This window comes from Papio anubis, chromosome X, assembly GCF_008728515.1.
Source record: "Papio anubis isolate 15944 chromosome X, Panubis1.0, whole genome shotgun sequence".
NCBI classification, from domain to species: domain Eukaryota; kingdom Metazoa; phylum Chordata; class Mammalia; order Primates; family Cercopithecidae; genus Papio; species Papio anubis.
Genome location: NC_044996.1, coordinates 81,387,528 through 81,531,706, shown reverse-complemented (window position 1 = coordinate 81,531,706; position 144,179 = coordinate 81,387,528). Strand labels below are relative to the sequence as shown.

At 43.5% G+C, this 144,179-nt stretch overlaps 3 protein-coding genes across 4 annotated transcripts; all 3 read left to right on the top strand.

The window, feature by feature from the left end:
• The first annotated feature begins 40,301 nt into the window (after positions 1-40,301).
• Positions 40,302-72,660, top strand: IGBP1 (immunoglobulin binding protein 1). Of its 2 annotated transcripts, XR_002519533.2 has the most exons (7): positions 40,302-40,983; positions 41,370-41,663; positions 53,271-53,466; positions 55,407-55,486; positions 56,866-56,978; positions 68,701-68,819; positions 72,169-72,660. XR_002519533.2 is itself a non-coding variant. In XM_031660543.1 (6 exons), the coding sequence occupies exons 1-6, from the start codon at positions 40,796-40,798 to the stop codon at positions 72,315-72,317; spliced, it is 1,020 nt and encodes a 339-aa protein (XP_031516403.1). In that variant the 5' UTR covers positions 40,302-40,795; the 3' UTR covers positions 72,318-72,660. The 2 variants fall into 2 exon arrangements, 1 of the variants encoding a protein (XP_031516403.1); XM_031660543.1 differs by lacking the exon at positions 68,701-68,819.
• A 10,082-nt stretch (positions 72,661-82,742) lies between these two features.
• On the top strand, positions 82,743-112,729 carry DGAT2L6 (diacylglycerol O-acyltransferase 2 like 6). Its single transcript, XM_003917833.4, has 7 exons — positions 82,743-83,941; positions 105,480-105,590; positions 106,021-106,091; positions 106,500-106,704; positions 108,139-108,313; positions 110,565-110,776; positions 111,214-112,729. The coding sequence occupies exons 1-7, from the start codon at positions 83,857-83,859 to the stop codon at positions 111,366-111,368; spliced, it is 1,014 nt and encodes a 337-aa protein (XP_003917882.2). The 5' UTR covers positions 82,743-83,856; the 3' UTR covers positions 111,369-112,729.
• Positions 112,730-134,693: 21,964 nt separating this feature from the next.
• On the top strand, positions 134,694-141,901 carry AWAT1 (acyl-CoA wax alcohol acyltransferase 1). Its single transcript, XM_021933015.2, has 6 exons — positions 134,694-135,316; positions 136,269-136,376; positions 136,619-136,689; positions 137,590-137,794; positions 138,748-138,919; positions 140,413-141,901. Exons 1-6 carry the CDS (start codon positions 135,241-135,243, stop codon positions 140,966-140,968), a joined length of 1,188 nt encoding a protein of 395 aa, XP_021788707.1. The 5' UTR covers positions 134,694-135,240; the 3' UTR covers positions 140,969-141,901.
• The last annotated feature ends 2,278 nt before the right edge of the window (positions 141,902-144,179 follow it).

The window sequence follows — 144,179 nt, the reverse complement described above, 5'->3', positions numbered from 1 at the left end:
TAGAAAAATTAGCACAGCATGATGGCGTGCGTCTATGGTCTCAGCTACTCAGGAGGATGAGTTGAGGCCGCATGGGGTGACTCACACCTGTAATCCCAGCATTTCGGGAGGATGAGCCAGGCAGATAACTTGAAGTCGGAGTTCAAGACCAGCCTAGCCAACACGGTGAAACCCCTTCTTTACTAAAAATACAAAAGGTGTGGTGGCAGACGCCTGTAATCCCAGCTACTCAGAAGGCTGAGCCATGAGAATCCCTTGAACCCGGGAGGTAGAAGTTACAGTGAGCTAAGATCATGCCACTGCTCTCCAGCCTGGGTGACAGAGCGAGACTCCATCTCAAAAAAAAAAAAAAAAGGAGGCTGAGGTGGGAGGATCACTTGAATCCAGAAGGTCAAGGCTGCAGTGAGCCGTGATCACACCACTGCACTCCAGCCTGGGTGACAGAGTGAGACCCTGTCTCAAAAAAAAAAAAAAAAAAATTAGAGGAGCAAAGGCCACTACCAGCTGGCCCTTCACAGGTGTGGTGAGAATGGTGATGGTGGCCCCAGTTGGGCACAAAGGTAGGCCCTGGGATGGAGAACTGACAGGGCCTAATAGTGTCTGCTCCCAGATAGACAGACTGCTACTTGGTAGGAATGCCACGGTTGTTGCAGAGAAGCTGTGTTAAACTGGGAAAAGCTTGCTTTGAGAATCAATCCAATTAGACTGGAATTCTAGCTCCCCCACTTCCTAGCACTGAGACCTTGGAGCAAGTTACTTCACTGCTCTGTGCCTCTGTTTCCCCCTCTGCAAAAACAAAGCAAGACCTACCTCTTCAGTGTATTGCGAGGATTTAATGAGGCATTTGTGAAAGCACTTGACACAGAGCATGTGCTCTAAAAGTGTTTCTTTCCTTCCTTTGGCCTGGCAGCATATGTTTACTAAGGAAAGCTGAGACATAGAGAGGCCAGCCCTATCCCTTGGACTGATGCCAAATTGGAGGCCTCTACATGCCATGCTCAAGAAACAAATATAAGACCAGAAGAAGATTAGATAAAGCTGCTGTCTGCCTGCTTGCCAATGTGACAGCTCTTTTGGGTTCTGACAAAGGAGAGCAAGCCAGTCTTCACAGAGTACCAGCTCTGGGAGTTTCAGGTCCCAGAAAAAGGTCCTACGTCCTGGATGGCAAAGACAAGGTCCCTAACTGCCCCAGTCTGGCATATGTAGTCCGAGGCTGGCAGATGTATATAGGAGAGGCCTAGACGGGGAAATCAAGATGGCTCCAACTCTGACTGCCACGAAAAATGTGGTTTCTGGAGTCCCGGATCAAGAAGCTTCCCTCTTTTTGAGAGCCAGAGAAGAGTTCCAGAATGAACAGGAAGTGCAAAGAGAGAGCCAGCTGAGAGGCAACCCTAAAAGAACTATCCATCAGAGGCTCAGATCGCAACTGCTCTTCTATGCATTGGCTTAAAAATGAAATTCCATTCTGGACAAATTTCCTTATTGCATGCAAGCTGCTCTAATTTCAAGAATGTCAAACACGCAGCCAAATGCAATTACATTTTAAGCACAGCACTCACTTGAAATATAGCACAAATTTCTAAACCAATTTTAATCAAATTACAGAGAGGGTAGACATGCTCAGCAATCTGAAATTCCACCTGATCCAGAGAGCCTTTCCTGATTAGTTAGAAGAGTGGCCAGTTCACTGGCTCTCCCCTGCCTGTTGTGTTCACTCTCTGCTCTCAGGTATGTCTTTATCCTTTTCTTGTACACTGTGTAGATGTGTTTGGTGATTATGCATTTCTGCCCTGGTTACCTGTTTGCTCAGTTAATCACATGTCCTTTATGCCTGAGCAGCCTTTTGGCTATTTCCTTCTGGTACCTCTCTGTGGGCATGGGCCTGGCCTTGGAATCCTTCCATGCAGGGCTCACCCCACCCCCACTCCTGCCCAGGTGCTTAATAAGGGTTCTTTGAGAATGAAAGCTCAAGAAGTTTTAGGCCAAAGTAGGTGGCTGCTGGGACATTATGTGTCCCATAAACATTAAGTTTAAGCCCTCCCCCAGAATTTAGGCAATAACTCATTTATTATCTGGACAATGGGTCTAAGTGCCTTCGTGTCACAGCAGCACCAGAGGTGCCTGCATATATATTCCTGCCACAGGTGGCTGGAGGAAGAGCTGCCTGGGTGCTCCCTGTAATGCTCAGCCCACTGACCAAGACCTGAGGGAATCACGTCCAGGGGGCAGCTGACAGAAAGGAGATCAGAAGTTAGCTAGTGACAAGGTCTGAGACTGTCTGGCTTTGGGAGTTCTTCCATTGGGAAATCGACATTGTTGATTTCTGGATTGCCCCAAAAGGCTTCAGGACCATCATTCAGGCACGAAAGGGCTCTGGGCTCCATGGACAGCCTGTATCTCACACCCACTTCTTGGTTGTCTCTCACTCTCTCTCTTTTTCCCTCCCTCTCTCTCCCTCTCCCTCCCTCTCCCTCTCTTTCTTCTCCTCTCCCTCTCTCTGACTCTTTCCATCTTTGAAGGCGTGTGTTTGTCTCAGTCTTTTTCTCCTCCATCTCCAACTCTCTGTTCTCTCTGTCTCTGAGTGTCTCTTTCTCTTTCTCTTCCACTCCCACTCTTCTGTCTCTGTCTCTGTGCCTCCACTCTCACTCTTGCTCTCTCCCCCTTCTCTCTCCTCTCTCTGACTCTCACTGTCTCATCACTAGACATTCCATATGCCCATATACAGAAACACCCATTTTTCCCTTTAACAAGCCCACAAATTAAAAAAGGTAATTTCACTTAGAAACTCAGAGAAAGGAAGTAGCCCAGAGCACAGATGTCAGCCTCAGTCAGGATGCTAAACCAATCCCCCTTAACTCTTCTTCTGTTGTGTGATCAGGTCTCAGGGCTCCAGCCCCCACAGGAACTGCCATCCTGCCAGAACTTGACTCACTGGAACCCAAGAGTGACTCACTGGGATGGACAGTCATGAGTTGGATGACAACTTGCTGGGATCTCTAGCATCAGATTAAGGAGTTGAGGGATGAGGGTGGACTAGAAGGAGCAGATAAATGACTTTTAAAGTCTGTCGTTAATGCAAGATTCTGAGATTTTTACAGTTGTGACATACTTGAATCTGAAATGACCGGATAGTACTGCGTTCTGGGCTTTATACATTAAGAGGAACAACCTAGAATATGTCCAGGAGAGTGTTAGTAGGATGGAGCAGGGACTGGAGACCGTGTCACTGTCTCAAAACCAACATGAACTAAGTGCCTACTGCGTGCCAGACACTGGCCTCAGCACTGGGCATCCAGATTAATGAGGTATAGCCTCTTGACTTCAAGAACTCACTTGAGTGATCAAATCTAGAAATAGGAGCTTAATAATAACAACATTCATTGAGTGCTTGCAATACATCACACACTGTTCAAAGCTTTTTGCTTGTATTATCTGATTTAATCCCTATTTCACAGGTGAGGAAACTAGGACACAGAGAGGTTACATGTGGTGACAGTTTGGTACTATGAAGATTGATTGAGAGAGCTAGGGCTGTCTAGCCTGAAGAAGATTCAAGGGAATGTGGGCCTCTTGTCTTCAGACTTCTGTCAGAGTCCGAGAGAACAGGTGTATTTGTACATGGCCACTGAGGGCAGTGCTGGAACCCAAGAGTGGAAGTATATTTGGACTTAATAAAACGAAAAAATCTGCCTTAGGAGTCAGAGTTGTCTGTGGGTAAAACAGGTTGCCTGGAGAGGAAGGGAGAAGTCTAAGCAGAGGCTGGATGACCACTCAAGAAGGGAGGAGGTGAAGAAGATGTTCCTAAAGGTTTCTTGTAGTTCTGAGTGGCTGAACATCTCTATTTTCTGGCTGCACACTGGCTTGAGGACCCAAATATGTCCCCTTTAAAGTCCTATGGCTATCCATACTTCAGCTGTCAGAGATAAATATGCCCATCTCTATGTAGGAAGCCCCTGTGGCCTGCTTTTATGCTCATCCTCCTGCCAGAGTCCCTAATTATCTTCTCTTGTCCCATGCCCAAGGGGTTTGGGGCCATGCTTTGAAAAGAATCCAACAACAGTCCTCTCCCTCAAGTTTCCTGCTCGGGTCTAAGGCTGATCTTATTGCAGTGGAACTGCAGGCCAAGAGCTAAACAATGGTTCTTCCTCAATAGGGTGGTCAGGCCACAGCAGATGACCAGCAGGCCAGTCACCATCAGCAAAGTCCAGGTAGCCCAAGGCCCCCATGCCTCATACATGGTGGACTGTGGTCACCCATTACTGCCAAGATATATGCTCTGGCCTTCCTCCAATCTAGCACACTCGCATTGACCCTTAGCAAAGCATCCAGCAGTGGAGAAGATTGCTAGAGATAGCTAAGTTAGTGAGGTGGCCAGGTGTGGCTTCCAGGGTCCCTCCTTCCAGGGCTTGCAGCCTATTGTAGTGGAGGCCCAGACTAGCCAGGGGGAACCAGCCAAGGCCCTTAGGAAGGCTTCTCAGCTTATCAGGGCTGTCCAAACTATGGAGCTTCTGCAGGCAGAGAGGCCATGCCTGGGAGCTCTTCATCCCATTGGCCTACAGAGAGTCTTTCTGCAAGAACTGCAAGCCTCAAAATGTCCCTGGGGTTAAAAGCCATCCTCATGTTGCCAGAGAGATCCAGACAGTGAGAGTGGCAGGGGCAGACTCCTAAACATAGGACCCTGGCTGATTCTTTCGAAGGCTCAGATTCTTCACTAGGAAGGCTGTCAGTGGTGCTTCTGAGGGAGGGGCTCTTTCCCCATGCTCCATGCCCCCAAAACAGGTACAATATGTTATCCCCCAAGTCTACAGCTTTCAGCCTGGGCATAATCTCAAAAAACCAGACAGGCGCACACTGAATCAGAGTCCCTGGAAATCCAGAGATGTCATGGGCAGAAGGACAGTGGAGAAGTAGGGAATGGCCTTGGAACTGGTGATGTCATGGGCAGTGGGCTGTCGCATTTCAGAGACAGTTCTAGGCCATGCTGAGGCGCTGAAGGGCAGGAAGCCTACCAAGGAAGTCTCTTGGGAATGATACCAGTCAGTCAGTTTCTACTTAGGTCAACTGGGATATGCCAAGGTAATGTCACTCAGGTTGGATGTTACATCATGGCTACTCCGAGTCAGATTCTACTAGTCACCTCTTAGTACCAACTGGCAACCCCCGAAACTGGAGATAGGGGATTTGGTTCTAGAGATGTCAGGTAGTTGTCAAAGAGGGGAAACTGTCAGAGATGGTTTGGGGTGGGGAGAAGTGGGAAGGTGCTCAGAAGCCAGTTATGACTCGGGTCTAATACCTAAAACTAGTATGCCCCTTCTCACTCCTCAGCTGCAAATAACTGCAGGGCATTGGGGCTCAAGTGGAGCTGCCACAGGTTGGGGAGGCTAAAGGCGGAGATGCAGTGAAGATAATTGCTGACTGAGCTGAGCTCCTACAGCAGGGGCAAGCCAGCCAAGGCCCCTGACTCAATCTCCAGAATGTACTTGCTGCTCAGGTTGATCCAACAGCAAAGGGGAGCCCAAGAAGGTGTCCCAGGCCAGGTGAGTCATGTAATTATCTGAGAGATTTAGGCTCTCCAAGGAGCTGCGTTTGGCCACCTATGGCACCACTGAGGCAGTTGGCTGAGAGATATGGAACCCAAAAGCGACACAAGAACTGAAGTGCTCTGTCGTTAGCCAGAGGACAGGAGGTTGGTCAGGAGGTTGGATGCCAGGATGAGGGAGCAGAGCCAGTGAAGCTGGTGGAGGGCCTCTGAGACCAAAACCTTCAGCTGGTTGCCCCAAAAGTCCGAGTGGTGAAGCCTTGCTCTGGCCTCAATTGCACCATCCCCCCTAGAACTTTTAGAAGGTTGTGAGAGAGGCCAAGTTGTTCCACACTACATGGGAGCCCTGCCAGAAACATTTGGAAGCAGAAGCCCTGGCAGAAAACACTCGGCCTGGCCATCAGGGTTGAGGAGAAAGAAGAGTATCTTGGGAGCTAGTGAAAGAATAGGGTGGAACTGGGGAGGAAGAGATGAACCCCATACCCTCAAAACAAAAGATCTGGAGCGCCTCTCATGGCACTGCCAAATACATTACCTCACTCCAAGAAATAGGGGTGGTTGTTCCTGTCTTACTAGATGATGAGAGAAGCTCAAAAGAGTGAAGTGACCTGCCCAGCGTACAGGATTTTAACCCAAGTCTGGCTGACTCAAAGCCCATGCTCTTTCAATTTATCTTACCTCCTTAAGTGTATCTTTTTCTACTTCAAAAAGCCCTTGTTCCCTATGGCAACAGGAAATTTGTTTCCATCCATGAATGAATCAGGCGGTCTTACGGTACAATGCAATCATGTTGATCCTTGAATGTCAGAGCTGGAAGAGACCTTAGAGAGCATTTCTCTCTAACAACCCTCTCATTTTATAACTAGCACAACAAAAGGCTCAGAGATGGGAAGAGGCTTGTTGAAGGGGACAGCAAACCTGAGCCTGCCTGCTCAGCCCCTGCCCCGGGAGCTCACCAGATAGGGACCAAGAAAGGAAGGAGAGACAACAATGAATCTATTTCTGGATTCCATAGGGTGGATGCCGCCCACCCATAGTTATTTTTCCTTGGAGATGGAGCACCCACCAAGGACAGGAGGAACCAACTTCTAGCACTTTCCCTTGGAAAAAGAGTCAACCAGGAAGGTTCTCCACTCCCCGATCCCGATCCTCAACCCTGCTCCCTGGAGAATATAACTTACTGGGTGAAAAGGGGTTGGTTTTGAGGTTAAAAAACACATGAGTTGGCTGGGCGTGGTGGCTCACGCCTGTAATCCCAGCACTTTAGGAGGCCAAGGCAGGCGGATCACCTGAGGTCGGGAGTTCAAGACCAGCCTGAACAACATGGAGAAACCCCGTCTCTACTAAAAAAAATACAAAATTAGCTGGGTGTGGTGGCACATGCCTGTAATCCCAGCTATTCGGGGGGCTGAGGCAGGAGAATCCCCACCAGGATTGGAGGTGGAGATTGCGGTGAGTCGAGATCGCGCTATTGCACTCTAGCCTGGGCAACAAGAGTGAAACTCCATCTCAAAAAACAAACAAACAAACAAACAAAAACACATGAATTCAATTCCCAAGCTCACCACTAACTAGTCTAATAATCTTGGGCAAATTCTGTGACTTCCCTGAGCCTCTTTCCTCATCTGTAAAATAGTGATACCTCTCTCACAGGTTGTTGTGGAGATTCAATGCAATGACATATGTAAAGCACTTAACGCAAAGTATGCATTTATAACTATTCATTTGTCTCTTATCTACCACAGACTCCCGTATTTTCTTTTTTCTTTTCTTTTCTTTTTTTTTTGAGACAGAGTCAGCCAGGCTGGAGTGCAGTGGTGCGACCTCGGCTCACTGCAGCCTCTGCCTCCCAGGTTCAAGCGATTCTCCTGCCTCAGCCTCCTGAATAGCTGGGATTACAGGCACACGCCACCATGGCTGGCTAATTTTTTGTACTTTTAGTAGAGACAAGGTGTCACCATGTTGGCCAGGCTGGTCTCGAATTCCTGACCTCAGGTAATCCACTGGCCTCGGCCTCCCAAAGTGCTGGGATTACAGGCGTGAACCACCGCACCTGGCCTCTGGCTAATTTTTGTATTTTTAGTAGACACAGGGTTTTCACCACGTTGGTCAGGCTGGTCTCAAACACCTGACCTCAAGTGATCCACCCACCTCGGCCTTCCAAAGTGCTGGGATTACAGGCATGAGCCGCCGCGCCAGGCCAACTCCCATATTCTCATCCCAGACTGGGCCAGGAAGGCAAAAGTCCCCAGCATGGGGAAGACAGCAGCCTCAGGGCAGAGGTAGCCTTGCAACAAGGAGGCAGAATGATTTCTTCTGCTGCTTGCAGAAACGGCAAGACCAGGAGTAGGCTGAGATCTGGTTGGGCCATGCTGTTGGGGTCCTTCAATTTCCCCCAAAACCATGAACCTAGGCTGGGCCTCGGAAACTTTTAAGTAGGCCCATGCCAGGGCAGGAAGTATTGATACAGGATAGGAAAAGTAGGGACCAATGTTCTCCCTGGGGGAAAGATGAAAAAGAGAAGTTGGGGAGGGAGTGAAGGCTTTTGAAAGTGAAAAATAAATTGGTAGAGGAAACCTGCTGGGCTTTTCTGAAAGGAGTCACCTCTTGGGGTACCAGGAAATGAACAAACTAGGACGCTTTCTCTAGCTGGCCTATAAGTTTCCCTCAGTCCTTGGGGACCATTTTAGGGAAACTCCTCCATTAAAAGGGAAATCCAAGCTCTGAGTAAAAGACCAGCCTCTCACCCCCTGTATTGTAGGGCTCTGTCTCAGAGATAACAGGAAAGTCAGAGGGTGGGGACCATGGTGAAATTGGGATAGGGCCCTGCCTCTTGGCAAGTATTGTTCTGGGTGCCCCTCCCTCCACTCATTCAATTACTTAGTGCCAGGCCCTGTGGGGAATAGAAGAGTGTCAAGTCTCACCCATATTAAAAACAAAACAACAACAACAACAAAAACTGTACCGGCTGGGCATGGTGGCTCACGCCTGTAATCCCAACACTTTGGGAGGCCAAGGCAGGTGGATTACCTGAGGTCAGGAGTTCAAGACCAGCCTGACCAACATGATGAAACCTTGTCTCTACTAAAAATACAAAAATTAGCCGGGTGTGGTGGCACGCGCCTGTAGTCCCAACAACTCGGGAGGGTGAGGCAGGAGAATCGCTTGAACCCAAGAGGTGGAGGTTGCAGTGAGCTGAAATTGTGCCACTGCACTCCAGCCTGGGCAACAGAGTGAGACTCCGTCTCAAAAAAAAAAAAAAACAAAAACAAACTGTATCATGACGCTACTTCCTTCTCTGTTCCTGGCTCTTCTTTCTTTTTCAGGCAAGCTCTTGGCAGGTTCTTCCTCTGAAAAGAAATCCATGAACTTCATCCCTTTATCTCTATCCCAAATACAACTTCTCTAGTCTAAGCGCAGCTCACCTCTCACCTGCCTCCAGTTTCTGTCTTCCTTCAAGGTAGCTGGACCTCCAGGTCATCAGTTGTATGCATCCACTTACTTGCTTAGAACTCTTCGATGGCTCTCCACTGCCCCCACCAGATCAAGTCCAGTCTCCTTAACCTGGCACATTAGGTCCTTTGTGATCTGGTCCCTGCTTATCTGTCTGTATTTCTTGTCACTTCTCCCACAAGAAACATACAATTCATACTTACTTACAGTTCCTGGAATGACTGTGAGTAGCTACCATTTCACACCTCTCTTTATTTGCACATACCGTTATTCCTGGAATGTTCTTTCCAGCTTGACGGGTGTCATTTGACCTGTCTTACAACCTGTGGCTGAACCGTGATCTTTTTCGTGAAGCTTTCCTTCAGCCTTCTAGTCATCTAGTTGGCGCCCTCCTCAAACTCCCTGGCAAGTTCCTACCATGCCTGGTCTTGTTTATTCCCATTTTTGCCCTTCATTTTTCTTCAATTGAGTTTTATTCTATACCAAACACTCTAATTATGTTGTACGCATGTTATCACATTGAATCTTCACACCCACCCTGTGAGCTTGATGCCATTATTATCCCCATTTTACAGCTGACAAAACCGAGGCTTGAATATCTACGTTAGTTGCTCAACATACCCAAGATACAAGGTTAATAAGTAGCATAGTGGAGATCAAACCCAGGTTGACTCAAAAGGCTTAATCATGGTGCTAGAGTCCCTAGCCTTTACCGAGTTGAGGGGTGCAGTAACCCTGGGAGAGGCTTGCTGAAGCTGGGCAGAAGTGGAGGTGAAATCTCCTTAGGGCCATGTGTCCTGATATCCTAGAGGCTACAGTTACTTTGGGGCAGGTCAGTGGCTAGTATGTGGCTTCTTCCATCTGAGACAGAGAGTGGGGTGTGGCAGGAACGAAGGTAGTGCCTTTCTAAGGATAAAAAGATGCAAAGTTGGGCTGGTCGCAGTGGCTCATGCCTGTAATCCCAGCACTTTGGGAGGCCGAAGCGGGTGGATCACTTGAGGTCAGGCGTTCGAGACCGGTCTGGCCAACATGGTGAAACCCCATCTCTACTGAAAATACAAAAATTAACTGGACGTGGTGGGATGCACCTGTAGCCCCAGCTACTCAGAAGGCTGAGGCACAAGAATCGCTTAAACCCAGGAGGCAGAAGTTGCTGTGAGCCGAGATCGTGCCACTGTACTCCAGCCTGGGCGACAGAGTGAGACTCCATCTAAAAAAAAAAAAAGGTTTTAAATACTGAAGCTGCCTACTTTAAGAGCTCTCACAAAATCCTCTAGCCATGCCTAGGCAAAGAAGGTCAAATTGTCCTGGGCAAGACTGACAGGCAGCAGAGAGAAGGCAAAGGGACGCAAGTGAAACAGAAGTTAGGCTCCAACTGCCATCTGGTGGTCAGCCTTAGAGAAGCAAGTGGATGGTTCTAGGGTCGCAAGCTTAGGACACAAGCCAAGGGCCAGAGAGGCTGCTCAGGTGAGCTGGGCCTTGGCTCACGGCATTCATTCATTCATTCACTACTCACGTATTCATACACCCATCTATCTATTCATTTCTTCATTCATTTAAGAAAGGTATGTTATACTAGACAGAGTCAGCACTGGGAATACAGCAATGAACAAAAACAAAAATTCCTTCTCTCATTGAGCTCATACTGCAGTGGTAGGAGACAGAGCAAAAAAATCCATGACATTGTGTGTTAGATGGCGATGAGTGCCATGGAGAGAAAGTGGGGAAAGGGCAGGAGCAGAGGCTTTGCCATTTTAAATAAAGTCTCACTCAGAAGGTGAAATTTGATAAAAGACTTGAAGGAAGGTAGGGAGGTAGCCATGAGGATGTCTGTGCGAAGCAGATTCTGGGTTAAGGAAACAATTTGTGAAAGCCCCAAGAGTAGGATCATGTGTTATGTGACTGAGGATCAGTCAGGAGGCCAGCGTGGCTGCAGCAGAGTGAACAAGGTGGGGAGTAATAGGAGACCGTCGTAAGGAAGCAGGCAGGAGATCCATCATGTGGGGCTCTGGAGACACATTTTATATACTGAGTGAGAGACAGGAAGCCAGGGGAGGGTGACTTGCCCAGGGTCACCCAAGCTGGCAAGTGGTACTAGGCATTCTGTCTCAAAGGCCTGAGCTCTGACCAGTGGGACACAAAAGAGAGCTCAGAAATAGATGTATACAAATCTGCCCAACTGATTTTTTGACAGAAGTACAAAAGCAATTCAATGGAGAAGGATAATCTTTCCAGCCATTGAATTGTCTAGTGTTTTTTTGGGGTTTTTTTTGTTTCTTTGGGGGTTTTTTTTGCCTATGGTTGTCTAATGCTCTAGAGCTGGGCAGAAGTGGAGGTGAAATCTCTTTGGGCCATGTGTCCTGATGTCCTAGAGACATCATACCTTGGGGCAACCCAACAGCCAGTATCTGGCTATCTAATTGCTCTGGAGCATTAGACAACCATAGGGGAAAAAATAAACCCTGAACTAAGCCTCATACCTTATACAAAAATGAACTCAACAAGGATCACAGGCTTAAAAGTAAAATATAAAAATATATAAAACTATAAAACTTTTAGTTTTTAGAAAAAAATAAGAGAAAATCTTTGGGACCTCGGACTAGGCAAAAAGTTTCTAGACTTGTCACCAAAAGCATAGTCTATAACAGAAGAAAATGATAAACTGACTTCATCAAAATAAAAAATTTTTGCTCTGTGAAAGACATGTTTCAGTCACACAAAACCATGAATGTTCATAGTAGCTTTATTCATAATAACCAAAATGTGGAAGTAACCCAGACGTCCTTCATCAAATGACCAATTAGACACACGGGAACATCTCCACCATGGAATACTACTCAAAAATAAAAAGGAACAAATTATTGGTACATTCAACAACTTGGATGAATCTCTAGGGAATGATGCTGAGTGAAAAAAAAAAAAAAAAAAAAAAAGCTGCTCCCAAAAGGTTATATACTGTATGATTACACTTTTATAATATTCTTGAAATAGCAAAATTATAGAGATGGAGAACGGATTTGGGGTTGCCAGGGATTAAGAATGGGGAGAGGGAAGCTGGGTTATAAAAGGACACCATGAAGAATCCTTGTGATGACTAAACAACTCTATATCTTGACTGGGGTTGTGGATACATGAATCTCCACATGTGATAAAAGCGCATAGACCTACACACACACACACACACACACACACACACAAACACACACACACAGATGAGTTCATATAAAATATGAAGTCTGAATAAGCTCTGTGGACTTTATCAATGTCCGTGAACTTGTGGGGTTTTTTGTTTGTTTGTTTTTGGTTTTGTTTTGAAACAGGGTTGCCTGGGCTGAAGTGCAGTGGCGTGATTACAGCTCACTGTAGCCTCAACCTCCCAGACTCAAGTGATCCTCCCGCCCCAGCCTCCCAGTTAGCTGGGACTAAAGGTGTGCACAACCAGTGGGTTAATTTTATTTTTTTGTAGGGACAAGGTTTTGATGGGTTGCCCAGTCTGGTCTCACACTCCTGGGCTCAAGCCATCCGCCCACCTCAGCCTCCCAAAGTGCTGGGATTACAGGCATGAGCCACCACCGCACCAGGCCAGTTGACTGGTTTTGATATTGTACTATAGTTATGCAAGATGCCCGCATTGGCAGAGGTGAGGTAGAGACTGCACAGGATCTCACTGCAACTTTCTGTGAACTATTTCAAAATAGAAATGTAAAACCAAAACTTAAAATCCTACAAGAAACCAGGAGAGATTCTAAACAATAAACTTAAGATGTTAGATCAAAAGTTTGGAGGCCTCCACTGTCAGTTAAACAAACAAAGAAACAAAAAACCTTGATGTATTTACTGTTAATAATATTCATAACTGAAAAACCAGCTCCTCAGTGAGATTAGAACTACTTCTGATCTGACCTTACATAAGGGGATATTCAGGAAGATACTTAGTCCAACACTCTTATTTTAGTGTTGGGGAAAATGAAGCTCAGAGAGAACTTGTCTACAGTCACATAGCAAAAGAGAATGGTGGAAATAAAATCCTGTTGGTTTTCCGTTTCAGTGAGGATTATAAGAAGCTCAGGGGGAATTAAGGGCAAGTACCTTCGCTTCTCTGAGCCTTTCTTCCTTAAATTCTGTAAAATGGCCAGTTACGAGTTTGAGTGTGTAAAGTAACTAGCTTAGTGCCTGGCACATAGAAAGTACTCTATAAACCATAGTTTCTTTACCCCCTTTGTTGAGAGAAGGACTGCTATGCTTTCAAAGCCAGAAGGGACAAAGAAGACAGCAGCTACTGCAGAGAGTCACCCTTCCCTTCTAGCCCTCCCTGAGTTCTAGACCTCCAGTAGAAATTGATCCTAGTGATATCCTGGGGATAGTCACCATGGAAATGACTAGGGAGAGGGGCGTTCAGTTTCTATGGTGACAGCCCAAGAAGCAGGGATGTGACTTGAAAAAAACGTTGGGGATCATGGAGTTCTTTCCATGGAGATGGGAAGGGAGCTTTCTGAGGCTCACATAGGGGGCAGGGGTAGGGGAATTGGAGAAATGAAGCCATTCATCTATATAGCAATAGATGGAAAAGGAGTGGAGTCACTCGAGGAACAGTTGACAGTGAAGCTTTCTATCTCCGATGCTAGAGGGCTGTTACAAGTTCACTTAGACCTATTTAAATTTTTAAAATGTCCCTCCATGTGCCGTATAAATTCATCTTTCATATCACCAGTATGCCTCCACACTTTGGGAAAACTGGACCAGTGTATCTACTATAGTCTGTCTTCAAACAATTAAGGGGAGCAGTTAAGACATTGTTTATCTGAATTCTTTGGAAATAAGTGCTTTACAAATGGGGGGCATGCAGTAGCACCAGCTTACCTTTCATGATCCATGAGGGCAGGGAGTTTGCCTGTCTCATTCACTCCGGCACTTTAGAATGGTGTCTCACACATAGCAGGCATTCAGTAAATGTATACGGAATAAATTAACCATCCTCTTCTTGTTGCCCCCAACTGGAAGTTCCAAGAATATAAAAGTGCTTCAAGTTCCCTGCATATGATATCACCATTTAAGGCTCAGTTTAGGAGCTAGGCACGGTGGCTCATGTCTGCAATCCCAACGCTTTGGGAGGCGGAGGCAAGAGGATCACTTGAGGCCAGGAGTTTGAGACCAGCTTGGGCAACATAGTGAGACCTTGTCTCTTCAAAAAATAAAAAAAAATAGCCAGGCAGGGTGGCACACGCTTGTGGTCCCAGCTACTTGGGAGGCTGAGGTGGGAGAATCGCTTGAGCCCCAGAAGATTGAGCTGCAGTGAGCCAGGATCACATCACTGCATTCCAGCCTGGGTAACAGCTATAAAGCCCCTAGCTAGGCTCTCCTCCTGGATGTTTCTGTCATACCCTCCAGGTATCATGATAACAGCATTTGCTTCATTACATTGAATTCATGCGTTTCTTTGTCTGTCTCCTCACCAAGCTGTTAGAGCCTCAGGAGCAACGACTATGCATATTTATATCTCAGCAGTTAGCACAGTGCCTGGCACTCCAAAGGTCCTCAATAAATATTTAATTGACATAAATGCCTTTCTCTTACTTATCAAGTCTGCACTCTCCTGGCACACTGTACCTCCTCCATAATGTGAGCCAGCCTACTGATTCAATCTTTCTTCCTTTTACTTTCTAGCACATATGTATTACATTTTCATTTCTTTTGTCCTTCACTAGGTCTATAATTCACCCCTCTTCTGTAGTACAGTGTGGTGGTTAAAAGCATGGGCTCTGGAACCAGATCTGGATCCAACAGAGCTGGGTTCAAATCTCACCTGGGCCAGTTACTTTAACCTCTATGAGCCACAATTTCCTCATCTGTAAAACAAGATGCTGTGGTTTGAATGTTCCCTCCAAAGCTCATGTTGAAATGTAATGGCCAATGTAACAGGATTGGAAGATGTGGCATTTAAGAGGTGAACAGATGAATGCCGTTTTCATGGGGGTGGTTAGTCACTGAGGGAGTGGGGCTCCTGAGAAAAGGATGAGTTCAGCCCAATTTCCTCTGTCTTGTGCACATACTCACCGTGTGATGCTTTCCAACATGGGATGAGGCCCTTACCAGATGCCAGCGGCATGCTCTTGGACTTACCTGCTTCCAGAACAATGAACTAAATAAATCTTTTATTTATAAATTACTCATTGGTAGTATTCTGTTATAGCAGCAAAAAAAAAAAAAAAAAAAGGACCAAGAAACTGCAGTATAACAGCACCTATTTCTTATGGCACTTCACTTGTGAGGTTTATTTTATTTTATTTTATTATTTTATTTTATTTTTCTGAGATGGAATCTGGCACTTGTCACCCAGGCTGGAGTGCAATGGCACAATCTTGGCTCACTGCAACCTCCACCTCCCAGGTTGGAGCGATTCTCCTGTCTCAGCCTCTTAAGTAGCTGGGATTACAGGCGCCTGCCACCACGCCCGGATAATTTTTTTGTATTTTTAGTAGAGATGGGGGTTCACCTTGTTGGCCAGGCTGGTTTTGAACTCCTGACCTCAGGTGATCCGCTCACCTTGGCCTCCCAAAGTGCTAGGATTACAGGTGTGAGCCACCTCGCCTGGCCACTTGTAAGGATTAATTGAGAAAATGCAGGTGGAGGCAGTGAAAAATGGCTTCCCTCCACTCTTCTAGGTTCTGTGGGTGGGCTACGAATTCAATGGACATAAGACAGATTAACAATAGAAGAAACATTAATTACATACATATGCACAGGAATCCCACAAACTATGAGACTTCAAGAAGGGTCAGATGATTGAAGCTTATCCTGAGCTATAGGAAGGAATAAGGGCTTGAGGCTTCTAGGGAGTGGTGGCAACACAAGTTAGCGGAGGGTAAGGGAAGGAAATGTGTGGTGCATAAACGTTGTTTTGTTAGGCAGACAAAAACTCTCTCAGCTGATGAAAGTCATCTCCCAGCAGCCCTCAGAAAAATAGGTGATAGTCGGCCTGGGTGTGGTGTCAACCTCCAGTCTCCTCTCCCGTGATCTACGTTAAATCTTCCTGGTTGTTAAGATTCACAGGGAGGGGTTTCATGACAATTAAGTTCATTTTGGAGAAGCCAGCTTTAGGCAGATAAGGGAAGCTCAGAGACAGCCTCTGCCTGTATCCACTGTTCCCCGAGTGCCCTCGGTTCAAATAATGAGTACACCAAAGGAACATATTTTGAGGTAGCATTTCCTGAACTCCTCCATTTCCCCTGTCTGAAATTTGCCTGAAGTTTCACACACTAACTGTTGAGTTAATGGCTGAGAGAAAAATTGAGTTAGTAACTGAGTGGTAAGAGACCTGAGAACAGGCCAATCTACCTAAACAGTTGTGTCTCATTTCAGGAGGTGTGTTGCAGGTGGGTTCCCATCAAAGTTAGACCTCTAGATGATGCAACCAGGTATTTAAGAAGAAACATTTCTATGGAAACAAAAGAAAGACAAAGGTTAATGTTTGGAGCAGTCTATAAAGTAGTTTTTTTTCTTTTCTTTTCTTTTCTTCTCTTTTTTTTTTTTTTTTTGAGACAGTCTCACTCTGTCACCCAGGCTGGAGTGCAGTGGTGAGATCTCAGCTCACTGCAATCTCTGCCTCCTGGGTTCAAGCAATTCTCATGCCTCAGTTTCCCAAGTAGCTGGGATTACAGGCGCCTGCCACCACACCTGGCTAATTTTTTTGTTTTTGTTTTTGTTTTATTTTTAGTAGAGACGGGGTTTCATCATGTTGACCAGGCTGGTTTTGAACTCCCGACCTCAAGTGACCTGCCTGCCTCAGCCTCCCAAAGTGCTAGGATTACAGGCGTGAGCCACTGTACCCAGCCTCTATAAAGTAGTTTCTGAGTCTGGAGGGCAACCAGTTGAGAAGATTTCTAGATATTAAACTTCAAGCATTTTCAGTTGGAGTAGGGGCAGGCAGTGGCAATATGACCCATTTTCCTGGTTTGCAGTTGGCATCAAGTGTTACAGTGAACTTTCTGAATAGTCCATACATCAACAGGCACAATGTTTATCCATGTATAAGTTGTTGTGGTGATTTCTCCGACATTTATATCAAGTCATGCAGCTTCAGCTTTCAGGGCTTCTGGAAAGGGCAGTTTTAATTTCAGAAATTACAAGTCATCAGGGTACGAGAAAAATTGGAAATATTAGTTTGCAGAGTCATAGCCAGACACTGGAGAAACTAGAAGAATTCAAGATTTAGTCTAGTTTACAGGTAAATAATAAATTCTCAAAAAGAATGAACTAAGATCTAATAATGGGTGCACTGTAGTTTTCTTTTGAAACATAATTTTTCTCTCTACAGTCACCCCCATTTCTACCAAAGATAATCACAGTAAGACCAATTTATTTACAAAATAACTTATTTTCATAAGTTTTGGCCTGATTAGTCATATAAGTGCTGCAAGAATGGTGATTGAGTTATCCAAGCGTGGTGGTGCATGCCTGTAGTTCCAGCTACTCAGGAGGCTGGGGTGGGAGAATCATTGAACCCAGGAGGTGGAGGTTGCAGTGAGCCAAGATCGCACCACTGCATTCCAGCCTGGGTGACAGAGTGAGACCCTGTCTCAAAAAAAAAAAGAAAAGAAAAAGAAATAGTAATTGATCTTGTAGTCTATTTTAAGTCTGGAACTTTTAATAAGGAATTACAGATTGGACTTTTGAAAGCCTCTTGAGGCTATAAAGCCAAACTGAAGACTCATCATCAAATTTTGCCTGTAATATTTGTAGATTTGTATGAATTCCTCTCTTCTCAAGGTCCCCAAAATATTTTGAGGTTCCTGGGCTTGCCAGGAAATAACCTACCCGTAAGGCAACAAGATGAAGTGTGTGTTCAAGATACCAGGCCAGTTTTTTCCCCAAGGGCTTTATTGGTTTTATAAAGTCAACCTTAGTTCCCTAAATTATCTAGTCATATCAGAAAATATGACATTTCAATCAAGCCTTGTTAATATGTCTTGGCCGGGCGCGGTGGCTCAAGCCTGTAATCCCAGCACTTTGGGAGGCCGAGGTGGGCGGATCACGAGGTCAGGAGATCGAGACCATCCTGGCTAACACGGTGAAACCCCCTCTCTACTAAAAATACAAAAAACTAGCCGGGTGTGGTGGCGGGCGCCTGTAGTCCCAGCTACTCGGGAGGCTGAGGCAGGAGAATGGCGTGAACCCAGGAGGCGGAGCTTGCAGTGAGCCGAGATCGCGCCACTGCACTCCAGCCTGGGTGACACAGCGAGACTCCGTCTCAAAAAAAAAAAAAAAAAAAAATTCATTAAATTTTAGTCAGTTTGACCACACAAGATTCTCTCTCACTTACTCTCTCTCTTCCCAATTTCACATCCATTAAATTTTTGTCCATCTTTTCTTCATTTGTTCTGAAACAATCTTTAAATAACCTCCCAAATGGACAAAACTATCTTTCTGCAGAAAGTAGAAAAGTTCCTCTTCAAAGCTTATCTTGGTTTAAAAATAAAATAATAGACACTAGGAATAATACCTTCTTACTCTAAAGCCTCCTATCAGCTACCAGTTCTTATACTTTAGCCCAGTTAGTTGCTTTGGCTTTACTCAGGCATGTCTGGACATACCCAGGCAAGTCTTAGCTCATAGCTTACCCACCTTCCTCATTTGGAAATGTTGTTGCTTCCTTAAACCTTTCATAAGCAACTTCCTCTCCTTCTTTGTTCTCCCTTACACTTACCTATTTAGGAAAGATTTAGGCTATTAGCAAATCGGGTATCAGTTTAAGACTGTGAGGCCCAGCTCCAGCCAATGGATGCAGGACACAGCAGTAAGGACAACCCAAATGTACAAGGGATAAATATGTCTGCTTTTCCTTTGTTCAAGTGTGCTCTCACCATTGTTCCATCTGCAAGAGGCACCCTTTCTGCAGAAAGTAAAAATGTCCTTGCTGAGAGAATTAAATTTATGTTCGAGTGTTATTTCTCTGTGGCACTGAGGAACAAGCATTTCTAATGGTTTCCCTCAACAACAAAAAAAACACATTTTCGTACCATAGATCATCTTTCTTTGTACATTTTGTATACAATGTTCTCTTATTTCTTGTAGTTTTGATTACATATTAGGATTTTAAGTCTTAGAAACCTATATGGTTTGACTCTGTGTCCCCACCCAAATCTCATCTGGAATTGTAATCCCCACAGTGTCAGGGGAGGGACCTGTAATCCCCATGTGTCCAGGGAGGGAAGTGATTGGATTATGGGGGCAGTTTCCCCTATGCTGTTCTTGTGACAGTGAGTGAATTCTCACAAGATCTGATTTGTTTTGTTTTGTTTTGAGTCTCGGTCTGTCACCCAGGCTGGAGTGCAGTGGCTCAATCTAGGCTCACTGCAACCTCCACCTCCCAGGCTCAAGTGATTCTCCTGCTTCCGACTCCCAAGGTGCTGGGATTACAGGCACATATCACCATGTCTGGCTAATTTTTGCATTTTTTTAGTGTCGACAGAGTTTCGCCACGTTGGCTGGGCTGGTCTCGAACTCCTGGTCTCAAGTGATCTGCCTGCCTTGGCCTCCCAAAGTGCTGGGATTACAGGCATGAGCCACTGCACCCAGCCTCGAGATCTGATGGTTTTTAGAGTGGCAGTTTTTCTTGCACTCTCACTTCTCCCTTCTGCCACCTTATGAAGAAGGTGCTTCATTGTAAGTTTCCTGAGGACTCCCCAGCCATGTGGAATTGTGAGTCAATTAAACCTCTTTCCTTTATAAATTGCCCAGCCGCAGGGAAGTTCTTTATAGCAGTGTGAAAACAGACTAATATAACCTAGGAAGTAAGCAATTTTGAACTGTCATGTACCAACACTTTATTAATACACATTTCATAATTTTTGCAAATATATTTTCTCATAGAACAATTTTTCATTGTGGAACAGGACATATTTACTAACAGATCCAAAATATATTTTGTACTTCTATAGAATTCAAGAAGCCAAAAGTAAATAAACTTATGTTCAGAAATTAATGTTTTAATATTTTATCTTATTTGGAAATGATCTGGATGTTCAGTGAATAGCCAACATTCAATTTAACTTAGCAAAACTCTGTAGGTAGGAGTTACCAAAGAGATTTGGGAAACTTTTTAAGTAAACATATAATAAAACATAATTATTGTTTAAGTTTATTTATAAATTTTATTTACATCTTATTTAATTTACTCATTCATAACAGTTGTGTTTGGATTACCCATAAAAATTTCATGAGACATTAGACAAAACTAGCCATCATCTCAAGTTATTTCACTATTAACTTTTTCTTTTTTTGTTTTTGAGACAGAGTCTTGCTCTGTAGCCCAGGCTGGAGTGCAATGGTGCAATCTTGGCTCACTGCAACCTCCTGGGTTCAAGCAATTATCCTGCCTCAGCCTCCCTGGTAGCTGGGATTACAGGTGTGTGCCACCACACCCAGCTAATTTTTGTATTTTAGTAGAGACGGGGTTTCACCATATTGGCCAGGCTGATCTCAAACTCTTGACCTCAAGCAATCCACCAGCCTCAGCCTCCCAAAGTGCTGGGATTACAGGCATGAGCCACTGTGCCTGCCACTATTAACTATTTTTACAGCATATGAACATCAGGCAGTCATCACCAAAGCAAATTATATGGGTGTTGTTTTGGTTTTTTTGTTGTTTATTCGTTTGTTTCTTGTTGACAGCTCAGAAGATGCAGCTGTTTTCGTTAAACCAACAGTATCAAGCTAGTCTTATTTATCAAAGATTTACCCAAGTCACATAAACTTGAAAAATATTTGGGTTAGTTCCCATATTTCTAGCAGTTTTAGTTTTCCATGTAGGTAAGCACTTATTTACCTCTAAGTCAATTTGGTTTTTGGTTTTTGTTTGTTTGAGACATGGTTTTGCTCTCTCAGCCAGGCTGGATGTAGTGCAGTGGTGCAATCATAGCTCACTACAGCCTCATCTGCCAAGCTCAAGCAACTCTCCCACCTCAGCCTCCCAAGCAGCTGACACTTGCAGACACACACAACCATGCCCTGCTAATTTTTTTTTTTTTTAAGTAGACATAAGGTCTCACTATGTTGCACAGGCTGGTCTTGAATTCTAGAGCTCAAATGATCCTCACATCTCAGCCTCCCAAAATAGTTGGGATTACAGGCATGAGCCACCATGCCCAGCTGATGTCTACAGCCAATTTGAATAGAACTCCTTTAAGAGATTTTATAACATGGGCCTGGCATGGTGGCTCATGCCTGTAATCTCAGCACTTTGGGAGGCCAAGGCAGGCAGATCACTTGAGCTTAGGAGTTCAAGACCAGCCTGGCCAACATGGCGAAACCTAGTCTCTATTAAAAATACAAAAATTAGCCAGGCCTGCTGGCAGGCCCCTGTAACTCCAGCACCTTGGAACACCAAGGCGGGTGGATCACCTGAGGTCAGGAGTTTAAGACCAGCCTGGCCAACATGGCAAAACCCCATCTCTACTAAAAATACAAAAGTTAGCCGAGCGTGGTGGCGTGTACCTGTAATCCCAGCTACTCAGGAGGCTGGGGCAGGAGAACCGCTTGAACCTGGGAGGCGGAGATTGCAGTGAGCCGAGGTCACACCACTGCACTCCAGCCTGGGTGGTAAAGCAAGACTACGTCTCAAACAAAAAATTAAGAGATTTTATATCATGTAGACATAACATGCAAACATGCTTGTGTATACACATCCATAAGCATACATAGGCATACAAATAAACACAAATAAAGATCTTACAGCATTTTACTTTAAAAGTTTTAGTCTTGAGGCAGTAAAATATAGTAATATAAACTCACTGGTTTATCCTCACTTATATTTTTATGTAAATTGTGTTTCTGACCCCCAAAAATAGAACAAATTAAGGTTACCTACTCACAAGGCTAAAGGTTTTTTGTTGTTGTTGTTTCTTAAAGATGCAGTTTCACTCTGTCACCCGTGCTGGAGGGCAATGGCACAATCTTGGCTCACTGCAACCTCCGCCTCCTTGGTTCAAGTGATTCTTCTGCCTCAGCCTCCCAAGTAGCTGGAATCACAGGCGCCCACCATCACGCCCGGCTAATTTTTGTAGTTTTTAGTAAAGACGGGGTTTCCCATGTTGGTCAGGCTGGTCTCCAACTCCTGACCTCAGATAATCCGCCCACCTCGGCCTCCCAAAGTGCTGGGATTACAGGCGTGAGCCACCGCACCCAGCCAGCTAAAGCTTTTTACTGTTAATAGAAAAGAATTTTTTAAGATTTTTTTTTCAGGCCGGGCGCAGTGGTGCACGTCTGTAATCCCAGAACTTTGGGAAACTGAGGCAGGGGTATCACCTGAGGTCAGGAGTTCAAGACCAGCCTAACATGGTGAAACCCTGTCTCTACTAAATACAAAAAAAATAGCCGGACGTGGTGGCACATGCCTGTAATCCGAGCTACCTGGGAGGCTGAGAAAGGAGAATCGCTTGTATCTGGGAGGTGGAGGTTGCAGTGAACCGATATCATGCCACTGAACTCCAGGCTAGGCAACAAGAGTGAAACTCCGTCTCAAAAAAAAAAAAAAAAAAAGGATTTTTCAGGTTTTTTGTTGTTGTTGTTTGTTTATTGCTGAGAATCATCTTCCTAAAGTTTGCATTTCAAAAGGGATAAGACAGAGTAGAAAGTTACATCTCAAAGGCACAGAGAAAGAATGTAAGTTTTCACCAAGAAGGAGGGGGCATGTTTGCCTATTAGAGGTCTAGTGTAGTTACTTTTTACATTTTTCTTTCTTTTTCTTAAGTGTAGGACCATTCTGTTTCCAACGCTCTAATTTTTTAAAGTATCTGCAGACATCTTGAGATGAATAAGTGAAGTTTGGAGATTGATAATAAGGATAGGTGGGCTTTGAATTGCTTCTAGAGGCACATTCATGTTTTTGTAAGGACTCAATTTGTAAGACAAGGACTGCTGTTTTTAATTCCCCCAAAAATTAGGTTGCAGGCTGAATTATATCAAGGGGTTGACCAATCCATCTGATTACATTATCTATAATTTGCTTTTTTATATCAGGGAGATTTCCAACTAAAATGGAAATTAAAAGATTCCTCTGTTCTAGATTTACATGTGTTCATCTTTGGAATGTTTTAATAATCTGTTTTCTTTCGTTCTGAGTATATAGTTCCATTTTAGCTCAAGAGAGAAGGCCCACACCCCCCCCAAAAAAAACAGTTCCTATTATGCTCTGAATGTATATAAACCAAAGTTCTAAACCAAAGGTATACCTAATAGATCACTCAAACCAAAACTAATAAGCCTCTTTTGGCTTTAACCATGGACATATGAGGCATCTCCAGAGAGGGAGCAAGAAGATGCAGCCCTTCCAAGATACAAAGCCACTCCCAAAGACAGCCAGAAGAAAACCTTAAGACGATGATCCTGAGAGCTGGCAACAGTAGGTACACTAGCCTCAAATGGGGCACAACCCACATTCCTGTCCAGCCATACTTCGGGGTGCTCCCAACCTTTTGATTGGCTGCTTATACATGCAGGCCTGATAACCCATGTGCCTCTAACAGGCAGAAAGTTAAACCAAGTTCTCAAGACACAAAAATGAGACAAACAGGAAAACAATAGCTGTCCACAAGAGGGAAAGGATCACTACCAAATGGGTACTCCAAAACCAAAAGTCATAATTCAAAGCAATTCTTACAAATGTTTCTCTCCTTAGCTAAAGGAATGTAATGAGGAAATGGAGCTGGATTTGGAGGAGGGGAGTTTTAAATTAGGACCATGAGATCCAAAAGATATTCTGAAGGGTCAGAGACAGGGAGTTGGGGAACTATAAGAGGGCAGAGAAGTAGAATTTACAATGAGTTAAAAGGATTTTAACTTTGTTCTAATCTGATTTCTGCTTTTTGATCTTGCTAAGGGTATCTCTAAAGCTAGCTGTTATACCCCTTTATGCCCTTTTTTCAATTTGACCTTCTCATAGGTACCAATAAATAGTTGTTTAGAAGAGCCCTCTGAAAATACATTTTTTTAATATAGTCAATTCAGTTATCCTAAAAGTGACTCAAACCAATAAGTCTTTTCACAGAAAGATGTAGAGTTAACCCAAAAGTTATTCTAACTTTCCAGGTTTAGAATATGTGATCTGAGAGACCAAAATAGATTCTATCAACTAAGATGTACCCTAAGGTTAAGAAAATAAAAGTTACCTGTATTAGTCTGTTCTCGCATTGCTATAAAGAACTACCTGAGACTGGGTAATTTATAAAGAGGTCTAATTGGTTCACGATTCTGCTGGCTGTACAGGAAGCATGATGCTGGCATCAGCTTGGCTTCTGGTGAGGCCTCAGGAAACTTACGATCATGTCAGAAGGCAATGGGATAGCAGGCAGGTCACATGGTGAAAGCAAGAGCAAGAAAGCAAGGGGGAGGTGCCACACACTTTTAAATGATCAGATCTCACTCGCTATCATGAGGAAAATACAAAGGGGAATGATGCTAAACTATTCATGAGAAATCCACCCCCATAATCCAATCACCTCCCTCCAGTCCCCACCTCCAGCAATGGGGATTACATTTCTTTATTTTATTTATTTTTATTATTTTATTTTATTTATTCATTTATTTTTGAGACAGAGTATTGCTCTGTTGCCCAGGCTGGAGTGCAGTGGCACAATCTTGGCTCACAGAAACCTCTGCCTCCCAGGTTCAAGCAATTCTCCTGCCTCAGTCTCCCAAGTGGCTGGGATTACAGGCGCCTGCCACCACACTCGGCTAATTTTTGTATTTTTAGTAGAGACGGGATTTTGCCATGTTGGCCAGGCTGGTCTAGAACTCCTGACATCAGGTGATCCTCCTGCCTCGGCCTCCCAAAGTGCTGGGATTACAGGCATGAGCCACCACCCCAGGCTGGGATTACATTTCAATATGAGATTTGGGTGGGGACACATGTCCAAACTCTATCATCCACAGAATGTGGGATGCCTCCAGTCACAAACCTCCTGGTCTTTAACACTAGGCAAGTGATATTGGGATGGGAATTGCCAAGCACTAACCAAGCAATGAAGGTTAAAACAACAAAAGCCCCTTATGGACTGGGACTGCTTATTGTGACAGACTCTCCTGAAAGTTGACATGGTCAGTCAAAGAGAATGCTGCTTGTCACTTCTTGTCTCAGGTTCCAACCTGTTTGACTGGCTGCCTGATGCAAGCCCATACTTGAGCCCCACTCCACCAGATGGCAGATATCAGAGAGAGTGTTCTCTGGTCAGAAAGCCAAGCTCTCAGGACATAAAACAAGATGAAAGGAGAACCTCATCCAGCTTATTTGTCTCTGGGACCCACACCAAATTTTGTCTAAACTCACACCACTTTGGTGAGAACTCTAAACTCACCAATCTGTGAGGCCAGCTTGAACAACAGGTTTATAAGGGCCTGTCCCCATGTCCTGCCCTATGTTTCTACTCCTCATGACACATGACATGAAAGACAAAATAAATGGAAAACAAAGGCCATATCTGGGAGGAAAGGGATCAGAAAACAAGAATAGTCATACTCCCCTCCCCAAAATACTAGAATCCTTATACAGGAACTAGTTCAGTGGCCAGGTGCAGTGGCACATACCTGTAATCTCAGCACTTTTAGAGGCTGAGGTGGCCAGATCACTTGAGGCCAGGAGTTTGAGACCAGCCTGGCCAACAAGACAAAACCCCATCTCTATTAAAAATACAAAAATTGGCAGGGTGTGCCGGTGCACACCTGTAATCTCAGCTACTGGGGAGACCGAGGCATGAGAATCGCTTGAACCCAGGAGGCAGAGATTGTAGTGAGTCAAGATAATGCCACCGCATTCCAGCCTGAGTGACAGAGTGAGACTCTTGTCAAAAAAAAAAGAAAGAAAGAAAAAAAGAACTAGTTCCCACACATTTCTTCTGCTGAACCAAATTTAGAAAGGGTAAGACAAAGAGACTCAACACTCTTGCTTCAACCAGACTCTGAAGGAAGAGACCTGAAAACCTGATGTGGTCAGAAATCTTACCTGTGGCTAGCATTTTCGTCAGGGGTCCCAGAATCCTATAGTTTCAGCATTTGTGGAGCAAGCTGGTCCCTTCCAGTGAGGCCCTGGGTTGGGTGCCAACTACAGGGGAGTAAAAATAGGCTTTCCTCCACCCTTCTATGTTCCTTGGCTGGGCTATGAATTAAATGGATATAAGACAGATTAACTGGATTTTAAAAACCTATTTCATTACATACATATGTATGGGAATCCCACAAATTATGAGACTTGCAGAAGGGTCAGATTACTGTGTTGTAGGACCAACAGGTTTGTATGCCCACTGTGCAGTAACATACCAATACACTGAAACAGAAGGGTTTGCAGCAGAGAAAGAGTCTAGTGATTGCATGGCACCAAGTGAGGAGATGGCAGGAGACCCTCAAATCAATCCTCTCAAGGAGCTCTGGGCTGGGGTTTCTAAGGGGATCCCGGAGGGTGAGGGGGCTGGAGAATTGGGGCCATTGATTGGTTGGGATAAGGGGGATGAAATAATCAGGATGTGCAAACTGCATTCTTTGGTGAGTCAGCTTCTTGTGGGGTTCTTCACCCCAGCTGATGTCAGTAGTTTTACTGGCATACAGGACCTGAAAAACATATCGCAAATGGAAAACTTAATATTTTATAATGTTCAAGTTGTGCACTTTATTATTATTATGTTCATCAAGCATGAATGAATTAGCACCTTATGGTTATAAATGTTGATTCATAATATTCAATTTAAGTACAGCTACAATTGATTTGGCTGGGTTCAGGCTCCCACCATGCTGGATCATAACATCCCCAAATTTTAAAAATACCAAATGCATGACAATGCTCCCATGAGTGATCATGAGGTGATTAGTCATTGTTCCATTGAGAAGTCTTATTTAAGAGGAATAAGCTGGCAATCTTAGTGTCCATGGCCCTGAAGAACCAGATGCCAGGTTTAATTTCAGTATAAGTCACACCCAAGTGTAATGGGCCTGGAGCAAGGAGGGTGGAACTTCCCAGATGGGTTTCTGATTTCTCGAAGGCTGGTAGTTTAAGAAGGTGAATTGGAGGTGATAAGCATGTTGACAGGGAATGATTTGACTTGGATGTGCTATGTACAATAAATGACTGAATGTCCTATGTAATATTAAGGATTTGCTGTACTGGACAATGGGTGTGTATGCAAATCTGTCCTTGTGATATGTTCAATAAATGTATGATAGGTTATTATGGCATTATTGTTCTTGCTGGATATTCATGGAAGTAGGAATTTAATGTATGACAATACATCAATGTACAATGTATGATTAAGCATATATGATACTGGTATGTTAATTCTTGGGGTGGAGCAGGAATGAGCAACGTATATAGTTGTAATATTAATTTTTGTGGATTCTTCAATACTGACATAGCAGTTAAAATAAAATTATTGTACTCCCAAGTAGAGAAATCAGGGGATAGTTAAGGTACAACTTAAGCTTTGGGTGCTGGTGGTGAAGCAGTAAGCTTCCTCCTTGAAACTGTCCTGGGGAGGAGGGCCCTCCATTTTTGGTTTGCAAGACCAGAGTAATTTAGTTATACTACAAGGACTTCTTCATTTGAGTAACTTATTTTCTATTAGACTAGTGAGTAACATAAAAACCAGGATGAGGGAAAAATATGCAATAGATGCTGCTTAGCCGACGATGATGAAGCCTCGCCTCTGATTCATGTAAGCTTAAGAAGGTCTGCTACTGGCCGGGCGCGGTGGCTCATGCCTGTAATCCCAGCACTTTGGGAGGCCGACGCAGGTGGATCACGAGGTCGGGAGATCGAGACCATCCTGGCTAACACAGTGAAACCACGTCTCTACTAAAAATACAAAAAAATTAGCCGGGTGTGGTGGCGGGCACTTGTAGTACCAGCTACTTGGGAGGCTGAGGCAGGAGAATGGCGTGAACCTGGGAGGCAGAGTTTGCAGTGAGCGGAGATCAGGCCACAGCACTCCAGCCAGACAGAGCGAGACTCCGTCTCAAAAAAAAAAAAAAAAAAAAAGAAGGCCCGCTACTAACATTCAACACAACATTGACTTAATGGTTGAAATATCATGCTTCGCTGCTTGGATATGTGAAGTATTGGAACAATAGTTAGGATAAGAATGGAGAGGACAAAGGGCAGTACCCCTCTTAGTTTGTTAGGGACAGAATGTAGAACTGTGTAGGCAAACAAAAAGTATCACTCTGGTTTAATGTAGGGTGGTGTATTGAGGGGATTTGCTGGAGTCTAGTTGGTCAGGTGAGAATGAATGGGTCAGGTGAGAATAAAGTAGTAATAGAAGAAAGGGGATCAGGCTTAAGATGTCTTTGTATTAGTAGGGGTGAAATAGAATTTTGTTAGAATCTGATGAAACTCCTGACAGGTTGTTAGATCCTGTCTTGTGGAGAAATAAAAGGTGGACAGCTACTAGGGCTACAATAGCAAAGGGTAAGATGAAGTGAAGGCAAAGAATCATGTGAGGGTGGCCTTGTCAACTGAAAAGCCCCATCAAATTCACTGCACAAGATCAGTGCCAGTATACGGAATAACTGATACGAGGTTGTGATTTCTGTTGTACCTCAAAAGTTTGTCTATTCTCATGGCAAGACATAACCTATAAATGCTGTACTATTATAGCAATAATAAAATAATACCAGTGTTTCAGGTTTCTAGGCAAGGATAAGACCCATAATATAAACCTCATCCTACATGTAAGAAGAAGCAGATGAAGAATATTGATGCTCCATTGGCATGTAGATATTGGATAAATCAGCCATAATTTACATCTCAACAGATGTGTGTGATGGAGAAGAATGCAGCTATTATATCTGATGTATAGTGTATGGCTAGGAACAGTCCTGTAATAATTTGTAGGGCCAGGCAGACACCTAGAAGAGAGCCAAAATTTCATCATGCAGAAATGTTTGGTAGTGCTGATAGGTCAATAAATGAGTGATTAATAAGTTTTATTAAGCAGTGGGTTTTTCGGATGTTGGTCACTAGAGTTCTTATAGTTGAAGTACTGTATTAGGGTTCTCTAGAGGGACAGAACTAATGGAATATATATATATATATATTTCATCATATATATTCCCTTTATATATATGTATATATATGAGAGTTTATTAAGTATGAACTCACATGATCACAAGGTCCCACAATAGGCTGTCTGCAGGCTGAGGAGCAAGGAGAGCCAGTCCGAGTTCCAAAACTGATGATCTTGGAGTCTGATGTTCAAGAGCAGGAAGCATCTGGCATGGGAGAAAGATGTAGGCTGGGAGCCTAGGCCAGTCTCTCCTTTCGCATTTTTCTGCCCTCTTGCATTCTAGCTGCACTGGCAGCTGATTAGATGGTGCCCACCCAGATTAAGTGTGGGTCTGCCTTTTCCAGCCCACTGACTCAAATGTTAATCTCCTTTCGTAACACTCTCACAGGCACACCCAGGATAAATACTTTGTATCCAGGATCAATACTTTGTATCCTTCAATCCAATCAAGTTGACACTCACTATTGACCATCACAAGCACAATGATGATTTTTCATGTCATTGGTCATGGCTAAATTCCATGTGAAAATTATGACATAGACTGTGTAAGAGTTAAAGAAAGAGGAGCTGGGCACAGTGGCTCATGCTTATAATCCCAGCACTTTGGGAGGCTAAGACAGGTGGATCATGAGGTCGGGAGATTGAGACCAGCCTGGTCAACATGGAGAAACCCCGTCTCTACTAACAATACAAAAATTAGCCAGGAGTGGTGGTGCATGCCTGTAATCCCAGCTACTCAGGAGGCTAAGGCAGGAAAATCGCTTGAACCCAGGAGGCGGAGGTTGCAGTGAGCCAAGATCACACCATTGCACTCCAGCCTGGGCAACAAGAGTGAAACTCCATCTAAAAAAAGAAAGAGAGAGAGAGAGAAAAAAGAAAGAAAGAAAGAGGAAAGAAACACGAAACGCAGCTGGCAGTTAAAAACAGGTTTACTTTAGATAAAACCTGAGAGGCACTCCTGGCTGATTTCGGTCAGGAGCACTTTCTCTTACAGACTAAGAGTATACATTGGTTTTAGGGTGGGGGGACTTATCACAAGCTTGGAATGTTTCTGTGTGAGGAAGAAGTTTTATGGTGGGGTTGGAATGTCTCTGGGAGGAGGGGAGGTTATCTTGGGGCAGACATCTTTCCGGCCAGAGGGGGCTTATCTCGAAGCTGGCATCTTCCTGGCTGGAGGGGTGTTTATCTCAAGGCTGGCATGTCTGTGGTCAGGGAGGAGTTTGGAATGTTTCTGGTTGGAGATGTTATTTGTGGTTTATGGTCATGCCGACCTTAGCCATTAGGCTGATACCCTTTGGATTTAGGCGGTTTTCTACTAAGGTGAACTTTAGAATGAGGGACTTGTCCAAAATGGCGATGCTCCTGCTCTGTCAGACTGTGTTTTTATTAAGTACAATTTTTGTTGTGGGCTTTGTGGGTTTTTCTTCAAAGCCTTCACCTATTTATGGAGGTTTAGGGTTGATCATTAGTAGACGAGTAGGTTGTGGTACTGTGTTAAATTTTGGTGGTGCTTTTCTGGGGTTAATTTTTTTTTAATTTACTTGAGGTGAATGATAGTGGTTTTCGAATGTGCTACAGCAATGGCTACTGAGGAGTACTCTGAAGCTTGGGGCTCAAGTGTTGTTATGAGGTGCCCTGTTGTTGGGGTTATTGTTAGAATTATTTATGGTTATGTGAATAGTGCATTATGATGAGGTAGAAATTATTACTGATTATTAAAATATGGAAAATTGGGTGGTTTTTAAGGGTGAAGAAGTAGGGCTTTGTGAAGATTCTGTAGGTACTGCTGCATTGTACAGTTATGGTAGTTGATTAATGGTGGTTTCTGGTTTATCTTTGTCAGCATTTTTATTGTGATTGAGATTACTTGGGGAAACAGGGTTATATGATTAAGAATAAGATTAGAAATACTGGGATAAGAAAGGAGAGAAAATAGAGTTTGGTTAGGCCTTTTTGACTGGATACAGTGATTGAGGTTAGTTTTTAGAGCTGGGCTATATTTTTTGGTGTTGCTTTTTCTTTTCTTTTTTTTTTTTGTCTTTTTTTCTTGAGACGGAGTTTCGCTCTTGTTGCCCAGGCTGGAGTGTAATGGCACAATCTTGGCTCACCGCAACCTCCGCCTCCCGGGTTCAAGCGATTCTCCCGCCTCAGCCTCCCGAGTAGCTGGGATTACAGGCATGTGCCACCACACCCAGCTAATTTTGTATTTTTAGTAGAGATGGGGTTTCTCCATGTTGGTCAGGCTGGTCTCGAACTCCCGACCTCAAGTGATCCACCTGCCTTGGCCTCCCAAAGTGCTGGGATTATAGGCATGAGCCACCACGCTCGGTCTGGTGTTGCTTTTTCTATTTGAATTAAGTATCATAGAAGGAATGCTATATTTTGGCTTGCAGTGAGGTTTGAGTATGGTGTTATGTGTTGTATTGTAATTGGGAAGAACCCCAGTATATCGTAGGAGAATTTATATGTGTGTGAGGGGATTTTAAGATTGTTAGTCATAGATTGTTAGGAAATTAGTTCTTTTTTTTTTTTTTTTTTTTTTCAGACAAAGTTTTGCTTTCATTAACAGGCTGGAGTGCAGTGGCATGATCTCGGGTCACTGCAACCTCCACCTCCCAAATTTAAGCCATTCTCATGCCTCAGCCTCCCGAGTAGCTGGGATTACAGGCCTGAGCCACCACGCCTGGCTACTTTTTTGTATTTTTAGTAGAGATGGGGTTTTGCCATGTTGGCCAGGATCGTCTCGAACTTCTGACCTCAGGTGATCCACCTGCCTTCGCCTCCCAAAGTGCTGGGATTACAGGTGTGAGCCACCTCACCTGGCTCACATTAAGTTCTATTGCTACTGAAAACCCTAGAATAATAGTTATGCCAAGGGCTGTAAGTTTTAGGAAGAGGGGCAGAGTTATTTGGGGAATAGGTATAGGAGTAATATTGTTGGAGATGAAAAATCCAGCAAAAATACTACCAATTGCTAGACATTTAATTTAGTTTATTAGAAGAGGGTTACTTTTTGTTTTTTGTTTGTTTGTTTGTTTCTGAGATGCAGTCTCACTCTGTCACCCAAGCTGGAGTGCAGTGGCGCGATCTTGGTTCACTGCAACCCCTGCCTCTTGGGTTCAAGCAATTTTGCTGTCTCAGCCTCCCAAGTAGCTGTGATTACAGGCGAGTACCACCATGCCCGGCTGATTTTTTGTAAATTTAGTAGAGGTGGGGTTTCACCATGTTGGCCAGGCTGGTCTCGAACTCCTGGCCTCAAGTGATCCACCCACCTCAGCCTCCCAGAGTGCCAAGATTACAGGTGTGAGCCACTGCACCTGGCCTGAGTTATTTTTGTTGATGACGACTAAGGTTATAAAGCAAGGCTGTCCTAGCAGTGTGAAGAAAATAATTTGGGTACTGTATACAGCCTTTAGGGAGGTGGTGATGAGTGTAATTAACAGGGCTCAGCCATTAGTATATGATGTGCTTGTGGTTTCAATGATGAGATCGTTGGAGTAGAAGCCTGTAAGGCAACATATACCTGCGAGGCTGCCAATGATAAGTGAGGACGAAGTGAAGATGTCTTGTTCATTATTTAGTTTATGAATAATAGATCCAGAGCATATACACTATGGCTTTGAAGAAAGTGTGAGTATAGATATGAAGAAATGTTAGGTGAAGTTGATTAATGACAGTTGTACCTATTGAGACCTAGTTGACTTGAGGTAGAAAATGCTACAATTTTTTTGATATCATTTTGTGTTAGAGCTCAGATTGCTGTGAATAAAGTGGTGATGGCACCTAAGCATAGTGTAAGTGCCTGAACGATTATATTATTTTGTATTAAGGGGTAAAAGCAAATTATTAGGCAGATACCTGCTACTACTATTGTGCTAGAATGAAGGAGGGCAGAAATGGGAGTTGGGCCTTCCACGGCTGATGGAAGTCATGGATGAAGTCCAAATGGAACTGATTTGCCAGTTGCTGCTACTAGGAGCCCAATTAGTAGGATATTGGGGTTGGGGTTAAGAATAAATATCTGTTGAAATTCTCATGTATTAGAGAATGACAGGAACCATGCTATTGCTAAGGTGAAGCCAATGTCTCCAATGCAATTATGTAGAATTTCTTATACAGCTGCTGTGTTAGCATCTGTTCAGCCATATCATCAGCTGATTAGTAGTAAAGATACAGTACTTGCTCCCTCTCATCCAACAAAAAGTTGGTAGTGACTAGAATTAGTATGGTGATGAGAAATGTGAGTAAATATTTGAAGAATGACTGATATTAGGGCCTGAGTGTATATATAATATTTATTTATTTATTTTGAGATGGAGTCTCACTCTGTCGCCCAGGCTGGAGTGCAGTGGCATGATCTTGACTCACTGCAACCTCCACCTCCTGGGTTCAAGCGATTCTCCTGCCTCAGCCTCCTGAGTAGCTGGGACTACAGGTACACACCACTATGCCTGGCTAATTTTCGTATTTTCAGCATGTTGGCCAGGCTGGTCTCAAACTCCTTACCTCAGGTGGTCTTCCCACCTCAGCCTCCCAAAGTGCTGGGATTATAGACGCGAGCCACTGTGCCAGGCCATCATATTTAAATTCTATAATCGACCATGTGATGAAGAGTGCTACTGGTATAAATACTATTGAAAAATAATCTAGTTTAAAGCTAAGTGAGAGTTTTAGGGTTTGGGTGGTCTTTCAGTGTCAGTTTGAGGTGATGGTTTCCTGAAGTAGGTAAATAAATGTAGTAGTTGGAATGAGACTGGTAATGAAGGGCTCATGTGATGGAGGTTTTTATGTAGGTGAGGTAGGAGTTACTTTTGTAAATATTAGTTGAAGTAATAATAATTGGAAAAGTTAAAGGAGGAGAATATACGCGTATTACTCTTATTTGGAGTTGCGCCAATCTTTTTGGCACCTAAGGCCAATGAATAGCTTCTATCCTTTAAAAGTTGAGCCTTATTGTTAGATATGGGGGCATGAATTAGCAGTTCTTGCATGCTTTCTTGGTAAATAAGAAGTTGGAGGCTTCTATTATTAGACTCACAATCTAATGTTTTGGTTCGACTGTATTTACAATATATGAAGCCCAAAATCATTTTGGGGTTCAGTGACAGGAAGAGGAATGGTAAAAGATGTATGGACGTTAAGGTGTTTTCTCATGTAAAGGAAGGTTTAATGCTATTAATGTAATATTAATGTGTGTGTGTGTATATATATATATATATATATATATATATAGTGAATAGAGGCCTGTAATTGACATGTTAAGTCCTATTAACACATACTGAAGTTACATCAGGAGAATGAAGCTATGGTTACAAAAAATTCTCCAATTTGGTTGATGGTTGTGGGGAAAGCGAGATTAGTAAGACTAGCTAAAAGCTATCACATCCCTATTAGGGGAGTGTTTGGAGACCTCAGTGCTGCTTGGCCCACTGGAGACCTCTGTGGCCGGCAATGCCCCTGCCTGGGCCTCACTCAGCCCTGGGCTCTCCACAGGAGGTACCCTGCTCACTCAGCCCAGTGGGTTGCACTTGGCTTGTGCTCCGGCCCAGATCCCCCACTCACTATGGGATCCATGCTCAGCCCTCAGCTGGGCCAAGTGTGCCACGACCTACTTCCACCTTGGGTGCAGGCATCTGGATGAGGGGACTGTGGTAGTGCCTGAACAGGGATGCCAGTGACCTTGAAGCCCCAAAGAGGGTGTTGCAGCATGCTAACAGCTCTTTAAATTCCACTGTCCACAGCCTGACAAAGGGGGGCATGTGGTGCCCAGCAGCTCCCTCTCCTGCTTGCTCAGCAAGCCGGAGGGGAGTGCTACAGGGTTACAGTTCTGTTCACACACACCATTCAGGTGTCCCAAGTTCTTGTCCCACATCCAAGAAGAATGAGGTTATGCTGTCAGCCAGTGGGTGAGCAAGGCAAACTGAGTGATGAAACAGCTCTCAGTGGAGAAGGGACCCAAGTTGGGCAGCCCTTTTACCCAAAGTCAGGTAGGCTCCCCACAACCTGAAGGCAGGTAGTCCCAAAGTGTGAATGAGTCCGGGGCTTTTGTGGACTCAGAATGGGGAAGCGTGTGCTGATTAGTTTATGAGTGTGCAAAAAAGGCTAAAAAAAGACACCACTCAAAGATGGGCACAACAGTGTAAAAAACCAATTAGGGAAGGGTAGGTATATGTAAAATAGGTGAAGGGTGGGGATCAATCAGAGGAAAGCACGCCAAACAGGAAGAGAGGTTCTCAATCCGGTCTGTGGATTTATTGAGACTTGTAGCTTGGTTTTCAGACTTTAAACTGTCTTTGGTTTGAAGGTCAGGTTTCACAGGGGACCTGCCCCTGTCTGCCTAGGGATTTGTCTGCCTCCTGCTGCTATCATCAGGCTAATAGTATTGTTCAACTATGGATTCGTTCATAATTTGAGTTTGCAAGGCAAAACAGTATAGATGATGTGAGTCCATGGGCAATTTTTAGGACAACTGCACCTATAAAACTTCAGGGTATTTGGATGAGGATGGCTACAATAAAAAGTGCCATGTGGCTGCTTACAGAAGAATAGGCAATGATGCAGGGGCCTTTGAAAACAGTATGCTGAGAATAGATAGGGCTCAAGGACAGTATCTCCAATTGAACTTTTAATGAACTCCCGTAGGCGCCAAGAAGGCGGGCAGATAAAGAAGAGCATAGAAACAAAGAACTGAGTAGAAGGTTACATCTGGGAAAAGAAAGTTTGTTTTGCATTGCATTCTTTCTGCTGACGTGGGGTTTATGGAGTATAAATAAAGTGAGGCGGAGGCTCTGAGCGCGGCCGCCATGTTCTCTGTGTGTCTTTGTCTTTTGTGTGTTCTTTCATTCTCCACCACCCCCGGCACGGACCCCAACACAATGAGATATAGAACAATTAAGGGGAACTATAATCTTGTAACAGGGTCTACATGATTTTGAAGCAGTAGGCAGCAAACTATGAGGAAGGAAACGAGTCAGAGGGCAAGCTGACCTCATGATTCATGCTGAATTTGCTGCGAACTTGGTTTATTTTTTCTCTCTCCCTCCCTTCTTCCCTGATTAATTTTATGAAGTTTATAGGGATTGTTTCAATTGAAGCTTAAACAGCATCCTGAACTACAGAAAGGAATAGGGGCTTGGGGCTTCCTGGGGGCTGGTGGCAACACAAGAGTTATGGGACAGCAAGGGAAGGAAATGTGTGGTGACAGAGGTTGTCTTGTTATGCAGATAAAAAGTCTTTCAGGTAATAAAAGTCGTCTCAAAGCAGCCCTCAGAAGAATAGGTGATTGTCTGGGTGTGCTGTCAGCCTCCGATCTCCTCTCCTGTGATCCAAGTTAATCTTCCCTGGTTGGTAAGATTCCCAGAGAGGGTATTCATGACAATTACGTTCCTTTTGGAGGAGACAGCTTTAGGCAGATAAGGGGAGCTCAGAGACAGCCTCTGCCCGTATCCACTGTTTCCCAAGTGCCCTTGGTTCAAATAATCAGCATACCAAAGTGGCATATTTTGGGGTGGCATCTCCTGAACTCCTTCACATGTAAAGTACTTAGCATAGTCACTTGGCAGGATGTGAGCACTCAGAGAAGGTTGGGTATTATTATGATACAAAGTTATTCATTTAACATTGAGTCTCTCCTACCTAATGGGTGGCAGGTTCTGTGCTGGAGTGAACAAAGATGAGTAAGACACTCTGCCTGGCCTCAAAGAGCGCTCAGTTTAGTGAGAGACAGGTGTGGATAAAGATAACCACAGTACAGTACTATCACAGGGGGATGAATCAAATGCTGTAAGAGCTAAGAAGGAGGCAGCCTCGCCTACGGGGGAAAACCAGGAAGTGCTTCCCAGAGGAAGTGATCTTTGAGCCAAGTTATGAGTAATGAATAGAAATTTGCCAGGCACAAACAAGGAAGATGACATTCCAGGCAGAAGGTACCACCTATGTGAATGCATGAAGGCCTAAGAGAACATGATAGGTTTGGAGAACTAGGAGAGTTGGCTAAAGGTTCAGCTTAGGATCCATGAAGGAAGAAAATGAAAAGGATGTCAGCAGGCAGATCAGAAAGGATCTTGAAGTCATATTATTGAGTTTGACCTTAACAGAATGCCCCTCCGGGCCAAAGTTATTCTCTCCATTCTTCTAACACTTTGAACACACCTTTATCAAAATATTTTTCAAATTACTATTTGATTATTTGTTTACCTGTTTTTTCCATGGAACTATGGACCCCTTAAGAGCTTAAACCTTGGGTGGTGTTCGAATTCTCAATGCCTAGCATTCAGGTAGCACACAGCACATATGGAAAGAGTAAAGGAAGGAATTTCTCCAAAGTCACACAGCTATTCAGTAACAGACTTGGGCTAAAGGGATCCTCCCACCTCAGCCTCCCAAAGTGCTGGGATTGCAGGCGTGAGCCACCGCACCTGGCCAGATTAGTGCTTTTCATATTGTGTTACTTAGAGCCCTGGAGTCCCTCACCTGGAGTGCCACTCACTGAGCAGGTTGAGGAAGACGGGCCAGTGGCTGAGTTGGCAGACTTCTTTGTATCCTCTTCAAATACATCAGTCCTTTTAGAAATTGTAGGTTCTTTAAAACTTGTTTTGGAAAAAGAATTATGCTACTACAAAAAGTTTAAGTACCATTATACTTTCATGATTGCTAAGTGCCCTAAACTAGGATTTTAAAAAATCTCCCATGCACAATAGGAGTTTAATGTGATAAAGTGTTTACACACAAAACACAGTAAACGACTCGTTTTTATTATTCCTTTTTTTCTTTTTCTTTTCTTTTTTTTTTTTTTGAGACAGAGTCTCACTCTGTCGCCCAGGCTGGAGTGCAGTGGTGCAATCTCGGCTCACTGCAGCCTCTGCCTCCCGGGTTCAAGCGATTCTCCTGTCTCAGCCTCCTGAGTAGCTGGGATTACAGGCCAGCGCCACCAAGCCCAGCTAACTTTTGTATGCTTAGTAGAGACGGTGTTTCACCATGTTGGCTAGGCTGGTCTCGAACTCCTGACCTCAGGTGAGTTGCCCACCTCGGCCTCCCAAAGTGCTGGGATTACAGGCATGAGCCACCACGCCCGGCCATTATTCCTTTTATTCCTTTCTTTCTAATCACTTCTTAATCTTGGTATTATTTCAAAATAAGATGAAATGCTATGCTTAAAATGACAATTCTAATATATAACAGGTACTCTAAAAGTAATTGGCATCCCCCATAAAGACTGTCACTTTGGTTGGGCACAGTGAATCACGTCTGTAATCCCAACACTTTGGGACAGTGAAGCGGGTGGATCGCTTGACCTCAGGAGTTTGAGACCAGCCTGGGCAACATGGCGAAACCCCGCCTCTACAAAAAAATACAAAAATTAGCCAGGAGTAGGGGCTTGCACCTGTAATCCCAGCTACTTGGGGGGCTTGAGGGGAGAGGATCACTTGAGTCTAGGAGGCGGAGTTTGCAATGACCCAAGATCGTGCCATTGCACCCCAGCACTCCAGCCTGGGTGGCAGAGTGAGACCCTGTCTCAAAAAAAAAAAAAAAAAAGACTAATTTTGAAAGCCATAAAAAATGGCTTACAAAGCTTAAGACCAAATTAAGATTCTGCATATTTTTTTCCTCTTAAGTAACAGTAAAGACATGTTTCAATCCAAGCAAATGCAGAGAAGCAAATTATCTTTACTCTCACAATTACTACATTTCTAAGTCTCCTCCACAAATACTATCTTTTTCTTCTTTATATTCCCTGCCGAGCCTGACCCTGAAAGGTCAGTTTACTAGAGTTACTAGAGGTGCCAGATAAACCAAATAGGTAATTCGCCAAAGTCTCACTTCCTTCTTAGTTTATAAAGCAGGGGTTGCAAGGGAAGGTTTATTAGAATCACCTGGGAAGCTTTTTCAACCTGCACGTGTGCCACAGTCTCCTCTCCCTCTTAGGAAGCACTGTTCTAGTTTGGGGCTTCAATCTGTCCCACATTAAAGGTCTTCATCTTTCTAAATCCTACCCAACTGAAGGCTAATGGAGTAGAAACAATTGAACTCAGAAGTCACTGACTTTGTCACAAACTGGCTGGGCAAGTCCCTTAACCTTTCTGGTCTCAAGTTTTTCCTCCGATTTTGGGGGTTCCCTTTAAACTTTGACATTCTTCTATGTGACTGCATGTCATGTCTAAGAAGCCTTCTGAACTACTCCTAGCATAGAACCAAGACTTGCCCTTTCTTGGTTTTCCAACAGCCTGTGCAGTACAACGTATCACCTATTTTATACTGTCCTATATTGCCCTCTAGTTGTTTTTTAATGAAGCTTTTCTCTTCTCAACTATATGTAGTTTAAAATACTAGTTTAAAAGTTTATATTCAGGGTTAGACAGTGTGCCTGCTACTTAAATCTCCTAGGACAATTCAGACTGCGTCCTAAGGTAATCAGTATGTATTTATACTGCTTTGTTCAAAACAATGATGTCCCTTCTTTGAAGTCCTGAAATTATATTTTTCATCAGTTCTGTCCAGTAGAAATATAACGGGAGCTACAAATATAGTTTTAAATTATCTGGCAGGCACATTTACAAAGTGAAAATAAACAAGTACAATTAATTCTAATAATATATTTAATCCAATATATCCAAAAGACTATCATTTCAACATGTAGTCCCTGTAAAAAGTATTGACATTTTTCATTCTTTTTTTTTAATGTCTTTGAAATCTGGGTTTTTTTTACACTTGCAACACATCTCGATTCAAAATAGCCACTTTCAAGTGCTTAGTAGCCACAAGCAGCTAGTAACTACCTACTGAACAACGCAGTTCTGCATAACTGGGCTGCTTTCCAAACTGATCACATTTTTTTTTTAATTCAGATAATGACTGACACTGAGTACTCAGGCTAGCCAGAGTGGTGCAAAGATGAGTCAAATTCATTGTGATAAGAGACATTTGTAAGTCACTAGCAATTATACAGTGTGGTAGGTGCCATGATAGAGATGCAGAGAAGAAACCCAGACTTGGCGGCTGAAGGGCACAGGATGGAAGGCGGTGGGGAGACAAGGAAGGTTGCACAGAAATAACATTTGACATAGGAACTAAGTGCACGAAGGGAAGCCGGCTGTGCGGTGACCGAAGTTGCAGGTTACCAATCTTGCTGAGGGGGGCTCCACTGGACCCCGGGTCGTAGGCATGTGTGGTATGAAGGGGGAAGAGGACGGGAGAGGATTGGCCGGGAGGAACCCGGAGCTCCAGCTGGTGGGTGGACGGAAGCCGCGGGGGGGCGCTACTTGCACTTCGCGCTCAAGCGACGGGATCTTCAAACCGTGGGAGTGGTGCGGCGGCTGGAGTCCCTGGACTCCTCAATCGAGGGAGCTACTCGCGAGATAAGAGGCGCGCCTGACCGGCTCCTAAAGCGCACTCGCTCGTCCGCACTCCTGGCCCTCCGAATTCAGCCTCGCCACACCCGGGCTTCAGAGCCCACAGAACTTCTCAGCCCCGTGTCAGCGACGAGGAGCTCATGGTAAAACAGCGCCTAGGGTTTCGCTTCTTTGTTTGTTTTTAACAGACGCCTACGACTTGTAATAGGCTGCCTCATAAAATGAGTCTATGGAAACGGTTGCCAGGGCCGGCGAACGGCGGCTCCCGGAAGTCCTTTGATGCTTTGGTAACAGTGAAGCTACTGGACCAATGAGGTGCCTCTTCCGGTTTTGTCCGCGGTCGCCCAGTTCTTCTTTATCAAGGTTGCCTTTAACCCCGGGAAAGAGATCTTCCGGGTTCCTCTCTCCCCAAGATGGCTGCTGAGGACGAGTTACTGCTGCCGCGGCTCCCCGAGCTGTTCGAAACGGGCAAACAGTTACTGGACGAAGTAGAAGTAGCGACTGAACCTGCCGGTTCCCGGATAGTCCAGGAGAAGGTGTTCAAGGGCCTGGACCTCCTTGAGAAGGCTGCCGAAATGTTATCGCAGCTCGACTTGTTCAGGTATGGGGGAAGATAGTAATAATGGCTGAGAACGAAGGTAATAATGGTTACCAAGGGTGGAGCCATTGCGTCTGAGTGGCGGGGACCTTTAGTAGAGAGAACCTTTCGTTCCTACTTACCACTGCGATCTTGTGTACATTGTTTACATTCCCCACCTCTCTTCCCAGATGGTTGATATCCCACGACTCTGCTCCCTAGTGTCTGCTGATTGCAAGGCACTGGATGTGAGCACTCAGCCACTTTCATTGAGTGAAACTGGGCGCTGTTACCCGTGCCTCCTCCCTCTGCTCCACTCCCAGCCCAGCCTCCCACTCCGTCCCCCAGGAGCCAAGGGCCACAATTTGAATGCCTAGCCAGGCTTCACTGCCTCCTTTTTGCTCTTCCAGCCGAAATGAAGATTTGGAAGAGATTGCTTCCACCGACCTGAAGTACCTGTTGGTGCCAGCGTTTCAAGGAGCCCTCACCATGAAACAAGTCAACCCCAGCAAGCGTCTAGATCATTTGCAGCGGGCTCGAGAACACTTTATGAACTACTTAACTCAGTGCCATTGCTATCATGTGGCAGAGTTTGAGCTGCCCAAAACCAAGAACAACTCAGCTGAAAATCACACTGCCAATTCTTCCATGGCTTATCCTAGCCTCGTTGCTATGGCATCTCAAAGACAGGCTAAAATAGAGAGGTGGGTCAATAGCTATAATATGAGGGCTGCCCAATGGCAGTGCTTTTCGGGGGCATGCTTTCTTGGCGGTTGGTGGGGGGCCAGAACGGTGTGTGTCACTTTCTTGGTTCTTATTGAGCATAGGCCCTGGGGAGAGCAAACTTTCCTGAGTTTTTCAAGAAGCCTCTGCTTTTGTTGAGATGATTATACTTACCTATCAGACCCCTACTACCTTATGGTTGCCAACAGCAGCAATGTAGTTTAGCAGAGTGTCTCCCAACCTTTTCCACATCACATCATAGCAATGTTCACATGGTACAGTGGGGTAGATGTCTCTGGAAGACAAAGCTAGGCCATTTTATGGTCCACTGATTGAGGAGCTCTGTTCAGACTGCTGGAGTAGATGTGTAACATCCTGAACTCATCTTAGTCCTGGCACAGCTTCATCGTGTGATCTTGGAAAAGTTGCTTACTTTCTTAGGTTTTTTTGTTGTTTGTTTTTTAAACAACATTTAATGGGTGGTCATGCTGTCTAGGAACTATGCTAGGCACTGGGGATACAAAGTATATAGGTGTTTGTGTGAGTATGAGTTGTCCGTGCCTTGGAGGAGCATACAATCTGGTGAGGAAAACGGGCATAGAAACAGAATATCAATATAAACTGATGTTATGGAGGGTTGTACAACGTACTATGAGAGCAGACGGGAGGGTCACCTAACCAAAGGGAGCAGGAGAGAGGAGAAAGCTCCCTGGAAGAGGTGACTCCTGTGCTGAGTTCTTTAAGGGTAAATAGGAATATCCAAAGGAAGAGGAGAGGAGGGCATTAGCCAGCAGAGCATGTAATAGCCTTAGTAAAGCCATAGAGGCATTAAAGAAACAGTAGTGGGTGGAGATGTGTAGGACGAAAACAACAGCTATAAGCAATTAGGTGATGGTAGAACACAAAGAGGGTGGTGGTAAGGGGGAAGGAATGATACTGAAGAATGTTGTAGGGTCCACATCAAGGAGAGCCTGGGATGTGAGGAACGTGAAGAGAAACTTGTTGCTGAGAACTTGATAAGGTGTTTGAATCCCAGCTCGACCGCTGTGATTAATCACTGATTTTTGGCAAATTATTTAATCTTTCAGTACCTGAATTTCCCCAGCTGCAAAATTCAGATAATAGGTCCTTCCTTATAAAGTGGTTTTTGAGGATTAAAAAAGACAAATATATATAAAGCAGTTAGCACAATGTTTGACACAGTAAACACTCAAAGTCAACTGTTATTATTTGCGGCTAAGAGTATGGGTCGTAGAGTGAGAGACCTGGGTTTGAGACCCAGCTTTACTTATAATTTGTTGGACTTTGGGGAAGTTATTTAACCTAACTGAGCCTCAGCTTTCCTCATATGTGAAATCTAAATAATAATGGTACAGGTGGTCCCCGATTTGCGATGGCTTGTCTTAGAATTTTTTGACTTTATATTGGTGCAGAAGCAATACACATTCAGGGGAACATCAATAAATTACATGAGTTATTCAACACTTTATTATAAAATAGGCCTTGTGTTAGATGATTTTGCCCAACTGTATGCTAATATAAGTGTTCCGAACATGTTGAAGGTAAACTAGGCTAAGCTATGATGTTCAATAAGCTGTATTAAATGCGTTTTCAACTTCCCATATTTTCAATTTATGATGGATTTATTGGGATGTAGCCCCGTTCTAAGTTGAGACGCATGTGTACCTACCTCAGGGTTAATAAGCACAAATGGGAAAAAGCACATAAAACAGCCCAATATCTGGCACATGGTGAGTATTCTGTAAATGTCAGCTGCTATCAGATAGGACACGCCAAAGAGCTTACTCTGGTTGGTGACTGAGATCCACTGAAGAGTTCTGTTTCTTTTTTCTTTTTTTTTTTTGGTACAGAGTTTTGCTCTTGTCACCCAAGCTGGAGTGCAGTGGTGTGATCTCGGCTCACTGCAATCTCCACTTCCTGGGTTCAAGCAATTCTCCTGCCTCAGCCTCTCGAGTAGCTGGGATTACAGGCACCTGCCACCACGCCCGGCTAATTTTTGTATTTTTAGTAGAGATGGGGTTTTGCCATGTTGGCCAGGCTGGTCCGCCTCGGCCTCCCAAAGTGCTGGGATTACAGGTGTGAGCTGCTGCGCCCTGGCTGTTTCTTTTCAAATAGTAGCATGATCACATTTGTATTTTAACTAGTACACTCTAACAGCAGTTAGGAAACAATGAGGGAAAAGATTAGACCCAGTTAAGTCACAAAGGTGACTGGGGTTTACTATTGCAATGGTAGAGGGATGGGGGAATATATTTAGGAGGGTTGAATCTACAGGAAACCTGGTGATCAATTGGTTGTGGAAGGTGGGATAGAAGGAAGCAGCAAGGAAAGATGTCCATGTTTCTGATTTAGGTGGATGGCTGTGAAATTTATTGCGATGGGGAAAGAGGAAAAAGAGAAGATGGGGGAAGGTGAGAGTATGAATTTAGTATTGAAACATGTTGAGTTTAAGGTGCCTAGGAGATAAGTAGAGGTATCTGTTAGTCTGAAGCTCAGAGGAGAGGCTTGGTCTAGAGAGCTGAAGATGATTCATTTATTCAAAAATATTTATTAATTCCTTCCTGTGTGCCAGGAGCTGTTCTAGGTGTTAGAGAACCAGATAAAGTCAGTGCTGCTATGGAGCTTTTATTCTGGTGCTAGAGAAAAACAATAAGCTAGTAAATAATGAAATTTCAGCTGGTAAGGACTATGAGGAATAATAAAGTTAGGGGATAGTGAGTGACTGAGGATATGGGCTAGACTGATATGAAATGGAATTTAACATCCTGTCCTTTGTAAGTAGTTGGGGGCAGCCTGTCAGCAGGTAATAGGTAGTTTAAACAGTGAGTTTGGTATCCAAATAATTATACAAAAAAAAAAAAAAAAAAACTGCAAGAGAAAGACAAGGGAGTGGTCACATCTGGTTGGAGGGATGAAGAAAAGGTTTCAGAACATAATGGCATTTGACACCAGACGCGGTGGCTCACGCCTGTAATCCCAACACTTTGGGAGGCTGAGGCAGGTGGATCATTTGAGGTCAGGAGTTCAAGACCAGTCTGGTCAACATGGTGAAACCCCCGTCTCTGCAAAAAAAAAAAAATTAGCCGGGAGTGGTGATGCACTCCTGTAATCCCAGGTACTCGGGAGGCTGAGGCAGCAGAATCGCCTGAGCCCGGGAGGCAGAGGCTGCAGTGAGCCGAGATCGCGCTATTGCACTCCAGCCTGGGTAATGGAATGAGACTTTGTCTCAAAAAAAAAAAAAAAAAAAAAGAACATAAATGGTATTTGAGACGAGTCTTACAGGATGATTAAAAATAGAAATTAGGCTGAGCATGGTGGCTCATGCCTGTAATCCCAACACTTTGGGAGGCCAAGGCGGGAGGATTACTTGAGCCCAGGAGTTCAAGAACAGCCTAGGCAACAAAGTAAGACTCTGTCTCTACCAAAAAATGAAAATAAAAAATTAGGTGTGATGGCACAGTCCTGTAGTCCCAGCTACTCTAGAAGCTGAGCTGAGCTGGGAGGATCACTTGAGCCCCTGGAGGTTGAGGCTGCAGTGAGCTGTGATCGCACCATTGTATTCCAGCCTAGGTGACAGAGTGAGACCCTGTCTCAAAAAAAAAAAAAAAGATTTTCTTGAGTGTAAAAGTAATAGTGCTCATTGTAGAAAGTTTGCAAAACAGAAGAATATTTTTTAAATTAATAAGCCTCAATCCTAGCACTCATGATGATCATTGTTAACTTTCTGGTGTGTTTCCTTTCAGATATATAGTTATTTAAGTTAATAAATTTGGAATGCTGTAACTATCCTGTTTTTTTAACCTAACATACCGTGAGCATTTCCTCGTGTTTTTTGAAACCATGATATTGAATGTTCCATGCTCTAGTTGTACCATAATTATTTAATCTGTTATTATCAGATATTTAGACACTGGTTTTTTGCTATTCTGAGTAATGCTATAAACAAACATCTTTAAATGCATCTGTCACTGTTTCCTTAGGGTGGATTTCTGGAGCCAGTGACTGGGTCAAAGTGTTTGAATATTTTGAGGCTCTTGACATATGGTAAAAGTGTTGCTTTCCACGATAACAGAGTTTCAGAATATGTTCCACTGCATTTGTCTTGGATGTTAATACTTAGAAAATCCAATTGGGTGGCCGGACGCGGTGGCTCACGCCTGTAATCCCAGCACTTTGGGAGGCCGAGGTGGGTGGATCACCTGAGGTCAGAAGTTCGAGACCAGCCTGGCCAACATGGCAGAACCCCATCTCTACTAAAAATACAAAAATTAGCCAGGCGTGATGGCGGGTGGCTGTAATCTCAGCTTCTTGGGAGGCTGAGGAAGGAGAATTGTTGGAACCCAGGAGGTGGAGGTTAAGCTGAGATCGCACCATTGCACTCCAGCCTGGTCTGACAACAGCGAGACCCCATCTCAAAAAAAGAAAAGAAAAAGAAAAAAGAAAAAAAAAGATAATCCAATTGGGCAAACAGAAAGTATCTATTGTTTTGATTTGCATTTCTTTGGCCTGCCTGCTTTGAATGTTTTTCTTAAATGCCTGACAGATATCAACACTTAACTTTATACTAATGTCTCCCACATTCATATCACTAGCCCAGACTCTTCCTGACCTTCAGTCCCATACTTGCAACACCCTTCCTTCATGGGTGTTTCACAGACATGTCATACTTTGAACCCTTGGCTTTTACCCCCAAATGTGCCTCCACAGCCATCTCAGTAAGTGTACCACCATTGACTTAGGTTTTTAAACCAGAAACCTAGGATTTAGCTTCAATTCCTCCCTTTTTCTGAATTTTCACATCCAGTCTATCAGCAAAGGCCTGTCCATTCTAGCTACAAGAGGTATCTTCTATCCTTCTATTTCTCTCCATCTCCACTATCATACCTCAGTCTAGGCTACCAACATTTCTCACCCTAGATAGATAAATCAGCTCCAAGGCCTTGTGTGATCTGCTGCCTGCCTCTTTTCAGTCTCACCATGTGTCATTCTCCCCTCGTTCACTAGACTCCAGCCACAATGACTGTCTTTCAGTTCTTTGAATAGACCCAGCTCTGTCCCTCTCTAGAATCTCTGTGTGTGCAGTTCTCTTTGCATGGAATGCTCTTCATATGGCTAATTCTTCATCCTCTAGGTCTCAGCTTGAATATCACTCCTCAGGCCTTTCCAGATCAGTCTCTTTAACTAGTTAACAACTATTATTCTCTCTTTGCTTCATGTTTGTTTCCTTCTTGGCACTTATGTGCAGTCATTTCATGTGTCTTTCTGAGTTTTGTCTTTCTCCCCTACTACAGTATATACTCTATGAGGGCACAAGCCATTTCTTGTTCACTGTGTTATGCCTGCCGTAGAGCTTGGCATATAGAAGTTAGTAAAGCAATACTTATTGTTGACAAGCAGAAGAAACAAGATGAACAAAAGCCCAAAGCCAGGGTATATTTAAGTATGTTCAAAGACCGTGTAATAATCTGGTTTGGCAGAAGCTAAGAGGAGTATGGTTGCAGCTCTGCAGAAAGAAGTGATATGTATATAAAATAGTGAAATAGAAAGGCAGAGGGAGAAATACAAGTTAGCATGTTATGATAGTACTTCAAATAGGAAGGAGTGATAAAAAATGAAGTTATAGCTGTCAGAGATACTACTTTTGCAAGAAGAGTTTACATGGTTAGAAAACAAATTACTCAGATCCTTATTTACTTTCTGGAAGTGTCCCAACCCATGCCTTTAGATATTGAGGCAGTCTTACATAAAACACCTGAATGGTATGTCCTCTCTCTCAAAACCTGTTTCTTTCTGTATGTCCTCTATTTCCCATATCTGAGGAGTATGAGTCTGGTTGAGTAACAGCAACTCCATCATTTTGAGAGAAATAGAGAAGTGAACGCTGGCTAAGTAATGAGTCTAGTTTTGGATTTACTGAATTTAGGTCCTAAAGTGGCAACTGGATAGTCATTTCCATAGACAGATTGAAATGTGCAAGTAAAGTTTATGAGACTGTGTTGTGACTGATGTGAAAGATTTAGGAGGCCTCTGCTTTGGTTGGTGTAGATGAGTTTGCCAAGGAAAAACATGTAGACAGAAAAAAACTCAAGGATAAAACTTTGGGGCAAGTTAAGGGAGAAGGAAGAGGAAGGAAAGAGCAATCAGAAACTCAGTAAGGTAGCCGGGCGCGGTCTCTCACGCCTGTAATCCCAGCACTTTGAGAGACTGAGGTGGGTAGATCACGAGGTCAGGAGTTCGAGACCAGCCTGGCCAAGATGGTGAAACCCCGTCTGTACTAAAATTACGAAAACAAATTAGCTGGTCTGATGGCAGGTGCCTGTAATCCTGGCTACTCGGGAGGCTGCGGCAGGAGAATCACTTGAACCCGGGAGGTGGAGGTTGCAATGAGCCGAGATTGCGCCACTGCACTCTAGCCTGGGCAACAGAGCAAGACCCCGTCTCAAAAAAGAAACTCAGTAAGGTACAGGTAGTTACAGGAGCCTGGAAAAGAGAAAGCAAATGTTATGTCCTCTTTGAAGCCTTTCCCTAATTATCTTCCCTCTCAGATACCATGGCATTTAGTTCATGTTACTTATCACAGTATAACTCTCTGTCAGTCTCTAGACTTGAAACTCCTCAAGGTGAGAGACCTTGACTAATTGTATCTCAGTATCCTAATTATATCATTGTATATAATTGCATCCCTTGGTGCCCAACCCAGTAATTGGATCATAGTAGGTACTTGGAGGTGTCTTTGGGAGAGACAGAGTGGTCATAAAAAGATGGAAGCAAAATGCCGTAGCAGAAAAAGCCTAGACTTAGGAGTCAGACCTGGGGTAACTAATCCAGTTTCTACCACTTAATAGATGTGGCATCATTTAGCAACCCCCCTAGCCTCAATTTCTTTATCAGCTAACAGTGTATTGCTGCTTACAAAGCACTTTGATTTGTGTTTTTCCATGTGATCCTCGTAACAACCCCATGAAATAGACATTCTTGTCCCCATTTTAGAGATTAAAAAAAAGCGGGGGGGGCGAGCACTCTGAGAATTGAATTGCCCAAAGTTACATAGCTAGTAAGTGGCTAGGTTAGGATTTAAACTCAGGTGTTCAAATTCCCAGTTCAGTAACATTCCCACTGTAGCATGGAAAAGAGAAGAGTAGGCCAGGTGTGGTGGCTCATTCCTGTAATCCCAACACTTTGGGAGGCCAAGGCGGGCAGATTGTTTGAGTCTAGGAGTTCAAGACCAGCCTGGGCAACATGGCAAAACCCTGTCTCTACAAGAAATACAAAAATTAGCTGGGTGGTGGTACACGCCTGTAGTCCCAGCCACTCAGGAGACTGAGGTTGGAGGATGACTTGAGCCTGAGAGATTGGGGCTGCAGTAAGCTGTGATCATAGCACTGTACTCCAGCCTGGGTGACAGTAGAGACCCTGTCTCAAAAATAAAGAGAAGAGCGATCATTTAAAAGGGTAGAAAAATGAGTTGAGGGAAAGTGTTTCTAAGACAGGGGAAAGGCACCAGTAGAGTGAAAACTAGCTGCTAATGACAAGGAGGATGATCAATAAATAGAGTGAGGCCTGGAAGAATGTGTGTGGGGTACTAGATTGATAACAAAAGTGGAGTGGTAAAGACATTACCTTTGATCTGGCATAGTGGCTTGTGCATTTAATCGCAGCACTTTGGGAGGCTGAGGCAGGAGGATCATTTGAGGCAGGAGTTTGAGATCAGCCTGGGCAATGTAGTGAGACCCCGTCTCACTACAAAAAAATTAAAAATTAGCTGGGCATGGTGGTGTGCGCCTGTCTTAGCTACTCGGGAGGCTGAGGTGAGAGAATCGCTTGAGCCCAGGAGCTCGAGGCCAAAATGAGCTGTCATCACACCACTGCACTCCAGCCTGGGCAACCAAGCGGGACCAAAGCAAAACAAAAAAAAAAACAAAGACATTACCTTGGAAATGCCTTGGTAGAGACAGAATTAGCTCCTTAAAGACAAGAGTAAAAGAGGAAGAGAGAAGTTATAAATTTTTTTTTTTTTTTTTTTTTTTGAGGCAGAGTTTTGCTCTGTCGCCCAAGCTGGAGTGCAATGGCGTGATCTCGGCTCACTGCAACCTCCACCTCCCGGGTTCAAGCAATTCTGCCTCAGCCTCCCGAGTAGCTGGGATTACAGGCATGTACCTCCCTGCCCAGTTAATTTTGTACTTTTAGTAGAGACGGGGTTTTTCCATGTTGGTCAGGCCAGTCTCAAACTCCTGACCTCAGGCGAGCCGCCTGCCTCAGCCTCCCAAAGTGCTGGGATTACAGGTGTGAGCCACCGCACCCGGCCAGTTAACAGAGATTTTATGGTGAAGAGGGAAATTGAATTCTACATTGGCTGGCCATCTGGTGAGTGTGATGGTGATAATAGTCTTCACAAAAGATGAACAAAAGGATGGATGAGCAAGGGTGACCGCTCAGCCAAAGTTTGACAATAATGGTTTGTAGTTGAACCATTTGATACAGGTTTCTAATTCCTTAACTCTCTTCAACAGCTTGGGAACAGAGAAAGGGAATGGAAGTTGCCCAGGGTCAGAAGGGTTACAAGGATAGGGGATTGTAGGGCAATAGGGAGTATTTCCATGTAATGGCCCACCATGGGGAATCTAACGGTGATGAAGGTCTAAGACTGGTTTTCCATCTGGTCCTTGGAGCCCCAAAATTTCACTGCAGTGCCTCAGGGTGGGGGGAAGTGTTGGCAGCCCTCCTGATTTAACCAAGGTAAATTTTACTTATTACTTATGGGAGTTCCATGGCATCTCTCATTAGAAGAAAAGGTTCTTTTACTAAGACAAAATTGTTTAAAAAACACTGGCCCAAATGAACAAGTGTTGAGTTAGAAGTTTAAAAGATGACGAGCAGGCTGGGTGCAGTGGCTCACACCTGAAATACACTTTGAGAGGCTAAGGCAGGCAGATGACCTGACGTCAGGAGTTTGAGACCAGCCTGGCCAACACGGCAAAACCCTGTCTCTACTAAAAATACAAAAATTAGCTGGGTGTGGTGGTGCACACCTATAATCCCAGCTACTTGGGAGGCTGAGGCAGGAGAATCACTTGAACCCGGGAGGTGGAGATTGCAGTGAGCCAAAATTGCGCCGCTGCACTCCAGCCTGGGTGACAGAGCAAGACTCTGTCTCAAAAAAAAAAAGATGATGAGCAAAGTCATAGAAGCTAGGAAATAGAAGAAAAGGAAGGAGCAGCAGAGTACAGTAGTTAGGCCTTAAGCATGCAGAGAATGGGAACAGAAACAAAAGAACCTTATTCAGAGGACTACTAGACTAACCCCGAATTTACCCTGAATTGTATCATCCTAAGGTCCTCATATGTTATTTTTTTCCTGTGACTTAGGTACATCCAGGAAAGAGGGTTGGGGATAGGAGTGAGACTGGAGTTAAACATTCTCAAGCGGTATCTCTGATAGCATTCATGAACTAGGAATTGTATTTCTTTGTAGTGTTTTACTCAAAAAGCTTCCTAGGATGATGATGTGTCAGTTATTTGTAACATTATAGTAAATGTTCAATTGTTAAGTAAAAGGAACAGAAGAGCCTAAAATTTTTTTAAATAGCCTTTTCAGAACAGTGGTTCTTGACTTTTTTTTTCTTTTTTTGAGATGAAGTCTCACTCTGGCGTCAGGCTGGAGTGCAATGACACGATCTCGGCTCACTGCAACCTCCCACTCCCTAGTTCAAGCAGTTTTCCTGCCTCAGCCTCCCAAGTAGCTGGAATTACAGGCGCACGCCACCACGCCCAGCTAATTTTTGTGTTTTTAGTAGAGATGAGGTTTCACCATGTTGGCCAGGGTGGCCTCGATCTCCTGACCTCATGATGCACCCCCCTCAGCCTCCCAGAGTCCTGAGATTACAGGGCCGAGCCACTGCGCCCGGCCGGTTCTTGACTTTTCATGGGTCATGGACCCCTTGCCCCTTTGATAATTTGATAAAATCTATACAAATTTCTCAGCCAAAGAAAGAGAAAGCATATAGGTAGAGTTCTGTATAAAATTTGAGGGAGTTCAAGGACCACCCCCACCACACTGAACTCTCTGTGGACTTCAGCTTAAGACACCCTGATTTGGGTGAAGACCTACAGAGGAACATCTGATTCTGGAGAGTCTAAAGTGGGATTTCAAGCAGAGATATTTCAAGATACGTCTCTTGGAAATCTTGATGTTTTTCCTTGACTTCTCTCTTTCCTTCAGGCTCTTACATCCAATAAATCAACATATCCTATCTATTTTATATTTTAAATATACCCGCATCCCACTATCTCCATCACTACCTTCCTGTTTCAGGTCACCATCTCTCACTTGGATTGTGGCAGTATCCTTTTAATTGCTTTGCCTGCTTATATCCTTGCCTCATAGCTCCCACAGCCTGTACTCCACACAACAGCCAGAGTGGCCCATATTTTAAAAAGTCTTTTAATGTCACTCTATTCATGTCATGTATTCAAAAGCCTCCAGTGGCTTTCCCATTCAAAATATCATGATATTTGATATTTTGGTTATTGCGACCTACCAGGTTCTACACATTATGGCCCTGGCTATGTCTGACTTCATTTTCTATCACTCCTCTTGACCTCAGCCACACTGGCCACCTTGATATTTCTCAGCCGTGTCAGGCCAGGCACACTTCCCACCTCATGGCCCTTGTATTTGCTCGTCTTCCTTAGCATAGTCTTCCAGATATTGGCATAGTTACTTTCCTGAAGCCTTTGTTCACTGTCACCTTTTCAGAGAGGTCTCTTCTGACTACCTTGTATCTAATAGCACCACTACTTTTCCACCATCACCGTATGCACTTGACCTTACTTTTTGCTCTTTCATAGCACTTATCACAACCTAACTCATCTATTTCTTTTTGTCTACTCCACTAGAATGAATGCTTCATGAGACCAAGGACTTTTCTTTCATACACTGCTGTGTCTCCAGCACTGAGAATGGTGCCTGTCACGCAATAGGTACTCAGTAGATATTTGTCAGATGACATACTAGAATGCATCCTGAAAAAGAAAGGTAGCCAGGGTGGTTACGAGTCTTCAGATGATATAAAGATAAGCCAGAAGAGCTGGGAACATTTTGCCCAGAAGAAAAAAAGAGTTGACCATTTTTTAGGCTGTTTCACAAGGCATTCCTGCATCAGTGGCAGGTAAATGACCTCTAAGATTCTACGATTCTTTGAAGGTGTAATTCTCAAAATGGAAGCATCATAGGAAGCACTATGTTGCGATTCTAAGCACCCACCCTAGTAAAGGTCAGTATAATCAAATGACTAAGGTACTCATCATCCCTAAAAGAGTTGCTGAGATCCGGTTACTTCTGTATTTTTCTGGCTTCAGAATGTACTCCTCAGCCCCTGCTGGGTCCTTGTCATCTGAGGGAACTGCCTGGTGGCAAACTCTGGGGTATAGAATCTATATTCCTGCCAAAGTGGAAATTGGCGTGCTTACTACCCGGTCATTTGCAAAGATGAAATCTTATTGAGGCCTTCTTTTGAAGGAATACCTCTTTATTTGTAAGTTCATGGGTAATGCTTTTCTGTGGAACAGATACAAGCAGAAGAAGGAGTTGGAGCATAGGTTGTCTGCAATGAAATCTGCTGTGGAAAGTGGTCAAGCAGATGATGAGCGTGTTCGTGAATATTATCATCTTCACCTTCAGAGGTGGATTGATATCAGCTTAGAAGAGATTGAGAGCATTGACCAGGAAATAAAGATCCTGAGAGAAAGAGACTCTTCAAGAGAGGTAAGCCTGGCCAAAGAAAGCTACTGCCAGAGATTTGAGTATTCTACAGGAGATCAAATTAAGATCCTGTTAAGTCTCCATAAAATCACTGTTTTTATCGAGATGAGTATAGAAAGGCCAAAGGGTCACGAGAGTAACTTTCTCTTTAATTTAATGTGCTCCCCAGTGCTTTTTAATCTGTAACACACTTGTAGTCATTTGTAATGTTGTGGTATACCATGGGGGACAGAAAAGTCTCTGAAATAAAAATTGGTTTTGGTTGTGGAAAGCTGTGGCTGCTGAAGGAAGGCATAGGGAGTTAAACCTTTTAAAATCTGTGCTAACTGGCCACTATGGTGGCTCATGCCTGTAATCCCAGCACTTTGGAATGCCAAGGCGGGCAGATCACTTGAGGCCTGGAGTTTGAGACCAGCCTGGCCAATATGGCAAAACCCCCTCTCTACTAAAAATACAAAAATTAGCCGGGTATGGTGGTGCGTGTCTGTGATTCCAGCTACTCAGGAAGCTGAGGCAGGAGAATTGCTTGAACCTGGGAGGCAGAGGTTGCAGTGAGCTGAGATCATGCCACTGCACTCCAGCCTGGGTGACAGAATGAGACTCCATCTCAAAAAAAAAAAAAAAATTGTGCTGACTATAATAAAGGGGAAGAGAGAAAGAGGATAGGAATGGAGAAGAAAGGTAGAACTGGAGGAGAGGGAGAAAAGAGTAGGAAGAATCTGAAACAAAAGACCAGGGGGATATGCTTAGGTTGGAGGAGGAATTAGAATTTAACCTTGCCACAATGATGCACTCTCACACCTTTAGATTACCCATGTAGGAGGCACAGCAAGGACATTTCCATGCACAGAGTGTCCAGTAAACTGGTAAAGAAACCTGGTGTAACAGCTTTGGCTGTCTTTGAACATCATAACCCTGTTTTGGAGCTGCCACTTCAAAAGAATAGGCTCTGCTGCCACTTGTTCTTTGGTTCAGGACACAACATGAATTGGGTTGAATTTATCAGCAAGTCACAGGCATTTATTTAAGTCCTCAGAGAAACCTCTTCCTAATTTGATTTGTACTAATTAGCCCAGGAGCTCTTGCCTCAGGATAACATCAACCTAGTTCTTCATGTTAAGAGATCGAAGAATGAACAATTAGTATTCTAAGGTCATAAGGCCCCTTGAGCATGTCTAGATGAGTGCTTTACAAGCATTTTAAGGCTGGACTTTTCTGGGTCCTGCCCTGTCCCTTTCTTTGTGTGTGGGTTTTTTGTTTTTTCTTGTTCATTTGTTTGTTGGTTGTAATTGTCATGTTGTTTTAATGTCCTCTCATGTGGTATTGGAATTGGTTCTGAAAGTGATCGAGCTAGAACTAAGTGAGCACCTTTTCTTTAACCATCCTTTGTTTCAGCATGCCCCTAGAAAGCCAAGGTTCCTTGAAACTTTTCTATATACCTCTATATGGAAACTACCAACTATTCCTTGTCCCTTTCATTTAGGAACATTGACTTCTAAAGCGCCGTAGAAGTTCTTGACAGTTAAGTGCATAATTACATTGGAAGAGGTTTTAGAAGAAAGGTTGTAGTGATTCAACTTTTTAACTGAAGGCCCCGCTGAGGAAAGGGGCTTCAAGTTCACCTCAAGGGATTTAGATGGAACATGGAAGAGGACTTTGGAATCTTCTTCTTTGGACAGGGTATTTTAAAGCCAAGTAATTTTTTTTACTTCTAGTGATATGATTCCTGGGAGAACTTTCTGTCTTTTTTGTAAGGTACTCAGGCCCCCTCAGGAGAGCTAAGGAACCTCCACCATTAGTGTTCTGCTGCTATATCTTAGAGACTGATAAATAGAAAGTGAATTTTGAATCCAGAGCTTTTCAAGCACCCGAAGACTTGAGAGCCCATATGGTAGGTTGAGTAAAATGGCAAATTCACCTCTCATAATTAATTTCCTTTTTAGGCATCAACTTCTAACTCATCTCGCCAAGAGAGGCCTCCAGTGAAACCCTTCATTCTCACTCGGAACACGGCCCAAGCCAAGTAGGTAGTACTAGAAAGGGGTTTGCTTTGCAGCCCTCTGCTTTTATGGTTCAATGTGGCAATTCATGAGTGACCCACAGACTGAGTGATGTTGAAAAGTCATGAACTCGGCCGGGCACAGTGTCTCACGCCTGTAATCCTAGCACTTTGGGAGGCCGAGGTGGGTGGATCACCTGAGGTCGGGAGTTCGAAACTAGCCTGACCAACATGGAGAAACCCCGTCTCTACTAAAAATACAAAATTAGCTGGGCGTGGTGGCACATGCCTGTAATCCCAGCTACTAGGGAGGCCGAGGCAGGAGAGTCGATTGAACCTGGGAGGCAGAGGTTGCAGTGAGCCGAGATCATGCCACTGCCCTCCAGCCTAGGCAACAAGAGTGAAACTCCGTCTCAAAAAAAACAAAAAAAAAGAAAAGTCATGATCTCACCTACGGAAGTTGTTCTTTTATCAAAGGGATATTATCTCTCCCGAAACTTTCACCATGTCTGTCTTCCTCAGACACTTCCTTCACAAACTCAAGCTTAAAAATAGGCACACATGGGCCAGGCATGGTGGCTCACGCCTGTAATCCCAGCCCTTTGGGAGGCCGAGGCAGGCGGGTCACCTGAGGTCAGGAGTTCAAGACCAGCCTGGCCAACATGGCAAAGCCCTATCTCTACTAAAAATAGAAAAATGAGCCAGGCATGTTGGTGGGCACCTGTAATCCCAGCTACTCAGGAGGCTGAGGCAGGAGAATCGCATGAACCCAGGAGGTAGAGGCTGCAATGAGCTGAGATCACCCCACTACACTCCAGCCTGGTCGACAGAGTGAGACTCCATCTAAAAAAAAAAAAAAAAAAAAAAAGGCGCACATGTAAACAAACAAATAAAACAGAAAAAAGGAAAATAATTGAATGGGGAATTGTATACTTTAAAGGTTTTGTTTTGTTTTGTTTTGTTTTTTAAACATTATTCGCACTCTTCCTGCCTTCAGCTACAATTCTCAAAAGGACATATTTGCCTCCCTATGATTTAATTCTGAGTTCTTGAGATACTTTTCCCTAGGGTGGCATGAGAGTCTCCTTGTTTTCTGTACCTTTCAGAGTCACCAACTGTGAATACCCATTCCACGGTGTCTTCACTGCTTTGTGGAGTATTGGCCTCTGGGATTGCTTAATGGGAGATGATCCTGGGCTATTTATCTTCTCATGAAAGCTCTGGACTTTAATGCCCCTTTCTGGATGCCTCTTTTTACATATCCTCCCGTGAGTTTGCACAACTCCTCAGAAGTTGACTGGGTAGGGAACAAGGCTGAAATGGACACAGACTTTGTTGTTAAAGAGACTTTTTAGTAGTATTTTTTTTTTTTTCATTTTCTAAATGCAGTGTAATTTTTGCAGAGTATTTGGAGCTGGTTATCCAAGTCTGGCAACTATGACGGTGAGTGACTGGTATGAGCAACATCGGAAATATGGAGCATTACCGGATCAGGGAATAGCCAAGGCAACACCAGGTATGACGGGGTAGGAGGGAAATAGTTGTACCACTGGTCTTTTACTCCCTGGCAATTAAGTTCTCACCAAGTATAGTTGCCCTTTAGGAGCAGAAATAGTGGGGACAAAGATTCTGAGTAATAGAAAGATTCTAGGCAGTATTATGTTTATTATTAGATAGCAAATGATTATGGGAGGATGGGGACAGTGGTAGCATAGTTTGTAAATCTCTCCAAATGTCATGACATAAAAACAGAGCAAGCTGTGTAGAAAACTCAGTCTATGGATAGCAGTTCCACATCTGGTAATGGCAGAGTAGGTTGTATCAGGCCAGCCCTTCATACAGGATAACAATTACAAACTGAACAAAATATTTTTAAAAACAACTACCTGAAGGTACTGGAAGGTCACCAAAACAGGTGTAAGCTGAAGGAGAGTCAGCACTTACAAGGAGGAAATGATACTTGGAACTCCTTGAGGGCAGGGACTTTGGCTTACTGTACCTTTAATGCCCAACTTAGTAATTGGGTCATAATGGGTACTTGGAATTGTCTTTGGAAGGGCAAGATGGAGAGGGTGGCCATCAAAAAGGTGGAAGCAATAGGGCATAACAGAAAAAGTATGGACAGACCTGGGATGAACAGTCTGACTCCTGTCACATTTTTTTGAGACGAAGTCTCACTCTTGTCCCCCAGGCTGGACTGCAATGGCGTGATCTTGGCTCACTGCAACCTCCGCCTCCTGGGTTCAAGCAATTCTCCTGCCTGAGCCTCCCGAGTAGCTGGGATTACAGGCACCTGCCACCATGCCTGGCTACTTTTTGTATTTTTAGTAGAGATGGGGTTTCACCATGTTGTCAGGCTGGTCTTGATCTCCTAACCTCAGGTGATCTACCCGCCTCGGCCTCCCAAAGTGCTGGGATTACAGGCATGAGCCACTGTGTCTGACCCTCCTGTCACTTAATAGATGGAATATCCTAGTCCCTCTGAGCTTCAGTTTCCTTATCTCATATATTAACCCATTTGATCCTTTTTTAAAAAGGAAAAATAGAGACAGGGTCTCACTGTGTTTTCCAGGCTAGTCTCAAACTCCTGGGCTCAGGCAATCCTCCTGCCTCAGCCTCCCAAAGCACTGGGATTATAGGCATCAGTCACCACGCTCAGCTTCATTTGATCCTCTTAAAACTTCATGAAGCAGACATTCTTCTTCTCATTTTAAGATGAGAAAGTGCTCTGGGACAAATAGGTGAAAACGAAAAGAAAAAAAAATAAAAATAAATAAGATGCGCTGGGCGCAGTGGCTCACACCTTTAGTCCCAACACTTTGGGAGGCTGAGGCAGGCGGATTGCTTGAGCCCAAGAGTTCAAGACCAGCCTGAGCAATATGGCGAAACCCCATCTCTACCAAAAATACAAAAACCAACCGAGCGTAGTGGCATGTATCTGTAGTCCCATCTACTCGGGTGGCTGAGGTGGGAGGATCACATGAGCCCAGGAGGCAGAGGTTGTAGTGAGCCAAGATCATGCCATTGCACTCCAGCCTTGGTGACAGAGTGAGACCCTGTCTCAAACAAATAAAATGAGGAAGTAGTCACTGAGAACTGACTTAAAGTGGCCTGACTAGGATTTAAAATCAGACCTTCAAATTCCCAGATTCAGTTCTGTTTCTACTACAGCACCAAAAAGAGAAGAGTGGTAATTTGAAAGGATTAGCTTTTCACCTGTGGGCAAACTGCAGTTACTATGATGTGGGATAACTCAAACTTAGTTAGGAACTTGCAGTAGTACTGTTTGAGGAATGAGAGAACTGAGGTCACAGTGACTAGCAACTGAAAAATGAAGGAAGATATCCCAGAAAAGAGAGAACCACAGAGAAGATGCCCTTTTTCTGTGTACAGACCCTACTGAAATCTCTGGCTGACTATGCATGCACAGAATGGACTCTAAGCACCTCAACTAAGGCTAAAATAACTGAATGGAGAATTCAGCTGTTGCCCAATGCAAGGGAGGTAGAATTTGGCATTTTGGTTTTAGACAAGTTAATTGCCTGCTAAAATGAAAAATCAGTACTCTTTAGAGGAATGAAACATAATTCAAAATCTCTACAATATATCATTTATCACGTCCAGAATTCAATTCTAAGCTATTAGACATGAAAAAAACAAACAGGAAAATGTGACTCATAACTCAAAAGGAAAGGCAATCAATGGATACCAACCCCAAGATAACTCAGATGTTGGAATTAGCGGACAGGGACTTTAAAACAGCTATTATTTTTATCCTCAAGGGCAGAGAGCAAAAGATGTTTGTAATTAATGAAGAGATAAGAAATCTCAGCAGAGAAATAGAAACCATACACATAATTCTGGAATGGAAAAATACAATATCTGAAAATGTAAAGTCACTGGATGAGCTTAATACCAGACTGTTGCTGACAGAAGAGCGTGTCAGTTAACTTGAAGATCAATAGAAATTATCCAATCTGAAAAAAAAGAATGGGTAAAAGTAAGCAGTATCTCAGTAGCCTGCGGAATTATGTACAAAGGTCTCATGTATGTGCAATTGGAATGCCAGTACGAGAGGAGAAAGAAGGGAACAGAAAAACTTGAAGAAATGATGGCTAAAGATTTCCCAAGATTCAGAAATGTCAGCAAACCCCAAGCAGTTTAAATACAAAGAAAATCACACATAGGCACATTATAGTCAAACTGCAGAACACCAGAGAGAAAGAGGAAATTTTGAAATCATCCAAAGATAAAGTACACATTACAAATAGGAGAACAAGGATATAAATTATTGCTGAATTTCCATTAAAAACTGTGGGAGCCGGAGATGGTGGAACATCTTCAAAGTGGTGGGGGGAGGAACTTGTCAATGTATAATTTTATACCCAGTGAAAAATATCCATAAAATGAAGATGAAATTAAGACATTTTCAGATAAATGAGAGCTACAAGAATTCTTCACCAGAAAATTGACATTAGAGAAATGCTGAAGAAAATTCCTCAGGCTGAGGGGAATGGTATCTATTCATATAGAAATGTAAATATTCAAGTAGTGAAGAGCATCAGAAATGGTAATTATGTGGGTAAATACAAAGGACTATCTCCCTCAACCCAGTTTTAAAAAACTATACGTGACTTCTCAAAGCAAAAATTACAGTACTGTCTTGTGAGGTTTATAATATATGAGGTGTAGTATATATGACAGCCATTGCAAAAAGGACAGGGTAAATGGAACTATTTTGTTTGTGAGATTCTTCTGTTTTATGTGAACTGATACATGTACACAAATTACTCTAAAACTTAGCAGCTTAAAATAATCAGCATTCATTGTATCACATAGTTTCTGAGGGTGAGGAATTCAGAAGCAACTGGGTGGTCCTAGCTCAGAAACATTCATGAGGTTGCAGTCAAGCTGTCAGCTGGGGCTGCAGTCTTCTGGAAGCTTGGATGGGACTAGAGAATTTGCTGCCAAGCTCATCAATGTAGCTGAGGACAGGAGGCTCACATAGCATTGCTCACAACATAACAGCTTTCATTCCCCAAAGTGAATGATCTGAGAATGACCCAAATCAAAAGGCTCAACATCTTTTGTAATCTAATGTTGGAATATGACTTCTGCCCTATTCTATTGGTCATATAGGCCAACCCTGACAAACAGTATGAGAGGGGACTCCATAAGAGCATGAATACCAAGAGGCTGGGATTGTTGGGCACCATCCTTGAGGCCCCCCATCACATAATTTTAACTCTAAGTAGGCTGGAAAGTTAAAGATGAACATTGTATTTCCTAGAGCAACCACTTAAAAAATAATTTATCAAGAGAATGAGAAAACAAGCCACAACCTGGGAGAAGATACTTGCAAAAGACATATCTGATGAAGGACTTTGTATATTTTACCCAAAATATGCAAAGAACTCTTAAAACCCAACAATAAGAAAAGGAGCAGTTTTAGGCCAGGTGTAGTGGCTCACACCTGTAATCCCAATACTTTAGGTGGCCAAAGTAGGAGGATCCCTTGAGCCCAGGAGTTCAAGATCAGCTTGAGCAACATGGTAAGACCCCCTCTCCACAAAAAAAAAAAAAAAAAGTTTAAAAAAACTAGCCAAGCATGATGGTTTGTGCCTGTAGTCCCAGACACTTAGGAGGCTGAGGTGGGAGGATTACTTGAGCCTGTGAGGTCGAGGCTGCAGTGAGCTATCATCGCACCACTGCACTCCAGCCTGGGTGACAGAGCAAGACCCTGTCTCAAAAAAAAGGGAGCAGCCTGATTAAGAAGTGGGCCAAAAACCTTAACCAATACCTCACCAAAGAAAATACACAGATCACAGATAAGCATGTGAGAAGATGCTCTACATCATGGCATTAGAGCAATGAAAATTAAACCACACTGAGATACCACTATACACCTGATAGAATGGCCAAATCCAGAGCACCTCAAATGTAAATGGAATAAACCTTCAAATTAGAAGTCAGGGATCGATTATCAGGTCTAGCTACATGCTGCCTATAAGAGATACTTTTTAAATATGAAGACACAGATTGGTTACAAATAAAAAGAACAAAAAAGTTATATAGGTGGCTCACACCTGTAATCCCAGCACTTTGGGAGGCCAAGGCATTTGGATCACGAGGTCAGAAGTTCAAGACCAGCCTGACCAACATGGTGAAACTCCGTCTCTACTAAAAATACAAAAGTTAGCCGGGTGTGGTGGTGCGCGCCTATAATCCCAGCTACTCAGGAGGCTGAGGCAGGAGAATCACTTGAACCCGGGAGGCTGAGATTGCAGTGAGCCGAGATCACACCACTGCACTCCAGCTTGGGTGACAGAGTGAGACTCTATCTCAAAAAAAAAAAAAAAAAGATATATAGGTTGAGCATCCTAAATCTGAAAATGAAAAACCTGAAATGCTCCAAAATCCAAAAGTTCTTAAAGCTAATGATGCTTAAAGGAAATGCTCGCTGGAGCATTTTGGATTTTCAGATTTGGGATGCTCAACCAGTAAGTATATGATGCAGATACTCTAAAATAAAAAACAAATCTGAAATACTTCTGGTCCCATGCATTTCAGATAAGGGATACTCAACCTATACCATGCTAACAGTAAGCATAAGAAAGCTGCAGTAGCTATAGTAATATCAGATAAAGTAGATTTCAAGACGAAAATGTATTATCAGATATTTTGAAAGGGCATTTCCTACTGATAAAGTGGCAATTTATCAGGGAGACACAGCAGTCATAAATGCGTTTGTGCCTAATAGTTTTCAAATTATTTACTTGAATACTTATAGGCCACGGTAGGGTTATTCATTGGCCCAATTTCAATATTGCGTCTCCAGGAACAGAAAGGCCTGGGGCAGGGTTGGGACAGCCAGTCAGTGGAGCAGTCAGTACATACACATTTACCCATTAAGTTCTCCGTCTTCTGTGGGCATGGTTTGTGGTGCCCCAAAACAATTACATTGGTAATACCAAAGACCACAGATCACCATAACAAATAAAGAAAAAGTTTGAGAAACTGAGAATTACCAAAATGTGACACAGTGACAGGAAGTGAGCAAATGCTCTTAGCAAAAGGGCACCAATAGACTTGCTCGCTGCAGGGTTGCCACAAACCTTCAATTTGTAAAAAAAAAAAAAAAAAAAAAGTCTCTGCAAAGCACAGTAGAGTGAGGCACAATAAAACAAGGTATGCCTTCACCTTCTTTTCAGATACCCATGGAACATTCACCAAGGTGGATCATATACCGGTCTATGAAATAAGTCTCAATAAATTTTTAAAAATTGAAATCACACTGAATATATCCTCAGACCACAATGGAATTAAATTAGAAATCAATAACATACCTAGAAAATTCTCAAATATTTGAAAATTAAACAATACACTTCTAAATAACGTATAGGTCCAAGAGGAAATTAGAAAGAAAATTAGAAAATACTTCTAACTGGGAATAAGTTCAAGAGATCTGTTATACAGCATGGTGACTATCGTTAATGGCTGGGTGTGGTGGCTCACGCCTGTAATCCTAGCACTTTGGGAGCCCGAGGCAGGTGGATCACCTGAGATTGGGAGTTCAAGACTAACCTGGCCAAGATGGTAAAACCTTGTCTCTACTAAAAATACAAAAATTAGCCGAGCGTGGTGGCGGCTGTAATCCCAGCTATTCGGGAGGCTGAGGCAGGAGAATGGGTTGAGTCTAGGAGGCAGAGGTTGCAGTGAGTCAAGATCACGCCATTGCACTCCAGCCTGGGCAACAGAGCAAAACTCTATCTCAAAAAAAATAAAAATAAAATACAGAGTAGATGTTAAGTGTTCTTACTGCAAAAATAACAATGTGTAAGATGCTGCATCTTTTAATTAGCTAGATTTAACTATCCCATAATATATACTTCAAAACATGCTGTACACCGTAAATTTTTGTTTGCCCATTTAAAAATAAAGAGAATACTTTGAACAGAATTACAGTGAAAGTACAGCATCAGAATTTATGGGATACAACTCGAGCAATGCTGAGATGGAAATATGTGTAACTTTCAACACTTGTTAGAAAAAAGGAAGATAAAATCAATTACCTAAGGTTTTACCTTAACAAGGGCGGGGGGTGGGCCTAGGGAACAAAGCAAGCCCAAAGTAAATAGATGAAAGGAAATAAAGGCAGGGAAACTAGGGGTGGTCGTGGTCATGGTAGTAATGCACAAAAGCTGGACATGTGTATACTCCCATGACCTGGCAGTCTCACTCCTCAGTATATACCTAAGAGGAGTGAGACCATATGTCCACAAAAGACCTGTGCAAGATTGAACATAGCAGCATTATTTGTAATAGTCCACACTGAATACACCACTCAAATGCCCATAAATAATAGAATGAAGAAATAAATTTTGGTATATTCACACAATGGAAAACTATGTAGCAGTAAGGTTAAACTATAGTTTGTTAGCTGTGACAAATATAGCTGAATCTTATAAACCTAATTATGAGTGAAAAAAGCCAGATGCAAAAGAGTATATACTGTGTGATTCCATTCATACAAACTTGAACAAACAGGTAATACTTGTGTGTGCTGGTTGAAAGTTAGTAAGTGTTCACCCTTAGTTGGGGATCATGAATGGAACTGGACCTACAGGGTCTTCTGAGGAGTTAGAAATATTTTGTATCTTGATCTGGGTACTGATTACATGGATGTGTTCAATATGTGAGAGTTCACTGAGCTATACAAATATTAGTATACTTTTCTACATGTATGTTATACTTCAGTGAATATGAAAAAATACCCATGGACAATATTTATAATGAAAATAGGTGGCAGTGTATCCACATGAACCTCACAATAAAAACAGGTAAGGGCAAATTACCCGTAGCCACAAGATCCAGCAGTTATTGGCATCTGTGCAGGAGAAAACCGGAGTTGGCAGGCCATCTGAAAAACTTGACAGACAGAATTCCAAAGCAGCATATTCCCTAGAAAGAATGGCAGTCCCATTTAAGAACTGCAGTTGAAACTGGGAGGGATGAGTATGAGGGACCAATAGTCAGAAAGTCTGAAAGGGATAGAGTAGTCTAGTCCTTAATGAACTCTTGAAGTTGATCCACCAGGTCTCCCTTCCAGGACAGGGACTCCACACTGAGGAGAAATTGCTGAGAGTAGAATTGAAATTAAGCAGGACAGGAATAGAAAAAGAAAGAAAAGGTCCAGATGAAATTAGGAGAGAGGACCAGAACCAGGAACTCCAGTCAAGCAAGTAATCATATTTCTTTAATGCACATAAAAACAGCAGAAAGGGAGCCTCTATGAAGTTAGAAAAGCTACTCTGAACCGTGCTTCTTTCTGCAAGTTTAGGAATACATTTCACGTAAAAATGAACAACAGACTGTGGTGATGGTTGCACAACTCTAAATATAAAACACTGAACTGGGCTGGGTGGGTTGGCTCATACCTGTAATCCCAGCATTTTGGGAGACGGATCACAAGGTCAGGAGTTTGAGACCAGCCTGGCCAAGACAGTGAAACCCTGTCTCTACTAAAAATACAAAAAAAAAAAAAAAGAAGAAGAAAAAAAGCCGGTCACGGTGGTGCGTGCCTGTAGTCCCAGCTACTCGGGAGGCTGAGGCAGGAGAATCGGCCTGAACCCGGGAGGCGGAGGTTGCCGTGAGTCGAGATAGCGCCACTGCACTCCAGCCTGGCAACAGAGCAAGACTTTGTCTCAAAGAAAAACAACAACAACAACAAAAAAAAAAAACAACTGAACTGTATACTTTTAAGTGGGTAGATTTTATGGATTCTGAAATATAGCACAAAGCTGAGAAAAAGGGAACAGAAAATTATCAAAGTCAAACCCTACACAAAATTAGAAAAGAATTGAAAACACTACAGAAAGACATGCTCAAAAAAAAAAAACAGAACAAATCTGAAACATGGTATTCAAAAAAGAGTTGGAAGATATTCGGAAAATAACATAGGACATGGAAGGAAATATAAAGCAGGATTAGAAAAACTCAGAAATATGACAACTTGGGGAACATGAATCATTTCAGAAATATAGGCTAAAGTAGAAGGAAACAAGAATGAGTGAATGCAACAGAAAATGCCTTATTATGGTAAAAGGAAGGAAAATTTTAAAATGAAAAAAGATAAACAGGGTTTGAGGAAAAGTGACATATACTAAAGATAGTAAAGGAGACCCGGCATATAGATAATAGGATTATCTGAAGAAGAAAGCCAAAGCAAGGAAAAAGAATAAATGCTAAAAGTTAATATTAAGGAAAGTTTCTTGGGATTAAAAAAGTTGAGGTGGGGGGATCTCTGTGGGTGTGGCGCAACCCACAGGCAGCCACAGCAGTGCTATATTCCAAGGCACAGGTGCTCAGGGTGGCTGTGGAACTTGGTCCTGGGTCCAGTATCTTCTTGAACTGCTGCAGCACCCATGACATGGGTGCATGTTCAGTCTCAGGCACAGGTGGATGCCGCTCTCCCACCAAGCCGAGGACTATGACTCTGAGGCACTTCCCAGTAGCTTGGGCCCAGGGGCAGGGATGTAGCTGTGATTCCTATCCTGGGGGTCAGGGCATAGTACTGGCATGGCTCTGGGAAGCGAGGGGTGTTCCAGACACTCAGACCCCAGGGAGCAGGGCACAGTGGCAATTCAGGCACCAGGAAAGAAGATACTGTGTAGTGGTGACTCTGGACCCTGGAAGTTCTATGAGGCCGGGTGCAGTGGCAACACAGCCCCAGGAATGGTGGGGCATAGCTGTGGCTTGGGCTCCAGTGGGTGGGATGCAGTGCAGTGTTGGCTTTGCTCCCCAGGGAGGTGGGACACCTCAGTGACTCAGACCCCAGAGGTCTGGTCCAGATCCAGGGAGGTGGGGGTGCTATGGCTGTTTGGCCCAGAGAGCATTGTATACACATTAGCCAAGGCTGTGTTTCCCTGGGGGGTCCAGGGACCCGGTGCTATGCAGGCTAAAGCACCAGGTTCCCAGCTGCTCCCCTGGGCCAAAGCTCCAGTTCCCTGGGGCTGAGGCACTGAGTTGGATCAGGCACCAAAGAGGCACAACTGCTCCCCCAAACCAGGCCCAGCTTCTCTGCAGGGCCTAAGCTCCTGGTCCTGGAGGGCTCGAGCACCACGGTCACTTGATAAGAAAAATCACACCGTGTACCTGAGAAATAACCCAGAATGACCAGTAAGACATAGTCTAATAAAATTTCTGAATTTTAAAGAAAAGCCACAGACATCTCAGTAAAAATAGTAAGTGATTTATAAAGGAAAGAAACTTAGGTTACCCTCAGTTTTTTTGAGATCTATACTTTACGCCAGAAGAAAGAAGAAAATGGAATAACAGATATTTAAGATACTCAAAGGGAAAAAATGTGAGCCAAGGAACATTATACCTGGTAAAACTGACTTTCAAGTATAGAGTACAGATATTTATCAACATGCAGAAATTCAAGAAATACTGTTCCACCATCCCATGAATTTGCTAGAGAATGAGCTTCAGACAGCCAAAGTGTTGAGAAACATTGACATAAGGACAGGTAGTGAGCGTTAAATGTACAGTTACTTGTAATATTAAGATGAAATGAGGATTAAAAGAGAGATGGATTATGTAATGCCTGTGTGCCCAGATAATGTAGATAACTATTTTTAAAAATGGAGAAATGGGGAAATCATGCAAAATTTTAATAGTTCTCAGTAATTATATTGGTGGGGTGTCAAAGTTAGTGTTATTATTGCAAGACTATGTATAATGTGAGATAATATAAATGAGCAATTATTAGATATTCTAATTCTATCGTCCTGTCTTTGAGAACTAGGACTTTTAATGTGAAAGAATACAGATGTAATTCCAAAGAATTTAGATTTTTTTTTAAACCCTGTAGTACTCCATATGAACGCATGAGAAATTTTATTTAAAAGTAAACACACACACACACACACACACACACACCCTACTTTTGCTCTATCCACTGAAAAGGCTGAGAAACAAGGACCAGCCCAGTAGCAATGAGGATACCTAGTAACTCCAGTTGTGATACAGAAATACTCTTCCCAATATTCTTTCTTTTAAGAAATCAGGATATCTTAGAGAAATAACTGACTACAATTCTGGGTCAGGAAATGTATAAAATAAGCTTGGAACATCTTGTCATAAAAGATAGGGAAGGAGCTTTCAAAGGCTACTGGGGTCATATCAAAAGCCAATTTGAAGATGTTTCCACTGGCCAATTTGGTTTCACAGAGGATAATTGACAGTAGCAACAAGTCCATCCAACACCCAAATCTTGGTTTCTAATACCATCCTCTAATAAATGAACCAGGGCTCCTTGGAGAAATAGCTGATTCTAGGGCTGAGGCAGAGAATATACAAGATGTACCTGGAGCATCTCGTAGTCAGATGATAGTCAACATATAATGGGGTTATATCCTGGTAAAGCCATTGTAAGTTGAAAATATGGTTAAGTTGATAATGCGTTTGCTACACCTAACCTACCCAACATCGTAGCTTAGCCTAGCCTACCTTCGACCTGCTCAGAACACTTGCATTAGCCCACAGTTGGGCAAAATCATCTAACACAAAGCCTATTTTATACTACAATATTGAATATCTCAAAATATGAAGTATGGCTTTTACTGTAAGCATATCACTTTCACACCATCATAAAGTTGAAAAATCACCTCAGGGCTCTCTGTACTAGAAAACAAGAGCTCAAAAAATTGTTGGGGTGTTAAAGGAACACAAGAGCCAGCTGAACCCTCACAGCCCAAAACTGGGAGAACTTGGGCAGGAAAGTAAATTTAACAGTATTGGATTATCACACAAGGAATAAAATTAATACACACGAGTCCATTGTGATAGAAATAAGTGATTGAATAAGTAAATAAATGAGGGAGAAGAGATAAATCTGCCCTAGAGAAAAATTTCAAATAATTTTATGTAGATACTCCTGCTTCAAGGAGGTGTGTAGCATGACTGTGTACCCCAAAAGTGTGGGCTGTGCTTAGCGACTTGCTTCCAGGGACTGCAATGTGGAAGGAGGGAGGAGAAGTAACTTTAGTTGGAAACCTACAAATACCACTTTGGTCAGGTGATCGAAGTTATTATCAGTGTGAAGTCAGGTTGATAGCATATGTAGTATTGTCCTCCAAAACCCATAACCCTAGTCTAATTCTGTAAAAAATAGGCAACCCAAACTGAGGGACATTGTACAAATTACCTGACAAGTACTCTTCAAAACCGTCCAGGTCATCAGAATGAAGGAAAGTCTGAGAAAGAGTTACAGCCTAGAGGAGACTAAAGAGACAGACAACAAAATGTACTGTGGTGTCCTGGATAGGATCCTGGAACGGAAAAGGGACATTAGGTAAAACCTAAGGACATTTGAGTAATGTATGCACTTTAGTTGCTAATAATTTATTAGTATTGGTTCATTAGTTGTATGACAGAAACTGTATTAATGTAAGAGGTTAATAAGAAGAAACTGGGTGTGGTTATGTGGGAACTCAGTATTATTTTCTCAATTTTTCTGTAAATCGAAAACTTCTAAAATGAAGAAGTTGATTTAAATAGTTTTTTAAAACAATAATTGTGGGCCGGGCACAGTGGCTCACGCCCGTAATTCCAGCACTTTGGGAGGCTGAGGTGGGTGGATCACTTGAGGTCAGAAGTTCAAGACCAGCCTGGCCAACATGGTGAAACCCCGTCTCTACTAAAAATGCAAAAAGTAGCCGGGTGTGGTGGCAGGCACCTGTAATCCCAGCTACTCAGGAGGATGAGACAGGAGAATCGCTTGAGCCCAGGAGGCAGAGGTTGCTGTGAGCCAAGATCACACCACTGCACTCTAGCCTGGGTGACAGAGCAAGACTCCTTTGTCTCAATAATAATAATAGTTGTAACTGGTTGAAACTCATAAGATACGTTTAAATCTATAAGTTCATAATTATGTATTTTTTTATTTTTTTAGAGGTGGGTCTCACACTCTGAGCCCAGGCCAGGCTCAAGCAATCCTCCTGCCTCAGCCTGCCCAGTAGGTAGGACTACAGCCGTGCACTACCATGCCTGGCAGATTTTAAACGTTCTTTTCTTTTTTTATAATTTTTTGAGCCAATTTAAGTGTCATAATTTTTTTTTTGTAGAGACAGGGTCTCTCCATCTTGCCTAGGATGATCTCGAACTCCTGGGTTCAAGCAGTCCTCCCACCTCAGCCTCTCAAAGTGCAGCGGTTACAGGTGTGAGCCACTGTCCCCGCCTATAATTATATTATAAAACAAGTCCAAATTATTCAACCTCAGAGGCTAATAAGGGAACACATTATCTTGAGAAATGGTAAATAAAGGGAAAAAGTCAAGTATTTTATCTTTTCTACTAGGCAACCAAATAGTAGTTGATGAGGGGAAGGCTCTCTTTGTAAAAGTATTCCAGTTAATTTTCAAAAGTTAAAATTAAGGGCATCACCTTTTTGAAACCCCCCAGGAAATGAATGGGTCTGGGCATTGAGCATCAACAGCTCCTAACATTACAACAAGACAGAGATATTTGCCTGCCTCCTGATGAAGGAATGCAGCACCACCTATAATTATTCACGCTGAAGGGATCAAACTTGAGTCAGATCAAGCCCCTGTATTCAGCTGCCAATCTGCAGAAAATACAGGAGGACATGTTAGACTGCATCATGAGTATGCAATCAGCAAAATCCGGTCTTTGGGAAACAAACTCTACAGGTCATATGCCCCAACTTCTTCAACAGATAACTTGGAAGAAAGGGATGGAGGGGGAACCTATAGATTTAAAAAGATAGCAAAACATTTTTAAATAGGCAAGGCTAACCTCAAAAATACGATGCTAGGCCAGGTGCAGTGGCTCACACCTGTAATCCCAGCACTTTGGGAGGCCAAGGCAGGCAGATCACTTGAGGTCAGGAGTTCGAGACCAGCGTGGCCAACATAGTGAAACCCCATCTCTACTAAAAATACAAAAATTAGCCAAGTGTGGTGGCAGACACCTGTAACCCCAGCTACTTGGGAGACTGAGGCAGGAGTATCACTTGAACCCAGAAGGTGGAGGTTGCAGTGAGCCAAGATCACACCACTGCACTCCAGCCTGGGAGACAGAGCAAGACTGTCTCAACAACAACAACAAAAGATGATGATGCTAAGTGAAAGAAGTCAGCTGCAAAAGATGACACATTACATGATTTTGATTTCATGTATATGAAATGTCCAGAATAGGCACATCTATGGAGACAGTTGATTCATGGTTCTAGGAGCTGGGGGCAGGGAGAGAAGGAATGGGAATTAACTGTAAATGGGCACAAGGGATCTTTTGGGGTTATAGAAGTTTTTAAATTGGATTGTGGTGGTAGTTGTATAACTGTACTTAAAAAATACGTTGAGTAAAAAAATGTACAAATGGACAATTACAGTGTCTAGTGATATATACTTGGGTAATAAAGCTGTAATGAACTCTAGGAAGTTATTACTGTAAAAAGCAGTATAGTGGTTACTTTTGCAGGGGAGGAGAGTTGATTTGTATAACGTACACAGAGAGGCTTTTGGGATGGATACAGGAGATCTGTTTCTTGACCTGAGTGGAGGCTATAAGGCCTCCTTATAAAAATTTGTTTTATATGTACTTGTGTGGTTTCCACCATCTTTTATTTTATAGTAAAGGATTTAAAAGAAAAGAACCAGGCAAGGTGGCCCACACCTGTAACCCCAGCACTTTGGGAGGGCCAAGACCAGCCTGGGCAACATAGGGGAAGACTTTGTGTCTACAAAAAATGTAAAAATTAGCCAAGCGTGGTGGTTCATGCCTGTGGTTCCAGCTACTCGGGAGGCTGAGGCAGGAGGATGACTTGAGCCCAGGAGTTTGAGGCTACAGCGAGCCATGATCACACCACTGCACACCAGCCTAGGCAACAGAGAGAAACCCTATCTCAAAAAAGAAAAGAAAAAATACGAGACTCCTGAGCTGTTAGATGTGGTCCCCACACATTTCATTCATAGTAATGAGACTATTTCTCATGAGCAAACTCAAGAGTAGCCGGGAAAATGCTACTTTACCTCACAAAGGAAAAAAAAATGCAAAAGAGATGCGGCAGTTGGTTTAATTTCTTTTGGGTGTACACTGCATGATAAGTGCCATTTGGACCTCAGAGCCTATTTCAAGTACTGCAAAATAATACGTAGGCATGCTTTTCTTATAGGTCCAACTGCCCTGTGATTTTCAGTTTTATGCACAAAAACTTGTATGTCTGTAGTGAAGGAAATGGATGGAGGAGGAAACGTCAACTGCAATCCACCCCCCTGGCAACTCACAAATCACAAATTCATAAATATTTTTTCTTTCATGTTTTTGGATTGCAGGGGTTGTTTGGTGGTGGTGGTAATGTTTTTGTTTTGGGGCTGGAGGAGGGTGTTGGCCATTTTTGCAAGAATTCTCTTCCAAAATAGAATTCATTCTGAGGGGCACCTTTTATGATTTTTGCCTTCTTGTGGAAACCGCTCAGAGCATCCTTTCGTACTATTTTTTAACATGCGATATATTAGGTAATGCAAGTTCTCTCCCCGCTTCCGCCGGGCCCCGGGTAGGCAGCTGGCTGTATTCCTGTTCTCATTGCATGTGGTTGTGCTCAGAGTGGAACTGAGGCCCCTGACGTTACTTATTAACATTCCCTCAATTTCTCACCTCCCTTTCTAATTTTTCCACTTTAGAGGAATTCAGAAAAGCAGCTCAGCAACAGGAAGAACAAGAAGAAAAGGAGGAAGAGGATGATGAACAAACACTCCACAGAGCCCGGGAGTGGGATGACTGGAAGGACACCCATCCTAGAGGCTATGGCAACCGACAGAACATGGGCTGATCTTCCCACAACACGACAGGACTGCAGGGTGCACAACTCCCCCGCCAAGAAAAACCATGCAGTCCTCCCGTCCCTGGGCTCCCGCTTCAGCTCTGTACAACGAAGGCAAAGATGCTAAATCTTGCTTTGCATTCAATAAAGTGTCAAGTGATTAAGTGTGTATTTGTACCCTAGATGATGTGAGCCAGCAGCCTTGTTTTGGCATCATCTTCATCACGTTGTATTCCAGTTTCTTAAGTGGAGAGAAAAGAGTGCTGAGAAATGGCTCTGTATAATCTATGGCTATCTGAATTCTCTGAAAAAACAATAAAAGCTCCCTCTTCTACATGAGCCTGTACAGAAATATGGCTATCAGCTGCTTTTTTTGACGGGGGAGTGGGGACATTTAGCTGCGGGTCTCTGGGCTTATGGGGAGATGCCCTTTGATGTGGGCAGTGAATTTGTCCAGCATCAGATCTGCCCAGGCATTCTCCTTCCTACTGGGCATATGATACGAAGCCGTATAATAACACCCTGCACCATGAAGCAGTCCAGCACTCTACAAGGGGAGATCATAAAAGCCAGAGCTCGCCCTGCCACGCAGCACTATTCTCAGAAACTACAGCTGTAGGCGAATGGACCGCAGAGGGAGGTAGTCTACTTCCCGGTCCTATCTACCTCGTTCTAGCGTGGCCAGAAGAAATGGGAGATAGAGGAGGTACTCTTAAGAGTCATCCTTGTGTGTATATCTGAGACCAGGGTCTTTACTCTCATGCAGACATTTACCATATATCCCTTGGGGTGAAGAGCAGCCTCAGGCCATAGCCTTTTTTTTGGGGGGAGACGAGTCTCTGTTGCCAGGGCTGGAGTGCAATGGCATGATCTCGGCTTACTACAACTTCCACCTCCCTAGTTCAAGCGATTCTCCTGCCTCAGCCTCACAAGTAGCTGGGATTACAAGCGCCCATCACCACACCCAGCTAATTTTTGTATTTTTAGTAGAGACGGGGTTTTACCGTGTTGGTCAGGCCGGTCTCAAACTCCTGACCCCCTGAGCCACCCACCTCAGCCTCGGAAGTGCTGGGATTACAGGCGTGAGCCACCGTGCCCAGCCAGCCTAACTCTTCAATTGGCCCTTCTTGCCCATGCTGTGAGATACCCGGCACAATCCAAACTAATGGCCTGGGTAAATGTGCCATGGTGGTCGTTTGGCTGCTTAGTGAGGTGCCTGCAGTCACGCAGATAATGGGCGTGGGGGAGGGGGACAGTACAGATGACACTGCAGCGTACCTACTTTCTGGGGAACAGAGAAGACAGTGTCCTCAGCTCTTGCGTTGGTATCCTATAAAAGCAGCCATGTGTTGAAACAAATGATATGCACAGAAAGCATACTTCTGTGGCTTTGTTACACGGGTTTTCTTTTAAGAGGAAGATGACTCAGCCCTCCCAGCTTCTGCAGTCTGGCTTAGGAGAGGTGTTTGAAAAGGAGACTCAGTTCCCTCTTGTTTATAGGGTGGTTAGTGGAGGGCTGTCAGGTGATGAGGGGGAGGTTGTGTTTCGTGGGAGATGACAGAAGACTACCAATAATCTATTTGTATACTGCTTAATGAGGAGTCATCTCACCCTCACAGCGTAAGCTCCTGAAACTGGGAGAGCACAGATTAAATCCCCCAAGGATTTGGAAAGCAACATTTTCCGCTCTCTTCCAATGGTTGCCAGCCTGCCTCTAGCAATGGCCTATTTCCTGTTCTTGAAACTCCACCCTGAATTTATTCCTAAATGGGCCAGGTTGGAGTCACCTCCGTGGTCCAAGTCCGTTTGAGATTGGGCCTTCCAGAAGGCCCAGCTCAATTAAACACCTTCACACATCCTGATATCTAAGAGGCAAACCAGACAAGGTGGGTTTGAATTCTGGCTTTAAAAATTGCAGGCTGACAGAAAGACAAAGTTTGCATGTTCTTGCTTATTTGTGGGAACTAACAAAACAATTGAACTCATGGAGACAGAGAGTAGAAGATGGCTACCAGAGACTGGGAAGGGTACTGGGGTAGGGATGGGGATGGTTAATGGATCCAAAAAACTATAATGAATAGGACCTCCTATTTGACAGCACAACAGGGCGACTATAGTCAATAATAATTTAATTGTACATTTAAAAATAAAAGTATATAATTTGTAACAAAGGAGAAATGCTTAAGGGGATGGATATCCCATTTTTCATGATGTGATTTTTACGCATTGCATGCCTGTATCAAAACATCTCAGGTACCCTATAAATATATGCACCTCTGCACCCCCAAAACTAAAACATAAGAAAATTAAAAATTGCAGGCTGTGTGACGTGACCTTGGGCAATAAAACTCTGAACTGCCTTTCCTTCGGGCATGTAGATAAGCTGTCTCCAGGGGCTGTGAGGATTAAATGAATAATGGCACCTATTATCGTAAACTCAGGCGACTGAAGAGTAAGTGCTTTCTGTGAGCTTAGTGACTGCAGTCTGTCCACTGAGAAGGGAAAGGAAATGGACAGATATTGGGCCCCTAGTATGTGCCAGGCACTTTCCCACACTATTAATACAATGACCCTGCGAAACTTGCTTTCTTCAAGTTCACACTAGTAAGATGTTATGCTGCTGTCATTTTCCATATGCTTCCCAATTGCTTGTGCTTTTAGCTGTGTCTTAAAGCTGCTTCAAAGAGCAGCAGCTTTAGAAATCCAAACTAAAACAACCATGTCTACATCACTGGAGCTCTAGAAATTCCTTCTTAGCTGACTCACCAAAGAAAAGGTTATGTCAGCTCCCCCGCCACTGCCTCCTCAGCTGGGGGATAAGAAGACGGAGGTGGTGAGCAAGCTCATCTTCCTCCATTTTCCTCCCCAGTTCTGTCTGCCTGAATGCCGGAGACACCAAAAAAGCGCCACCTTCTCTACTCCCACCAGAGGCGAGTTCTTTCGGGGTCCTAGAGTGAGCTGGGTTTGGTGGATTCCCGGAAGCAAAGACTCTTAAAGCTCTCAATGATAGTAGTGCTTCATAGTTTGCAAAACACTTTCACATATGCTGCTTATTTCATTCTCACAACCTGTCAAGCAAGATCTGATATCTTCACACAGCTAAGAAGTAGGGCGCGCTAACAGATCGGCTTAGCCAAAGGATTTGCTCTCTGTGGCCCTCACGTGGAGGCCAATTAGATTTGGAAAAGGAGAATGCTAGGCACTATTTCCTTTACTGCCGTTACACACTGATTTGTCCTTTCCACTCTTGTTCCTCTTAACACCCCTGTGAGAAAGGGCAAGGGGAGAAATGAGCTGACCTCAAACCCAAGAATTTGGAGTTGGAGTTCTGAGTCAAAGTCTCAATTCTGGGGGCTCTGCCACTCCTAAACTGGGTGGCCCCAGGCAAAGTCTTCTGTCATTTGAAACAACTTAAAGAGGTGGAAACTTTAGGAAACTGCCTCTCTGTGTCACCCAAACCCCAGAAAGTCCTCCCCTGCTGACCCTGGGCCTGCAGTTTGCTCATTAGCACAACAGGAGCATTGCCACTCATCTCTGTTGGGCACGCTACAGCAATAGAGTATTGTTATCACTGTCCCCTTGCAAAACAGCTGTCCCCAAAACCTGCGCATCATTTCCTCACAGATTCCTTTTAACCCACTCAATCAAAGTGCAAGTCAACAGGGCATGGTTCGTTTCTGTCCGACACAAGGAGGCGTGGGTTCTAGTCCCAGCTCTGTCACTGTCTTAGCCCCTCTGAGATGCAGCCAATATCTGCCCTACTTACCTCACAGGCCAGGGTGGGGAGCAAATGAAATCATATAGGCAAAGGCACTCTGAACAGTTGTAAGACACAACACAAGAGTGACGAGTAAGAGCAACAAGCTGTTGGTAAGCTGGAGGGACGGAGGAGGGGATGCTTTTTTTTTCATTAAAAATTTTGGTAATAGAGATGGGGTCTCCCTGTGTTGCCCAGGCTGGTCTCAAACTCCTGGGTTCAAGCGATCCTCCTGCCTCAGTCTCTCAAGTAGCTGAGATTACAGGTGTGAGCCACCATACTCTGCTGATTTTTGTATTTTTTGTAGAGATGGGGTTTCGCCATGTTGCCCAGGCTGGTCTCGAACTCTTGGGCTCAAGTGATGCTCCTGCTTGGCCTCCCAAAATGCTGGGATTACAGGCACGAGCCACAGCGCCCGGCCTTTTTTTTAATTCAGCAGTTTACGACTTAAACCCTTGCTCCTCCAATGCTTTCTCAGTCTTCTAGATGTCACCACCAGCCAAAAGGTTTGTGACATACTTTTCTTCGTGTGCTGAAATGACCAGCAAAAAAGAGAAATAACTATGCACAGCAAAAACTGAGAACCGGTTTTTACATATCTGCCTGTCAGGCCATCTTTGACAAATGTATGTGAAAAGATGATGGGAAAAGTCTTAGATTTCAGTGTCTTGTTCCAACTGGCAACAAATCCCTCAAAGAGAGTAGAACTGAGCCATGTCTTAGGCTGGCCTAGTCCAGCGCGGTAGCAGGAATAAAAATTATGGCTACTGTGTATTAAGCACCTACTATATACTAGGAGCTTTACATACACTATTTCTAATCCTCACAACACCCAGCGTAGACACTATGATAGTCTCAATCTGTCGATGAGGAAATTGAGGTTTAGAGAAGAGATTTCCCAAAGATCACGAAGCTGTAAGTGGTTGAGCTGGTCCTGGATTCCAGGTTGGCCTGAGGACATATGAAGGTAGGAGATACATCTTGGTAGTACACTGCTCTGAGGATAACCCCTTCCCTTTCTCTGTCCAAGTTTTGAGCAACAATTCTATCAGCTCTGCCTGCTGGCCCCTTCAGGGACAGTCTGAGACCTGCTCACTAGGGGCAAACCCCACTCAGAAATCTTCCCTTCCTGGGGCCCTCACATTGCTCAACCTGCAGTGGAATATTTCTGCCCCCAATGCCAAGCCTACCTACCTTCCCTTTCCCTGTCCAGCCTTACTGAGCTGGTCTTTGTTCAAGTAAGTCTTTTATTTCTATTCTTTTTAGAGACAGAGTCTTGCTCTCTCTCTCCTAGGCTGGAATGCAGTGGTGCAATCATAGCTCACTGTAACTGCGAACTCTGCTCTCTTCACCTGAATGCCATCACCTCATTTTTTAAAAATAGAGACAGTCTTACTATGTCGCCCAGGCTGGAGGGCAGTGGCTATTCACAGGCACAATCATTGCACACTGCAGCCTTGAACTCCTGGGCTCAAGCGATCCTCCTGCTTCAGCCTCCTGAGTAGCTAGGATAATAGATACATGTCCACACCCAGCTATTTTTTCTATGTTTTATTTTGTAGAGATGGGGTCTTGCTATGTTGCCCAGGCTTCAGGTAAATCTTTAAAACCTTTTCTCCCAGTCTCTCATTCAGGGGTTCCTACATAGTTTCTAAGCCAGTCACAGCATCTCTTCATCTACCAGGCCTTTCAGGACAACTAAGACCAGACCCAGGCCACGCGTGCATGGGGTTTAGGAGACAGGGGCTGGGAGGAAGGTTTCTGCCTGAACTATGAGGTGCTTTAACACTCAGTAACAGATACAGCCTCTGCTACCCTGGTGCCCTTGGCCCTGGCTCAGAGGTGTTAAGAGATTTGCGGAACTACTTCCTCACCAGCTTTATTTCATCTGTCTTCCCCTTTCCTTGTCTATCTCCTCCATTCCACTTCCGGCTTCCCTGTCCACAAATATACTGGCGGCTATCACTAGCCCTGGCTGTTTCACTGAGCTCCCAGACCTGGACCCTGCCATCTGCTACACAGCTCCCCTTGATGAACAAACTGAACTCAAACTCCACAGTCTTACAATGAACTCATCACATTCCCCACCCCTCTTTCTCCATCAGAGCTTCTTATATCCTCATCACCTACTTAGTGCTCATCCTCAGAAGCTTACCATTGTTTCTGACTTTTCCTCCTGACAAAGCAAGCATTCAAATGTCTGCTGAATGAATTACTGAATGAATGAGTTCCATCATGAATCACACTTCATCAGGCAGATTCACAAGAATCCAGCCTCTTTCTTTTCATATTCAAACAACTTTGCATAAAAGAAAACTTTGAATCCCTTCACCTTAAAGCAGCAATCATTTCTGTCTCAGGCTGATGGATCAGTTCAGTCTATGACTGAAGAGACCAGTTTTTTTGTTGTTTTTTGGTTTTTTGGTTTTTTTTTTTACCAAGTGCATTCAGTGTGGAGGTCTGCTTTATATTCTGCTTTTAAAGCTTAGCAAGTAATACTACAGAGTCTGCCTTGTAATAATTTTAATAATGTTAATGACTGCGGATGAGTCTATAATGTTGCTATATAATCGTTTACTTAGTCAGCCCCAGATTTTGAACATTTGGAATGATTCCAGGTTTGTACTGTTAGTTTCTTTATTCATTAACAAAGCAAATTACCTTATTTGCCTGTGTATGCAAAAAGAGGTTCCTGGAAGGGCAGGAGTATTGAGTTGTTAGACGCCAGGAGTGGGAAGGCCACTTTTCACTGAGCACGCATAGTTCCTTCTGAATTCTGAGTCATGTAACTATACCAGCTATTCAAAATATACGTACCAAAAGCTTACTGTACACCAAGCATTGCGCCAGAAGCTGACTGTAGAGGTGGGGTTTATACTCCCAACCCAACTCCTTGATATGTGCTCTCCCAAAAGTATGTATAATGTGCCTTGGAAACCCAGAGGAGAGAGCGGGGAATGACATTTTCACTGAATCTTGAAGGGTGGGTAGGAGCCAGTCAGGTTGATCGGATGCTGTGATGGGCAAAGGCTCAGAATAGGAAAGGACACTTCCAGTTGGGGGAACTAGGGTGTATCTGGGTGGTGGGAAAGTGATGGGAAATGAGACTTTCAAGGAGGGTGGAAACCAGTGTAGAAAGGGCTCTGGGTCCAGGTCCTGGGGTGTGAGTTGGATCCCAGAGGCAATGGGGCCTTTGGAGTGTTTGAGACAAAGCAGAGGGACAGTAAGAGCCGTGTTTGACAGCAGCCCCTCTAACTGCAGAATGGAGACCAAAGGAAGGGAGGCGAGCAGGCAGCAACCTGCTGTAGTCCAGGAGACAGTGACAAGGGCCCAAACTAGGGGGACCGACTGTTCCAGTTTGACCAAGGTTATACCAGTTTTAGCCCTGGAAGTCCAGCATCCTGGGAAACTCCTCATTCCACGCAAACCGGGAGGGTTGACCACCCCTCCCCCAAGACCCCGAAGGCCACTGTTCCCTGGGGCCTTGCTGCCATGAGAAGTGATCCAATCACTACTGCTTCCAGGGCATTTCAAACGTCCTCTGTTCTGCCCTACACTCTATCTCCACAGGCCCCTCGTCCCACCACCACTCCTGGGTCTACCTTCACTGGATTCTAGGTGTAGAATCCAGTGAAACATAAATCTCTTTACGTATATCTAGGCCTCCAGATACGTAAGGATAAGCCCTACTTATGCTTTCCATGCTTCTCTTCTTCTACTCCCCTCCACCAACCTGAGGCTCCTATCAAACTAAACCACCCACTGTTGCCAAAGCAAACCTCTGGCCTTTTGTGTATGCTGGGCCACCGTAGGAAATGTCATGCTCCCCACTTCTCAGCCTGTTAGAGCACATTGCAAATACTCCCTCCCCACAGCTGAAGAGTAGCACTAGTGAACAGCTCCTGGATGGTAGACACTGCACGAGAAGCTTTTCAAATACTGCCGCTACATCTTACAGCAAAGAAATGGGATGCACCCTTTTCACCGGATAAAGAAACCGAGACTCAAAGAGAGGAAGTGTCTGGTCCAAGGTCACACAGCTACTAGCGTTCGTCTCTGTCTCCTTTGGCATTATCTGATGGCCCCAATCCTTGTATTGATGACATATGCGCTTCTTTCATTCCCTGTCTGTGCCCCCTGCCCCCTAACCCAACACACATGCAATTGTAAACCTAGAACAATACCAGACTTAGAGTAAGTAGGGCCTCAAGGAAAATTTGGTGAATGAAGGGATTAGGTATACTCCTTCTAGAATATCTAGCCTGGTGCTTGGCATTAAATAGGTTCTCCATTGTTGTTGTTTAAGACAGGGTCTTGCTCTGTCATCCAGGCTAGAGTGCAGTGGTACATTCTTGGCTCACTGCAGTCTCAACCTTCTGGGCTCTAGAGATTCTTCCACCTCAGCCTCTCAAGTGAGTAGCTGGGACTACAGGTCTGCACCACCATGCTCAGCTAATTTTTGTATGTTTAGTAGACACAGGGTTTCACCATGTTGGCCAGGCTAGTCTCAAACTCCTGGACTCAAGTGATGTGCCCACCTCAGCCTCCCAAAGTGCCGGGATTACAGGCGTGAGCCACCACACCTGGGCCTAATGTTTTCAATTGAGCTGAAATTGTAATACCTAACTATAAAAGGGTATGACAGAGGGAGAAGATCAGAAGAAAACAAATTATGGCAAAACCTCAGCTATCCAAAGCTTTCTTTGAGTCATTCCAAAGGTTGAGGGTGAACCTTTGAATCAGAGCTACCCTCCCTTCCACCACTTTCTGAGCTCTCTGGTCCCGGTCCCCTTGATCTGTTTCCTTCCACTTTTCTCCTTTGTTTTTCTGTTGCTCCTTTGAAGTTTCTTTGGGGTCCAGCTTATCCCAGCCCCATTTGGTGAGCTCACGGCAGTCTCTTAGACTGCCCGTCCAGGCCTCTGTCACCTGATCCATTTCTCCTCACTGCAGCGGGCCCTCTTCCACAGAGCCCTCCCTCACCTCCCAGGCCAGGCAGGTGCTTCTCTCGTCTGTGCAACCCACAGCACCCCATGCAGGTGTCTGCTTTTACACCTACTTCCAACACCGGACTGTGAGTTTCTTGAGGGTGGGGATCACGTCAACCTTCAATGTCTACAGATGAAATTGGCAGGCCTTTGTGCTCCTTGGCAACCTTTCCTTCTTTATTGCGTACTCTGAGGCGGCCAAGCTTCTGCTTGTTGGGTGATGAATTGTCATTGGGAAATCACGAGTGCTGGCTGTTCCGGGTTGATCTGCTAGCCTAATTATCTTCTTCTTGCTGTTTCTCTGTTCCCTGATGTTTATGTTACACTTGTCCATTCGGCTCAAGAGAGCTCCAGCTGGGCCAGCGTGCTCTGTCTTTGGGAGTAAAGGGTGGCCAATCCGGGTCAGTCCATCTTGCCTGAGGCAGCAGGAGACCTGGTATCCCTCACAGGTTCCACAGATATTTACTTGAGTGCCTGCTCTGCACCAGACCCTGACCCAGGTGTTAGGGAGACAGAGGTAGAAAACTGTCTGGCCCTGTCTGCCTCTGGTTCCTGCATCACCTTGAGCCCTTTCTAGATCTCCTCCATTTACCCACCTGAAAGTGGAAGGGAGCAGAGACCTGATCTGTAAGGTGCATTGGAGCTCTTGATACTGTGGATCTCGTCTGGCCTAGGTACTCTAAGCCCCTCCATATCTCTGCTTTCCCCCAGCGGAGCCAGGCCTGCCTCTCTTACCTCCCTCCCACCTCCCCTGCAAATTCTGAGCAGATACGCTCCGATACATCTCACCTTCTACGTGGTCTAGCAACCCCAAGAAGCAGCAGGAGAACCCCAGCTAGCCCAAGGGGAAGAAAAGAAAGAGGAGGAAGAGGAAAGCGTCGCATATCAGATGACCATCTAGAGCACACGGGGGAGTGAAAAGCACACCCTGACGTACCAAAAAAGTTCCCCAAGCTCAGCTCTGAAGAGCCACATTGGTCAGTCTAATGAGGGAAGCCCAAAGCAGAGTGGGAGTGGGGAGATGGCAGAGTTCCGCTAATCTCCCTGGAAAAGGGACCAACGCCCCCTTGCACTTGTAGAACCCTTGATACCATTTTTGTATCTGATTTTTCCAGCAACCCCTTCAGTTCTGTTTAAGAGGTGTTTTTGACTTACCTTTTATATTCAAGGCCTTCTGCTGGAAGCACTGGCCTTTTCCTGCAGGACACATCACAACTTCAAGTGTACAGATATTTTATCTTATTTTATTACTTATTTATTTACTTATTTTGTAGAGACGGCATCTCGTTACGTTACCCAGGCTGGTCTTGAACTTCTGGACTCAAGCAACCCTCCCGCCTCAGCCTCCCAAAGTGCCAGGATTACAGGCATGAGCTGCCACACTCAGCCTAACATTTGTGTGATTTTTTTCTGTTTTAATGTCTGTCTCCTCCACCAGACTGTAGACTCAAAGAAGGCAAGAATCATGTCTGTCTTCTTACTTACTGAATCCTCAGCACCTAAAACAGTACCTGGCAAACAGCAGTCACTCAATAGATAGTGACAGAAAAAATATATCCAACATGGTGAAACCCCATCACTACTAACAATAGAAAAACTAGCTGGGTGTGGTGGCGTGCGCCTGTAGTCCCAGCTACTCAGGCTGCTGAGGCAGGAGAATCGCTTGAACCCAGAAGGCAGAGGTTACAGTAAGCCAAGATCACCCCATTGCACTCCAGCCTGAGTGACACAGTGAGACTCTGTCCGGAAAAACAACAACAACAACAACAAAAAGGTCTGAGACCTGGCAACAGTCTTCAATTTTCCAAAGGCTATTGCACAGAAGCAAGCCTCGGCCTGAAACACACATTACTTGTTCAATATATGTTACTTGAACTCAATGAGTAGTAATGACAGGAAACGGTCCCAGGCTGTGTGCTAAGCACTTTATATTCATTCACTCATCTAATCCTCAGAACTATCCTAAGAAGTAGGTACTATTATAGTCCCACTTTTGCAGATGGAGAAACTGGGGCATAGAGGTTCACCACCTTGTAAGTGACAGAGCTGAGATGTGAACCCCAGCTATCTGGCTCTAAAATCTATGCCCCTAACCTACACTGCATTCTAGCAAAGAACGCTCAAACTGAGTTCTAGAGAGGTGGAGCGTTTTCCAAAGGTGTCACAGGAAGAGCATGGCAGGGCAGGGACTGGGAGCCAGGTCTTCCTTCTGTGCAATGCTTCTCCCGCTCTATGATAAGGTGTCTGGCCACTGAGACAGGGCCCTTGGGACTAGAGGCACAAAGAGGGATCTGAGGAGTCTATTAACAGATATCCAGTGCAGAAAAACAGCCCCAGTGGGCTAGGTGACTCAGCAGAAGACAAGAGGAGACAAGGGGGAACCCCTAGGGCAGAAACAAGTGTGGCTGCCAAGTCCCTTTTCTTAAGCAGGGAAAGGGAGTGGGGTGCTCTTCAGAGGTCCTATTTGAGGCCCAAGCTACTCTCTTCCTGCACTGATTTATCAAGAGTGCCCCTCCCTCACAGCTAGAGCCACCCCAGGGCCATTTCTGCTTCATTACAATGGGGCACACGTGGAGAAAGGATACCACTGGCGAGATCAATTATACTGCCTGATCTGCAACCTGATGTGTGGGTAGGAAGTTGGGGCGGAGCAGTGGAGGAAAGGTTTGGTCAAGTTTGACAAAACCCCAGTAGCTAATCTCACTCCACAATAAGAGATTATAGCAAAGCATCTATAATCAACTCAGCTTAAGAAGTTTTGACCTTCTGGTTGGGCTTCTTATCACAACAGAACAGCACCATCACCATGGCCTTCTTCTCCCGACTGGATCTCCAGGAGGGCCTCCAAACCCTCTCTGTTTTGCAATGGATTCCAGTCTATGTATTTTTAGGTGAGTGAACCCCAAGGGCTGGAGAGCACATGGGGAACAAACCAAAAGAGTGTCCAATCTCCAGATGAGGAGGGTTCCAAAGAGATCGTCTGGTTGATCTCCACCCTCTGGGAAGGATCTGCCAGGCACAAAGGCCAGGAGTGAGGCTGCGGCTGTTCTGGTTTAAAGATTACTCCAGGCCAGGCACGGTGGCTCACGCCTATAATCCCAGCACTTTGGGAGGCTGAGGCGGGTGGATCACCTGAGGTCAGGGGTTCGAGACCAGCCTGGCCAACATTGTGAAATCCCGTCTCTACTAAAAAAAAAAAAAAAAGAAAAGAAAAAGAAAAAATACAAAAATTAGCCGGGCATGGTGGCATGCACGGGTAATCCCAGCTACTTGGGAGGCTGAGACAGGAGAATCACTTGAACCCGGGAGGTGGACTTTGCAGTGAGCCGAGATCCTGCCACTGCACTCCAGCTTGGGTAACAGAGCAAGACTCTGTCTCCAGATTAAAAAAAAAAAAAAAAAAATCACTCCAGCCTTCTCAGGAGCTGTCCCCCTATGAACTAGCTGAAAAGAGTCATATTCAGGGACAGGGCAGAAGTGGTGGTGGCTTACGGAGTTGGTGTTACTAGGTAGGTGTTGGGTGATTTTCTAGTCTACAGTTACGGTGAGAGAATTCTGGAAAATCTGAGGGCTGCCTGAGTGACATCTCAGACAGAATTTTGAGAAAGAGCCAGTTGTTCCGTGGACTCACGGCACGGAAGTCAACAGTGTTGGGCCTCTCCCACCTAAGAAGGATCTTCTGAGGCAGCACTTTTTTTTTTTTTTTTTTTTTTTTTTTTTTTTTTTGAGACAGAGTTTCGCTCTTGTCGCCCAGGCTGGAGTGCAAACTGCAAATGGGCTGACAGCTCCAAGATTTTCCTTGCCAGAAACCAGGGATTTGGGGGCGGTCAATTACAGGGGCAAGCTTGAAAACTGGATGAGGAGAAATAATGTCATCCTGAAGGATGAGACAGGTAGGAGATAGCTGGTTCCAACCCATGGGAGGCTATATGATCCTCAGAGCAGAGGCTCTCAACCAGGGTCCTATAGACCAAAAATTCAGGGTGGATGGGGGGGTACTTTGAATTGGGATGAATAAAACTGCCTCTTTCGGCGGGGTGCAGTGGCTCACGCCTATAATCCCAGCACTTTAGGAGTCCGAGGCAGGAGGATCATGAGGTCAGGAGATTGAGACCATCCTGGCTAACACGGTGAAACCCCATCTCTACTAAAAATAACAGAAAATTAGCCAGGCGTGGTGGCGGGCACCTGTAGTCCCCGCTACTCAGGAGGCTGAGGCAGGAGAATGGCGTGAACCCGGGAGGCGGAGCTTGCAGTGAGCCAAGATCGTGCTACTGCACTCCAGCCTGGGCGACAGAGCAAGACTCCGTCTCAAAAAAACAAAAAACAAAAAACAAAAAAAACAAAACAAAACAAAAAAAAAAACTGCCTCTTTCTTTCCACTAACATCTAATTGAAATGTAGTATTTCCTTCAATGATGAATGCAGGCAATAAACCACAAAGTATTAGGAGTACCTGTGAGTGTCAGTAACAGACATCACAGAGATTTGCATTTCATATTACAGTTGTTGCAGGTATCTCGAAATTTCATTTATGTTCACGACTACTTCAAAATACCAGTAGTTATTGGCACTGCTGTTAGATCTGGTTATTTAATGCATACATCAAGAAGCACATATGTTACTATATCACATTGTGGGTAATATTTTGATAACTGAATTTTAATATAATGGGTTTCCTTTGTAAATCTGTGTATTTTATTTTGTGCATTTAAACATATTATTCAGAGAAAGGGTCCATGGCTTCACCAGACTGCCAGAGGGGTCCACAGCCTTCTCAAAATGCAGACTTATTAAGCCTTATTAAAATCAAAACACGCTAAGCCCATTGATGGCTTGACTTTAGCTATATCGAGAGAAGAAAGTGATTTTGTTAGTAAACTTAGTTGTTTCTAGACTTTCATAGTTTCTTTTTGTTTTCCTTTGCATTTCCCCTAACTTCCCCAAAAAGACCCCTTTGATAAGTTCCGGCCCTCAGCCAGGAAAGTGAGGGACACAGGAGTGTCCTAAGACACTTGCTATCAGGGTGGCAGCAACTGTGTCAAATCAGGATCCCAGAAAGAATGGGCAGAGATGGGGCAGAGAGAGCAGGGAAAAGATATCAAGAGAGGATGAGTTTTGTGAGCGGGTCCTTTTAGATGTAGGGCCTCTTCCACCCAGGAAGGCTCTTCTGGGGCAGCTTTTTTTTTTTTTTTTTTTTTGAGACGGAGTTTCGCTCTTGTTGCCCAGGCTGGAGTGCAATGGCACGATCTTGGCTCACTGCAACCTCTGCCTCCCGGGTTCAAGCGATTCTCCTGCTTCAGCTTCCCAAGTAGCTGGGACTACAGGCGCCTGCCACCACGCCGAGCTAATTTTTGTATTTTTAGCAGAGACGGGGTATCGCCATGTTGGCCAAGTTGTTCTCAAACTCCTGACCTCAGGTGATCTGCCCACCTCGGCCTCCCAAAGTGCTGGGATTACAGGCATGAGCCACCGCGCCCGGCCGAGGCAGCTTTTCTAATTAAAATGTACTCATTTTTCTGCCAGAAAATGATACTTTCTCATATATATTTTTCTCTATTTCATTTCCTCTCTCAAAGGACAGTGCGTCCTGCTGGGTATAGGGTAGAGAGTGTATCAGATAACTGGATATGTGAGGGACCAAGAAGGTGAGGATTAGCCTCCAAGTAATGCCCCTTCACCCCCAAATTTCAATGGTTTCTAGTTGTCCCAGAAGAGCTGGAGGCGTGGATTGGGGATGATACCCATGTGTCTTCAGTGGAAACACATAAGAATAAATGGGGCCGGGTGTGGTGGCTCACACCTGTAATCCCAGCACTTCAGGAGGCTGAGGCGGGCGGGTCACAAGATCAAGAGATCGAGACCATCTTGGCCAACATGGTGAAACCCCATCTCTACTAAAAATACAAAAATTAGCTGGGTGTGGTGGCATGCGCCTATAGTCCTAGCTACTCGGGAGGCTGAGGCAGGAGAATCACTTGAACCCGAGAGGCGGAGGTTGCAGTGAGCCAAGATCGCACCCCTGCACTCCAGCCTGGTGACAGAGCAAGACTCTGTCTCAAACAAAATAAAAAATTAAAAAATTTTAAAAATAATTAAAAAAAGAATAAATGGGACTTTTTTCACCTTCATTTTTAAAAGTTATTTTTATTGTGGTACCATACCTAGAACATAAAATTTACCATTTTAACCATTTCTAAGTGTGCTCTGAGTACATGCCATTAAGTACATTCACAATGCATGGCCACCATCCATCTTCAGAATTTTATCTTCCCAAACTGAAATTCTGTATCCGTTAAACAATAACTCCCTAATTTCCCCTCCTTCCAGCCCCTGGAAACCACCATTCTGCTTTCTGTCTCTATGAATTTGCCTATTCTAGGTACCTCATATAATTGGAATTATTATTCCAGTGTTTGTCCTTTCATGATTGGCTTATTTTACTTAGTATAATGGCTTTAAGGCTCACCCATGTGGTATCATGTGTCAGAATTTCTTCCCTTTGAAAGGCTGAGTTATACAGTGCCTTGTGTGGATATGCCACGTATTGTTTTCCATTCATCTACTGATGGACATTTAGGTTGCCTTGACATTTTGGCTATTGTGAGTAACGTTGCTATGAATATAGACGTACGAACATCTCTGAGACTCTGCTTTCAATGCTTTTGATATACACCCAGAAATGGAATTCCTGGATCACACAGTAATTCTGTTTTTACTTTTTTTTTGGAACTGCCATCCTGTTTTCCTTAACGGCTGCACAATTTCACATTCCCACCAACAGTGCACAAGAGTTTCAATTTCCCCACATCCTCACCTATACTTCTTATTTTCTGTTTTTTAAATAATAGCCATCCCAATGAGTGTGAGATGATATCTCATTGTGGTTTTGCTTCACATTTCCCTGATGATCAATAATGCTGAGCATCTTTTCGTGTGCTTGTTGGCCATTTGATTTGACTTCTTTTAGACTGATTAGCTTTACCATTCCATTTGTCCTTCTCTTCTTGTTCAGGTGCTATACGTCCTGTTTCTGTTCTTTTAGTGATTATGCTAGAAATTGCAACATAAATCCTGGGTCTTGAAAGTTACCAAGGTAGCTTCAGTGTCCAACAGGGCGTGATGCCCACACAGGTGCCTAAGACATTCAAATATGTTCAATCCAACAGTTATAGAGTAAATACTAATGATAAGATCTTGGGCTGTCCTTGCTGTGAGATCCTTACAGGCTCTTTACTATCTAGTAACAGAGATAAACCAATCATTCATTCAACCATTGTCCCCATTTTATGTGCCAGTGCTGGACACATACACAGATCACTATAATGTAAGACAGACTGTGGTGAGTGAAAGAGCCATGACAAAGTGATATTAGGGTATCAGAATAAGAAAATATTATACAAGTTGAACAGATCAGGGGAGACAGGAAAGGGAGTCACCGTGGCATGGCAAACAGGACATGAGTTCTGGAGTTCATCAGACTTAGATGGCAATTAGCTGTGTGACTCCAAACAAGTACTGCAATCCCTCTAAGTCTGTGTCCCTATTCTCTCAGCCTGGTTCATGGGAAATGCTCCTACAGAAATGTCTGCCTTCCACCCTTCCTTCTTCCTTTTCTTTCTCACCTTCTTTCCTTCCTTCCTTCTATCTTGCTCAGAGCCTCCCTCAGTGCTTCCCCTCCTTCCCAAATGATGTTCAGAATCATAGCTGATTACGGAGCATTACTGGAAGTAATGGGGAGGAAATAGAGAAAATGGAGAAAAGGCAGAGGGACAAGAAGGAGGGAGGAAGCAAGAAGAGAGGAATGAGAAAATGGCTTGGAGGAGATTTGGAATACAAATATTCATGTCCTTAGAATTAGGCTGTGGCTCTGACGGCCCCTCTCAGGGCCAGCTTTCATTCAGAGGATGGCTTTCCCTCATCTCTTCTGGGCTTGTATCACCATCCCCCTAAACTATCTCAATATTCTTTTTCCTGATCGTCTAACCTCTGATCTCCACCCTCTCCAATCTATTCCAGTGCCTGCTTCTGGAGGTCTTTCGAAAGCATCCCTTTTTTTTTTTTTTTTTTTGAGATGGAGTCTTACTCTGTTGCCCAGGCTGGAGTGCAGTGGGGCAGTCTCAGCTCACTGCAACCTCTGCCTCCCAGGTTCAAGCAATTTACCAGCCTCAGCCTCCTAAGTAGCTGGGATTACAGGTATGTGCCACCACACCTGGCTAATTTTTTTTTTTTTTTTTTTTGTATTTTTAGTAGAGACAGGGTTTTGCCATGTTGGCCAGGCTGGTCTCGAATTCCTGACCTCAGGTGATCCACCCGCTTCAGCCTCCCAAAGTGCTGGGATTACAGGCATGAGCCACCGTCTCAAAAGCATCTTTGATTACATCCCTCTCCTGCTCAAAAATAGTCAGTGGTTTCCCATTGCCTGTGTGGTGATGTATAAAGGTGTCAGACTGGGCATTCAAAGTCTTCCTCCACTCTCTGGTGTTAACCCGTTGCCAGCTCATCCTCCTACTCTTCCCTACATGATTGCCTTGCGTTCCAGGTAATCTATTCACTAAACAAACAGGAAATCGACTCTCCCATTCCTTCACCTCTGCTCCCACTACTCCTACTACTCCTGCCACTGGAAAGACGGCATGATAGCTCTTCCTGGACTCTCCAGGGACAGCGCCTCCTTTTAGATATTACTCAAATCATATCTTCTCTGTACATTTTCCAGACAACCCAAGACTACATCGCCTCTGAAAGTCTAGAGCACTTTGTAAGAATAGGCTGGGGAGCAGCCATTATATCTTTTGTGCCCTCTACCCAATAAGCTCCATGAGAACAGGAGCTCTTTCTTATCATCATTATATTTCATGCAAGATCAAGCTTGACACTAACTTGAAGGTCTTCCAGATTTCTTCTTCCTCAGCAGAAATCTTTATTTTCACTCTTACTCTTTCTTTTCTCCCTTGGACATCCTTTTTGGGTGTGTGGGCCTGCCCTCTTTCTCTGGTTTCTGGTACTGTAAAAAATAGAACAGGTTGGGTGCAGTGGCTCATGTCTGTAATCCCAACATTTTGGGAGGCCGAGGTGGGAGGATCACTCGAGCCTGGGAGTTTGAGACCAGCCTGGGCAACAGAGCGAGACTCCATCTCTACAGGAAAAAAAAAAAAAAATCAAAAAATTAGCCAGGCATGGTGGTGCATGCCTGTGGTCCCAGCTATTGTGCTGGCTGAAATGGGGGACTCATTCGAGCCTAAGAGGTAAAGGTTAGAGTGAGTTGTGATCACGTCATTGCACTCTAGCGTGGGTAATAAAGCGAGACCCTGTCTCAAAATAAATAAATAAAAGTAGAACACAGTCTTCAGAGTCAGATAGACCAGTCTGTCACTTACTTGCTATGAGACCTTATGCAAGTAAGTCTCTGTTACTTTCTATGTGACCTTGAGCAAGTAAGTCATTCACCCTGTACCATAACAGAAACAGCATAGTACCTGCCTCTCAAGACTGTTCCAGAGATCTCTGAGGTGAGAAAATCCTCAATACATGTTAATTTTCTTCCTTTCAACTACCAAAATTGACTACTTGGAGCCCAACCACCACACCTGATAAGATACTGCCAACCTTGCCACTTGATCAACAGAGGAGTGACAACCACTTTTTCTTTCTTTTCTTTCTTTCTTTCTTTCTTTCTTTCTTTCTTTCTTTCTTTCTTTCTTTCTTTCTCTCTTTCTCTCTTTCTCTCTTTCTTTCTTTCTTCCTTTCTCTTTCTTTCTTTTTCTTTCTTTCTTCTTTCTTTCTTTTCCGAGACAGAGTCTCTCTCTGTCTCCCAGGTTGGAGTGCAGTGGCATGATCATAACTCACTGCAGCCTCAAACTCCTGAATCAAAGCGATCTCCACCTCGGCTTCCCAGTGGCTGGGACCTGAAGTCAAATGCACCACCGTACTCGGCCTAATTTTAAAATTTTTGTGGTGGTCTCACTATGTTGCCTGGGTTGGTCTCAAACTCCTGGACTCCAGTGCTCCTCCTGCCCTGGCCTCCCAAAATGTTGGCATTACAGGAGTGAACCACCACGCCCGGCCTAGACTTTGATGCATTCCCAGCATTCCCACATACCCCATCACGGCATCTTTCATTAATCCCCTTCCATCACCCCAGCATCAAATCAGCTGTGTTGGGCTGAAAATTCTACCTCCTTGGTGACTTTCAAATTGCTATGTGAAATGGTAGCCTATTTTAGGTTCCCACTGGCTTTCATCTGAATGCCAAAACTCTTAGCTGATCTCTTTGCCTATAGTTTCTCTTGCTCTCACAGTTATTCCAGATTATCTTCCTGAAACAGACACGATCATGCTACTCTTCTGCTCTCTGCTTAATAACCTTTACTGGCTACTCATTCCCTTCAGCATCAGGCCTAATCTTTCCAGTTTCCCTCCCAGCTTCATCTCCTGTACCACGGCTTCCTTAGGCTGCCTGTGTTTTTGCAGGTAATGATGTTACTCACGGGCCTTGGACTCTCCCATCTCTTGGCCTTTGTTCGAGTTCTTCTTTGTGCATGGAGGACCCTTCCTCTACCAAGCCATCTGACAAAAATCCTACCTTTTCTCCAAAATTCAACTCTGAACCTTACCTTTCACAAGAAACCCAGAGCTTCTGGAAGACGGGAATTTTGTTTTCCACATGTATTAATATGAGTTAATACACATGAGGTACTTAAAATAGTTATTGGCACACAATGAAGATGCAACAAATGCTATCTACTTTTTTCCTACAGCTTGGAGTAAAGATACATGATCTCTCTGATTCTCAGTTTCTTCATCTGTAAAATGAGATAATAAAATTATCCGCCTATAAGGATTGCAAGAACATTAAATGAGATAATATACATTAAGTGCTGAATAGAGTGCCTTTCACAACAAATGGTCAATACATGGTATCAAGGACCATGCATGCATTCTTTTCATCATTTCCATATTTACTCCCTTCACCCTCCTCTTTCCAGTTCCCAACCCTGTCCCCATGGCTTTTAACATAGAGATTTCATATGAGGTAGGCTCATCAATGTTTATTGAATTTTTAAATTACCTGTCACTCCTACAAGTTCTTATATTGATAGTTTATTTGGATCCAACAAGTAATCACAAAGCTACAGGATTCCTCTTTGACAAACTACCCTTTTTTTTTTTTTGTTTTGTTTTTTTTTTAAATTTCTGAAGGCATTGAGCCAACTGACTAGATTTGGCAAGCATTGCCAACATTCAGATTTAGGTCATTGCCCCGAAACATGAAACATAATGTTTTCACCCATAAGATTTATAGGCTTTCACCTTACACTGAAAATAATTCGTTGCCTATATCCTTACACACACATGCACACCTTATAACTTCAGAAGGCCTTTCCTTGTTTGGAATAAGGGCATTGGTGGTTTCTCTTCCTATTAACTTTCACCTGCAACTTGGAGAATTTTGAAATCGAACTTCTTCCTTTACTACAATTCAATGTAATGAATAATTATCATAAGCTATCTCTTTGTGCTTGGCACTGTGCTAAAGGCTGTTTTTAAGAAGCTTACTGTCTGATAGGGAGAGAAACAGACATATGAGGTACTAATTACACAATCAAACAAAATGGACCAGAACCAGAAAGAAGCACGAGTAGTGTCTTGGGAGTGTGCAGAAGAGGCAGTCCTTAATTCTGACCAGGAGATGAGCAAAGATATCACAAGGAAGTGTCATTTGAGCTAATCCTTAAAGCCTGAGAGAATTTTGATAAGCAGAAAGTTGGAAACAGAGTAATAAAAATAAGGGAACAGCATCATCAAAGGCACAGAAATGTGAATTACATGGTGAATTGAGGGAATGGGAAGTAGACAAAGGTGGTCGGGCCCCTGTTTCCCATACTTTAGCCATTTGTGTCCCACCTTCTGGCTCTTTCCACAGCTGTGTACCACCCATGCTATTATTACTTAACATACTTTTCCTTCAAATTAAGTCATCTCTGTAGCCTAAATTAATGTATTTTAACAGGAAATTTTATATTGCTACCATGAATTTGCTTTTATTCTCTATGCATTCAAATAACTTTTTATCCATATACCACCTTGGATCATCTAATGTCCCTACAGAGCATGGGAACACTAGGCTGAGAAACACTTTGAGAAATACTAGGCTGCAGCATAAGGAATGTGAGTACAGGCACTGAGAGATGAGGCTGGGAAGATATATGGGGCTAGGCCAGTGAGGGCCTTGAATACCAGGCCAATGTGTTCAGACTTTATTCTGTCAGCAGTTGGAAAATATTGATGGTTTTAGGGAAAGCAAACAACATTATGTGATTGTGCTTTTTAAAAATTTCTGGCAGAGGTGTGGAAAATGGATTGGAGGGGAAGAAACCAGTAGCTGAAGGGCAGACAAAATACTGCAGTCCAGACTAGAAAAAAATCAAGTCCTGGACCATAGCAGTGGCAATGGGGACAGAGACAGGAAGACGGATAGAAGAGGTTTTGTTGTTGTTGTTGTTGTTTGTTTGTTTGTTTTGGGTTTTTTTGGAAAGGGGAAGAAGTCAAAGATGGCCTAAAAATATTGAACCTATGACATTTATCTTGAGGCCTGAAAGATGAATAGGAACTAGCCAGACAAAGGGCTGAAGAGAGAGTTTTCCAGGCAAAGGGGACTGCATGCAGAGAAGCCCTGAAGCTAGAGACCACTTGAAGGAGCTGAAAGAATAGCATGGTGGAATGCAAAGGACAAGGTGGTGGCCAGGGCCTAGATCACCAAGATCTCCTAATCCTTCTAAACCAGGGTTAGGAGACCGGACTTGATCCTAAGGGCCACAGGAAACCACATTAATTGTTGAATTGTTAAATTACCATATACTCCCACAGGTTCTTATATTTATAGTTAACTTAATAGATTATCACAGTTAACAGTAGGTAATCATAAAGCCACAGATATGCCTCTTTGACAAACCAGCCATGTCCTTGGCTACGTGCTATAGAGTGACAGAGACAGACTTGCATTTAATGCACTGGCTGGGTCATGGCTCCAATGGAAGCAGGCAGCCTATTTAGAAGACACTGGTGGTCATCTAGGTGAGAGATAATGGTGGCTTTGAGCAAGTGGTAGCATAGAGGTGGGAAATATAATAATTTGAAAGAGATCTGGAAGGCAGAAGTGGCAAGAATTGGTACCTGACTAAATGGAAGTAACAGCTAGAGCTTGGTGGTTAAGGGTACAGTCTCTGGAGTAAGACAATCTTGGTTCTCAGCCCTGGTTCACTTACCTCCTAGCTGTGTAATTTTGGAACTATTTAACCACTCTGAACCTCAGGTCCTCATCCACAAAATGATAATGATTACTGTTCTCATGGGGTCTTTATGAAGAGTAAATAAACTATGCCACGTGAAACGCTTAGCTTTACATGATAAGTGTACAATAGATATTGGCTATTCATCTATGGGATAAGTGAGCAAGTGAGAGGAATCAGAGATGATTTGAAGAAAGGACCCACTTAGGTCATATTGGTACCATTTTTAACTTAAGCTAGTAATCATTAGCCATTTGAGGCTATACAGATTTAACTTTTTTTAAAGTCAGGATCAGGGATAAAGAGGGACACTATGTAATGATAAATGGGATGATTCACCAAGAAAACAACTATCCTAAATGTGTGTGCCTCAAATGATAGAATTTCAAAATACATGATGCAAAAACTGATGGCTCTAAAAAGAAAAATAGACAAATTAGCAATTATATTTGGAGACCTCCTTGACAACCACAATCAGTCAAAACTCACCTAACATGAAATAAATAACCCATCACTATAATCTTAATTTTAGAAGGTTAAAAACCTTCCAAAAAGAGATTTTCAGACCCAGATGGTTTCAACAGCAAATTCTACAAACATTTTACAGAAGAAATATCACGAATTCTATGAAATCTCTGCTAGAAAACTTAAGAGAAAGGAACATTTCCCAACTCATTTACGAGGCCACATCCTGATACCAAAATCAGACAAAGATAGTACAAAAAAAGGAAAAGAAAACTATAGACTAAGATCCCTCATATATATAAATGAAAAAAAGCAACAAAATATTAACAGATTGAATCCAGCAATACATTACAAAGAATAATGCACCGTGACCAAGTGGCCTTTATCCAAGAAGGCAAGTGTAAATATTTGAAAATAAATCAATGTAAACTACCATATTAACCATCTAAGCATGAAAAAAACCCACGTAATCATATCAATTGACAAACTTCAACACTTAATCATGATAAAATCTCTCAGCAAACTAGGAATAGAAGGGAACTTCCTCAACCTGATAAAGGGCATCTACCAAAAAAAAAAAAAAAAAAAAAAACCCTACAGTTAACATCACACTTGATCATGAAAGACGAAATGCTTTCTCCCTAAGATTAGAAACAAAGCAAGGATGTCCATTCTCACCACTTGTATTCAACGGTATACTAAAAGCCCTAGCAAATGCAATATGGCAAAAAGAAAAAAAAGAAATAAATGCATACAGATAGGAAAAAATGAGAAATAAAACTGTCCTTACTTGTAGATGACATGATAGTCTGTAAGGAAAATCCCAAGGACTCTACTTTAAATAAAACAAAAACCTCCAAGAACTAACAAGTGAGATTAGCCAGTCACAGGATACAAGATCATGCATAAAAAGTAATCACATTTCTATATACTAGCAGAGAAGAATTGAAAACGGAAATTTAAAAAACAATACCATTTCAATATCTTCAAAAATAAAACGTTTGGGAATAAATCTAATAAACCATACAGGATTCATAGGCTAAAAACTGTAAAATGCTGATGAATAAAATAAAAGATCTCAATAATTAGAGACATACCATGTTCACAGATTCGAAGATTCAACAGAGTAAAGACGCCAATTCTCCCCAGACTGATCTATAAGTATAATGCAATTCAAGTAAAAATCACAGCCAGGGTATATTAGGTAATAGTTTTGCAAAAATATTAAATTTCCCAAATTCAGTAATAGCATTGTGGGTGCTATAAGGGAAGAGAATATAGTTTTTCTTGCAAAATACATGCTAAAGTATTTAGAAGCAAAAGGTTATAATTTCTGTGATGTATTCTCAAATACAAACATATGTATATACTTACATTTTTACATTTAAAGATAAATCAAATGTAAAATGTTGACAATGGGTAGATGTAGATGAAGATTATACAAGACTTTATTAAAATAATCTTGTTTTGTCAGAATAAAAAGCTTAATTTAAAAACCTCCATCAAGAATTTTTGGCCGGGCGCGGTGGCTCAAGCCTGTAATCCCAGCACTTTGGGAGGCCGAGACGGGCGGATCATGAGGTCAGGAGATCGAGACCATCCTAGCTAATACGGTGAAACCCCGTCTCTACTAAAAAATACAAAAAACTAGCCGGGCGAAGTGGTGGGTGCCTGTAGTCCCAGCTACTTGGGAGGCTGAGGCAGGACAATGGCGTGAACCCGAGAGGAGGAGCTTGCAGTGAGCTGAGATCCGGCCACTGCACTCCAGCCTGGGTGACAGAGCAAGACTCCGTCTCAAAAAAAAAAAAAAAAAAAAAAAAGAATTTTTGTAGAAATAAACAAGCTGATTCAAAAGTTTATATAGAAAAACAAAGAAACTACAAATAACTAAACAATTTTGAGAAAGAATAAAGTTAAAGGAATTATACCATCTGATTTTGAGACTTAGTATAAGACTACAGCAATCAAGACAGTGACATATTTGTCAAGAAATAGATATATTGATCCACAGAACAGAAAAGAGAGTCAAGAAATAAACACACGAATATGGTCAATTGATTTTTGACAAAGATGAAAAAGCAATTCAATGGAGGATGAATAAGTCTTTTCAAGGAATGGTGTAGGAAAATTTGATGTCCATATGTGGCAAAATGAACTTTGACCCAAACTTCAGGCTCTATAAAAATTGACTCAAGTATGACATCAACAAGATGGTGAATGGGAAGTCCATCACATCTCTCCAGAGCAACAAGAATTTGGCAGCCATCCGTGGACCAAAGTATCTTTGTGGGAATTTTGGACCCAGGTAGGATGCTGCAAAACTCTAGTAGAGTCCAACACCAAGGAAGGCTGTTTTGAGAGGGCAGACCCACACCCAGGGTTGTTGACCGTGATGAAGGTTACAGACCTGGAAATAGTCTCATCCCCCTGTAAACTCAGCTACAATGCCATTTGGCCTTGACTCCGCCACCAAAATCATCTTCCAAGGCGTCCAGGAGGAGTCACAACCATCTGTGCCTCAAGTTACAGGACTGCCTATCTTGGTCCCAGTAGTATACCCTGAAGCAGCCTTATAACTCAGCTCTGGTCACACTCTGCTGTGGTATGGGAGCAATTATGCCTTCCCAGGGGCTTGCTGGGAGTCGTGCCTGTCTGTGCCATAGGAAGCAAGCTTGCTAACCTTGGTACTGCAGCAGATCCTGAAACAGCCCCATAACTTGGCTCCAGCTCCATTGCACTGTCCAGAGCAGTCCTGTCCACCCAGGAACCTGGCAGGAGGCACACCTGTCCATGCCCATGGAGGCAGGCCTGCAGGCCTCAGTCTTGGCTATAGACCTTGAGGCAGCCCTATGACTTGGTTCTATCCCTTCTCAGCCACAGTCCTGGGCCTGTCCTGCCTGCCCAGGGACCCACCCAGTGACCTAGCAGAAGCCCTCCCATAAACCTGCTGAAATCAGTCTATAAAGACTGATTTGCTCCTTGAAATGCACAGACACCAATGAAAGGCTACATAAATAACAAACAATCCAGCAACCATGACACTACCAAAGTAAACTAGTATAGCTCCAGTAACAGCCCAAATAAATGGAGATCTATTAAAGGCTTGATGAAGAATTCAAGATAGTCATCCTGAAGTGCAGTGAGTTGTGAGAGAACACAGACAACTAAACAAAATCAGGAAAACAACACATAAATGAGATGAGAAGTTTAATAAAGAAATAAAAACCATAAAAAGAACCCAAACAGAAATCCTCGAGCTGATGTATACAATGGCAGAACTGAAAACTAAAAGAAAGAGTTTCAATAGCAGACTTGATCCTGCAGAAGAAAGAAATGGGTAACACAAAGATAGGTAATTTGAAATTAGCCAATTAGAGAAACAAAAAAGAAAAAAATGAAAATGAGTGAAGACGGCATAAGGAACCTATGGGACACAATAAGCAAATGAATCTACTAATTATGGGAGTCCCATAATTTAGGAGAAGAAAAAGAGAGAGAAAGAAACAGAAAGCTTATTTTAAGAAATAATGGTTGGAAACTTCACAAATCCTAGGAAAGAAATGGACATCAAGATTCATGAAGCTCAGAGGATCCCAAGCAAGATCAACTCAGAGAAGAATATCCTGAAGCACATTATAATCAAATTGTCAAAAGTCAAAGACAAAAGAGAATATTGAAAGCATTAAGAGAAAAGAGTTGCATCACATACAAGGGAACCTCATCAGCCCACTTCTCAGCAGAAATCTTGCAGGCCAGGAGGGAGTGGGATGATACATTCAAAGTGCTAAAAGATGAAAAACTGCCAATGAAGAATACTATAACCAGCAAAGTGGTCATTCATAAATGAAGGAACAATAAAGACATTCTCAAAGCCAGGCATGGTGGCTCATGTCTGTAATCCCAGCATGTTGGGAGGCTGAGGTGGGAGGATTGCTTAAGGCCAGTTTGAGACCAGCTGGGGCAACATAGTGAGACTCTGTCTCTGCAAAAATAAAACTAATAAAATTAGCCAGGCATGGTGATGTCCAGCTACTTGGACTTCCAGCTACTTGGGAAGCTAAGGCAGGAAGATCGCTTGAGCCCAGGAGTTCAAAGCTTCAGTGAGCTATGAGCATGCCACTGTGCTTCAGCATGGGTAACAAAATGAGACCCCATCTCTAGCAACAAAAAAAGGCATTTCCAGACAAATAAAAGCTAAAGGAGTTCATCACGACTAGACCTACCTTGCAAGAAATGCTAAAGAAAGGTGTTCAAGTTGAAACGAAAGGATACTAAGTAACAATATTAAAACAGATAAAAATATGAAACTCACTGGTAAAGGTAAATATATCATCAAATCCAAAATGGTAGTGTGTAAATCACTTTTAACTTTACATCTTTTTATATCATGTATCCATTAAAAAATTATTGCAGCTGTAGTTATTTTTAATACTTTTGTCTCTTATCTCATGTTAGAGTTAAAAGTGGAAATCAAAGAGTATCTTGAAGCATATGAAAATGGAAACACATCAAACCAAAACTTATAGAATGCAGCAAAAACAGTTCTGAGGGGAAAGTTTATCATGATAAATACCTACATAAAGAAAAAAGAAATATCACAAATCAATAACCTAACTTTACATCCCATGAAACTAGAAAAAAAAGAATAAACTAACCCTAAGATAAACAAAAGTAACAAACCCTTAGCTAAACTAACCAAGGAAAAAAGAGAGATAATATCAAATAAATAAAATCAGAAATAAAAGAGGAGACATTACAACTGATAACACAGAAATACAAAGGTTATAAAAGACTACCATGAACAATCATACGCCAACAAATTGGATAATCTAGAAGAAATGGATATGTTTCTAGACACATACAACCTACCAAGAATACATTATGAAGGAAGAAAATCTAAACAGATCAATGACAGATGAGATTTAATCGATAATCAAAAACCTCCTAACAAAGAAAAGCCCAGGACCAGACAGCTTCATAGGTGGTCAGTAGTTCCAGACCAGCTCGGCCAACGTGATGGGTTTGAGACCAGCCTGGCCAACATGCTGAAAGTACAAAAATTAGCCAGGCATGGTGGCATGCTCCTGTAGTCCCAGCTACTCGGGAGGCTGAGGCACAAGAATTGCTTGAACCAGGGAGCAGTGAGCCGAGATCGCGCCACTGCACTACAGCCTGGGCAACAGAGTGAAACTGTGTGTCAAAAGAAAAAAAAAAGAATTAATGTCATTCCTTCTCAAACTCTTCCAGAAAATTGAAAAGGCAGGAGCACTTCCAAACTCCTTTTACAATGCCAGCACTACCCTGATACCAAAGCTAGGCAAGGATACTGCAAGAAAAGAACATTACAGGCCCATATCCCTGGTGAACATAGATGCAAAAAATCCTCAACAAAATACTAGCAAACCAAGTTCAACAGCACATTAAAAGGATCATACACCATGATCAAGTGGGATTTATCCCTGGGATGCAGGGGTGGTTCAACATGCATATGTCAATAAATGTAATATGCCACATTAACAGAAGAAGAATAAAAATCATAAGATCATCTCAATAGGTGCAGAAAAAGCATTTGACAAAATTTAACATCTTTTCATGATAAAAACTCTCAGCAAGTTAGACATAGAAGGAATGGATCTCAACATAATAAAGGCCATGTATGAAAAGTCCACAGCTAACATCATACACAGTGGTGAAAAGCTGAACGCTTTTCCTCTAAGATTAGAAACAAGGCAAGGGTGCTCATTCTGCCATTTCTACTCAACACAGTACTGGATGTCCTACCAAGAGCAATTACACAAGAAAAAGAAAGAAAAGGCACCTAAATTGGAAAGAAAGAAGTTAAATTGTCTCTGTTAGCAGATGACATAATCTTATATAGAAAACCCTAAAGACTCCACCAAAAAATTGTTAGAACTAATAGATGAATTTGGTAAAATGTCAGGATATAAAATGAACATCCAAAAGTCAGTTGCATTTCTATACACTGACAATAAACTATCCAAAAAAGAAATGAAAGTAAACAATTCAATTTACAATATCATTAAAAGGAATAAAATACTTAGGAACAAATTTAACCTAGGAGGTGAAAGATCTGTATATCAAAAACTGTAAGACATTGAAAAAAATTTGAAGAAGACATAAATAAGTTGAAAGATGTCCTGTGTTCATGGATTGGAAAAATTAATATTATTAACATGTCTATACTACTCAAAGTGATCTATAGATCCAGTACGATCCCTATGAAAATTCCAATGACAGTTTTAGAAGAAACATTTAAAAATCCTAAAATTTGTATGAGACAGCAAAAGACCCTGAATAGCTAAAGTAATCTTGAGAAAAAAACAAAGCTAGAGGCATCACACTTCCTGATTTCAAACTATATTACAAAACCATAGTAATCAAAACACTATGGTACTGACATAAAAACAGACACAGAGGCCGGGCGCGGTGGCTCAAGCCTGTAATCCCAGCACTTTGGGAGGCCGAGATGGGCGGATCACGAGGTCAGGAGATCGAGACCATCCTGGCTAACACGGTGAAACCCCGTCTCTACTAAAAATACAAAAAACTAGCCGGGCGAGGTGGCGGGTGCCTGTAGTCCCAGCTACTCGGGAGGCTGAGGCAGGAGAATGGCGTGAACCCGGGAGGCGGAGCTTGCAGTGAGCTGAGATCCAGCCACTGTACTCCAGCCTGGGCAGCAGAGCAAGACTCCGTCTCAAAAAAAAAAAAACAAAAAAAAAAACAGACACAGAAACCAGTGAAATATGATAGATAGCCCAGAAAAAATCCCATGCATTTATAGCCAACTAATCTTTGAAACAGGTCCCAAGAATACACAATGGGAAAAGGATAGTTTCTTCAATAAATGGTGTTGAACTAGACATCCACATGTAAAATAATGAAACTAGACTCTTACCTTACAACATACACAAACATTAACTCAAAATGGATTAAAGACTTAAATGTAAGACCTGAAATCATTAAACTCCTAAAAGAAAATATAGGGGAAAAGCTCCTTGACATTGGCCTTGGCAATGATTTTTTGGATATGACAACAAAAGCACAGGAAACAAAAGCAAAAATAAACAAGCAGGAATACCTCAAACTAAAAATCTTCTGCCTAGCAAAGGAAACAATCAACTACATGAAAAGGCAACCCACAGAATGGAAGAAAATGTTTGCAAACCACATATCTCACAAGGGGTTAATCTCTAAAATAGATAAAGAACTCATAGGCCAGGCGCGGTGGCTCAAGCCTGTAATCCCAGCACTTTGGGAGGCCGAGACGGGTGGATCACGAGGTCAGGAGATCGAGACCATCCTGGCTAACATGGTGAAACCCCGTCTCTACTAAAATATACAAAAAACTAGCTGGGCGAGGTGGCGGGCTGAGATCCGGCCACTGTATTCCAGCCTGGGCGACAGAGCGAGACTTCGTCTCAAAAAAAAAAAAAAAAGAAAAAGAAAAACGGGCAAAAGATTTGAATGGACACTTCACCAAAGAGGATATGCAGAAAGCAGACAAGCACATGAAAAGTTGTTTCGCATCACTAGCTATTAGAGAAATGCAAGTTAAAATTACGATGAGCTACCAATGCGCATATATTAGTTTTTTCTTCATTTTTTTCCTTTTTTTCTTCCCTCCCCAGTGCGCATATATTAGAATGGCTTGGCCATCTTCACTACAAACTAAATTAGAAGCCTACCTATGTGAACTTCCTCTTTGATAACCCTCTCCAAGACGCCTCACTTGTACGTGACAAGAGAGATTGGAACCATCTTCTGGTGTCAAGGCCATAATAACTAAGGGAGTGTCACACATACATAAATGCTTGTTCTTCATCATTCCTTTCTCAGGTACCCTTGCTTTATGTCACGGAACTCTTTTTCCATGAGACTTAGCTCTTCCACATTTGGCCTCTATTTCTCCTGTATCTTTATTTATTTATTTATTTTTGAGATGGAGTCTTGCTCATCGCCCAGTCTGGAGCGCAGTGGCGCGATCTCGGCTCACTGCATGCTCTCGATTTCCTGACCTCGTGATCCGCCCGCCTCGGCCTCCCAAAGTGTTGGGATTACAGGCGTGAGCCACCGCGCCCGGCCTCTCCTATATCTTTAAATTCCACTTTTGTCACTGTGCACGACTCTAGTGACACTCAGGCTGGGTCTGGAAGCCTTGCTCTGAAAAAACGTTCTTGGTCTCCTGCCGGGTCATACCTGCAGTTCCAATAGGTTCCACAAGGGGGACGGTGTTACCCAGGTAAGGGCTCTTAGACCGCCTTTAGGACTGGTGGATAAATGAGTGAGATGAAAGGCACACAACTAATCCGTCTATGCTATTAAAATAACATCACATTTAAATAACACTACACATGCTGACTAAATAGTAATCATCAAGTTTACTACTGAAAACAGAAAACATTTTCTTATTTCTTTTTCAATCGGTCTACAGATATTTGTTGAACACATACTGTGTGCCAAGCTCTCTTCTAAATACTGGGAATACAAACAAAATGTATTTAAAACAAAATATAAAGGAAATGATATACTTAAGCTAACTTTAATTAGTGATGATTCTTATTTAACTTTATCTGAATTTTCTTCTGAAGCTTAACTGGCAAATTTACTCTCCTCTTTGATGAAGGGCACGGATAGCAAGGCTTTTCTCCATGACAGGCTTCCCATAAAACTCCTCCCACCACTCTTTCCTGTCTAATTCGAATGCTTACAACAACCATCTCGACCAGTGCTTATGAGGGCAATTCAGCTTATTACAAAGGTTTCTTCTACTCCATAACATGACTTTTTTTTTTTTTTTTTTTTTTTTTTTTGAGACGGAGTCTCACTGTGTCTCCCAGGCTAGAGTGCAGTGGCGCGATCTCGGCTCACTGCAAGCTCCACCCCCCGGGTTCACGCCATTCTCCCGCCTCAGCCTCCCAAGTAGCTGGGACTAAAGGCGCCCGCTACCGCGCCCGGCTAGTTTTTTGTATTTTTAGTAGAGACGGGGTTTCACCATGTTAGCCAGGATAGTCTCGATCTCCCGACCTTGTGATCCACCCGCCTCGGCCTCCCAAAGTGCTGGGATTACAGGCTTGAGCCACCGCGCCCGGCCCATAACATGACTTTTTAAAGCACTGTCCACTCAGCCTTTTCCTGCTATTTTCATTTATGTCCAAAATGCAAGAGACAAAGAGCTGGTAGGTAACTCCTGAGTTTCTTCTTCCCTAAACTTTTATCTGCCATGACATGGTACCTGGTCAAAGAAGTCATTCCCTTAGCTAAGTCTTTTTTATTCACCATATGTATACTCAGCCCCTCTTTCTCATGAATGCAGATTTTTTTAATGGAATTCATTCCCACTGCTGTAAGATGTATCATGTTCGCAGTTACAGCCTGCTATGGTCATTTGCTAATACAGACTTCCCCTTCTGAACCTTCGTGACACTTTTGAATGGAACAAAATAAACATAGTAAAGTGGTTTTGTTGTTGTTGTTGTGTTTTTTGTTTTTTTGGTTTTTTAGAGATAGAGTCTTACTTTGTTACCCAGGCTGGTCTCAAACTCCTAGGTTCAAGCAGTCCTCTCGCTTTGGCCTCCCAAATTGCTAAGATTATAGGAGTGAGCCACCGCACCTGGCCTAGTAGAGCAGTTTTGTTGTTGTTGTTGTTTGTTTGTTTCGCTGCTTTTTCTCGCTGAGATCTGGAGTCTTGCTCTGTTGCCCAGGCTGGAGTGCAGTGGTGCTATCTCTGCTCACTGCAACCTCCACCTCCCGGGTTCAAGCGATTCTCCTGCCTCTGCCTCCGAGTAGCTGGGACTACAAGCTCTTGCCCCGCTTAATTTTTTGTATTTTTAGTAGAGACGGGTTTCACCGTGTTGTTGTGGATGGTCTCAATCTCCTGACCTTTGTGATCCACTCCGCCTCGCCTCCCAAAGTGGAGCAGTTTTTTTTTTGAGACTGAGTCTGGCTCTGTCAGCCTAGGTTGAGTGCAGTGGCCGGATCTCAGCTCACTGCAAGCCTGGCCTCCGGTTTCATTTATTCTCCTGCCTTCCCTCAGCCTCCGGAGTAGCTGGGGACAGGGCGCGACGCCACCTCGGGCCTGCTAGTTTTTGTATTTTTGTAGAGACGGGGTTTCACCCAGGCTTGCTGTGGATGGTCTCTGACCTCCTGGACCTTGTGATCCTGGCCTGTCCTGTTCCCAAAGAAGTGGAGCAGTTTTTAATCCATGTTTACTTTTCAGCATCAAACAGCCTGTACACTGGGGGTAACGTCCCTGCTGGAATATGCAGACTTAGCAGTTCAGCACAGGAAAGCGGTTCAAGCTTTTAGAAAGAATATCCAGAGGTCCCAGAATGGGGATTCAGCTACCAGCCCAATGTACTCTTCTTCCCATTCAGCAAGCCATGCTGTCCTTTGACCCCAACTTCGTGGTTCTGCTCTTTCTTCAGTTGAGAGTTTGACCATCAAGGAGACCCAGATCCAGGGGCTCAGAGGCCTGCCTAGACCACAGCAGAGACAAATGGAGGGCGAGGGGTTGGGGAAGAGGGGAGAAGGAGAGAAGGGTCCCACACCAGCCTAGCCCTGCTCCTGTAGTGTAGAGCAGAGGCCGGGGTTATGAGCGGTGTACTAAAACTTGAAGGGAATTGAAAGGCGTGAACCCTTTGTGTCTCCTCAGGAGCTATTCCCATTCTCCTTATACCCTACTTTCTGCTGTTCAGTAAGTTCTGGTCCTTGGCTGTGCTCTCCTTAGCCTGGCTCGCCTATGATTGGAACACCCACAGTCAAGGTAAGAGACAGGGGCACAATGGTCGTCCTGTTTGGGCCAACAGTGGAAGCACAGGGAGAGGGAGGTGGAGGGAGAGAGGGAGAACCAAGGGTAGGGGAGAGGCGAAGGAAGGGGGGGGAGAAGGGAGAGCAAAGCTCAGCAGGGACAGAGGTCTCTACCAGGTAGCTGAGGAAGAATTATGAGGTTGAGGTCTCTGGGCAGGTGCCCCCAGCCTCAGACTATTTTCCTGTCACCTTTCTGGTCAGCTCTAGAGGAGCAGGGGCTTCCTATGTCTTGGGGACTGGATTCAGGGACAGTACTTACAGTTCTGAGGTGTCAGAAGGAGGCCTCTCCTGTGACCTGAGGACTGCAGGCAGAACTCTCCTCCTCTGGGAGAGGTAGAGGGACTACAATGCCCTACGGACTCTTCCCTTCCCTTCTGTATACACAGGCGGCAGGCGTTCAGCTTGGGTACGAAACTGGACCCTATGGACTTATTTCCGAAATTACTTCCCAGTAAAGGTGACTACTCTTCCTCGGGGTGCCTTCAGTTCCTGTTGCCCAGACTCTTGCTCACTACTCAGCTCCATGTCTTCAGAGGCTTTGGTGGTCAGCAGCGAAGGTCAAGGCCCCAAGTCATAATGCAAAGCAAGGGCCCGAGATGGATGGGCAGGTGGGGAGACAGGTGGATGGCAGCCTTTCCTGCACTGGCAAAGCCAGGTCAGCCTCTCTGACCATCGTGAGCCCTGGCTCACGTGAGCCCTGGTCAACCTCTCTGACCATCGTGAGTCCTATGACAATGATGACATCTTAGTGAACAGGGATTTGGGGCTCCCGAAGGGAAACATAGGCTACCTGCTGGGATTTTAGTCCACACGTCATTTCTTCCTTCTTTGTAGCCAATGCTCTGACTCAATCTCCCTCTAACAGCTGGTGAAGACTCATGATCTTTCTCCCAAACACAACTACATCATTGCCAATCACCCCCATGGTGTTCTCTCTTTTGGTGTCTTCATCAACTTTGCCACTGAGGCCACTGGCATTGCTCGGATTTTCCCATCCATCACTCCCTTTGTAGGGACCTTAGAAGGGATATTTTGGATCCCAATTGTGCGAGAATATGTGATGTCAATGGGTGAGTATAAGAAATAATTAATTCTATTTTTTTACCTACTTCAAAGGTGCAACCCCAATAAGTCCTGACAATCATTCCCTGCTTGAAGAGTACGTGATAGAAAATAAGTCCAGCACACCCTGGGCCCGTAACAGGAGTATGTGGCTAAGCATTAGTTTCTGTCCAAGATCTGGGAAGCAGGGTTTGGTTGCACAGCAGGGGAAGTTATAGGCATTCATAAGAGTCACCAGGACTTTTTTCAGAGGGAGAACCAGAAGGCTGGAATTCAGGACCAATGCCAAAGTGCAAATCAGAGGATGAAAGCCAAGAATGAAACACAAATGCAGGGAAAAGCAGGTGTGAATGGGATCCCTCCGGTGAACTTCACCAGGCTCTCTCTAGGATGTCAGTTGGCGTCTTTGGGCTGGTCATTTGTACACCATGGTGTCTTAAAAGCATTTTGAAGTCTATCATACTAGCTAAAACTCTCCTGGTCCATGACTTTTATCTCCTTGGAACCCCTTCACACTTGCATAAAATGCCAAGGGATAAAGGATAGGAGTTCATCAGAGTATCCAGAACAACTTCCCCATGCTCAGCTTCAGGTCAGTGCACTGTGACAAATGTCTCTCTCTCTGAACAAATAGTCATCCTTCTGGACACCAGAAAACAACTGAAGCCAAACATTAAAAGGTAAGATACAGTTCTCTGGAGGGGCCAGGTGGGACCACTAGAGTCCCAGAGAATGCTTCTACTCTGCTCTGAGGTTAGCATGGCCCTGGAGCGGGACTCTTTCTCAATGGCTAGAGCCTGGAGGCAATTTCTGCCATCCCAGTGGAGACTAGATGGTGAGCACAGGGCAAAGATGGGAGACAGAAGTGAGAAAGGCTAGATGATTGTTGTTAAACAACAGGGTGTCATTCACATTCCATCATTCAACTACATTTCAGTTTGGCTTGGGCAGGCTCAGGGGTCTGCCTACTCTCCAGAAACCCCAGCCATTGGCTTCCCTTTGGCAGGTTACTCTTAGGAGGAAGCAGGTTGGTGGTGGCTAGTCTCGATTAGCCCTGGAGGAGAGAACTCTGGAGGATCTCCAGTGTTGTCAGCCTGGGCAGAGTGGAAGATGGCTGTGCTTCATGGGTAGAGAGGGATGAGGTGGGCTTAGATACTATTGATCTGAAATGCAGTAGGCTATGGATGGTAAGAGGCAGAGGAACTCAGTATTGACCCAACTGCAGAAGCACAGACCCCCAAGGCAAACAGCTGACCCTAAGGACCAACCAACCTTAGGCTAGAGCAGTCATAACCCAGGACACGAAGGTCAGAGACAGAAAGGTGGAAACAGCAATCATCAGAAAACAGAAGAACTGTCTCTGACAGGAAGAGCCTGGAAAAACCCCTCATCCCATCCTCAGGCATGAAGTTTTTCTACCACTTGACTCTTTGGTTTCACAGGTGTGTGCCCCGTGAGTAGGTCAGCCTTGAAGTACTTGCTGACCCAGAAAGGCTCAGGCAATGCCGTGGTTATTGTGGTGGGTGGAGCTGCTGAAGCTCTCTTGTGCCAGCCAGGAGCCTCCACTCTCCTCCTCAAGCAGCGTAAAGGTTTTGTGAAGTTGGCACTGAAAACAGGGTAGGTTCCAAGGTTCTAGTGCTTTGTTGTCAGGGTGCCATAGGCCTTCTGTAGCCCTCTCCAGAATGGTGCCCTCCCTGGGCACCTGTTAGAGGGCCCCCATCTTCACTCTAATTCCTTCCATCTACCCCCTCACATTGTGCCTTAGGGATGTTGGGGCCTCCAGATACATTTCAGTGGGCACTTTTCTTACTTGAAGTTGGAGAAAGAACAGCAGAAGAAAACCTTTTACTTTCTGCCCATTGACCTGGTAGGCTGGAGGTCTGGGAAAGCGGGGCTCCACTCTATATCAACCTGTTAACTGAGAGGCCCTGAGAATCTACCAACTGCAAGGGGAGGCACTAGCTTTGATGCTGTGAGGATCAAAAAGATAAGACATGCCCCAAAGAGTATACAATCTGGTTTGAGAAATAGACCTCATTCATTCAGCAGTTACTGAACACCCACTATATGTCAGGCATAGTACTAGGCATTTAGGATTTAAAAGTAAATAAGACCTGGTCCTTGCAAACTCACAGTTCAATATGGAAGAAGACAGGCCCATGCACATATAATTACCAAATAAATACATGCAGAATCCAACCACTTACTACCTAGACTACCACCCCTTGGTTTACTACCATCATCTCTCCCCTTGGATGATTATAACACTTCTAACTGCTCTTCCTGTATCCATTCCCGCCTCCCCCACCCCCAAGAGTCTATTCCCAGCTTCAGCCAGGATGATCCTGTTAAACACAAGTCAGATCATGTCACTTCTCAAAATGCTCCAGTGGCTCCCATGTCACTCAGAGTAAAAACCAAAGTCCTTACAAGGGCTTGCGAGACGTGGAATAATCTGGTCCTTAGCTGTCTCTCTGTTCTCATCACTCACTCCTCTCACTCCTCTCTCATTCCATCACAGCTACACTGGCCTCTTTGCTGTCCCTCAAGCAAGCCACCCACTCCTGCCTTAGGGTCTTTGCTTTAGCTGTTCCCTCTGCCCGCAACACTATTCCTGCAAATGACTGCTTGGCTCATTCCTTTATCTCCTTCAAGTCTTTGTTCAAATGTCTCTTCTCAATACGGTTATCTGACCATCTTGCTCTATTTTTTCCCGGTTACACTTATCTTCTTATAGATCATCCATTTTATTTATTTGTTTACTTACTATTTTCAATGTTTATTGTCTGTCTTCCTCCCAAAAAAAGTAAACTCCATGAAGACAGAATTTTTAAAAATCCATTGTATTCACTGATGCATCTCCAGGGCCTAAAACAGTGCTGGCACATAGAAAGAACTTAATATTTGTTAAACAAATGGAACACTACAATGGAAATGTGTACAAAGTGCTATGTGAGCACCAATTGATGGAAAAATCTTGACCCAGAATAGAGGTTTCATAGGTGGGTAACATCTGAATTGTGACTTGAAATATTAGTAGGAGTTTCCAGGCAGACCAAAAGGGAGAAAGAACTCAGGCATTCAGTGAGGACCTATGGCATGTCAGGCGCTATGCCGGGGCCTAGGGATTCAAAGATGAATACGACCCAGTTCTTGCATTTGATTGGCTTGCTGTCTATGGGGCGAGTCAGGCAAGTAAGGAGATGACTGTAATACACGGTTGGGGCAGTGTTAGTGTAGAAGAGAGGTAAGCACTAGATAAGGTGTACCTAATCCGCAGTGGGGGAATTGAGGTGGTCAAACAAAGTTTCTTTAAGGGGATGAAATTGGGACTGAGCGCAAAACTGAATGAGCCACATGAAGACAGAGGGAAGGCACTTCCGACAGAGGAAGCAAAATGTACAAAGACATAGATGAGAGAATATGAGAATACAAGGCACAATTAATACGGCTAAGCAGATTGCAAGGAAAGAGTGGGGAGAGGAAAAACTAGCCAGGGAGGGAAAGCCAGAGCAAAAAGGCCGTAAGGAAGCAGCATGGTGCAAACTGAGGAGCTCTGCAAGATTTTGAGAGGAGTGGCATGTCCAGATATGCAGTTTACGAAGAACACTCTGGATGCTGGATGCAATGAAGACAGAACTTTTGAGATTAGTTTCTTCCTATACCAGGACAAGGCAGAGCAGCAGCTCCCCTCAGAGAGTTCAGTTGGGAGAGTGGGGCATGGCAGGAATGGGACATGAGGCTGGAGATGTTTGGGTGCTTGGGTTCTTGTCCTATAAGGGGGAGGTTGGAGAGGTTTCCCACCTTGGAGAGGATTTTTCTGGGGATCTTCCTCAGAGAGCTCACACTCCTGCCCCTCTCTTTGCAGGGCATACCTTGTCCCTTCATATTCCTTTGGTGAGAACGAGGTTTTCAATCAGGAGACCTTCCCTGAGGGCACGTGGTTAAGGTTGCTCCAAAAAGCCTTCCAGAACACACTCAAAAAAATCCTGGGACTAAATTTCTGTACCTTCCATGGCCGGGGCTTAACTCACGGATCCTGGGGCTTCCTGCCTTTCAATCGGCCCATTACCACTGTTGGTGAGCTTTCCAGTATCTCCAGATGGCCTGTTTCTTCATTCACTTCCCACCCACTTTAAATCATCCATCAAGTCCAGGGGGACCCAACTCACATCTGAGATGGGCAATGGGTGTGGTTGAGAGCAGGGTGGGTAGGACAGCTAAACAGATAAGAGTTGTGGCCATTCATGGATGTGACATCAGCATCTGCTACAAGAACATCACCATTCACACACATTCTGTCACCACTCTCCTGAGCTTGCTTGCATTCTCTTGAGCATGGGTTTGATTAGATGATCAGAGAACAGGGGCCAGGATGAGACTGGAGCAAAGGGAAAGAATGAAAGAAGGGGAGGAAAGCCAGATACTGAGTTTCAGGACATGGCTCCCAGTGAGGGATGTGTAGTTTGAGTTGAGGAGGGGGGACTCTGATGTTTGTCTCTTGTCTTTTTTCATAGTTGGGGAACCCCTGCCAATTCCCAGGATTAAGAGGCCAGACCAGAAGACAGTGGACAAGTATCACGCACTCTACATCAATGCCCTGCGCAAGCTCTTTGACCAACATAAAGTTGAATATGGCCTCCCTGAGACCCAAGAGCTGACAATTATATAACAGGAGGCACATTCCTCATTAATCTACCCCCTAAGCCATGAGGGATCCAAGTAGAGCCACAGAAAAAGAATTCCAGGAAAGGGGAAGATTGTAAGGATGAGAGAGGAGACCATCCAAACCAGAAATTATTTAATAAATCAGAGTTCTAGCAATAGAGTAGTCTCCTAAGTGGCTGAGGCAGGCTTAGGGGAAAGAACCAGAGGGGCAGGGGAGGACTGGGGAGGGCTGGACCTGCACTGTAGCTGCCTGGTCAAAGCAGACGGGATTCCCTCAGTTGTGATAGAGTTCTAGATTGGCAATGCAGTTACATTGTTTCTTCTTTGAAAATAAAGTTCTAGACATATAAAACAGGATACCACTATTTCCTGATTATTCTGTGGTTCGCTATTGGGCTTCCCTCAAACCTGGGATTTTCCCTTCTAACCAGAAAGTTGCTCTATGGAGAGCCACTTTCCTCTTCTTTATTTACCCTTCATACTTCCCCTGACAGAAAAGGTGGGGGAGTGGAACCATAGCTGCTGCACAGTGTGGGAGACAGGAGCAGAAACATGGGAACTGGCACAGGTACCCGCTGGGTAGCCCACCTCTCCTGATCCCACATAACCACCCTATGTCAGAAGCGAGGGAGCCACAAGACCATGCACCAACGGTAAGTTTGCTTGATGTCAAGTCCCTACTATGTTCCAGGGACCATGACATTGCTTTCATAACCATTGTCTCTTAATACTAAACATAAGCCCAGTGAGATTGAGATTGTCATCACTTCCATTTCACAGTAGCTAAAGCTCCTAGAGGGTTAGTAACTTGCCCAAAGCCACACAACTTGGGATAGAACTAGCATTCAAGCCAAAGTTCTCTCCAATGTACCACTGCATGTCACCATTCCTCATTTTCTGGAGACCCATTTTTCAGCTTCATTTTCCTAAATGAGGCCCCCCGGCACTCCACCAAAATTAGTTCATAAATGTGGGCAAAAAAGGCACTGATTCTACTCACAATGGTCCTATATTAGGCCCCAGGGAAAATAATTGATTAATTTAAAATATCTTTCTATGTCAATAGAAAGGAAATGAGAACACAGAGGGTCAATTGATTTTCACCTAGGGTGCCAAGACAATTCAATGTGGGAAAGAATGGTCTTCAACAAACAATGCTGAGAAAACTGGACATCCACATGCAGAAAAATAAAGTTGGACCTTACCTCATATCGTATACAAAAATTAACTCAAACGGATCAAAGACCTAAAGTGAAAGTTAAAACTATTAAACTCATGGAAGAAAACATAGGTGTAAAGCTTCATAATCTTGGATTAGGCAATGACTTCTTAGATATGACATCAAAAGCACAAACAACAAAATAAAAAATAGATAAGTTGGACTTCATTATAATTAAACACTTTTGTGCTTCAAAGGACACCATTAAGAAAGTGAAAAGACAATCCACAGAATGGGAGAAAATATCTACAAATCACGTATCTCATAAGAGTCTAGGAGCCAGAATAGATAAATAATTCTTACAACTCAACAACTGAAAGACAATTCAATTTTTAAAATAAGCAAAAGATTTAAATAGACATTTCTCCAAAGAAGCTATACAAATGAAAAAGTAAGGGTCGGGTGCAATGGCTAACATCTGTAATCCCAGCACTTTGGGATGCCCAGGAGGGAGGATGGCTCGAGCCCAGGAATTTGAGACCAGCCTGGGCAACATAGTGAGACCCTATCTCTACAAAAAATTAAAAAATTAGCCGGGTGTGGTGATGCATGCCTGTATTCCCAGCTACCGGGAGACTGAGGTGGGAGGACTGCTTGAGCCCAGGAGTTCAAGGCTGCAGTGAGCTACAATCGTCACATCACTGCACTCCAGCCTGGATGACAGGGTGAGACCCTGTCTCTAATAAAACAAAAAAAGAAAAAGTGCCCAAAATCATTAATCATTAGGGAAATGCAAATCAAAACCACTATGACACCATTTTACACTCACTAGGATGACTATAATAAAACAAGATAGACAATAACAAGTATTAGTTAGGATATGGAGAAACTGGAATTCTTCGGCATTGCTGATCGTAAAATGGTGAAGCCACTTTGGAAAACAGTTTGACAGTTCTCAAAGAGTTAAGTGTAGAGTTACCATATGACCCAGCAGTTCTACTTTTAGTTATATACCCTTCAAATTTAAAACATATGGTCACACAAAAACTTGTACATAGATGATCACAGCAGAATTATTCCTAATAGCAAAACAGTGCAAGCAATCCAAAGGTCTACAAGCTGATGAACGGATAAATGTATTGGTGTCTATCCATACAGTGGAATATTATTTGGCAGTAAAAAGGAATGCAGTGATGATACATGCTACAAAACAGATGAACCTTGAAAACATTATGGTAAGTGAAAGAAGCCAGACTCAAAAGGTCATATATTGTATGCTATGAAATGTCCAGAATGAGCAAATATAGAGATAGAAAGAGAGAAGAGAAAGAGAAATTGTGAAGGAAGAAAGGAAAGGAGAATGACATCTAATGGGTAGGGGTTTCTTTTAGGGGTGATGAAATGTTCTGGAATTAGATAATGGTGGTGGTTGCACAACCTTGCAAATATGCTAAAACCACTAAATTGGACACTTTAAAATGGTGAATTTTATGGTATGTGAATTCTATCTCAGTGAAAGAGCAATGTTTAAGAAAACTTAGCCTTTTAATTTAAGGGAAAAAACTGTGAGCTATTTTAAAGTAAAAAATTCACAATAAAAAAATTTAAATGCTTTCTATTTTGAAATGATTGTAGATTTACAGGTGTTGCAAAATTAGAGTCCATTGAGCCCTTTATCCAGCTTTCCACAATGGTGACATCATATGTAACTGTAGTACAATATCAAAACAGTAAATTGACACTGGTACAATACTGTTAAAACTTATTCAGTTTTCACTGTTTTTACACTCACATATGTGTGTTTGTGTGTGTGTGCATGTGTGTCTATGCAATTTGATCCCATAAATAGATTCATGTAACTCCCATGACCACCATGATATAGAACTGTTTTATTACCACAGAGGAACTTCCTCATATTACCCCTGTATAACCACACACCCACACCTTTGTCCCTGTCCCTGGCAATCACTGATCTACTTTCCATCTCTACAGCTTTGTCATTTCAAGGATTATACAAATGGAATCACAGTAGGTAATATTTTGAGATTGTCTTTTTCCACTAAGCATAATGCCCTTAAAGAGCTAAGTTATAATGTATCCATAGTTCGTTCCTTTATGTTGGCTGGGCAGTACTCTATGTTCTGCACACGCCAGAGTTTGTTTAACCACTCACTCATCGAAAGACATCTGGATTGTTTCCAGTTGTTTGGCTATTACAAGTAAAGCTGCTGAAAACATCTAAAACTTCCACCCATCCCAATATATAAGAAAAGAAACGTCAAATCAATAAAATATCAAGAAGAGCTGTGATTTAAAATCAAAAGACAATATTTTGAATTTTGACTCCCTGAACACATAATGAGCCAGGCACAATTTTGGCAAAAATATTGTCTCTCTTAAGAACATATAAAAGTAGGCAGAGTGAGATATCAAAGAAAGACATTTCATTCTGAGCAAAATGTATTTCCAGTGTAACAACTACAGAAAGAGAACTGGTTGCTGTAACCAGTCCCAGAATTGGGACAAAGGGTATCTGCAGGTTCCAGCACAAAAGCATTGAAGTTTCTGGCAAAGGTAACTGAAATCTTGAAAAGGAAAGCTACTATTTGCAAACAAGTGACTCATATCAATGGAACAAGACTTTTTTAATAATCTAATGCTGTCACAAATCCACACTACTGAGAAATACAAATCAAGGCCTGACTGTAAAGCAGAGATGGCTGAATTGCTAGATTCTCCAAAGAATTCAGCCATAAAATGTGATTGAAATAGGAGAGCAAGGGATCATTGTAACAGTTGCTATAGAAATTACCTTGTTCCAAGTATTTACCACGTGTCATTACACACCTCATTGACAACAAAAACTTTCCAGAGAGATGACCCTATTATAAAATACACCTGGAGGGCCTTGAGAGTAATAAAGAATTCCTGTGTTTACTTGAGGAATATTTAGCAGAAAAATATGACATCTTCATTCCAAACTTCGAGGACTTGTATTTCTTTCTTTTTTTTTTTACTTGAGATTTAATATACAGACCATATGATATGGTTTGGCTGCGTTCCCACCCAAATCTCATCTTGAATTGTAGTTACCATAACCCCCACGTGTTGTGGGAGAGACCCAGTGGGAGGTAATTTAATCATGGAGGCAATTACCCTCATGCTGTTCTTGCGACAGTGAGTGAGTTCTCACGAGATCTGATGGTTTTATAAGGGACTTCTTCCCCTTTTTCTTGGGCACTTCTTTCTCCTGCCACCATGTGAAGAAGGATGTATTTGCTTCCCCTTCTGCCATGATCGTAAGTTTCCTGAGGCCTCCCAGCCATGCTGAACCGTGAGTCAATTAAACCTCTCCTTTATAAATTACCCAGTCTCAGGTATGTCTTTATTAGCAGCATGAGAATGAACTAATACAGCAAATTGGCTCCGCAGAGAGTGGGGTGCTGCTGTAAAGATATCCAAAAATGTGGAAGTGATTTTGGCACTGGGTAACAGGCAGAGGTTGGAACAGTTTGGAGGTCTTAGAAGAAGACAGGAAAAGGTGGGAAAGTTTGGAACTTCCTAGAGACTTAGAGAGCTCAGAAGACAGGAAGATGTGGGGAAATTTGGAACTTCCTAGACACTTATTGAACAGCTTTGACCAAAATGCTGACAGTGATATGAACAATGAAGTCCAGGTTGAGGTGGTCTCAGATAGAGATGAGGAACTTGTTGGGAACTGTAGTAAAGGTGATTCTTGCTATGCTTTAGCAAAGAGACTGGTGGCATTTTGCATCTGCCCCAGAGATCTGAGGAACTTTGAACTTGAGAGAGATGATTTGGGGTATCTGGCAGAAGAAATTTCTAAGGGGCAAAGTGTTCAAAAGGAAACAGAGCATAAAGGTTTGAAAAATTTGCAGCCTGACAATGTGACTGAAAAGAAAAAAGCATTTTCTGAGGAGAAATTCAAGCCGGCTGCAGAAATTTGCATAAGTAACAGGGAGCCAAATATTAATCACCAAGATAATGGGGAAAATGTCTCCAAGGCATATCAGAAACCTTAGTGGCAGCCCCTCCCATCACAGGCCTGGAGGCCTAGGAGGAAAAGAGGAAAAAAAGGTTTAGTGGGCTGGGCTCAGGCCCCACCTGCTGTGGGCAGTCTAAGAACTTGGTGCCTGGTGTCCCAGCTGCTCCAGTTATGGCTAAAAGGGGCCAAGGTACAGCTGGGGCTGTGCTTCAGAGTATGCAAGCTCCAAGCTTTGGCAGCTTCCACATGGTGTTGGGCCTGTGGGTGCACAGAAGTCAAGAATCAAGGTTTGGGAACCTCCACCTAGATTGCAGAGGATGTATGGAAATGCCTATATGTCCAGGCAGAAGTTTGCTGAAGGGACAGAGCCCTCATGGGGAACCTCAGCTAGGGCAGTGCAGAAGAGAAATGTGGGGTTGAAGCCCCAACACAGAGTCCCCATTGGAGCACTACCTAGTGGAGCTGTGAGAAGAGAGCCGCCATCCTCCAGACTACAGAATGGTAGATCCATCCACAGCTTGCACCATGCACCTAGAAAAGCCACAGACATTCAATGCCAGCCTGTGAAAGAAGCCAGGAGAGGAGTTGTACCCTGCAAATCCACAGGGACAGGGCTGCCCAAGACCATGGGAGCCCACCTCCCAAGTCAGTGTGACCTGGATGTGAGACATGGAGTCAAAAGAGATCATTTTGGAACTTTAAGGTTTAATGACTGCCTAACTGTATTTAGTACTTGCATGGAGTCGGTAGCCCCTTTGTTTTGTCCAATTTCTCCCATTTGGAACAGGTGTATTTACCCAATACCTGTACCCCCATTGTATCTAGGCAGTAACTAACTTGTTTTTGATTTTACAGGCTCATAGGCAGAAGAGACTTGCCTTGTCTCAGATGGGACTTTGGACTTAGACTTTTGAGTTAATGCTGGAATGAGTTAAGACTTTGGAATGGCCAGGTGCAGTGGCTCACCGCTGTAAACCCAACACTTTGGGAGGCCAAGGAAGCTGGATCATCTGAGGTCAGGAGTTCGAGACCAGCCTGGCCAACATGGTAAAATCCATGTCTACTAAAAATACAAAAATTAGCCAGTTGTGGTAGTGGGTGCCTGTAATCCCAGCTAGTCAGGAGGCTAGAGGCACGAGAATCACTTGAACTCAGGAGATAGAGGTTGCAGTAAGCCAAAATCACACCATTGTACTCCAGCCTGGATGACAGAGTGAGACACTGTCTCAAAAAAAAAAAGAATTTGGGGAACTGTTGGAAGGGCATGATTGTGTTTTGAAATGTGAGGACATGAGATTTGGGAGGGGCCAGGGCAGAATGATGGTTTGACTGTGTTCTTACCCAAATCTCATCTTGAATTATAGTTCCCATAATCCCCATGTGTCATGGAAGGGACCTGGTGAGAGGTTTTTTTCGTTTTTTTTTTTTTTTTTTTTTTTTTTTTTTGAGACAGAGTCCTGCTCCGTCTCCCAGGCTGGAGTGCAGTCTTATGCAATCTTGGCTTACTGCAACCTCCGCCTCCTGGGCTCAAACCATTCTCCTGCCTCAGCCTCCTGAGTAGCTGGGATTACAAGCACCTGCCACCATGCCCGGCTAATTTTTGTATTTTTAGTAGAGACAGGGTTTCACCAGGTTGGCCAGACTGGCCTTGAACTCCTGACCTCAGGTGATCCATCTGCCTAGGCCTCCCAAAGTGCTAGGATTACAGGCATGAGCCACTGTGCCTGGCCGAGAGGTAATTTAATCATGGGGGTGGTTACCCTCATGCTGTTCTTGTGATAGTGAGTGAGTTCTCATGAGATCTCATGATTTTATAAGGGGCTTTTCCCCTCTTCACTCATTCTTCTCCTTCCTGCTGCCATGTCAAGAAGGATGTGTTTGCTTCCTCTTCCACCATGATTGTAAGTTCCCTGAGGCTTCCCAAGTCATGCTGAACTGTGAGTTAATTAAACCCTTTTCCTTTATAAACTACCCAGTCTCAGGTATGTCTTTATTAGCAGTATGAGAACAGACTAATACACTATATAATTCATTCTTTTAAAGTGTACAAATTTAGTTTTTCATATGTTCACAATGGATGTCTATTTTAAGGCATCTGAGATAGTCCACTCTCTGAGAAAAAATAATCCTCCAAAGGAAGCATTTCTCTTTTTTTAGGCTAGTCAATCCAAAAGAAGCATTTATGATATAACATTTCTATTGAGTGTTTGGTTTTACATACGTAACAAGAGTTTTTGAAATAATATATTTGGATTTTCTTTTCATTTATTTTCCTGATCAATTTTGGTATTTTTACAGTGTGAGATGAGTCTTCAGGAACAAATTACAATGTATTATTATATTGTGCCAATAGAATTTGAGTTTACCTTATGATAGCCTAATGTCTGAACTTGGCCCAGGAACCACTAAGCTATAAGTTATTCACAAACAATATGGTTGTTTACTTTAAAAACTCAAGAGAAGAAGCTGAGAAATTGTTAGAATTGATCAGAGAGTTCAGCTAAATACAAGATAATATACACAAAAATAAACTTTTCCTATATACCAAAAACAACCAGATTAGAAAACACAATGGGAGAAAGAGCTACAAACATTAATGAGATAGTAAAGGAATGTGGGAATAAACGGAGAGATTTACCATGTTCCTGGATGAGACAATTCAATGTTGTGAAGCTATTATTTCCAAATTATATTGAATGTTTAATGTACATAAAATACTAACAGCGTTTTGTCTGAAATGTAAGAAATTTATTCTAAAATTCATCTGAAAGAATAAAGTCGAAATAACATATATATATATGTCTGTGTGTACACACACACACACACACACACACACACACACACTGAATACAGGACAAAGGAAGCCTCACAAATAAACAAGGAAGAGGTGGATTGTTCAATAAATGCTGCTACAGGGAAAGTAAGCTATTATTTGGAGAAAAGAGCTAAAATGTCATGCCGTATACCTAAGTGTATTGTAATTAAAGAGTTTCATTTAAATCATCAAACCATAAAAATAATAGAAAAAACTGAAGGGACTCCCAGAAGATGGGCTCAGGATTTAGAGTCCCTCTGCTTGCAGTTCTTTTGTGTCTCTTCCCTTAAGGGAAAACAGTGGGGCCCTCCTCAGAGCCTACAAAGGTTTTTCCTTGGCCCTGGTGCTTTCTAGGCAGAAGCAAGACTCCAACCCAATGGCACAACACTATTATCTTCGTGTGCAGCAATATCGGTGGTCAAGGTCCCTTAGCATTCGTGGAGCTGGAAAGAATTGAATGGGGACTCTGCTCAGGCACCCCTCAGGTGCCACAGGCCCAAGCTCACTTCTATCCTGTCGCCACATAACAAGAAAGTATCAAGAGGGACAAGGGAGAGAGGTTGGATGTAAAGTCGATAGGGGAACGGTTCCTTGTTGAGGGAAGGAAACAGACCTTCAGACTCACTGCTGCTACCAGGTCCAAGACTGTCACAGGGAACCCACTCTTTTCAGGCCTCCACAGCATAAACCACCACAGTCTCAAGGCATGATGTCTGAGGAAGAACTAAAAACATTCAGAGCCCACATGCTGGCTCCCAAGACCTGGTGGCACTTTTTCTCAACAACCAGTTTTCCTGTTTTCGCCAGTAACTGGAAGAAAACAGAGCTTAGGGATGGCCTTAGACAGGGAACTGGTGAGTCAGAAAACAGAGCAGTCATGCTGATAGCTGGAGGAGGGCTCCACCCCCTTTACAAACCAACTGCCTGGCGGTGAGCCAGGTAACACAGCCCAAAAGCATCTGTGCAAACAAGTCCTCCCTGAAGACAAGCAGAGTCTGGGAGATGCCTCACTCTTATCTCCGAGATCTCTCACACCATATGACATATACAGGTCATTATAGCACATGGTGTTCGTAGAGGATTAGCAGTTCAGCAAATGTGTCAACCTGACAAATCACTCAGTGCTTTCAAGTGATCACTACCCTCTTCTTTGGTTATTTTAACAAATGCTTATGGAGTTCCTATTATGTGGCAAGAACTGTTCTATTAGGTTGGTGCAACCTAATAGAATTACTTTTGCACTAAGGCCGGGCGCGGTGGCTCACGCCTGTACCAGCACTTTGGGAGGCTGAGGCGGGCAGATCACAAGGTCAGGAGTTCGAGACCAGCCTGGCCAATATGGTGAAACCCTGTCTTTACTAAAAATACAAAAATTAGCCAGACATGGTGGCGCATGCCTGTAGTCCCAGCTACTCGGGAGGCTGAGGCAGAAGAATCGCTTGAACCAGGGAGGTGGATGTTGCAGTGAGCCAAGATCGCACCACTGCATGCCAGCCTGGGTGATAGAGCAAGACTCTGTCTCAAAAAAAAAAGAAAACAGAATTACTTTTGCGCCAACCTAACAGATGCTGGGATTGCAGCACTGAATAAAACAAAGACTCTGCCCTCAGAAAGTTTGTATTCTAGTTTAGGGAAGCAGACAATCAATCAAGTAAGCAAGCCACACCATTAGGTAGTGACAAGTACCATGAAGAAATATCAAGGGCTCAGTGGGAGTCCGACTTTAGCTGGGGTGCTGACAGAGACCCTTCCTGGAAATTTGTTATTTGGATAGAGATCTGAATGAAGTGAGGCAACCAGCTGCCACTGGGGGAAGAACAGTCCAAGCAAAGGGACCAGTAAGGACAAAAACACTGAGAAGGAATCTACTTGGCATGTTTAGGGAACAGCAAGATGGCCTGGTAACTGGCCGGGGTGAAATGAACAGGAGGAGAATGGAAGATGAGGTGAGAGAGGTGATAGGGACTAGATGAAGTAGGACCTCAAGGATCAAGGTGTTGACTTTGGATATTTTTTCTAAGTGAGAAGAGGAATTGTTGGAGGAGTTAAAATGTTTTATTATGAAAGTTTCTAAACAGATACGAAAGTAGAGAGAATAGTATGATGAACCTCCATAAATTCATCACCTAGATTCAACAATTATCAAGATAATGCCACTTTCTTCATCTATTTCAATTTTTCTATTTTTGCTGAAGTATTTTAAAGCAAATTTCACCCTTACATATGTCACATCTGAAAAATATGAATACTTTCTTACATAAAAATAAAGCCATTATCACAACTAACAAAATTAATTCTTTGGTATCATCTAATGCTCAGTCCATAGTCAAATTTCCCTCATTGCCTTAAAAATTGTTTCCAGTTGGTTTATGATGTCCCATAAATTACTTTCATCTAAAGCAGTCCTTCATCTCCTGTCCCTCACTTTTTTCGTACAACTGACTTATTTTTAAGAAAAGGGGTCTCACTGTGTTGCCCAGGATGTAGTGCAGTGGTTATTAATAGGCACGATCCCATGACTGATCAGCATTGGAGTTTTGACCTGCTCCAGTTCCAACCTGGCTCGGTTCACCCCTCCTTAAGCAATCTGGTGGTTCCCTGCTCCCAGGAGGTCACCATATCAATGCCAAACGTGTGCCAAACTTAGTGCAGATACCCCACTGGCATAGCACACTCCAGCCCAGAGCTCCTGGGCTCAAGCAATCTTCCTGCAGCCTTCCGAGTAGCTGGGACTACAGGTACATGTCTCCAAGCCCGGATCCACTGACTTCTTAAAGAAACTAGATTTCCGTCCTGTAAAAAGTCCTGGATTCTGGATTTCTGTTTGCTTCCCTGTGGTATCTTTTCATTTGTTCCTTCATTCCATTTCTTGTAAACTGAAAGTTAGTCCAAGGCTTGTTTAGATTCGGGATTAACTTTAGAGGTAAGAATAAGTATAGGTAGGTCCTTCACATTGGGTTGCCCCACTTTTAGTGACTCTAAGATTGATCAGAAATGCAGGTGGTAACAGCGTGATCTTTTCATTGTGACATTCTACATCAACCTTTCACCTCATGGTTTTAGCAGCCAATGATCATCATTGACTGACACTATTATTTCATCAGAGGTTGTACAATAATGTTTTTCTATTTCTATCACTTCCTGCACACTTATTAGCTGATATGATACAGTATATTCAGAGACATCCCACTTCCATCTCCACCCCCTCTAACCTGTCCCTTCCCTCTCTCTACAGATAACCATTTTTGTTAATCTGGGGTTTGTTTTCCTTCTAGAGTACTTTTTGCAACAAAAAGCATTTCTAGATCTATTATATATAATAGATATATATTATATCTATTATATGTAATAGATAATAATGTATATAATATGATATATAAAATATATATATTTTTATTCCCCCCATCCAGCCCAAAAGGTAGTATTACTATATATGGTGCTCTGTATCTTGCTTTTTTCACTAAAACATATTCTGAAAGTCACTCCACATCAGTGTCTAAAGATTGTCCTCATCATTGGAAGGGTTTTGAGCAGGGAATGGCAAAATCTGGCCTACAGTTTAGAAGCCTTCCTCTAGCTGTCTTGTAGAAAATAGAATTTAAAAGGGCAAACGCCAAAGCAGGGAGGACATTAAGAGGCTATCACAATGGTCTAGGGAGACCTGGTGATGAACCGGCATGGATAATGCAAGTAAGGTCAACACCCCGGGGATGGAGGGGCCCGGGCCCCTAACAACTTCACTGAGCAGAACTGCCACAGTAACGCACATACCTTGTGATGACTGAGAGGAAGAAAGAGATAGATCTTTAACTTACTTAAGCCATATTTTATTTTGGATCTCTGTCACATGCACTGAACCTACATCCCAACTAACAGAAATCATTCTAGTTCTAATATGTTCTTATTGTTACAATTGAGAGTCAAGAAAACTGGCTTCTTGTCTTGACTGGGTTGGTCATGCAACCTTGGGCAAAGAAGAGCTGTGTGGGTATTCCAGGTAGAGGGAACAACATGGGAGAGCTTTCAGAGGCTGTGAAATTTAGCCTTTATCTCCTAAGCAATAGTACCTGAAAGTGACAAGTGCAAAAGGAAATTTCAAAAGATTAAATGGGTAGTGAAGGGAAGAGAAACCAGGGACCAAGAGACCAGAATAGAAATCCGGCCCTAGTCCTTGCTACTACCCAATAGGCAGTCATTGATGACTCAAGATAACTTATGTCCTCAAAGACTTGCCATGGCTAACCCTACCACTACCTCTCTGACCCCACTTCCTACTCCTTTCTCTACTTGTTGCTCGCCACGCTGGCCCACTTGCTGCCCCTTGAACAAGTTAAGCATGCTCCTGCCTCAAGGACTTTGTACCTGCTATTCTGTCTGTCTGCAGTGACTTTTCCCCTAGAGCCACATGCCTTCCTTTGCCAACCTATCTAAAATTGCAACCCATTAACCAGCGCCCTTACTCTGATTTATTTTATTTTGCAGAATGTAGCACAGCTTGGTATTATATTGTATTATATTATATTATATTATATTATATATGTTTGCTGTTGTCTTCTCTCCCTAGAATGTAAGCATCATGAGGACAGAGACTTTGTCTAGTTCACTTCTGTAACCCCAGCACTTAGAACACTGCATGAAACATAACACGCAATAAATATTTGTTGAACAAATGAATGAGATAGATATAAAATAGATTTCGTTTAAGCCTTTTTACTCGTACTTTTCTTCAAGGAATCTTAGCTAGAGAAAATGTGAGGTAGCAGTGGTTGGCAGAGGAGGGCTAAGATGGAAGACTTGGTCCTGAGACTAAAAACATCAAGGAAGGAGCTTGAAGAGGAGCCAAGAGGCTTAGCCCAGCTCCATTTACAGACTGAGAATCACTCGGGTCAATATTTGTGGAGACTCTTTTCTGTAACTATCGAAACCTGCTATTTTTGCAGCCCTTTCTTTTCCCTAAAGTTATGAATAAATTTTTAAGAAAAATAGACTTTAAATTCAGGAAGAACTTTCATAGGAAACTATCTTTAAAACCTCAGATGGGGAAGAATTGATTAAACAACACGCAAAAAGTATAAACCTCAAGAGAAAGGATTGATAAATTCAACCACATTAAAATTAAGAACTTGAAAAAAAATCTCTAAAAAAGGGGAAAAGGGCTGGGCAAAGTAGCTCACGCCTTTAATCCCAACACTTTTGGAGGCTGAGGTGGGCGAACTGCTAGAGTTCAGGAATTTGAGACCAGCCTGGCCAACATGGTGAAACTCCATCTCTACAAAAAACACAAAAATTAGCTGGGCATTGTGGCATGCACCTGTAGTCCCAGCTACTTGGTAGGCTGAGGTACAAGAATTCCTTGAGGCACAAGAATTCCACCCAGGAGGTGGAGGTTGCAGTGAGCTAAAATCGCACCACTGCACTCTAGCCTGGGCCTGGGTGAGAGAGTGAGACTCTCTCACAAATAAATAAATAAATAAATAAATAAATAAATAAATAAGTAAGTGAAAAGACAATCTACCAACTAGGAAAAGGAGAATTCATTCAGCAAATATTATTGAGCACCTACTATGTGCCAAGTGTTGTCAACAGCCCTTCAGATACATCAGTGAACAGATCAAAGCATATTGTTTAGACTTAGGGAGATAATCTCCAGAATTAAAACCAAAATGAGTTAAAATTGTTTATCCTTAGGAAGTGGAGACAGGGTTAGAGAACTGTTCTTTTTCATCATAAACCCTCCATACTATTTTATTTTTTATTACTTGAATTTATTACTTTGTTAGAAATTTAAAAGAGAAAACATTGTAACAAAATAAAAGGTACTTTATAAATTTTTTTTTTAAATGCCCACTCTCAGAGGAGCATTTTATTTAAAACTATGCCTTTGTTCTCACTTATAGGTGGGAGCCATATGATGAGAACGCATGGACACAAACAGACACTGGGGCCTACTTATGGGTGGAGGAAGGGAGGAGGGAGAGGATCAGAGAAAATAATGAATGGGTGCTAGGCTTAGTACCTGGGTGATGAAATAATCTGTACAACGAACCCCTGTAACATGAGTTTACCTATAAAACAAACCTGCACATGTACTTCGGAACCTAAAATAAAAGTTTTTTTTTTTTAAACTATGTCTTGATTACTATGAAACAGACACCATTCTAAGTACTTTACACATATTAATTCAATTAATCATAATTATAACATATGAATTAGGTACTCCACAGATGAGAACAAAGAAGCTCAAAGAGGTTAACGAAGCTGAGGCACAGAGAGGTTAAATTGTGTGAGATCTCACAGTTAGTAAAAAATGGAGCTGGGATTTGAATCCACATGGTCTGGCTCTGGAGGCTATGTCTTCTATACCTCACCGCACATTGGTATGTCAACAGTTCCAGCACCTAACTGACAAAGGATTAATATACGGAACATATCAAGAGCTCCTGAAAATCAATAAGAGAAAAACAACCAATAGAAAAATCAATAAAAACATAAACAAGAATTTTCCGGAAGAAATATTGCTCATAAACATATGAACTGACACACCCAAACTCGTTAGTGATTAAGGAAATGCACATGAAAACCACAGCAAGGTAGCATCTCACACTAAACTGATGGGCAACAATTTTAAAGTTAGTTAAAGCCAAGTGTCACAGAGGATATGGAGCAATGTGAACTGTCACACTCTGGCAAAGGCATATATTGATACAATCATTTTGGAAAACACAATCTAGTAGGCTCTAGTACAAGTGAATACACACAGACCATATGACCCAGCAGTTCCACTCTTAGTTATAGATCCTAGAGAAACTTTTGCACATGAGCACCAGAAGACATAAAATAGAATGTTCTAGAAGCAATGTACATAATAGGAAAAAACAATATAAATGTCCATCAATAAGAACATGGATGAATGAACTGTGGTACATCCATATTCATACAATGGAATACAAAAAACAGAGCTGCTTATGTAAACAAAGATGAGTATCAAAATCATAGTGTTGAGTGAAAACAATCAAGTAACAGAAGAATACTGTGTGTGTGTGTGTGTGTGTGTGTGTAATGTTTCTATGCCAAAAGCAGACAAACCTAAATGTTTTATTGTTTAGGAAGACATACATATGCGATGGAACTGTAAATAAAATCAAGGGAATGATAGACAAACACATCAGTTACTCATGGTAGGGGAGGGTACAGGGGAACGAGAACAGGGAGAGGCACACAGGGGCCTTAGAAACTACTGGCAGCATCTATTTCTTAAGTCAGAGGGCAGACACACATATATTTGCATATTATTCTTTCAACTCTTTTATATGCATGATATATTTCATAATTAACACAAAAAGGAAAAGATAAAAAATCCCTAGTAGATCTGAAAAGCATTACATATTCTTTTCAGAAACAAGAAGATAGGGAAGGAGCTAGAAGGCCATGCCTGTTTCTGCTAATCCACCCGTTGTTGCACGCCAGATCTCTCGGCTATTGATTGCACTACCAGGACTTCCTCTTGGCACCCAACACTTGGTCTATGCACCTCATACCAGCCCTTCCCCAGTGGTAACAAATTAGCAGCCCTTGGGCTAAATCTGTTTGTAGTTGTGTTTTATGTGGACAGCACAGTTATGGTTGTTTTTAAATTTGAAATGGTTCAGAAAAACAAGACACACATACATACATATATGCATGTACACATGTACATATGCATATATGTACAGAGAGATGAAATAAATATGCACAATATTGTTGAATTGGAGAGGTAGATGATATACAGTTGTTTATTATACTATTCTTTCAACCTTCCTGTATGTTTGAAGTTTTTTCTAAGAAAAGTTGGAGAAACTAAATTTGAAGGCCTTTAGAAGGAACACGCCCTCTCTGGGTCAACCAAGTCCCCACCATTCCCTATTACAACTCTCTGCCTGGTTCCCTCATCTCTGTATCTCCGATCCCTAGAGACACTTGAGTTTGCAACCTCTGGCTCAGCTTGTAGGTCTTGACTCCTTCTAGGTCTCCCTGCCTCCTCTCTGTAAACAGGTCACAGCTCTGGGGCATAAAAGATGTTTTTCTCATTCCCAGAGGCTGAATAAACCATACACTAAGTTTAGTTTAGTTTTGAGAACAGGTTAAGGACAATAAAAGTTGATGTAATTCCCCACTACCCTGCAGTGAAGGGCATCCCTCTCCACCCACAGCCCCAGCAGCTACAGTAACTTTGGCAAGTATGCCATCTCTTAGAAGATAAAGATGAGGCCTTGGAAACGTCAAGCCACACCAGCTACTTCTCCCAGAAGGTAAGATGAAAAATTTTATGATTCCCTTTTTTTTTTTTCAGATGGCATTTCTCTCTTGTTACCCAGGCTGGAGTGCAATGGCGCGATCTCAGCTCACTGCAACCTCCATCTCCAGGTTCAAGTGATTCTCCTGCCTCGGCCTCCCAAGTAGCTGGGATTACAGGTGCCCACCACCATATCCGGCTAATTTTTTGTATTTTTAGTAGAGATGGGGTTTCACCATATTGGCCAGGCTGGTCTTGAACTCCTGACCTCAAGTGATCCACCTGCCTCGGCCTCCCAAAGTGCTAGGATTACAGGCACAAGCTCCCACGCCTGGCCCAGTTTTATGATTCTTTATGTCTCCTGTAGTATCTCTGACACCAAAGGTAAAAAGAGTGGGAAACTAAGATCTTCCAGAAACATTAAGGGGCCAATGGGGTTACCTACTTATGAAGGATATAATGTATGAGATAAATGACTGTTACCCAGTGGGCGCAGGCAGCCATTCCTGGACTTGAGAATGAATGAGAGAGAGTCCCTGGTGGGTGCATAAGCCCCGGAGAGTTTGCAGCCAATAAACCATTGCCTTTCAGACTGATGGGTTCTCAGTCCCTCACAGTTCAGTCATGCTGGAGAAATGGAAGCAGCTTCCCAGATAGCATTTGCCTAGGCACATTCTGTGATATGACAGATTCTTTCTTTGCACACCATGGTTTTCACTCCTGCAGCTATCACACTGCATTAAATAAATCCTCAATCTTTGCTGCCCCTACCTTGGCTACTTACACACACACACACACACACACACACACACACCCTACAGCACGAATTCATCCAATTGTTTGCTCCTGCAGCTATCACACTGCATTAAATAAATCCTTGATCTTTGCTGCCCCTACCTTGGCTATTTACAAACACACACACACACCCTACAGCATGAATTCATCCAATTGTTTTGCACCAAAACATGTTTAAAAGGAAAAGGAAGAAAGCCAGAGGCAGGTAGGGTAACTTGGGTATAAGCTGAGGTTAGCCAGTGACACTGCATGACAGCCTGGCCCAGCATGTCAAAGCAGGTGCGAAAATGGCAAGTCTCCTGTCTGATCGTTCTAATCACCCAGACAGAGAGACCAAGATCACTTGCCCTTTCGATATCCACTAACCTTTGACCTAGGACTAGGCCTGGGTGGTTTCCACTGGCTTTGCCACCTTTTGGAATGGCCTTCCCTCTTGGCTTATTTTTGCCTTGACCTCCCCACTTGCTGACCTTCCAGATCTTAGAACATCAAGTTGCGTCTTGATACCTGGATCCTCATATGACCAAACATTGGCTTAGGAGAATGTTGACACCTCTTCATCCTCTGTGACCTATTTTAGCTATTTGCTGCCCACATCCTATTGTGACAGAAATCACTTGAGAGTTTGAATCTGCTCTGATGAATGCTTACAGGCCAAGGACTGAAGATAAGGGAAAGAAGAATTCTACTACCAAAGCTGTAGCATCAAAAAGATGCCTTCAGCTCTCAGAGTAGAAAGAGAAGGCCAAGGCCAGATAACTAGCTGCTAAGTTGTGATCCAGGGGCAAGACAGTACCTTTCATGTGTAGTGCTCCAGAGAGAAATTCCAACTGGAAAAACCTGAATCAATAAAGATAGATAGGTAGGTAGGTAGATAGATAGATAGATAGATAGATAGACAGATACACAGATACATGGATACATAGATAGAAAAGAAGGACATTCATAAAACAATGAAAGTATGTCATCAGTCAAGGATTATTATTACTACAATTTCTTGATGTCATATCAAGAAAACAAAAACAAAAGGAAAGGATCATGTCCTTACTAACAACCAGTTCTCCACATTCCCAGGTTTTCTTTTAGCTATTACTTTTTAAAGAAATATGTAATTCAGGCAAGGTGGCCAGGACCACCCAGATACCAAGAAAATCCCTGGATGCCCCAGACACTCTGGCCTAGGAAGTTGTAAAACACTAATCATTAGTTCAGGTGAGCTGACTGAATGTTTCTCAAAAGGAAAACAAAACAGTAGAAAAGCCTAGAAACCAAGACACTGATGAAACACAGATTTCTTACCTAGTTTATCCTGGGTACAGGCTGACCTCAGTGATGGGATTTATAAATCCCATTTTTCCAGGCGTCACCTCAGCCCTGGACTTAGCTTGCATTTAAACATTTCCTCAGTTTAACTGAGGTGAATCCAAACAACAGCCCTGCTAGGTCTAATAGGATACTGGGGGCCTTCATGAAACGCGCTATCTTAGACAATCTTGTGTTGCCATAACAGAATACTACAGACCGGGTAATTTACAAAGAAAATAAATTTATTTCTTCTAGTTCTGGGGTCTGAGAAGTTCAAACTTAAGGGGCCTGCGTCTGGTGAGGGTCTTCTTACTGCGTCATCCCATGGTAGAAGGCAGAAGAGGAAGAGCGAGAGCGAGAAAGCACCAAACTCGCTTTTATAACGAATTCCCTCTTGTGATAATGAACCCACTCCCATGATAACTAGCCCCTTCCTGTGATACTGACATTCATTATCCCTTAAAGGTCCACCTCTTAACAGCATTGTATTTGGAATTAAGTTTCTAACACATGAACTTTGGGGGACACTTGCAGACCACAGTGCTTGCCTCCTGAGTTGTTTGGAGAAGAAAATCAAGCCCTTTGTTCAGACATGGTCATCTCCTTGGAGAGAGAGGCTGATTCTGCTGACCTGGCTGCCTGATCCCCGGAACATACCCAGGTTGATGGAAGCTTTAGAATGCATTTCACAGGCCGGGCACGGTGGCTCACACCTGTAATCCCAGCACTTTGGGAGGTCAAAGCTGTAGATCTGTTGAGGTCAGGAGTTCGAGACCAGCCTGGTCAACATGGTGAAACCCCATCTCTACTAAAAATACAAAAATTAGCCGGGTGTGGTGGCACACACCCATGATCCCAGCTACTCAGGAGGCTGAGTCAGGAGAATCGCTTGAACCTGGGAGGCAGAGGTTGCAGTGAGCCAAGATCATGCTATTGCACTCCAGCCTGGGCAACAAGAGTGAGACTCTGTCTCAAAAAAAAAAAAAAAAAATGCATTTCACTTTCTGTACCACACTAACTCCTAGAAAGTGCTGCGGGAGAGGACATAGCAGTGCCACTGAGAAGGCTCCAAGTAAGGGAGGGTTTCTGATCAGTGACCTTTCACCTACCATTAAAAGAGCTAAAGATCTGACCAGAGTGTGGAAGAGACAGGTCTAAAAATAAGTGCTTCCTCCATAATAAGAGATTGGTTAAATGAATTACAGCATACCCATACAATGGAATGCTATGTACGATGTTATAGAAGAAGATTGACATGAAAAATGTCCACGATATACTTTTGGGTGAAAAAGCAGGTTACAAAATGGGACATAGAATATAATCCCATTTTGGTTAATATATAAAATAACTAACATGTATCGAGTTTTTAATATGATCATATATATGAGCAAGGTGCTGATCAAAGTGCTTCACATGAATTATTCTAACTACATGACAACCCTGTGATGTGGGTATTATAATTATTGTTTTACTTATGAGGAAACGGAGGCACTAAGAAATTAAATCATCTGCCATAGTTCACTTAAGTGGCAGAGCTGAGATATAGACTTAGATATGTTGGACTCAAGAACCCGAACTCTTAACAGTGACACTATACCTATGCTTATACTTATATAGACAAAAAGTCAAGAAAGATAGATACCAGGATGTTAACAGTTAACAGTGGTCATTTCTGGATAGTGAGATTATGAATTACTTTTGTTCCCTTTATACTTTTCTGAGGGCTCTGAAAATTTTGTGATTTACATGGATTATTTTCATAATCAGAAATAAAAGGAAATAAATTTCCATTTTGGGAAAAAAGCAAGCAAGCCATTGTTTCCAACTTGGAGGTGCAAACCTCTGAGGAGTGGAAGAGTAACTTAATTATACAAGGATTCCAGAAACCTCTACCTGACCCAAGCCTTGTTTAGAATGAATAAATAATATGCTTGCAGCACACTTTTCTTTTTTTTTTTTTTTTTTTTTTTTGAGACGGAATCTCGCTGTGTCACCCAGGCTGGAGTGCAGTGGCGCGATCTCGGCTCACTGCAAGCTCCACCTCCCGGGTTTACGCCATTCTCCTGCCTCAGCCTCCGAGTAGCTGGGACTACAGGCGCCCGCCACCACGCCCGGCTAGTTTTTTGTATTTTTGGTAGAGACGGGGTTTCACCATGTTAGCCAGGATGGTCTCGATCTCCTGACCTCGTGATCCACCCGCCTCGGCCTCCCAAAGTGCTGGGATTACAGGCTTGAGCCACCGCGCCCGGCCTGCAGCACACTTTTCTTTCAAATGCATACAAATACTGTCATTTTGTAATATACACAGTGGCTTTAGTTTGTTACATATTATCATGTGGAGAGCCACGGCATTGTAAACGTTAAAATACTTAGGCGATGGTTGGGATCTAGTGCTAAAAAGAAAAATATATATACAGATCAACTCTCTTAGCTCAAGTGTCTTCTCAACAATTTACTTCCTTTTTTTTCTGGGGGAGGCAGGAGGAAATACAGGAGAAAAACTGAGAATTCACACATTATTAAAAGTTAACCCAGGAGGCTTGCTTCCTGGAGAAGACAATTTACAAGGATGAGAGAGCATGGAGAGGGAGTTGGTGTAGGCCCAGGATATTCTATTCCGGAAAGACAGAGTGCTAATCTCCCCCATATTGTCAGGGGCGAGTCTCCATCCTCAACCACGGGATGTCAACACATCAGTAGGGCAGTGGTGCTGTGAGACCTGAGTGCTAACATTTGCTCTAGGGCCAGGCTGATTTCCAGTAAACAGGAAGACCTGGAGTGGGAGGGCAAAGTAGGCAGAACTTTTTCTTTTGCCAAAGTGCCTCAAAGGTGAGCACCTGCCTTCCTTCCTTTCTCTCATTCTTTCTTCTCCCCTTTTGTAATGTGTTCCTTGTCTTCTGTTTCTGTATGGCCTCTCATCCCCCACTCAAGTCCCCAGGACATATGCCCCCATAGGACTCTAGTGATCTCATTACATGTGAGAAATCATCCAACCATAGACCCCAAACTAAGATCCTCACTTACTGATCCTTCTCTTAACACCAAGGCCCTAGGGCTTTCAGGCATTAAGAGCAGATATACTGACAAATAAGATATGGTCCCAATCTCTTTAGAGGCATGCAATCTTCAGGTGGAAAAAGCAAAAAACAAAACCAAAAACCACATACACACACAACCACATTTGCTTTAATGGGCATAAAGTTACAAGAGTCAAAGAGAGAAGTGAGGGCTTTGCTTCCGCCGTCCCACTTTGGCCTGTATTTGAGACTCACCTAGGAATCACGCTCCACACCCCACCCCTGCTCGTGGAAGCTTGGAAGACTGGCTTACTCCAGAGAAAAACAGTCTTCACTAAGTCAGTGGCAATGGAAAAAAAGGAGGGGAGGAAGGGAGATTGTTCTATATTAAAAGAAAAATAAGATCTTGACAAAGGGATCAAATCTGAATCACTATAGTCTTTGAATCCAGCTATCAATCTGCAAGAAATACAGAGGAACATGCTGAAGCACTGTAAGTATGAGATAAGCAAAATCCAAACTGTGGGAAATTCTACAGGTCAAATCCTGTGAGCTCTTCAACAGCTAAAGCATAAGGAAAGGAAAGGGATGGAGGGGGAACCGACTTAAGCTCTTCAAAAGCACCAAAGTCATGGAAGTCGAGGAAAGACCGAGAAACTAACCCAATCTGAGTATGTGGTTAAAAAATAAAATAAAATAAAATAAAAACAAAGACACTGTCACAGATTGGAGGAGACAAAGGAGAGATGATGATTAAATGCAATGTGAGATTCCAATGGGATCCTGGGACAGAAAATGGACATTTGTGGAAAAAACTGATACAGTACAAATAAAACGTGGTGTTTAGTAAATATAAATGCACCAATATTGGTTTCTTAGTTGTGATAAATATGCCATTGTTAATAAGATGTTAATATAAAGGGGAAGCTACACGAAGGGTGTAGAGAACTCTCTATACTATCTTTGCAACTCTCTCGTAAATCTAAAACTATTCCAAAATAAAAAGTAAAAATGGCCAGGTGTGGTGGCTCATGCTGGTAATCCCAGCACTTTGGGAGGCTGAGGTGGTAGGATTTCTTGAGCTCAAGAGTTCAAGACCAGCCTGGGCAGCATGGTGACACCCCATCTCTACAAAAAATAAAAAATTAGCCAGGCATGATAGTGCATACCTGTAGTCCCAACTACTCAGGAGGCTGAGGCTGGAGGATCACTTAAGCCTCAGAGATTGAGGCTGCAGTGAGCTGTGTTTGCACCACTAAACTCCAGCCTGGGTGACAGGGTGAGATCCTGCCTCAAAAAAATAAAACAAAATAAAATAAAATAAAAAAGAGAGAGAAAACTTCAAGGACAAATCAATATTTAAAATGGGGAAGACTAAACCATAGTCATTAGGGAAGTACAATTAGGTAAGAAAACCATAGAAATGCAAGGAAAAGATGACTCTGAATGTCAAGATGATGGTTACTTTGGGAGGAGGAAGTGGTGGGTTGTGGCTGGAATGGGGCACATGGAGAGCATCCTGGGGTGGATAGAAAAGTTCATCTTCTTCACCAAGTGGTGGTTACAAGGTGTTTGTCTTACAATAATTCATTAACCAATACATTTGTTTTAAGTGGCTTTCTGTATCTGGGTTCTATTTTATCATGACAAACAAAGAGCAAGAGACTGAGACATAAGGCACGTAACATCCAAATATAACCAGTGGACCTTGTTTGGATGTGATTCAAATTGGCCAACTATATAGAAAGATATTTGAATATGGACTGGATATTAGATATTATTAAGGAATTATTAAATTTGTTAAGGGTGATATGAAAGAAAACATCTGTATTTTTTGTAGATGCACAGTGATGCATTTAGGGGTGAAATGACATGCTATCTTAGAATTGCTTTAAAATACTCCAAGGAAAAAAAAGGTGGGGAGATAAATGAAACAAGTATGGAAAAATATTAATAGTTGTTGAAGATGAACATGAAGATAAAAATTTGTTGCATCTTCTCGCTTTTTGTGTGTTTGAAAATTTTTATAATAAAAGTTAAAAGTGGAGCAGCCCCAAAGCAGCCTGCTTCAGGGCAACAAAGGCCAAATCCCAGGTGCTCCCCACACCACAAATCCCCAGAACTCCCTTCTCAGCAGTCATCTCCCTAAGGTCACAATCCCTACAGTTTCTGAGTAGCCTGCGAGGGGGTTTCACCTTCTCTAGGTCCCTGTGTCACTCCGACTACATGGCAGTCATTCTCACCTTTCTCCATCTTGATGTGCTAATAATCCTAGGAAAGACAGTCAAAGGGCAAATGGGCTGGACCAGACCTGACGGGGCAGTCCTTGTACTTCAGAACCTGCCCCTGCAGTGGGTGGGGGGCAGGGAAGGACAAGAGGGAAGAGGGCAGGTACAAGCTCCTCATAGTCATATGCATTCACGATTAAGTGAACTTCCAGAGGCCGGTAGCACCTTTGGTTGGAACACTGTTCTGAGATCTCCGCCTCCCTCAGGCTCCCAAGAATCATGCCTCATTCCAAGCAGCCTAGTCACTTCCAGAGTCTGATGCTTCTGCAGTGGCCTTTGAGCTACCTTGCCATCTGTGAGTATTGACCCAAGAGTGCATAGCAAGAAGCCAGAGTCAGAAGCCAGGGCCAGATCTAGGGTGACTTTCAGGGCCATGTGAAGTCTCATCTCGAGCCTTTCCATCATCTAAGATTGTACTAGAGTGCAAAACCAAGGAGTCTCGAGTTCCATGAGTGCCCTGGAGAAGAATGAGATAGAGCCCCAGGAGACAGTGAGAATATGTAGGGGGAGGGGCGGGGGATGGAACAGGGTCATGATGGATATGAGTAGATCTAGTTAATTTCAGCCACTTCCTAATCCTTACTATCTGGAGAGGAAAAGTGAGGCCCAGGGAATGCTCCCTTATGATCATGGGGAATAGGACAGAGGAAACATTAGCATCCCAGACTTAAAGAAGTATAGCCTGGGTTTGAACCATAGAGTTGTCTATTCTGGGAGTGGGGTGGTGGTAGCATGGGGGAAGACAGTGTCCATGGAAAGAATGGTGAATGAGCAAAAGGACAAGCATCGTGGATAGGAAATAGTAGAAGGATGCAGATGCTGAGTGGGCAGTGTGTAAGAAGATATGGATAGCATAGGGGTGAGGGAGAGTGGGCTAGTGGCTTAATGAGGGATGATGGATAGGGAGGGAGACAGGAGACAAGAGGAAAAAGATGGTTACCAAATGGGGGTAGGAGGGGAAAGAAACTGGTAGGAAGTAGAGAGCAGGAGTACAGAGATAGTGGCTGTACAGGGAAGCAGGTGGACAGGGATGACAGGTAGGCAGAGAAATAAGGCTTGTGTATGGTAGATGATAGAGGAAATGTTTGAAGGACAAGTAGAAGTAGACATGGACGATGATGAACAGGACCTGGACTGTGTTGAGGCCAGGACCAGAGGCTTAGGTAATGTGGAGGGCTGGTGATGGGACTGGGCATAGTCAAGTTCTGCTGGCAGCACAAATTTGGTCTAACCTGGTCCCTCATCAGTTTGGATCTTGCAGCCACTGTTCATCTACTTGCTGTTTACATCCTTGTGGCCGCTACCAGCGCTTTACCTTGCCTGGTTGTTCCTGGACTGGAAGACCCCAGAGCGCGGTAAGACTCACAGACCTAGAAAGAAGAATGTTCCATCAGAACCTGCAGCCAGGGAGTCCCACTTGCCATACCACAGGCTCCTCATCCAAGTTCTCAGAGCCACAGGAGCTGGGCCAAACAGGACCATCCTAGGGTCTCCTCCTTTCCCACCTCTCTAGCAGAGCCATGCCAGGGAATCCCTGAGCCCGTGGAATGTATGGGGTGGCACACACTGACATCATCCCCTACTGCTTTTGTCTCAGGTGGCAGGCGTTCGGCCTGGGTAAGGAACTGGTGTGTCTGGACCCACATCAGGGACTATTTCCCCATTACGGTAAGTATCTCTTCCCCAGTGTCCCCAGAGTTCCCAAAACTCTGAGGCAAAAGTCATTTATGCCACATGACTAGAGTTGTCCATAAGGAAGATAAGTATCCCAGGGAAGTCTCAGTCTATGCTAAATATACTTCAAGATTCAACATTTCTACTGAGCACTCTATACTCTGCTAGGAAACTTTGTACACCCTTGGCATCACCTGCCAGCTGACACAGACGGAAGGCAAGCACCGTTCAGATCAGTTTAATAAGCATGGATTGAAAATCTACTCTGAACCACATGTTAGGAGCACAGGGAAATGAGCAGGATGCAATTCTCTGCCATCAAGGAGCTCACATCTAATGGGGAGGACATTAGTATAAAGTATATTATTTGTTTGGCACAAGGTGCAGAAGTAGTTCAGATGGGGGATAAGGAAAGGCTTCACAGACATGGTGATATCTAAGCAGGATTTTCCCAGTTCAATACAAGTTACTTAGATAGGCACTGGAAGGGGATTGGCGGGAAACAATGCCAGGAAGATGTTCCAGAAATGTACTGCTATGCTGACCCTCAGGGCACTCTTTGGAGTATACAACAAACACTGCCCTGACTTTTAGAGCCAAGCTTCCTGATCTTCTTCACAAAAGTGTTCATAGACAATGATAACTTGCACAAAGCAAGCCTCAGATGGCTGAGGCTACTTCTAGCCGCAGGCAGGAGATCTGGCAGTTCTAGCTGTCCCAGATTGTTGTCCAATGGCCTCAGAGACCAATATCTCAGCCCTCCTGAAACCCATTCAGAAAATCTGTCGGAAAGCTCTGCTTTAGAGAGCGCCCTGATCCCTGAAGTGTCACCACCCTTGTTTCTGCCATGTAATCTCATTCCACCACCTCTGGCATTTCTCTCCACGGCTGCAGATCCTGAAGACAAAGGACCTGTCACCTGAGCACAACTACCTCATGGGGGTTCACCCCCACGGCCTCCTGACCTTTGGTGCCTTCTGCAACTTCTGCACTGAGGCCACAGGCTTCTCGAAGACTTTCCCAGGCATCACTCCTCACTTGGCCACGCTGTCCTGGTTCTTCAAGATCCCCTTTGTTAGGGAGTACCTCATGGCCAAAGGTGTTTCTGACCATACTTACTGGAGCTTCTGGTCCATGTTTCTGCTTGGAAATGCACCCTTTTAAATCCCATCCCCTCCTCCCCACCCCCCGCCCCCATGTCACTGTAGCATACTAGTCAAAAGCATATGTTCTAGAGCTAAGCTGCCTGGGATTGAACCTAGCTCTGCCACTTACGTGGTCTTGAGCAAACTATCCTCAGTTTCCTCATCCATAAAGTGGTGCAGATGAAAACAGTCTGACCTCAGTTGTGGGATGATGACTAAGGGAGATGATGCAAGTAAAGAATTCAACACTGGCCAGGCGCAGTGACTCACGCCTGTAATCCCAGCACTTTGGGAGGCTGAGGTGGGTGGATCACCTGAGGTCAGGAGTTCAAGACCAGCCTAGCCAACATGGGGAAACCCCATCTCTACTAAAAATACAAAAATTAGCCAGGCATGGTGGTGGGCACCTGTAATCCCACCTACTCAGGAGGCTGAGGCAGGAGAATCGTTTGAACCTAGGAGGCAGAGGTTGCAGTGAGCCGAGATCACACCACTGCACTCCAGCCTGGGTGACAGAGCGAAACTCTGTCTTTAAAAAAAAAAAAAAAAAAAGAACTTGACACAATGCCTGCCACAGAGTATATGCTCAATAAATAATAGCTGTTTCTCTTAATGGAAAAAAAAAAAGGGTACCATTATACATGGGATTCAGAAAGTCCTTCTGGTTATCCCACTGAAAACCTTCCTACCAGTTTTGACTCAGTGCCTCCTGCAAAATGAAGATATTGCCTCAACATGAGCTATTCTGTTTGTCAACAACCTTTCTTCTTCACACTCTTTAGTACCATCTCATTGCTCCTCTCCTCCTAGGAACTATGGGAACAAGCCAGTGAAGAGCAGAGAATAGAGTGTTCTCTCTTAGCAATTTTCTCCTCTCCTGATCATTTTGCTCCTTGATTCTCTTTAGGTGTGTGCTCCGTGAGCCAGCCAGCCATCGACTATCTGCTGAGCCATAGCACTGGCAACCTCGTGGGCATTGTAGTGGGAGGTGTGGGTGAGGCCCTGCAAAGTGTGCCCAACACCACCACCCTCATTCTCCAGAAGCGCAAGGGGTTCGTGCGCACAGCCCTCCAGCATGGGTAGGTGCTCCCCCCAGAGGGGCAGTGCATGGTGTTCCCTGAGCAGCATGACCTTGTAGGTGAGGCCAGGATGAATCAGATGTGAATTTTGCCCTCAAGGAACATACTACCAAGTAAGAAAGATGGGTCATCCAGTCCTTCTGAGCTAGCTCGACTAGTTTCTGAGAGGTCAAATCATAAACCCAGGTTCAATATCAAGGGGCTTGGGCCAAAGCTGCGCTGGCATATAGATGACGCCCACATTATCTCTATCAATACTGATATCTACACCAGTCTGCTAACGGTAAGTGCACGGGGCAGTACAGTATAATGAGTGTGTGTGCAGGATTGGGAGTCAGGAGCCTGATTTAAAATCCTGGTTCCATGACTGTGCACTCTGGGACAGGTTCCTTAACCATTCTGAGCCTTGGTGTTTTCCATCTTAATGATGTGGCTAAGAACGGTACCTACTCCATAGGGTAATTGTGGGCTTTAAATGAATGTACCCCACAAAACACTTACCACGTCCCCGGCACACTATAAGAGATCAATAAATGTTAGTCACTGTGATTTAGGGGCCCAGGGCTGGAGCTGTAGAGTGCCCCATTGGGTCAGCAGGCCAGCTCTCTGGACGCAGGGACAATTGTCCTATTGCAGACTTAGAGAAGAGGGGAGTATTTCTTCCAAGGACCTTGCCTGAGGGGCCTGTTCACCAGTTGGAAGTATCATGTAGGGAAGAGCGCTCTGAGTTGGGAGTCCTGGGTTCTAGTCCAGGTCCTGCCACTCACTGACTGCCTGAGTGACCATCCCTTTCTGAACCTGTACTTCTGCATCCTCCACTGTGCCCTCCATGGCCTTTGCTGTGAGGAACCAGTCATGTAACGTATGTCAAAGTGCTGAGAGATTGTTATTAGCAAGTCACCAAGATTTGGGTAAGAGAGATTTACTCTTCTCTCCCTCACGGAATTTGAGCCTGACTACCCAGGGCACTGTTCAGGGTGGATTCTCATGGTCTGTGGAAGGGAAACAACTTTTCTCTGCTCTAATCCTATAACCCAAGGACAGAACACTTTACGCATTGCCCCCTTGGGTGAAGGGCATATCACATAAAGTATGGGCATCTGTGCAAAATTACTGTCATCTTCTCTGTGCTTTCTACTAATACAAACAGAGTTGGATATTCCCCTCCTTGACACCTTCTGGAAACTTTTCATGATATGGGTCTTTCCGGGGATCTCTGCTCAACTTCTCTTGCTTCCCTGACCACCCCCTCCTCCAACCCCGCTATATCTTGCCCTTGTAATCCTGGCCCAGAGACAGCACTCTCACTGGCCTTGAAAATTTCATGACAAGAGACATTAAATAGGAAAACCCTGTTTAGTGCAAGAAAAAAATGCTTTGTGTCACCAGGATTTCACCAAAATAGATGAGGGCCTGGCAAGCAAACAAATGTTCTTCCAGGATGGGTCTCATCCTAGACTGTGTTTAGAAAATAAATTGGAGTTTTCCTACAGGGCTCATCTGGTCCCCACCTTCACTTTTGGGGAAACTGAGGTGTATGATCAGGTGCTGTTCCATAAGGACAGCAGGATGTACAAGTTCCAGAGCTGCTTCCGCCGTATCTTTGGTTTTTACTTTTGTGTCTTCTATGGACAAAGCTTCTGTCAAGGCTCCACTGGGCTCCTGCCATATGCCAGGCCTATTGCCACTGTGGGTGAGTGCCACTCTCAGCCCCAATGCCACCTCAGGTTTCTCAACCTCAACCTCAGCCTGGCCCCACCAAAGAAGACGGCAGCAGAGGGGAAGGTGGGAGCTGATCTGGGATGCAAGAATCAGGCCAAAGGTAGGAGAGGGAGGTTAAAGGAAGAGGAGGTTCTAACACTTTCCTTTTCTCTTTTCCCATCTCTCTTGGCAGTTGGGGAGCCTCTGCCACTGCCCCAAATTGAAAACCCAAGCCAGGAGATGGTGGACAAATACCACGCACTTTATATGGATGCTCTGCACAAACTGTTTGACCAGCATAAGACCCACTATGGCTGCTCAGAGACCCAGAAGCTGTTTTTCCTGTGAATGAAGGTACTGCATGCCCAGGAGCACAGAAGTGCTTGCCTTGAAGAAGAGACTCGCCTGCCACTAACCAAAGAGAGGCAGGAGATGAGGGAGGTTATATGCGGTAGGGGAGGACATGAGGAATTCCTTCTTTGCCTTCTTGCCACAGGGCCCTTACAGGAGTTCTTTCTGAAGAGCTGCACACAGTCATTCCTCAAAGGAAGGCATCCTACTGCCCCTCATGCTGGGGCCTGATGCCTGGTCATCATTTGAGTCCCCTGGGACACATTAGCAGTCACTGCGTATTCCCCCAGCCCCTGGGCAACTATCTACTTTCTGTCTCTGTGGATTTGCCAATTCTGAACATTTTATATAAATGGAATAATACAATATGTGGTCTTTTGTGGCTGGCTTCTTAGCATCACGTTTCCAAGGTTTATCCATGCTGTAGCACGTATTAGTGTTTCATTCCTTCTTATGGCTGGACAACACTCCAGTGTGTATAGGTATACTACATTTGTTTATCCATTCACCACTGGATGGACACTTGGGTCATTTCCACTTTTTAGCTGTTATGAATAGTACTGCTTTAAATACTCATGTATGTACAAGTTTTTGTGTGGTCATCTGCCATCCCCAGATATAAAGGCTTATCTTATGCCCACACCACTGACAAGCATGCCTTTAGGATAGATAAAAGGTACTCAGGATCATTTTTTAGTTGGCACGGGCATTTCCCATAAGTCACCTTGTCATAATGATCCTCTGACTTCATAGTCCCAGGGCACTTGCAACCATCCTCATAGCCTACTGTGGGGAATACACTTGATATCTATGTTTTAAAGCCTTACTAAATTCTGTTTAAAAGTTTTTCTTGCCGGGCGCAGTGGCTCACGCCTGTAATCCCAGCACTTTGGGAGGCCAAGGCAGGTGGATTGCTTGAAGTCACGAGTTAAAGACCAGCCTGACCCCATCTCTACTAAAAATACAAAAATTAGCCAGGCATGGTGGCACATGCCTGTAGTCCCAGCTACTCGGGAGGCTGAGGCAGTAGAATTGCTTAAACCCAAGAGGCGGAGGTTGCAGTGAGCCGAGATGGTACCACTACACTCCAGCCTGGGAGACAGAGTGAGACTCTATCTCAAAATAAATAAATAAATAAATAAATAAATAACAAATAAATAAATAACAAGCCGGGCGCGGTGGCTCACGCCTGTAATCCCTGCACTTTGGGAGGCCGAGGCGGGCGGATCACGAGGTCAGGAGATCGAGACCATCCTGGCTAACACGGTGAAACCCCGTCTCTACTAAAACACAAAAAATTAGCCGGGCGCGGTGGCGGGCGCCTGTAGTCCCAGCTACTTGGGAGGCTGAGGCAGGAGAATGGCGCGGACCCGGGAGGCGGAGCTTGCAGTGAGCCGAGATCGCGCCACTGCACTCCAGCCTGGGCGACAGAGTGAAGACTCCGCCTCAAAAAAAAATAAAAATAAAAATAAATAAATAAATAAATAAATAACAAATAAATAAATAAAAGTTTTTCTTAAAGTTGTATTCTGAGAATCTTAAAAGAGTAAATAAAAACACAGATGTCTCTTCCTTCACGAGGCAGCCAACAAGAGACACTTAAAAACACAGCAAATGACCAAAAGTTAAAAGACCATTTAGACTACTAGCTTTTCTTTCCCTTTGCTTAACCTTTAAATATTGGGTCTTGGTAGAGTCCCATCCTCTTCTGTCACATTCTACTGTTTCAGGTCTGAGACATCTATTTCTAACCCAGATGTTCCTCATAAGCAAAGAGCGCGATATATCCAATTTACCAATCTCCAACAAGCACCTCAACCTCTCAACATACCCAATACCAGTTGAGTCATCGTCCTTCTCCCAACTTCATAACTTATCACCAAATTGTATCAATTTTACCACCTTCATATTAATCCAACCTGTCCCCTTCTCCCCTTCTACAGTCACAATCTAGTCAAAGCCCTCAACATTCCAATACTATTTCCACTCCCTCTAGAAAAGCCCTCTTTAATCAACCCATCCATCATACTATTTCCAGGGCAATCTTGCTAAAACTTATATCTGACTTGTCATTTCCCTGCTTAAATCCTTTACTGTTCCTACAATACCTCCACCAAAAAATCCTAAATTTTACTCTGGGTACCAATAATGTTCCTTAGATGTTAATGACTATTGCACAGAAAAAAATAATTCCGTGGGGGCGCGGTGGCTCATGCCCATAATCCCAGCATTCTGGGAGGCCGAGGCGAGTGGATCACCTGAGGTCAGGAGTTCGAGACCAGCCTGGCCAAAATGGTGAAACCCCATCTCCATCAAAATTACAAAAATTATCCGGGTGTGGTGGTGCATGCCTGTAGTCCCAGCTACTCGGTAGGCTGGGGCAGGAGAATCACTTGAACCTGGGAGGCAGAGGTTGCAGTGAGCCACGATCGCGCTCATCTCTTAAGACTACATCAAATCTCACCTTCCCAGTGAAGCCTTCACCAGACCAAATGAGTTACTCCTTCCTTCATTCTTCTATAGCCTTGTTGGTAGGGATTGATTTGCGATAAGGCTGGAAAGTACAGAGCTGAATAATACAATAAATAATGTAGACTAGGCTTTCAAATGATAAGGACTTAGTGAGCAGGACAGGGAATTACATTGTCTTTACAAGTGTACATGAATCATTCACAGCTATTATTTATGTATTTGAAAATAAAAATACTTTTAACTAGGATGTAAAAGGCAGAAATTCTACCTAGTATAATCACAGGATACAATACAGCAAACTTAGAAATAAGTAATTAAGGTAGAATTAGAGTCCACAGCTGAATTGGAATAAAAAATATTCTCCTGACAACTGGCTCAGAAAATAAATTTAGAGACAATAATAGAATATGTTGGAAGGAATAAATGAAATGTAAATATCGCACATAAAAATGTATGCAAATACCAGATCATCCTGGAGCATCTTCAAGCATCAGAAAGCAAAGAAGTGCTCAGAAAACACCTGAGGCAGGTGTGGTGTGTCAAGGGGACATAGGAGCAACCTGAAAAAGCTCTCAATGGCCAAAGTTGAAACAATTTGAGCAATAAGACAAATAACATAAGTAACATAGTGTTGAATTATAATCTGAAGTATAAATTATATATACATGATTCCATATTGATATAAATGAATGAGTAAACAAATAAATAGTGGGAAAGGGACAAATCTTTACAGAAG

Excerpts from the sequence above, each read along its gene's own strand:
- AWAT1 (XM_021933015.2), top strand. The coding sequence starts at position 135,241 with ATGCCTCATTCCAAGCAGCCTAGTCACTTCCAGAGTCTGATGCTTCTG. Across the intron at positions 135,317-136,268 it reads TTTGAGCTACCTTGCCATCT|TTTGGATCTTGCAGCCACTG; the intron begins GTGAGTATTGAC and ends GTCCCTCATCAG. Across the intron at positions 138,920-140,412 it reads CGCACAGCCCTCCAGCATGG|GGCTCATCTGGTCCCCACCT; the intron begins GTAGGTGCTCCC and ends GTTTTCCTACAG.
- IGBP1 (XM_031660543.1), top strand. The coding sequence starts at position 40,796 with ATGGCTGCTGAGGACGAGTTACTGCTGCCGCGGCTCCCCGAGCTGTTC. Across the intron at positions 40,984-41,369 it reads TCGCAGCTCGACTTGTTCAG|CCGAAATGAAGATTTGGAAG; the intron begins GTATGGGGGAAG and ends TTGCTCTTCCAG. Across the intron at positions 56,979-72,168 it reads AATAGCCAAGGCAACACCAG|AGGAATTCAGAAAAGCAGCT; the intron begins GTATGACGGGGT and ends TTTCCACTTTAG.
- DGAT2L6 (XM_003917833.4), top strand. The coding sequence starts at position 83,857 with ATGGCCTTCTTCTCCCGACTGGATCTCCAGGAGGGCCTCCAAACCCTC. Across the intron at positions 83,942-105,479 it reads TCCAGTCTATGTATTTTTAG|GAGCTATTCCCATTCTCCTT; the intron begins GTGAGTGAACCC and ends GTGTCTCCTCAG. Across the intron at positions 106,705-108,138 it reads AGAATATGTGATGTCAATGG|GTGTGTGCCCCGTGAGTAGG; the intron begins GTGAGTATAAGA and ends TTGGTTTCACAG.